This window comes from Clytia hemisphaerica, unplaced genomic scaffold, assembly GCF_902728285.1.
Source record: "Clytia hemisphaerica strain Z4C2 unplaced genomic scaffold, Clytia hemisphaerica genome assembly, whole genome shotgun sequence".
Lineage (NCBI taxonomy): Eukaryota > Metazoa > Cnidaria > Hydrozoa > Leptothecata > Clytiidae > Clytia > Clytia hemisphaerica.
The window spans coordinates 811,902-938,308 of record NW_027103855.1 but is presented as its reverse complement, the minus strand read 5'-3'; the positions used below and the strand labels follow the sequence as shown (position 1 = coordinate 938,308).

General features: G+C 33.9%; 7 protein-coding genes and 1 long non-coding RNA gene across 13 annotated transcripts; 4 read left to right on the top strand and 4 right to left on the bottom strand.

Annotated features, from left to right (window-relative positions):
* Positions 1-22,685: 22,685 nt before the first annotated feature.
* LOC136808158 (regulator of G-protein signaling 17-like) lies at positions 22,686-26,768 on the bottom strand. The gene is made up of 4 exons (XM_067064699.1): positions 26,734-26,768; positions 26,591-26,652; positions 25,588-25,751; positions 22,686-22,936 (listed from the first exon to the last, which is right to left on the bottom strand). Exons 1-4 carry the CDS (start codon positions 26,766-26,768, stop codon positions 22,775-22,777), a joined length of 423 nt encoding a protein of 140 aa, XP_066920800.1. The 3' UTR covers positions 22,686-22,774.
* A 289-nt stretch (positions 26,769-27,057) lies between these two features.
* On the bottom strand, positions 27,058-44,073 carry LOC136808185 (uncharacterized). Of its 6 annotated transcripts, none has more exons than XR_010846839.1 (3): positions 43,989-44,073; positions 29,223-29,344; positions 27,058-27,094 (listed from the first exon to the last, which is right to left on the bottom strand). It is a non-coding gene; the product is annotated as an uncharacterized lncRNA (long non-coding RNA). The 6 variants fall into 6 exon arrangements; XR_010846838.1 differs by lacking the exon at positions 43,989-44,073 and adding an exon at positions 43,895-43,982; XR_010846834.1 differs by lacking the exon at positions 43,989-44,073 and adding an exon at positions 40,705-41,019.
* Positions 44,074-44,314: 241 nt separating this feature from the next.
* Positions 44,315-52,462, top strand: LOC136808184 (putative Ras-related protein Rab-33). Its single transcript, XM_067064723.1, has 3 exons — positions 44,315-44,534; positions 48,784-48,914; positions 49,586-52,462. The coding sequence occupies exons 1-3, from the start codon at positions 44,474-44,476 to the stop codon at positions 50,165-50,167; spliced, it is 774 nt and encodes a 257-aa protein (XP_066920824.1). The 5' UTR covers positions 44,315-44,473; the 3' UTR covers positions 50,168-52,462.
* A 162-nt stretch (positions 52,463-52,624) lies between these two features.
* On the bottom strand, positions 52,625-55,186 carry LOC136808183 (transcription factor SPT20 homolog). Its single transcript, XM_067064722.1, has one exon. It carries the CDS (start codon positions 55,046-55,048, stop codon positions 52,763-52,765), a length of 2,286 nt encoding a protein of 761 aa, XP_066920823.1. The 5' UTR covers positions 55,049-55,186; the 3' UTR covers positions 52,625-52,762.
* Positions 55,187-59,144: 3,958 nt separating this feature from the next.
* On the top strand, positions 59,145-64,857 carry LOC136808182 (PR domain zinc finger protein 14-like). The gene is made up of 4 exons (XM_067064721.1): positions 59,145-59,742; positions 60,530-60,610; positions 61,813-62,238; positions 64,018-64,857. Exons 1-4 carry the CDS (start codon positions 59,328-59,330, stop codon positions 64,656-64,658), a joined length of 1,563 nt encoding a protein of 520 aa, XP_066920822.1. The 5' UTR covers positions 59,145-59,327; the 3' UTR covers positions 64,659-64,857.
* A 7,279-nt stretch (positions 64,858-72,136) lies between these two features.
* LOC136808203 (excitatory amino acid transporter-like) lies at positions 72,137-78,502 on the top strand. The gene is made up of 8 exons (XM_067064740.1): positions 72,137-72,738; positions 72,988-73,030; positions 73,471-73,841; positions 74,726-74,959; positions 75,651-75,796; positions 76,551-76,599; positions 77,127-77,261; positions 77,952-78,502. The coding sequence occupies exons 1-8, from the start codon at positions 72,185-72,187 to the stop codon at positions 78,184-78,186; spliced, it is 1,767 nt and encodes a 588-aa protein (XP_066920841.1). The 5' UTR covers positions 72,137-72,184; the 3' UTR covers positions 78,187-78,502.
* A 5,249-nt stretch (positions 78,503-83,751) lies between these two features.
* LOC136808208 (uncharacterized) lies at positions 83,752-88,605 on the top strand. Its single transcript, XM_067064744.1, has 4 exons — positions 83,752-83,843; positions 85,948-86,344; positions 86,799-86,970; positions 88,063-88,605. Exons 1-4 carry the CDS (start codon positions 83,841-83,843, stop codon positions 88,262-88,264), a joined length of 774 nt encoding a protein of 257 aa, XP_066920845.1. The 5' UTR covers positions 83,752-83,840; the 3' UTR covers positions 88,265-88,605.
* A 29,432-nt stretch (positions 88,606-118,037) lies between these two features.
* On the bottom strand, positions 118,038-121,472 carry LOC136808211 (uncharacterized). The gene is made up of 4 exons (XM_067064748.1): positions 121,344-121,472; positions 120,314-120,411; positions 118,994-119,262; positions 118,038-118,316 (listed from the first exon to the last, which is right to left on the bottom strand). The coding sequence occupies exons 1-4, from the start codon at positions 121,393-121,395 to the stop codon at positions 118,169-118,171; spliced, it is 567 nt and encodes a 188-aa protein (XP_066920849.1). The 5' UTR covers positions 121,396-121,472; the 3' UTR covers positions 118,038-118,168.
* Between the last annotated feature and the right edge of the window lie 4,935 nt (positions 121,473-126,407).

Here is a 126,407-nt window from a genome sequence, read left to right as displayed (position 1 = left end):
CGATTGAATCTAGCAATTCCTTTGTTTATGATTGATATTTTTTTCGAAATTTAGCTGTAAATTTTAGTTTCAATCTGTCATTTGTGTAAAAACCAGGCGAGCCGCTCAAGAGGCCGCGCAACTTTGGTAGGATTTGTTGGCTTCAAATCCTACCAAGGAGATTGACTTCTAGCCCTTCGGGCTTATACTTCATTGGGTTTACAGCGTCGAAAACAGTTTCGATATTTCAAATGTACAAAAGTGGATCATTTTCTCCCCAATTTTCTTCTTAATTAGTAAGAATTATTTTCTTATTCTTTGCGGTAGTTGAGGTGTTTTCTTTTTGATTGTGTGTCCCCAAGGGGAGTGTGTAACTATACACTAATTTTTTTTCATAAGAACATCCACAATTTTTGAAGCCTTTGAACCTTTTGAGTTTTGAGGCTAAAAATGTATTTAGTTCTTGATTTCACTATTTTGTGAATATTTGCATCCATTTTCCTAAGAACAGGTGTTATAGAGCTCGATAGAGTCCACAAAGCCTTAAAAGGTTATTAACTTGTTCTTGATATTTTCGCAATCAAGGCCTTATGGAGGCCCCCAGTGGTTTGCGTTATGGCGTGGTTGGGATTTTTTCTTGCGTGATGGCGTGATTAAAGATTTTTTTTGGCGCGATGGCGTGATCAAAATTTTGGCGTGATGCGTGATAGGCCAAATATTTGAGGCCTGATGCGTGATTTGGGCTATTTTTCCCTATTATTTGCGTGATGACAAATTTTAGCTATTTTTGTGATGCGTGATGGAGAAATTTTTTTTGCGTGATGGTGTGATTAGGGGTGCCGCTGGGGGGCAGCCTCCTTATGTTCTTAAATAGTCTGTTCTTATAAAAAAGCGTGCACCATTTATATCTGTTTTGTGTTCATGTGTTAATTGAAATTAATATATGTGATTATTTTCTTCTTTTCACGAAAAAGAAATCGCAATAGTTATTGTGCTCATCCCTTGAGAGTATTTTTTTATTCGTGTGCAAGAATTTTGTGTTGTGTTGACAATATCTCATGACGTGGTGTCGTAGTGTTGTGTGTGTTGGTTGGTGCATGGAATTATTATAGAGACTCTGGATTAACATAGAATGATACGATGAAAAGTGAAGTATTGTGGCAACCTCGCAATGTATGATGGACAAGTGAAACCATAGGTCTTTTCAATACACGTCAGTTCTGAATCGGACGGTATTTCCACAAACATTATACGTATTATAGAGATACCGTCAACTGCTCTAACTTGGGACTATCTGAAAAAACAGGGGACGGCAATTCGGCCACCATTTCACCGAACCTCTAAAATCTTTGATTTGAGTTAATGAGTGGCGTATCAAAAAATACACGATTTCTCTTTCGCACCGAGTAGGCTTTTAATATCGAAACATGAAAAAGATCCGTAGTGGAACACACGCGAGTGTCTGTGCACTCTAAGAGGAACGAAGAAGTATGATTGATAAACTTGGTGGAGTTATCAAAACAAATTTGTTGTCAAAGAGATTTAACAGTAAGTGAAAATACAGACCAGATATCAACCAGTCCCATGTTTCGACCAATCGTCCAAAGTTAGAGCAGTTGACGGTACGAGGTTGTAATATAATATGGTGTATAATATATATATGTATTATGAGGCCCCCCAGCGGACCCTCAATTCACGCAATCACGCAATTTGTTTTCCAAATTCACGCATTCACGCAAATTTTCTTCGAGTTTCACGCAATAACCGGATTTTTCAGGAAATCGGAAAGTTTTCGGGAAAAATCGGGGAAACATTGGAAAATCGGGAACACTGCACATGATCGGTGGAAAAAAGGGAAAATTCACGTATTCACGGACAAAAAAGCCCAGATCCACGCATTCACGCAATCAAAAAGTGAATTTTCACGTTCACGCAAGTCTTTTCAATTCACGCATTCACGCATTTTTTTCCCAATTTTCACGCATTCACGCAACCGAAAATGCCCATTCACGTATTCACGCAAACCTCTGGGGGGGCCCTATTATTACATCACAAAATATCTGTACAGAGACATGAGCTAGGATGAACAATTATTAAACTCCGGTTAAGGAATTTCTTAAAATCAGTGTTTTTCATTTGTAATTGCGCGTAAATCCTAGCAATCGGGTTCGATTTTCGCGATGAAACCACTTCCCGGTTTGATTTTCCCGATTTGATTTGCGTTTGCGTTTGCGCTCGCACTTACTAGGATATACTTTTTTATTTGATATTCTTCCCCACTCATCTTGTAGAAATCTGTCACCAAATATTCAATCACAAATTTCTTATCACCCCGGAACGGGAGTGTGTTTTATGATCATTTTTTTACTTCAATCAAGAATTTATCAACTTTTTGGTGTGACTTTTCACTCTCTTTTTCTTTTTCTGCTATTTTTATCAAACCTTCATACCTATATATTGATTTGGGATGAAACGGAAAATAAATTCAGAAATCTGAAGAGTAAAGTAATCTACACGTTGTTTTTATAAGGAACTTTGCTCTGAGCCTGGAGTTCCTTATTTTTACAGAGAATTTAAGCCTCAAAGTTCCTTATCGAGTTCCTTATTTACATAGCTTCTAAGTTTGGATAACCATCTCTTACTGTTCCTTTAAACTTGTTTTCTTATTCTCAGCCTGAGCAGTTCCTAAACAATTCCTTATTTTTTGGAACATTTTCAGCCTCGAGTTCCTTATAAACGTGTTCCTTATATAAAAAAAACGTGTACGCCTTAAAGTAACACGCTTGCTATTAAGCCTTTCTCAATAATGTTATGTTTAGAAAAATCACTATCACAATGACTGAATACATTCTACGTAGTGATACACAAAATCATGATCCAGTTTTTCATAGACACGTTTTTCCCCTGGTGAATTCATGATTTTTATGATGTAATGTTCCCAACAGATACATCCCGGTTTTTGCAAATCGGTGGCAAATTTAGACTAGACGGGGACGTGCAGCTGGAGTTTGAAAAGTGGACCCTGTCAGATAAAAATTTTCAAAAAATTGGGACCCTTTCAGAACATAAAATCGAAATCTTTTTACTTTCACCTTGAAAATTCACTTAAATAACAGGAAGTAAAATCTTAAAAATTAGTAAATTTTGGTACCCTTTCAGATATTTTCAGAGCCTAAAAAAAAGACCCTGACCAGTGAACGTCCTCGTACACAATTTTGCCAAGGTGCCCCCCCCCCAGATAGACATCTAAGTAACAAAAAAGAGCTAAGAAAATTTCAAACGTTTAAGATAATTAGGGCGTTCCTGCTAAGATTGTAAAATGAATATAAGACATCTCACAAGTTAGTTAATGAACCTCTTTTAAAATAGCTTTGAATCTCGATGTGTGTTTTTTTTTTCACACTAATATTTCTAAATTGCCAATATGTAATAGAAATTCACATAAAGTGTTGAAAAAATCTAAAAATATTTTCAAGGATTTTTCAATCGTCATAAAATTATTAAAATGTTAATAATTCTCCCATCCTTTGGATTCTATCGTTCGGGGAGATGGAAATCAAAATTATTTACAAAGCCCTTTTTTCATTCGTGTTTTTGATAGATATTGATCTAAGGTATTATGGCTTTAATGAAGAAAAAAGGGAATTTTATATTTGCGAAAAGGAAATAAAAGTTTGTTTTCTTTTGTGGAAATTTCAATTTGTTTTTCTTTGCCAGAAGAAATATCATCTCCAATACCTTCGTTATAATTTCAGATGTATTTTCATTTAGAATGGAAGAAAAGCAGTGAAAGAATTTGAATTGTCCGTGTAATGCTCATCAAACAACGTCCATGTAACAAGTAGATTCAAAATCATCATCAGGTGTATATAAGGCCGTAACAATGGATGAAAACTCAACAACACCCACCTGTTTCACGCCTTACCCAAGATTTCATTTATCAAGTGAACAAAAAATAATCCTGACTATTTACAATGTATTGGTTAATGGTGTCATCAACATGTCTTTAAATTTATTGGTTATTTACATACTAATCGAGACAAAACAAATCAAAATGGTAGCCATGCGGTTAATCTTATTTGTCAGCATTTCGGACGTTTTTGGTGCCGTCTCTATGGCCATTTTCATTCCGATCTTGATGCTCAAAAACACGTGTCATTTTTCAATGGAGACTATCACGCTTTTCCAATTGGTTTTATGGGGTCATATGTCAGGCTATACCCTAGCCTTGATTTCTTATGACCGGTATAAGCGAGTCAAACTACAGCACTGTTATAAACTTATAATGACTCCGAGACGAGTCCATTTCATGGTACTTATTGTTGTTATGTTAGCATTTATACATGCTATTCTGTTTACATTGGGAATGTTTTATAACAAATTTTTTGGGACTGCCGATAAAATTGTGTTCGCATTCGATCTGACATGTCTGGTATGTATTTTCTATTTCTATGTCGTGTTCACAAACAAAACTAACCAAGCTGCGAGACGTTTTAGTGCAATATCAACGTATAATAAAAATTCAAATTATCTACGAACAACAAATCTTGTCAAGCGAATCTTAATCGGCATGGCTTTCATGTTCGCTATATATTGTGCTGGATTGATCCCTAAAACTATGTTTAAAAGTTATTTAGACTCAAATCAACAGCTTGGAGAAGTGATCTTTATGGTCACCAATTTTATGGTGCATACCAATGGTGCATTAAATGCGATTATTTTGTTATATAACGATAAAAAAGCAAGGAAGAAAGTCAAACTTATGTGCTGCAATTTTGCAAAAAATTTGAAAGACGAGAAAACGCAATCTGCCAGAACTGTTCATCGAGATTCAATAGACGATTGAGGATATTGGTCATCGATTGAAACACCTCTGTGCCACAAACCCGCTGGGACCCCAGCCCCCTATGGAAAATTTGACTAACATTTCGTCCCCGGTGGAAAAATACCCTGGAATTTCAGCTCCACTGGGAAATGGACTTTCATCTCATCTACATTTGAAATCCAATATTTAAAAATTGCACAGCAAAACCATCACCGCTGGATTTTGGAACAATATAATTTCTATCCACAATGGCGGAAAAAAAGTTACACCGGGGCTGTGAGCAAGGGGTGTATTGAATCACCTGTTAACTGAAACCCCACAAGAAACATTACCACGGTCGAATAATGTACCCAGGCGAGCTCTCCAAACATGGGATTTTTCAAGAGAACATTAGATACCCCTTGTTAAGCTTATCTATATACTGCAAACTTTTAGATTGTTGAAATTTGATAGATTTGAATTCTAAAAGTCTTATTGTGACTTCAGGCAAGACCTAGCCAGTACCTTCCCAGCATGCACTTTAGCAAAAATTAACAGAAATTAATTGTGTTAGTTAAAGGTTAACTTTTAGTCTAACAGGCCAGAAGGTACTAGGTATTTGATGATATTTTTGACACTTATAAACTCCAACCCAATCCCAATGTTTACTTATACAAAATACTTCAAAGCAAATAAAAAGTGTTCATTTCGAATATATATATTTTTTGCAGTATTTTGGCAAATTATTTTTAGGGAATATTGTATTTTGTAGTAATAAAATAAATATAAATTGGACTGATTTCTCTTGAGTACCTTTCAAATTACAATCTTGTTTCTTTTGATGTTTGGAACCAAAGGAAAACTTCTTCATCATCACTTAAATCCAAATGAAAATCATCAATCTCAAACAGTTTTGTGGATTTTTTCCTGCATGTACAGTTACAACAATACATGCCAATGTTATAGATTTTATTACGCAATGTGTAGACAAGAGGGTCTGAAATAGAACGCATTAAGAGGAAAACAAACATTAAAACATCCATGGTGGTATGAAGGTTATTAATTCCAGACTTTGTGTGTAATAATTTAATGACCGGAAGAATGGTACATAAGATATATGATATCACAATACTGCAACAACTAAAAGTGCTTCTCCGTTCTCGCTCTTTCTGGCGTCTATGATCAGAATCGTCTGTAATACTATTAGTATTGGTTCGAAAAGCTATTCCCATCATGTGGAAAATAAAAGTGTATGTGACAATAAGAATAATGTACGATGTGATCATCAGTACTGAGACAAGTAAAGAAAACGAAGGATTCTTGTTTAAGATAGGTGGTAAAATACTTAGTAACCAAACAACCATTAGCATATAGCCTGTTTGTTTGTTGCGTAAGTCCTGGTGAATAAACGGTGATCGAACAGCTAAGAATCTCTCCATAGATAACATCAAAACATGAATTAAAGAGACAAACATTGAAAATGTTACAAAGTAACTGATAATTTCATGAAACCATGGATCATTAGCTTCTGTGATAAACGCCATTATCTTGATAGCTGCAGCAAGACCAACAACCAGATTTGAAACGCATAAACTTAAAACTATAATCTCATCCGGTTTGTAAACACTTGAATCAATTCTGGAGTAAACTGAAAATCGATATCGGTCTCTTTTATACCGTCGTTTCTGGTGCGTTATAATCCGATGTTTCTTGGTTCCAATATATACAATAGCTGAGCAATTCAGTACAACCACAAAGAAGGACATCATCCAGGCAATAACAATACCAAATTTATATCCATCACCATATTGGGAATAAAGCTTATGGCTCGGTGACATTTCGAGTAGAAGTATGTAGTATTTTTGAATCAACAAGTATATAACTAAGGTCTATTTTTCTTTGTCTTATTTTGCATTACAAGTCTAGCCAACAAGCTAGTCCCGAAAGTACTAGGAATACGTTGTTTTGATCAAAAGTATAACCACTCCAAGTTTCCAATCACTTTTGAATAGAGTATAGAGAAGTACTTTTTGATCGATATAGACGAACATCAAATTAGACCATAATCTTACGCTGTAAATTTCTCATACTTGCGCTAAACATAAACAAAAAAGTTAAAACGCCAAGAAAAAACTTTTTATTCGTTATAATTCGTATCATTCCTTTCGTAGTTTGTCATCAATCATGTTTTGACTATCAAACAAAGTGTTTCTAGAGTCTTGATGCTAAAGAAGAAATCAATAGAATGATTTGTTTACAAATTTTTCTCTTCTTGTGTTAGTATATTGAATCTTATCTATCACTAAACGAATGATCCATAACTTTTCTTGACAAAGCATTGCGCTAAAAACGAGAGTTGAATGAAGGGCTACTTTTGATATGAATTGGCACAGAGATTAACAACTTTGGCTTATAGTGGAATGACGCAACTTTTTTTGATTTGCGAGCCCTGTGTAGGGATGAAAGACCGCTTTCTTAGCACATTGTCATAATGAAAACATGAGAGTCAGTGTACTTAGTATGGAAATTATTTTATTAGATGAAAAGCGAATTTATTTGTGAAAGAATCATGGAGTAAAATCCCGGGGGGGGGGGCACTTATATAGTCTAGCCCAAGCCATGTGTGCCTCCCTTAAGGGCTCTGACCATAGTCAGAAAATTGATTTTAGTATCTGAACATAAAAGTTATGTTTTAGATTCTTTAACACTTTTAACAAGAAGAATTGCATTTATAAATTGCTTTTTAATCAAACCCCTTAAAGTAATTAAGAACTTATAATTGCAAAAATGACGTTATGAACTTTAAAAAGACGTTAATAATATGTTGCATCACCTTATATCATAAAAAGTGCTAAGTTTTAATGGGTAATTAACCTTTTTGTTTCGAACTTTTTTCAAACTGTCCGCAAAGAATTGAAATATTTTTTTAATTTTGCGGAAAATTTTTCTAAAAAGATGCGTCAAAAGTTATGACTGTTTTTCTAAGCAAAATCCAGATGAAAAATTGACGAAAAACCACTATTTTGAAGATTTCGAGACAAAGAAGCATTTACAAAAACTTTCCGCAAAAATTTTTATTGTTCGGTAAAAGATACACCATCTACTGCGAAATTTTTTTCAAAATGTTTTTTCTTCGCCGAAACTAAGCTCTTCAAAGTTGAAATACTCTTCCTCGCAAAAAGTCTTCATTTTCTTCTTCATCGAATTTTTTCAATGCAATTTTTAAATTTTCAGATTCAGGAATAGTTTGTCTAACAGAAAATGTATAACATGCCATAGTTTTGTTGGTTACATCATCAGAAAACACATTTTAAACACGGCAATTATGAAAAATTCACTATGGTCAGAGCCCTTAAGGGTAGGTTTTTCGGGACCCTTGAAATGCACTGTAAAGGTGGACTTTTGATAGAGCGCATTACAAGAGTCTTCTTTTAGTTGGATACACTGTAAGGGTGTGTTTGGGAACTACTGAATTGCAAGTGTGACAGTTAAAATCTGATGTATCTTTATCGTTTTGACTTGCACCCATTTTGATTTGTGTTTTGCACATTGTCTCGTGAAATCATTTTCAGGTGACTTCAGCAAAATAAGATATGAAATCAAACTACACTGTACTTTTTACTACTCAAATCCTGCACTGTAAGAGTCCGATTTTGAAAGCCATTTTTTTGGCGGCACATGCCGTCGTTTAGAAATCGAGTGCCCCGCCCCCCACGGGAGTAAAATCCCATTGGGAGTAAAAGATCTCTTTTCACTCTTGGTTTCCTGTTTTTCTCGATTATTGCTTCTCGTGGAGACAGAATTTCAGCTTTAAATGTTTTTTTTTGTAATAGGGAAAAATTAAACGATGTTACCTCCTGAGATGAAATTTCCGGACATTTATCTTTACAAGGAGGCATTTCATATTCCAAATAAAACAACAATGGTGTTCGTCTTAGGCCAGAAGTAGTGGGGTCATTTTAGAACCTCTCTGGAATACTGAAAACTCAGTATTCAGTAAACTGAATGAAAATTAACTAATTCAAATAGAGTCTCCTTCTGGAATTCTTAAAGGCTGAAAATGAATAATTGCATAAAATATTTCGAGGGATCATTGCAAACAAATCAGATTATATCGCATCAGCATTCGCCCCTTTTCGAGTCTGCAACTTAGTTGTTGATTACTCTTAAAACCAATCTTTGTCTTATCAAAACAAAAACAAAAAACTAAAATACCTCCCCTTAAAATTATGCCATCCCTTTCTAAGGTGTGTTTTCTTTTCGTCTAGACTTTTAATAAGTACGTCACTGCTAAATCTCTAAACTACAATCAAATTCACGCCATTTAATGAGAAAATTCTAGGATGAAATAAATTCGGGACGAAAGAAATTCGCAAACGGGTTTTATACACCCCCTTCTCACAGACCCACGGGGAAATCCTTTCCACTGGAAAAATTGTCCGAAAAATTGTCCGAAAAATCATCCCGGTCGAAAGTTATCCTCCAATTTTTGTCCCTACTGAAAATAGTAAAATAAACCAATCCTCACTGCAAAAGATTATGCTATTTTCCCATCCCCACTGAAATTTATGACTTGAAAACAAAAGAATTGAAATCCCCAGGCATAAAAGATTTTCGATATTCAGTTATTTTATCCCTACCCGGTCTGTGAGAGGGGGTGCTTTTATATCCCCAACCTTATGTATATCCGTATATTTTGTAGGCTTTTCTTCAACATTTATTTTTTTCCCCTGCAGTAAACTAATCGCAGTGTAAAAAATCCCTTTTTTTGGGACTTTAGTCTAAAGTGACTAATGAAGCGCATGCATTTGAATACAATAGAAGCATGTGGACCGACCTAATTACCTTAAACCTAGGTCTGAAGGCGGCCAACATGTGGTTCTTTCTATAATCAGAAATCGATACATAGTCAGAAAAAAGATTTCTTTTGAAGGAAACTCGTCCCACTGATTATTTGAACTCTTAGAAAACGGTTTGTAAAAACTAAGTGACCTTAACATGAGAATATGTACTTTCTTTCTCTCCTCGACTCTTTGATAGTAATATGAATTATGATTGAGACATGCACGATAAAATTCATATAGTCCATCACCACAGGTTAAATTCCAAAAGAAAGCTAAACTGGTGATGCTCTGATCATAATTAGGAGATAAATTGGTCGAAATTTTAGGGAAATCTTTTTAGAGTCCTGATACAATCGTGGTCAAAACTGGTGTTCAATAACCCTTTTCCACAGGCAAGTCCCCCCTCTCCCCTAAAAGCAATGTTGGTGTTGAATTTTTGCACGTTCACATTAACACCCCCTAACAAGACACACCATCAACATTGATATTGGGGGAGGGGGGGGTGGACAAACAGTTCTGTCCAGGTTTGTAGTAATAACTTATTTAACCATAAGCTTCCTTTAAAGGTCTAATTTCAGATTTTCATTTGGAAAGCTTATGCACACCCCATATCGGCTTGCAAATAGAATATTAGTGTTCTAAAAATATTGTGCGCCAAAACATAAACAAGTTATATTTTGAGTGCTTCTACGTGACAAAACTAAGTCTTTTGCTACATCTAGTCTAAGCTAAACAAGTTGAAGTCTAGACATGTAACCCTAGTCTAGCAAGCTAGACGAATAATTCAGACCATATAGTAGAAATAAAGCACAAAGTAATAAAAGGAACAAATTTAGTCGTAGCTAGCCCAGGGATTTAAGGCCGGAAGACCGGATTTTTCCGGTCGTTTATACAAACTAAATCCCGTAACAATGATCTTATTATCATATAACGCCTATACTACTGTATTACACGCATTATAATCGAATCCAGTCTAGTGTAACTCTAGATAACCCTTATTTTGGGGAAAAAGGGGAAGGTGGAGGTGGAACTCAAAGGTGGAGGAAGATGAGGAGGTGACCAAGTGTTTTCTCAAGGAAAATGTTTACTGGGCAAAGCAATGACCAAGAGAAACAGACCAAATTTTCACCGAGATAGTGGTGTATCTGAAGGGAGGGATTTTAAAATTTATAACGGAGAGTCTTAATTTCCTTATAAGGAGGATGGATAAAAAAACACTCTCCACCATCAATTTTGAACCTGCTCAGATCCGAAGTCTTTTTCCCGAAAAGGTACAGCAGGTATAGTTTTAAAGAAATAACTGCTACTATTTTCATTGCCCCCGCAGGAGCGTAGCGACGAGGAGGCACTCATAGTTTCACGCATAGATATTGGACTGGAATCTCAAAATTTTGCGAATTGTTTTGTTGTTGTTGTTGTTGTTGTCACGTAAGCATATCCGTAGTTTAGTCTCTTCCGTAAATGTTCGGTTTTTTTCCGGGACGGTAGTATACATATTTTGATATTACGTTATATGGTATTATCATTATTACATATTACAATTTTAGTTTTGATTTAGCTTTGAAAAGCTGAAGCGAGTGTTATAAATGCAAATCAAAACAGTGTATGATATAACACGAATTACAATATTACTTGTGCAAATTAAAACAAACAAAATGGCAGACTGGTTATGATGATGATGAGCTGATTCATTGACTAGAAAAAGTGTTTTGTATGTCAAATTTTGTTTCTTGTCTTTGAAACTGAATACTACTGTAATTTAGTCAGAAGTTTACTTCAGCAATGATTTCAATTCTTTTTCCAGAATCTTTAAAGAAATTTGCTTAAGTTTTCAAATGTACATTTGATATTTTTGTTCAAACTCTAATTTATTTTAAATACCATCATATGGTCGTAACTCGAGAAAGTCCTTCTTAACTTAGTAAAACAACCGGCAAAGTACAAAAAAGATGAATGTACGCATATGTAAAGTTGAATCCAAACGTGGTTGACTTTTTCTTTTGGTCTTCAAAATAATTTACCTCACTTAGAGTGTTTTTACGTCTTTTCAGTGTGGTAAATCTTTTTCAAAAACCTGAAAAAAGTTTGTTTACTCGTTAAACTTTACATGCGCACGTTAAACTTTTTCATGCAGTTGTGATAGCCTAAATAACTTACGCTCCAGTGGTTTGGTGAAATAGCTCCAAATTCTGGCTTTCTAAGTTAGGAGAGACCTTCCCAAAGGCATTTAACGGTGGTTAGACTAGGTACACAGACAGTCATACAGAAACACCATAACGTGAGTCTAGCTTCCTGCAGGCACGTCTCTTCATTGTCTGCGCTGCGATCATCCTAATGGCTTCAATCCTTTCAGCTTGGAGAAAAGATTGCATCATGAAAAAGGACTATGTACTTGAAAATAAATTTAGGCGCATTTTAACTTTTCTCGACTGTACGTCTGAATGAACCACAATGGCATTCCTTTACTTTTCTTTTGAACAACAAGATTTCTTTTTGACCAACAACATAGAAGATTTTGCTTGAGAAGTGCAATCATAGCGTACGTAAATTAATTAGCGGGAGGGGACGGCTATTAGGTACCCGAGAGTATTTCACCCAACTTAAGATGGCGCAGAACTTTTTGATAAATTTTATACGCAGTATCCTCTTGACTATTGTTTATTAGGCAAAGTAGCAATAGAGAAATGTTGAAAAATGAAAAAAAACAAGCTATTTCTGATTGGTTACCTTGTGGATTTATTCACTGCGTATGTCCGTATATTTTGCCTACAATCTAAGATGTCTGCGACATTATTAGAAAAGGTCTATTCAGTGAATAATAATCATGACATATATCGTTACACGTTTTTTTTTTTATAAGGAACACGTTTATAAGGAACTCGAGGCTGAAAATGGTTCAAAAAATAAGGAATTGTTAAGGAACTGCCCAAGCTGAGAATAAGTGGATTTAAAAATAATGTACCTTATTGGGACTAATTTGACCAAATTTTGATCTTTCAAGGGGCAAAAAGTTCAAAATTTCCTATGTAGTAAGGAACTCGATAACGAAACTTTGAAATTCTCTGCAAAAATAAGGAACTCCAGGCTCAGAGCAAAGTTAAGGTTCCTTATAAAAAAAAAACGTGTATAAGAAAGAAACTAGGAGAAAAAACAAACAAACAGGAGATATGAAAATCTGTAAGATAATGATACCATAACTTTTTAAATATATTTTTGAGAGGCTTTTCCAGCTTTTCCTTAAATTTTATTAAGTTATCAAGCTGCATGAATTCTTCAAGTAAGGCCTCTAAGGCCTGTCCAGATTTTTCAAACTTAGCTCAATTTTTTATCACCGTTTCCACTTGTCATAGTATATCACTTCATACATCGAAAGAAGCGTATTTGAGTGTAGATCACTGGAATTGCTGTGCCATAATTAATTTTTTCACCCAAAAAAAGATATTAGGCAAAAAGCAAAAAATGCTGACGTCAGCAAAACTTGTTTTTTGAATAACTCCAGTTTGGCTTATGGTAAAAACATGAAATTTGGACCAAAGTTGCACACCATTAAAAGGATCATTATAAAAAAAAATTTATTTAAAATTTTGCTGACGTCAGCACTTTATTGCAAAATTTCGTATTTTGCTGATTTCTGCTGACGTCAGCAAAATTTGCAAAAAAAATTGTGCAAAAATGTTCCTATTATTGATATGCAACTTTTGTCCAAATTTCATGTTTATACCATAAGCCAAACTGGAGTTATTCAAAAAACAAGTTTTGCTGACGTCAGCATTTTTTGGTTTTTGTCTAATATCTTTTTTTGGGTGAAAAAATTAATTATGGCACAGCTATTCCAGTGAGCTACACTCAAATAGGCTTCTTTCGATGAATGAAGTGATATGCTATGACAAGTGGAAACGGTGATAAAAAATTATGGTAAATTTGGACGTGCCTTAATTTGCCTGAGTCAATCAATCAATAAATAAATCAATCAACCAATCAAGCACCAGTTTATTCTGGCGCCCCTTTTGGTCGCATTGGTATACCGAAAGTTGAACTTAAAATTTAGGTCATTTTAGAAACATTTAGGAAATGCGAGCGAAGCGAGCAAGAAAAATTTGCGACATTGTTCATCGAGATGGATTGAGTAAAGCCTAGCAGAGGCGTAGCCACGAGTTTTCGTTTCGGGGGGGGGGGGCGAGATTGGAAAAATTTTGACCTTTTTTAGGGGAAATTTCCAGAGAAAGTTTTTTCAGAGTAAATTTTGGCTCTAAGCAAGCTCAAAGTTAGCGAGAATAAGGTCACAAAAAGTGTAGAAAGCATAAAATTTCATGTCGCAGAGAGTTTGCTTTGTAATCTTGGCGCCGCAGGCGAAAATTTTGGTCTAAGAAATATCAAACAGCTTAAAGGAGACCTTAAAAAGGTGAAAGGTAGCCAAAAAAAGGTCACAAAAACTACAAACCCTTTCAAATTCTGTTGGGAAAACTTTGACCTTTTTGGTCAATTATTTTTTTTTTTGGTGGGGGGCGATCAATTACAGTTTAGAGTAGGTAATTTCAAGATTTTGGCGTTCAAAAAAGCTCAACTTGGGGAGGCGTGGCCCCCTGTCAAAACGCCAATGGATCGAAAATGGGAGCTTATCAAAGAGTAGAACGTCAATTTAGAGAGCGTCAACTGTATTCACGGCAGAAAAATGGTCATTCACGTGTCAAGCAGGCCCCTGGCTGAGCTTCTTGCCTTATCAAAATTGCAGCAATGATTTTTCAAATCGGCGCCCCTGAGTGTTCCTTAATTTGTTCTAATTTACGTATGAGGGAGGGATTATTTAGTAGATCATCGCTCAGAAAATATCGTTCATATGTTCCAATAGTAAAGGAGGCTTTGACCAAATGGGCTTTTCCAGAAAAAGGAGGAGGTCCATTTCCGTTCCAAGGGGGTAAGGTTTGAAATGCAGTGGAATTCCATAAGGGTAGACGAAAATCCGTCAAAAATAAGCGGAATTCCAAGGGGGTAATGATTGAAAATTCGTAAAAATTCGGAATTCCAGAGGGTTAGGATCCTAAAATGGCCTGGAATTCCAAGGGGGTAGGTCACAAAAGGTTGGACCTCCTCAACAGGGGGTGCTCGTTTTTTTTCTGGAAAAGCCCAATAGAAAATATTTGAAAGTCAACCAAATAACATAAACTCTAAAAAAGCCACGAATTTGATACATATCAAGAAGATATGGAAGAAGGTAGTGCGAGCGAAGCGAGCAAAAAAAATTAAATTTTTTGTTTTAAATTTTGTGTTCGCCAAATACACTCTTCTTGAGAAAGCATTGCTGGCCTCGTTCGCAAGCAGAATAATTATTCAACATTCAATTTACGTAGACGTAAATGTATTCCCAAAAGGAAGTTATCAGTTTTAAAACAAAAGCACGCACATTTACAAAAGATAATTACATGTCAAATGACGTTGAGTTACTTAGGCAACAATATTTGAAAACAAGGCCTACAATGCTTATTTATGCATCTCGAGAAGAGTGTATTGGTAGATTGTGACGGAACTTTATTGCGAGCGAAGCGAGTGAAAAAAATCGCAAGATTTTAAAATTTATCTCACCAAATTTGGTCTTGGGCTGCAACGCGCAACGGCTCATGATCTTTGATACCGATGGTTGACCGAAAATACCGAAATACCGACAAAAAAATGGGTCCTCTACCGATACCGAGATGATTTTGAAATACCGAGTACCGATAATTTTTTTTCCTGTAATACCCATTTACCGATCTAAAAAAAGGCCAATACCGATGTACCGATATCCCGTACGCCCCCCCCCTGATTTGTCTTGAGCTTTTACGGTTACAAAATTCAACCTTGAGACTAAACTTAGCTGAGGAAAGATCTCATCCAAATTGAGACACTCCTAAAATATAAGAGTTATTGCTCCATATCCAGTAACCGCAAAATTGACGTAGAAAGTTCTGATTGTCCTTTCAAAGGGATTTTTATTTTCTTTAATAACACAAAAAAAGTATAAAAATGGAATTCTTCTTCCCCTCCCAGAACCAAATAAGTTTTAATTGGGATAGTTACAAACAAACGTGTCAAAAGAAAAGAAGCAGATCTAAGGAAATTGTGACCGAAGCAAAAGAACTATGTTACGCCATGCCATCTTTTTGGTTTTCTGTCTCATCCAATTTGACATCTCATCTCAGCACTCAACAACTCTCCTTGGTAAAGGAGTACCATGTCAAGCGATAGATTATACCTTGAAAATTGAGTTGAGCTCTCCTGGATGCCCTGTACCACGCAATGTAGTTATGACTTCAAAGAAATGTGTTGGCTCATGTAAAACAACAAAAAAAGATGGAACTACCGACAAATCTGGAGACTCGAACCATTGTTTTGCATGTAAAGCTCAAATCAAAACGGTAACTGCTATTGTTCCTTGTAGCAATGCAACTCACACATGGAGACATTTTCGACAAGTACAAATTGTTAAAAGCTGTTCATGTAATAATGTTTGTCGGGCTACAGGAATAAACTTTCTTCAGAAATTGGGAAAACAGAAGAATGATGGGAAGAAGTTGATCGACTCATGAGTAATATTTTTTAGATAAAGACAATAAACAAACACATACACAGTGAGTCTCAGTAAGACAACAAGAAAAATCCACATCTTTGCGACTCTTATTTAGTTAGTCGGTATAGTTAGAGGATTCTCTCAAAACATATCTTATGCGTTATTTTTGAACTTTTTCATTTTATTTTGAGCTTAATTTTACAGCTAACATGTATATAATAAATTGTCAATAATTGTTAAAATTAATAAGTAAATAATAAGTTCTGTAAGTGTCAGATTAACAAGCTAATCCCGGGGAGGTTACTAGGTTTGCGAGATGGCAGGTATGGGCGAGCCAAAAATTGAAAATCAACCCATAGAGAGAGAAAAAATTAGCGTTTTTGAGACCCTTAAAGTCTTAGGAAGCCTTTTTCTCAAACATTCTGTTGATTTTCACTCGGTTTTTATCCAAATTTTAGAAAAACACGACCTTTTGAGAGAGGATTTTCGTGAGTTTTGGACCCTTAAAGAGACCCAATTTGCTTTTTAATGGTTTTTGTACCCCTTTGAGAGACTTTCGAGGATCTCCTGTCTAAATTTGAAAGGAAAAGGATATCGTGACAAATGAATACATGCTTTTTTATATGGACCAAACTTAGGCTGAGAGTCGGCTGTTTTCATTTTCTTCGTGAGTTCCAGGGTTAAATTGGTCTGAATAAGCTTACTTTATTAACTTGGTGGACTTCAGTCAGCATTTTCTTAAAGCCATTTCTGAAATCTGAGAGTGAAGATTTGTTCTAGGCTGCTTGCATCCTCTAAAGAATTCGTGCTTCTTATACTACTTATACTACCTGCGGTTTTGTAGAGGTCTGCGATTCAAACTAGGTTTGTTCCTAATTTGCTAAAAATTTGAGTCTCCATTTTGTTACAAGATTGTTCTAATAAGAAAAGTGCTTAGAATAAATGAACAAACCTTTTATTTAAAATTTATTATGAGAACAATTATGCCAAAAGAAATTAAGAACAATTTCTTTTTGAGCACTAAGCAAGATAAAAATCTATTTACAAGGCTTAAAATATGATTCTGAGCTTAAGGTTGCAGCAGGGGGTGTCAACCTTTTCCAATTTAACAGCAATGCTGAGCCTACTAGTAAATTTACTGAATTCTAAGCAATTTAAGTGTCAATAAAATAGTAATGATCATAGGAATCCTAAAAAGGGCCCCTATATTTTAATTTTGCCCTAAAAGTCAAAACAATTTGATGCTCGAAATGCCAAAAAAAAAGATTATAATAAGAGCAGCCGAGTGCAGCCGAGCATCAACGTAGATTTACTAGTAAAAAAGACACCCCTGTGTCACAGACCCGCTGGAACCGAGTCGCACTGGAAAATTTTGCGAACATTTCGTCCCCAGTGGGAAAATACCCTGGAATTTCAGCCCCACTGGGAAATTGACTTTGATTTCATCCCCACTCGAAATTCAATGTTTGAAAATTGCACTCCAAAACTATCCCCACTGGATTTTTTAACCTTGAAATAGTAGAGTTTCTATACCCATCAGATTTTCAGCTACGCCACTTATTGAGACAAGGTATTGATTAGATTAATATCTGTTCCATTTAGCAATTTAGTCAAATTTTTGAATTTACTACGTTTTCAGGAGAACAACACTTGTTACAGAAGGTACTCAAAATCTTTAACGGAGATAAATTATTTCCATAAAAGGAGAAAAAAAACAAAAGAAAAACACTTTCTATTGTTAATATTGAGAACACCTTCAGTAAGTAGCCACCCTTGTAGAGCTTTCAAAGAACCCTTTTTTGTTTAAGGTATAAATGGACTGCACTGACGGATTTAAAACAATAGACCAAATACGTCGGAAATAAGCAAAAGGAGTGCAACGCTCGGTAATTATGACAATGAAATTACAATTACAAATCTCTTCCCCCGATAAGTTCGACAGGGTCTAAAACCGCCTGGACCGTGGTCAGTTTATGACTGTTTTCTTTGTGTAAACAGTTTTATATTTCATTGCTGTCTTTTTCATCTTCTCAAACATGTCTCTTTTCCGTAGTGGGCATTCACAATCGATGTAGGTGCATTTACATCCCCTAACGATAGTTAATTGACGGTAATGTTTCCACGTGTGAGTTGCATTTTGGCATGGTACACCAGCTGTTATGATTTGAATATCTGGTTGACACATGACACAACGATTAAAAATCCCATTTGCACTTTTCTTCAAATTTGGTTCGTATACATGTGGACAAGACCCCAAACATATTTTATTAGGTAATTGAACAATTCTGTGATATGGACATCCTGGTGAACTTAAATCCAACGGTTGAATAATAGATTGTTCTTTGCATGGTCCGACAACTGGCGACCGCCTTTGTACGTTTGTTGTGTATGATGTGACGATGAAAGAATAGTAATACAGAATGAACACTATGTAATGCCGGCACATTTTACAAATGTGACAGGTTTAAAAAACTCTTTTTTTCTCCAACTTTAAAGTGATTTTTGTTGTTTCTTGCCACATAAACACACCATTTAATCACCAGTACTTCAATTGAAATGATTCCATTTACTAATTGTATACTTTATAGTATGCAGACAAAAAGTTTTTACCCTTAGAAAAATTCTAACGTCAACTTTTTCATTGTTTTTGTTGAAAATTGTGTTTTCTTTATTTTTTTACTTTTTGAAATTGTTTTCATTCAAAGCACTTGAACTATGAAGGGCCATTTAGATCGTGATATGCCATGTGAAACCTGATGCTAAAATTATTTTTTTCTCTAACCTTCCTTCTCGTATTATAATAAATCGTACCATCATGAAACTCCCAAATAATAAAAGGGACCATCAAGTGTGGTCTGAGTCTTAAGACGACCCAAAATGTTGTATGGAACTCGATATGGAACTATGTGAAATCCCAAATTTATAGGGATAACCGAGGGGCAAATCACTAAAATAAATCTCGTACACAATTTTATAAATCAAAAATAAATCATAAATCTCGTACAACATTTTTTGAGTGATTTGCCCCTCGGGGAAAACAGTTAGGGTTTATGTTGGTGGTTGAACCTTTTACCATCACAATTGAATTGAAAATTAAAATTTTGGTCACTAAGGGAATGGTCAGAAAGTCTATCTACTAGGGGGGGCTAATTTTAGGTCTCAAATCTTAGCAACCTGTCACGAAAAATGATGGGATAAAGGTACAAAAAAACTCAACTGTCGGGAGTTGAATCGAAGAAAATGGCCGGAGAATAAGTTTATGATATATTTAAATAAACATCCTGTATATAACATATATGATCTTTGTACCTTTTTAAAATAAGTTTACGAGTTGGAATTAAATAATCAACTAAGGAAATAAAATCCTAATCTATGAAGACTATCCCTGGCGTCATCATCTTAAGATCCAAATTACACCCCTGTGTCACAGACCCGCTGGGACCCCAGCTCCACTGGAAAATTTGGCAAAAATTTTGTCCCCAGTGGTAAAATACCAGAAATTTCAGACCCACTGGGACATTGACTTTGATTTCATCCCCATTCAAAATTCAATGTTTAAAAATTGCACTCCAAACCCATCCCACTGGATTTTTTAACAATAATGGAACAATAGAATATCTATCCCCACTGGGATTTCAATAGGAGATTTTATCCCCACTGGGGAAAAAGTTCCACCGGAGCTGTGAGACAGGGGTGTCAAACTATTTTGGAAATTTACAATAGTTTTGATTAGAAGTAACTATTTGCCTATTTAATCAATTTCCGACCTTTCCGAGTTAATACTTAAGTTTGCCCGAAAAAGACCTGGAAGTCGGCACATTTTCATAAATTGCTCTTGGAAGGAGAAAAAAAATTCAAAAATGAAAATGAAAAATAGATAAAAAGATCTTCTGATCACAAAAATTTTGAATTCACAATGTCCTGAAAATTTAAAATTTGCTGATTTCATATGTATTCTGAACTTTTATATCTATCTTGGACTAAAAGTTACAAGCGCTCCCGGGGGTAATGGGTTTACCAACTAACAGTATGTGCGGCGAAGAAATTGGCTTTTAGATTTTTGCTGAAATTTCCATCCATTCCCAGTGCATTTATCAAAAGTCCATCCTTACATTGCATTTCTGATATTTTGAAAAACATACCCTTAACCGCCGCACATACTTGTTGGTCAATTTGCCCTCCGCGGAAGCGCTCCAAAGAAGGCTAATAGTGTGGAGGGGAGATAACTTTTGATCCGTGAAAGATATGCAAAGTTTGATAAAACACCAGATATGAAAATCGGTGAAATTCAAGGTTTGAAAACTTTAGAATTCTGGATTTTTTGTCCATTAGAAAAAATCTACGTTTCTAATCCAATCTTTCTTTTTCAAATTTATAAGTTTTTCATTTTTGAATTTTCTTAAAATAATCCACTCTAAATTATCTTTCCCCGACGAGATATAAATATACTTTTCATTTAGACTTTCAGTTACAAGTATTGTAAGTATTCAGATTCGTTATCATTGGCCCCCGGCCTCCCCATTACAAACTAATCCATGGGAAAGGGGGTAACTAGCTAAACGAGGTTCTCCCCAGCGGACCCAAAATTCACGCAAATTATTTTCGAAATTTGGGCATTAACACAAATTAACGCAGTTTAACGCAAACAAGCCTATACTAGACGTCACGGCTTTTTCTTACGCTGTATCGTCTATTCTTCTCACTGACCTTTTTATACCCTGGACCAAGCTTCTCAATCCCAGCCAAGCAAAATCTTTGATCGGAGTTTTTTGAAAATTGGTACCCTAATGGTGGCACTACTCGATAGCGGTGTAAATGCATTGAGAGCGCTATGTCTACTTTTCCTCAAATTCTATTGATGATGTAGCGGCGTTAGACGTTAATTTGTAACACTGCAATGGCTTCTCCTCGGGTACCAATTCCAAAAAAACTCCAATCAAAAATGGCAGATATTGCTTGGTCCAGGGTTATATAAAGGTCAGTGATTCCACGTTACGACTTATTCGAATGTTTTGAGCCCAGGTTTTCGGGCTCCAAACATTCGATTTTTTGACGTCACTTTAAACTTTCGAAGCTCCTGCAGTAGCGAAAATATCGAATTTGCGTCAAAGCACTTGGCTTCTATTTTTCGAAAACCATCAAAGTGGAACTCACTAAGAAACGGGATAAAGAATCCCGGTTTTTTGTGAGGTGCTCGCTACACGCGAACCCGAAAACAGGAAATTTTTCGGAAAAAATCGGGGAAACATTTGGAAATCAGGGAAACTTCATTTTACGATTAAATCTAAAACAGTAGCAATATCGATAAAACCACCTTTTTTATTATAAAATATAGAGATCACTTTAATTGAACCAGCCATTTGTTTCTCTATAAATCACGTTATCTAAAAGATGGAGAAAATTTTGTCCAGGAAATATATTATCTAAAGTCTATTCACGATAAGTGTGCACTCTTTTTTCTTTTACCTATAACTTTTGAAGGAATTCTTCAATCTTTATAAATTTGGTATCATTGGAAATGAGTGGAACAATTTGAAATAAAAAAATCTTTAAACAATTCTAAAAGTGAAGATGAAAATGAAGAAGAAAAATAGGAAGATCTTGTAAAAAAGTGCTATAACTTTCATTTTCACTGGAGAGATTCTTTGATCTTAGGAGATTATCACTGTGAAGAAATTTCATTAAAATATTTATTAAATATAAAGTTATGATACAAAGTTAATAAGTGATTGACCCCAAAAAACGGCAAAAAACTGCAGAAAACAGCGTTTTTAAACGTCAATCAGCTTATAACTTTGTTTTATATCTTTTGACTGAATGATTATTTTTGAGAATTTTTTTCACAGGGATGACGTTCGATGATCAAAGATTCACCTCAGTGAAAATGATAGTTGTAGCACTTTTCTACAAGATCTTCATTTTTTTCTTCCTCATTTTCATCTTCATCTTTAGAATATTTTTAAAAGTTTTTTCATTCCAAATTGTTCCACTCACTAATATCTTTCCAATGATACTAAATTTATAAAGATTGAAGAATTCTTTCAAGATTTATAGGTAAAAGAAAAAAAAGTGCACACTTATCGCGAATAGACTTTAGACCACATTATACTATCGCCTTACTGTTGACCTAAAATTTTTGGCGACTGAGCACGACTTTAGCTATCACGTAAAAGGACAAATCGTTCAAAGCATTTTTGAGTCTGAGTTTGATTGAGGTGATGTTTATCTTAAATTCCTGAAATACTTATCTCTCTTCAATCATTAAAACATTTGGCAATGTACATTTCCAAGTCATACTTTTCTTGTCTCTCTTGAAAGAGTATAGAGCTGTTGTATTTAGGAGTTTGCTCTGACACTAAATGCTTCGTTGTCTGAGGTTTTCAAATGCTTTGAATTGGTAGACTTGTAATCGTTGAAACATCAGCAACTATACAACAGCGATATCGAAGCTTTGTATGAGCAAATGGAATAAAGAGTCTCAAGAATCAACCATACACGCCATTATCACCGCTCGTTGCAATAGCTTTTTGATACCAGAATCTATGTCAGCGTTTAATATGACTGCCTCAATACACCATAAAAGATAATCTATACATTAACAGATCACCGGCAAAGTCTTTTATACAGTTTTGATTTTAAAAATCTTGGAAAACAGTCTCTATACATCAAACAATATATATAATCTTGTGCATTTTTGAATAAGTTCTTAGGGGCTGTATCCATTTCTTTTTCAATCTGATTTCTATGGTATGCATCCAAACTAACCTATGAAATGAAAATAAATATGAAGTTAATGGCAAGTTAGATATAGGCCGATTATTTCTCTCATAGCTGTAGGGTTGGGTCATTCCCCCTGAAGGTGCAAGAACCACAGCACATGACATGCTTGAAAGACATCAGCTGCAGTAAATAATTTATGGTATATATTTTGACACTCAATGATAGGTAAGAGCATAGTCCTCCGTATACAAAAATTCTGGTTTTGAAGCTTATTGTTTTAACTTTTTGTTAGCTTTTTCAAAAGATGAAAATCGATTTGCTAAATTTTTGATCACGTTACCAAGTACTCCTCTTGGGATTGGTTTAAGATTTAATCACATGATTAAAAAGTGAGCAAAACAAACTAATTTCTCAACGCAAGTTCAAGTAAGAAAAAATGGAAAGAAACAAAAGGCTACCGGGGTTTTCTATACGGACTATGGTAAGAGACGTAGGAAGAGCAAAGCTCAGTGAATGTGGTTAGACTTCAATGTCTACACAAATCCTTAGTATTGTCAACCATTATGCTGAAAACTTTTGAGATGTTTTGAGAATGTCCGATTACCATTTGATTCAGCCCCATCGCTATGAATAAAGTTTAATAATCTTTCATAATTGCTCTCAGGCCCTGAGGAAGCGGGGAGACTGGGGAGAATTCAACTCAAATCCCTAGCAAATTTTATCTCATTTTGAGCCTGCAGCCTCCTCACTTTAGCGGTTGTTCCGCAGGGCCTGGCAGTAATTGAAAATGTCCACAATCTCCAATTGTCGAAATTATAGACTAACAGGGCATTGTATTTTTCAAAGGAGCGTTTCAAATTTCAGATAATTTTATTTTATGACAAGAGGCATTTCGTGCCGTCTGAAATTTCTTCATGATTTTCTTATGGTTATGGTAAAAAAGCCATCAAAGGTATTAAATCAAACATAGGGAAAAACTAAACGATTAGGTTATTCATAATACGTGAATTGATACTTTCTAGCATACACGCTTTTTTTATAAGAATGGTGTAAATCCATTTCATCATGGATATTCTTAACTTTTTTGGGAAAATCATCCTAAAATATTCTTAAAGCATTCTTAGGTTAGGATCCTAATTCAGACTAGATTTAACATTTAGTACATACGTCTCAAGCATAAAATTTGTGTGAACGGAGTGAGCCTTATATTTATAATTATATTATATTAATTATTATATTTATAATTGAAAATGCTCTAAAAATGGCATTCTTAGCTTGAGTAGCAAAATTCCATGACGGTAATATTCTTAGCATTATTCTTAGTTTTTTGGCCATTTTCGTCATAGACATTCTTATAAAGTGCATTCTTATTAAAAAAAGCGTGTAATCCATCAGTCTAGGACTATAACCTGATAACAGCTGGTCATAATTTTCTTACGGGCACGGTAAACCTCTGAAGGCCCTTAATACTACAACAAGAATCTTGTTGTGCACCGGAAAGTCAAAAACTAAATTTCTCTGATACGGCACCCTATTCATAAAAACATAATCACGCAACTCTGTTGTCATTCCAAACCCTTTTAGATGAACGCGGCGGTCCTAACGATTTTGAGATAGCATATTCGTCAGATTGTTATGTTTTCACCCATCCCTTTAGAGCTTCAGCGTGGTGGATAGAAAACAATCACAATCTGATCACAGGTTATCTAGGAGAGACTAACACAATCAACAGACCACGAGGTATAAAGAGACAGGATATGTATGCTATTGTAGCCAAGCTGGTCCTAAGATTAAAAAAGTTACGATGTATGCATGCTCATAAACTCATATATCGTGCATTTTTAATGAGGTGAAATCTTATTGGCTCATTTAAGCTTTAAAAATTAGTTGAGACGAGATTCATTGTTTCTGACATCAGTGGAAGAAAATATTTGGACTAAAAAAAGGTCTATAAACTTGGCAATCCCTCGCCAAATAGTAAGATTTTTCGATCAATGTTTTCTTTAAGGTGAACTCTATTGCTTAAGATTTTCCTCCAAAATTCTCCAGCGACTTCATGTCTACAAATTGAGTCTGAAATCGTGTGTGCTTATAAAGAACTTTTCATTTTCTGGCTTGAGAAAATATATTTTCAAAACAAAATTGAACGGATAACGAAATAGAACATAAACTTGTTTCGTGGACGAAGTTTTATTTAATTTTCGTATATTAAAAGGCTAGAATTTTCAATACTGATAATTAGAATGTTCGGAGCATCAAACTTGAGTTCTACTAAAAAGTCTTATTTCATCGGGCGAGCTTAGAATTTCTTTTGATACATTTTATAAAAGAAATCAAAAGACTTTAACGACCAATTACCAACACATTCAACTCCTGTTTTTCTTTATACCTCCATGAACAGACAGACTAAAATACTAAACTTAATTCTTTTGGAAGATTCTATGAGATTTTCCCTAGAGAATTTTGACCCCTCCCTGGAAGGTTTCCCTTTCAGCCTTTTGTAACCAATTGCAAACTCCGCATTGAGAGATAACGTCGTCTTATTGAAAAACGTAATAAATATAAAAAATACGATCTCTCTGGTCAAAAAACTGTTGTTATAAACACTCGGTATTGTGGCCTGGGTCTTCGGCTGAAATGGTTAAGGGCGCAAACAGCTCTTAAAATGGAATTGGAGTATTTGGAGTATAACTTACTTCACATGGTGATATTGATGAAACAAAATCTTCGTACAGTGATTTGGCACGCTTCATTCGTTCTTCTTCTGTCATATTCAAATATTTTTCAGCTTCAATCCAAAAACGTAAATTTTCGTCACTAAATTGTGCTTGTAGAAATTCTTGAAACACTTTTTGTCCAACTATAAAATAAAGCAACATAATATTTAGAGCCCATGGCCAACAAGCTTTTATTTGACATATCTACTATACGTCAAAAGTTTTTTTTCATCATTTTAAGTAGACAAATACGGCTGAGCATGGAGGTATAAAGAAACAGGACAAGTATGCTATTGTAGCCATGCTCGCCCTACGATTAAAAGAATTACGAGGTATGCATGCTCATAATCTCATATATCGTGCATTTTTAATGAGCTCTTTTGTTGATAGGTGAAATCTTATTGGCTAACTTAAGTGTTGGAAATAAGATGAGACGAGATTCATTGTTTCTGACATATGTGTAAGAAAATATTTGGATTAAAATAAGGCCTGTAAACTTTTTCTGGCTGGAGAAAATATCTTTTCAAAACAAAATTTAATGGATGACAAAATTGAACGCAAACTTATTTCGTGGAGCTAAATTTTATTTTATTCTTGTATATTAGAAGGCTAGAAATCTTCGATGCTGATAGTAAGAATGTTCAGAGCAAACTTGAGTTCTACTAAAAAGTCGTATTTCATCGGGCGAGCCTAGAATTTCTTTTGATTTATTACATAAAAGAAATCAAAAGACTTTAACGACCAATTACCGACAAATTCATCTCCTGTCTTTCTTTATACCTCTATGGGCTGAGTCAGCATTTTTTTCCATTATTTTAAGGTTTTAAACTCGAATAACTTATTTTATCATTATACCAAAAGGTTCTACTTAAAAAATCTACTTCTACTTCAAACGTCCGTTAAAAGTTTCCTTGAGTACTCGCCAATTAGAAGATATCAAAGATCAGCTGAAATGGCACGTAATAACGAGTGCAATATTTACCATTATGTCTTAGTAATCGTTCAAAGTTATTTGCCCACGACCGTGCTTCTTCTCTTAGCGTCCTGTAAAAAAAATGAATGAAAGTTAAAGAAAAGGTCAAATAAATTCAACATTTCGAAATGTAGGTTGCATTTTCAGGGTACCCAAAAAACTCCTGAATGACCGCATGAGGCTCCATCCCTTTGCATAAATACTGTTTTAGGCTTTTTCTTAAGCGTTTAGATAAAAGAAAATATTGGCATAGTCAGAAAGGATCCAACTTGCTCCAATATTTTGAAAGTTCCCGTCAACAAGAAACTCTTATAAACGACGCTCTACTATTCGATACGCTCCCTTATTCGCTAAAAATCAGATTCCCCTTGAAAATCGAATTAGAGAGCGTCAACTGTACTTCCAAATAAATTCCGATCAAAGATGGCGGATACTAGCTTAGTCCATGGTTTATAAAGGTGATTGGGGTCAACTTACCTTTTTTCTATATCCTCCTCATCTTCACTGTAATGTCTATAGAAAGAAAAAAAACAGTCAAGATGAAATCATTGAAAAGCTGATCATCAAGCTCAAGAAAATTATCCTGAAGGACTTGCATGCACGCCTAATCGATTTGACTAATAAATATTGAGCCTTCCATCTTAGTACTTCCTTTTTCCGAGAAGTGAAAGGGCTCAATCAATACAATGGACCAAGACTGACATTAGATTACACGTTTTTTTTTTATAAAGACGTCAAAAAATTTCGAAGCCTTCGGATGTTCTTAGTTTTTTGGATTTGAAGCCTAAAAATGTTCTTAAAATGTTCTTATTTTCAGCATTTTTTGAGCATTTTGATGTAATTTCTTAAGAAAATGCATGGTTTTAAGTCTCCAAAGCCTTAGAATGTTCTTAGAATGTTCTTAAATTTTTTGGCCTCGAAGCCGTATGTTCTTATATAGTTTGTTCTTATAAAAAAAAAACGTGTAGACACCTAAATGACTTGGACATCCAGGGGAGAATCTGGCAAAAGGGGAATCGAATATCTGCACTCGGTAAGGGTATTCTTCCGGACCGCGAAATATCTCTACCAAAAAAACAGATAGCCTTTTCCAAAGGGGTCTAAAATCAAGACAATGGAAACAAATTTTCCTTCCTAAAAAAGTCACTAAGTGGAGTCTCTTTAACGTATGTGTACACCTTTTTTCCCATTTTTTGTCAAAAAATTTGGAAGAAAAGTTACTGCATTTCATTTTGGTAAAATCGCGATCTTAAAATCTTTTTTTGATCCAGAGTTATAACCATTTAAATTTCAAAACAAAGTTCGTCTTATGATGGATTATTTACTCAAATGATTGTCTCTTTCGGAAACAACAAAGGCAAAAGAGAGAATTCAGCTGATGTTTATTCTCGCCTCTATTGAATAGTAATATTTTTGACACATTTCACTGATTACTCAAATAAACAGCAATCATCTCGTTAAAAATTTCAAATTGATGTAGAAAAAAACGAAATTTTCCCACACCATACTACTTTTAACGAAGTTAAAGTCACCCATAGCATTTAGATATCGACTTCATTCTTTTTTTATGAGATTCCCAAAAGATCAAACTTAAAAAGTGTCTTAGGATTTTATTTCTAACCGAGTTGTTTTTCCTCAATTTACAGATAACGGAAAAAGTCACATTTAAATTTACTTTTTTATCGATATTTTTACAGAATTTAGGATTTAAAGAGTTAAAGTCAATTCCAAAAAAAATCCCAAGACACTTTTTTAGTTCGATCTATTGGGAACATAGTATCGAAATTATTTTTTCAAAATTTAAAAGCTATGGGTGACTTTAACTTCTTTAAAGTATAGGTAAGGTTAAAATTCTTAAGATTTTAATTATATCCTGCCCAGTTTTTTAAATTCAGCTGAAACTTTTACCATTAGAAAGAGAATATTATTGGCTTTCAGAAAATATATACTTTTGATATATAAAAATTTGTTGTTCTAAAGATATGATCAATTAAAGAGAATGTGTCAAGAAAGGTGAACACATACCTTAACTCAAACCTCTATAACTCGAGTTTCTCCTTAACTCGAACAAACTTTATATTGTCCCTTCAGTTAACAATGCCTTATAAACCTTACTCCATCGTTACTCCAAATTTCCTTAACTCGAAAAGATTTCCGTTCCCCGTGCGTGTTCAAGTTATGCAGGGACTCTACTGTTTTTCGAAATCTGGATTTTTTGAATTTGGAATATAATTTGTAAGAAAAATGTCTGTAACTATTTTCCCCACGCATTCACATTTCTTTATAAGCAACTCAAATTTTCGGCTCAGGGCTGGAGTTGCTGAGGATTTTCCAGATTACAGCCAAAAAATTGCTTATGGATTTTATGCCAAAAATGCTTAGCAACTTCAAAAAATTTGTTTTTATCTAATCTTATGTCTAAAATATCTCAAATTTGATATCTAAATACCATATTTAATGCCAAAATGCCTCATTTTTAGATATTTTTATTTGCTTTCCCGGTTCATGCTCAGTTTCAGGGCTAGGTTGCTAAAGCCAAGTTGCCTATTTTTTTACCATTCTCAGGGCGAACCCTTAGTAACTCAGTTGTTTATAAAAGAAATGTGTACCAGTGTTTTCCACCGAAACCCGGACAACTTACCCGTCCATAGAAAAACAACCACAGCATGTTGAAGAAGATGTGTTTGATTTTTTACTTCGTTTTTCACATGATCTGTTTGATTGTTCTTCGGGTGCTATTGCTGATGAACCCCCACCCATCGACTGTCAACGAAAAAGAAGAAAATGGAGAAGATAAAAAAGTAAGACGACCAATTTAGTAGTCTCGATTTCCAGACCATTATATAACGGTATCTCTGCAACAAAACCGAAAAATAGTAAGTCTGCCATAAACAAAAACCGCTCTCTCTGGAGCGCGTCTCTCTTAATAGTTTAAAATAACTTTAGCAGCATTTTAGTATAAAGTTTTAAATTAGTAGTCTAGATCTAGACTATCAATTTAGAAGAAATGTTCATTTTTAAGTAAATTATGTGTTTTAACTTTAATTTAGCTGTAACTTTTACATTATGTACTCAACAACAAGGCTTGGTGGATAGTAACTGTCTCAAGCCTACCCGTTTTGACTTAATTTCACAGTTCCTTTTCCTTAGAAATCCTATAGATTTTTACAGCTTGATATATATTTTATGATTCCGGGAAACATTTGCAATATTGAGTTTATTCATGTATCTAACATTTTGAGGACTGAAGACGAAGGACTGAAACGATTCAGAAGACCAAAGACACACAAAGGCGAGCACGATTAAAGTATATTCACAGTTATTCTTAGTCAGTCAGGATTTAAGACTAATTAGAAGCTAACCGTCTCAGCTGTAGACAACACAATATATACATTGAATCCCGCCGACCATTGAGTTTAAAGCCAGAAGGCCTAGAGTAGAATCTCTGACTTTTCCCAGGCAAGAAAAAGTGAAGCCACTTATTTCCCATCTAGGACGCGCCAAGAACGCACCGTAATTATGACGACGGATTGTATCTAACTAACTATATATATAAACTATATATTCAACGCTCATTACAAGAGGTAGTGAAGATGACCTCTTAAAGTGAGCGTCGAATATATAGTTTTTAACAGAGCGATGACCAAGCGGTCAAAGGCGTCAGCGGGGTCTCAAACCAGGGATTCGTGATTCGAATCCCCACTCCTTCCTCCTGTTCCGTTCAGTTCATAGATAGCCGGCTCTGGCCGTGGACCCCGTGAAAATAATTGAAAGACTGTCTAAAAGTCCTAGATTACTGGGCTATCCACGTAAAATATCGACTCTAACAACATCAAAAACTACACAAATATAAATGACTTCACATTGACGGATGTATGTACACGTTGACCACCCTCTAACATTTTAATTTCAATCCGTTCTGTTTTCTTTTAATTAATACCTTTAACAGTTTCTACAAATGTCCGTCTATTTTTTTAATTCAAAATGTCATATTTCTAAAGAAGTATCTTTCAAATGACTTTCGAAAAGGACACCCACCTCTGAGCGATTTTTGTATGTTTCATAGTAGAACTCCCTCACTATTCTCCCTTTTGATGGATGTCCAAAGAGACACCTTAAGTTAAATTTTTTTACGCAGTTCAAAGGTTTTATTTTACATAAGTGTTCCTGTTTTATATCAGACACGCATATTTCAAATCAGGACGGTGTCTTCATATTGTTATATTGTGCTGAATGAAAAGAAATATGTTTTTCTTTTTCCTCTTCATGATCAATCTTTCTCCACATGCGCGTCAATTCAACGTGAAAAAGCTTGTAAATTAAAACTTATGAGTAAGAGCAAACGATATCACTCTTATTCAAAAACAAAACCTTTGACGAAAAAAAAATACTTCCCGACATCGTTCGAGACAATATCCAATATCGGATGATTATGCTCCTTTCGCACGCTTTCAGCTTGAGATTAAGTATGTTGCAGATTTTAGAAGAAAATACTGGGTATGTCAAGAAAAGGTCGTCTTCATGAATATTTTTTTAAAGTAACATCAAAAATGATATCTTCCTTAATCAGTGTAAATGTCAGTTACTTGGTGAAATTAAATTTTCCAAGGGTAATAACCAAAACAATCTATGTATTATATTTCCCAAGGGAAATGAGCAAAAAGAATCCCTTGTATTTTCCACGGAAAATGACTTGTTTATCTAAAGGATTATGTATTAAAACATCAACCATCAACAAAGTTTTATTGCGGTTCCAAGGTACGAAATTATTAACATACATAATTTCTTTATAAGAACATCCAAAATTTTGAAGCCTTGGAAGTTCTTAACTTTTTGGGTTTTAAGCCTAAAAATATTCTTAAAATGTTCTTATTTTCTCCATTTTATAACCATTTTTACCCATTTTCCTATAAAATCGGGTGTTTTCGAGTCCTCCAAGCCTTAAAATGTTCTTAACTTGTTGTTAGCATTTTGGCCATTGAAGCCTTATGTTCTTATATAGTTTATTCTTATAAAAAAACGTATAGCAAATATTAATTTTTTCCCATACGAGGAAGAAGGGATGTGCGTTGATCTTTATCTAGACTTTTTTTAATAGATAACTCTTGCTCCTGTTTATAAGCTCAAGTTTAGACAGTCCTCAGAACTTTTGGTGCGGTTCAAAAATAATCTTTAAGCTTGATTACTGTAAGATTGATTTAGGTCTTATTCTAAAGAAATTACTTCATTTTTCAATAATGATAAAATAATTCAATCATGGAGAAAAAATGTAAAACTTTTTATGTTTCTACCTTTCCAAAAAAATTAAATTCAATGCTAAAAAGTGTTTAGAAATAAAGACACAACAATACAATTACCTGTGGTAAATAGTTACTCGATTTTAACAATTTCTAATTCAATCGTGAAAAAATCATCCTCGTTTTGATCCAAATATCTATCAATAAAACACCCATCGGAAAGTTTTACAATGTAGCTCAAACCATAACATTCAACCGGCCTACCGCGGCATGCTTTCAATAGCTGCTTATAATAATTGATTTTCTTGATGTATATATCACAAAATTCAATTGACAAAAGCTGGGTCGTCAAGTCCAATTAGAACAACAAAGAAAACAATTTGTCAACATCAATTAACTAATAATCACTATTTTTTCATTTGTAGAAAATTAAAAATTATTTTTTCTGGAGAAAATTCTTCAAAATTTAAAAATATAGTGGGTTATTGTAAACATAAATTGGCATCGTTTAAAATTCCCAGCAATGCCAAAAGGACCAACAGAAAAAAAAAATTCTGATTCTGTAGTTCGTTTATGTTTATGTTTTTTCTCTACAGTTTCGGTTTGTAAGCCAATCGGAAGACTATTAAGAAGTCATAATTACATTTGTTCGTAGGAAAACCTTTTTACCACACACATGTTAAATTATTAAGCGAACCAACGAATACTTTAATTACAAGTAAGAGTGAACCTTATTGATTGGTTAAAGAATGGTACACGTTTTCTTTTTATAAGAACATCCAAAATTTTTTAAGCCTTCACATGTTCTTAACTTTTTGAGTTTTAAGCTTTTACCATTTTGTAAGTATTTTGGTCCATTTTCCTAAGAAATTGGGTGTTTTAGAGTCCTCAAAACCTAAAAAAATGTGCTGAACTTGTTCCTAAGATTTTGGCTATCGAAACCATTTGTTCTTATATAGTTTGTTCTTATAAAAAAACAACATGTAGTGAACATAATTAAAGTACCCTCAAGAATGATTGGCTTGGCGTTTTTCATGAAGTCTGGAAAGTATGGCCATAAATTGTGGATTGACGCCTGACAATATTTTGTCAATATTGCTGAAGAAGTCATCAAATTTTGACACCTTTGAAAATAGAACCCCTCTTAACCCTTTTGTATTTTGCCTAAACTTTGTGAATTTTTTTTTTATTTTACAGACTCATTCATTTAGGCCTAAATTTTCATCCCTCAGTATTGGCTAATTAAATGTGAAATTTTAACCAGTGTTAGGTATTGGGAAAAGAAATAATGTTAAAAATATTCTTACATTAAAATAGTCTATGCGTTTTTTTAAGAACAAACTATATAAGAACATAAGGCTTCAGCGGCCAAAATATTAAGGACAATTTGAGAACATCTTAGAAGAACAAGCTTTGCAGACTATAAAACGGCCAAATTCTTAAGAAAATGGACAAGAATACTCACAAAGTAGTGGAAATAAGAACATGTTAAGAATATTTTTAGGCTTAAATCTCAAAAAGTTAAGAATATCCTATTAAGGCTTCAAAAATTTTGGATGTTCATTTAAAAAAAAACGTGTATATCATATCTAGTCAAAACTCGAGAAAGATATTTCATACTTTAACACAAAAAAACTGAAGAAATATTTTATGAGGCCCTCCCAGCGGTAACTCTGATCACGATATCATACGATTTTTGTCTTCAATCACGATCATGCAAATCAGCAAAAAAGAAAATGGACAATCACGCATCCCTTTTAAAAAAAAGCCCAAATCACGTATCACGGCTCAAAAATCTTTCAAATCACGATCACGTTTTGACCTCCCTCACGCAATCACGAAGAAAGAATTTCCAAATCACGTAATCACACTGCAAAAAAGCACCTATCACGCCATCACGAAAACCGCTTGGGGGTCTATTTTATTGATAAATATTAATACTAACCATATTAACCATTTTAAGATTATTCAGGTGTTCTCTTTCAATCAAGTTTGTGTATTTTTTGTCTTCAAAAAATTAGATATAACAAATAACAAAGTGTACACGCCTGTGTCACAGACCCGTTTGGACCCCAGCCCCACTAGGGAATAGACTTTGATTTCATCCCCATTCAAAATTCAATGTAAAAAATTGCACACTAAAACCACCACCGAATTTTTCGACTAAGGAACAAAAGAACTTTTATCCCCATTGGGTTTTAAATAGAAAGTTTTATCCCCGCTGTGAGAGAACCAGTAAAAAATTAAAAAATACTCAAAACAAATCTAACAAAATTTTGAGTGGAAAAAATAACTATAATATGGGAAATACAATCTTAGTGTTATGAGAAATCAGAGCCATAAAAGTTTATGTTCTCAATTTACAAAAAGACGTTAGAAAAATTATAAAAGTCTATCAAAGAAAGATTCCAATATTATTTCAAAGAGATATTTGACGGATTATATCGCAGATTATTTTCAATCTTTAGTGTAAAAATCTAATGTTCTTCTTTTATTTTTCATCAGATTTCAATATTTCAAAATCTTCATTTTTTCTTCTCTCGCGCTGTTTAAAAAAAACACGTTTTTTTTTAATAAGAGCATCCAAAACTTTTTGAAGCCTTCAAATGTTCTTAACATGTTCTTTTTTTTCGCTATTTTGTGGGTATTTTTGTGCGTTGTTCTAAGAAATCGGGTGTTTTAGAGTCCCCAAAGCCTTAAAATGGTCTTAATTTGTTCTCAACATTTTGGGCATCGAAACCTTGTGTTCTTATATAGTTTGCACTTATAAAAAACGTGTACAGCGAAAGGTTTCTCTCTCATAATATCAACTCTCAGCATGATCAACATAAACAACAAAAATAGAGCAAAATAAAAAAATATTAACGACCAAAACAAAACATTAGAAAAAATTCCCCAACTTTAAAAACAAGAATTTTAAAATCCGATATTTCGCCGTGAAAAACATCAAATACAGCCAGACATTTCAAAGACTATAGTGAGACCAAATACTTTTTATCTGAATTTGTTAAATAAATATTTAACTAAATAATGGACTTGTAAATGTTTATAACCATCAGGAACGAAGGGATGTGCTTATTTTTTAGCAGTTTTGAGCCAGGAGTGTTTTTATTGGCTTTCTGGAAATTATTTTAATTAATTTGATTTAAAATTGGGAAATTAAATGATTACTTCAATTACAAAGGTTTCCTTATGAATTTAGATAATTATGAGCAGATTTGACTAATCTTTTCAATTCTTAGGCTAGCTATGTTCTTACGATGTTCTTACTTTTTCCCTAAATATCCACTACTTAAAATACCACAATTTACTCTTTCTTTTAAAAGCCCCATTTCTCTCAAATAGAGTCATTTTTAAACAAATTGGAATCAGAGTTTCCACTTTATGAGGACCACGCCTTTGAAATAACAATTTAATAACATAGCGAATCCTAAAAACGAAGACGTGTTTGTAAAACGCTCAAATGAGCAGCGAATTTGTGCACTTATATCAATTTAAGAACAATGCTTGGTCTTGAATTGTTGACATTCATAAAACTTAAGAATCAACGTATTAAAAACGGATACACAGCCTAAAATATTTCAATTATACCCCCCCTAAAAAAGAACAGGAAAAAGCAATGTGAGGCTGAAAGGGCCAAAAAAAAATAGAAACGATGGAGCTCCAAAATACAAATTTGAACAAAAGGAAAGAAAACAAACAAAAACTCCAGGGCCCCCACTCTAATCTCTTCAAAGGAATTGAAGCTAAGTACCTGAAAAAGATAAACACAAAGGCCACGCAGTATCGAAAAGTGAAATGCCAAAGCTGAAGAAAAGTTATTGGTTTGTTTTAACATCTTACAAAGGAACAATAACACTCCCTTTTGAATTTGTAGAATCATAAAGAAGTAAGTTAGAAATATTCAATATATAACTCTCAAATGTATTGTATATACATAACTAACATACCTTGAAATAATCTGCAATAGCTGTATAACTGACAAAACAATTTTCTGGAGTCAAAGTATAAGCAAAGAACATCCAATGTGGTAAAAAATCATACACTCATGCAGGTCGAAATTCAAGCATCAAAATTTAGTTTTATGAAGCAAAATTTTGTTGGTGCACACAGAAGATACATCAGGGCACTTAAATTCGATAAATCTAATTTTTCATCTTTTACATTAAACAAGAACAAGAAGAAAAGAGAAAGAAAAACAAGCAAACTTCCTTCTGCCTACTTCTTTTTCGAAATTTTTTGGATTTTTCTACTACCATACAAAAAAATCCAAGATCGCTAACTCGAAAACTTGTGAACGAAAAATAAATTCCGAGTTAGCTAACTCGAAAAAAGGTTTTGTTAAAAAGAAATTCCAGTTAGCTAACTCGAAAAGGTTTTATCAAAAAATAAAATTCGAGTTAATCCTAACTTGAAAATTCTTTTTTGAAAATGAAAAATCGAGTTAAGAGTCGAGTGACGTCATAATTTGCACTTTTATGACGTCATAATTTAGCTAACTCGAATATTGCTAACTCGAAGTTTTCTAACTCGAAGATTCCGCGCCTCCTCCCGTCAGATATCCTGCAAAATGATACCAAAGCGCCAAATAGGCATTCCATTTTATATCCATACAGGGGGTGGACGGACATTTCCAGAGGGTTATCCGAGAAAAATCTCCAGGGGGTCTTTTTTGAATTTTCCAAGGGGGTAAAAAGTTATTCTAAAAATTCCACGGGGTAAAAGACTGATTTCAGTTCGTCCTCCTTCACTTTAAGGTATGGAAAGAATCTTTACTTGTGCTTGTGTAAATTTCGCCATTTTCCAGGGGGTATCGATAGACATTTCCAATAATTTTTTTTTGAGTTGAAAAGGTTCGTGGAATGGAACAGTCCAATTTCATGCTCTCTTATCCACGGTCACAGAATCGCTCAAATTTGTTCATCACGCATATACAATGAAAGATAGCCTTATTTCGCATAGCACTCACGAAATCTTTACCCAATCTCTCCATCATGCATGAAGAGGACTCAACCACGCCATCACTGAAACCAGTGTGGAAGATCTCATCAACCTCGTTCCTATAATAATATCAGCTATATGATGCTTGCTAATAGCGCCAGATTTTTCATGACGTATTGTTTTGAGCAGTTCCCCTCTGAGAGTGTAAAGAGAGGGAACTCACATCAGCCAACACCCGCAGACACGACACAACGGATACGGCAGGCACGCCACCGTACCAGATTTTCACAAAAAGACCCGAAATTTTCCTCACTTAAATTTCCTCATTCACCGTACCAGATATAAAAAGCTTCGTCGTGCCTGCATCCCCTATATATAGTAGCGTTCTCTTTAGTAAAATCTGCTCTCCTACGCAGATCGTTCTTCACTATTGCCCTACTAGGGTATTTCTGATGTCCATTAGCAGTAAAATCAAGCCTTGGAAACACGGGAACGAGGTTGAGGTGTCATTACTTTAATGTTTGATGTTCTAAACAGTAGGGTGGTGCAGGGGGCAGGAGTTTTCGACCTAAAAGAGAGAAAGTACCCTACAATTTTCGTGCTCGCTTCGCTCACGTAATTTTGCAAAGATATTTTTTGTTCATAGGGTGCGCCAAAATCAAAATTTTCTAAATTGCCTCCCAAGTTTGCCCGAATTTTGGTCGACCCACCACGCGCACCTGGTTCTAAACATGAAGAATCTCTCATGCGGACCATGGTAAATAAGGTTTGTTCAGTTCGTTACTATGGCTTATCTGCACGTTCTTTTATAAGAACATCCAAAAATCTTTTAAAGCCCTTGGATGTTCTTTTTTAGTTTTGAGTCTGAAATTGGCAAGCTCGCAATGTATGGGCAAAGGAAATCGTCAGCCTTTTCAATACACGTCACGTTCTGAAAGTGTTCTTAACATGTTCCTATTCTCACAATTTTTTGAGAATTTTTGTGTTTCTCTAAATTCAGATGTTTTACAGTCCGCCGAGTCTTAAAATGATCTAACTTCTTTTAATATTTTGGCCATCCTGAGCCTTATATTCTTTTATAGTTTGTCCTTATAAAAAACATGTACATTTTGTTAATGAACGTTACATGTTTTTTGCATATCCTACAACCTTGGGAACTTATTAAATTTTGAATCTTAAGGCTAGTTTAAACTAATATAAAAAAAATTCGGCCTTTCGTTGAATTGAAAGCGAAAATCAAAGAATACAGTTTCCATCATAATAAAAAACAATCCTATATTAGATACGGTGGTTTTAGGTATTGAACAGGTCTGAGGAGCTTTGAGATTATCAGGCGACTAGAAAAACCACCAAAGGCCAGTGAATGAAAAGGGGGAAAAGCAGTTATGAATATTGACAATAATGAAGAGAGAGAGAGATGATTGTTACCTTTTTAGTATATAATGTTAGTGTTGCCTCAATTCTGTTTTCCAGATGGATTACACTATATCATTTTATGAAAACACAAAAAAAAACATGATTTTGATAAAAAGGGACCAAATGTTTTCAATGCAAATCTTCTATGATATTTTTCTCTTTACGATTTCATAACTATATAATTTTCAATCCTTGTAAAATTAACCACGCGCTTTAGCACTTCTACTATAAAACATAACATGGGGAGCAAAAAAAGAAAGAAGTGAGGTTCCATATCACTTTTTTCAAAGTAATTAATTATTGATAGTACAACAAGAAAATGTGAAAATAAAGCTAGACTTAGCTGTGATATACCGACGTGAAAAATTCACTGGTGTATAAAAATGAGAATCTACTCGCAGGTTTACTTCGATTTTATTTAAAACCTTCTTATCCAATTTATAGATCTTCACTTTTCACTGTGAGTGTTTTTAAAGAAACTACTGAACAAAGCGTTATTGCCTTGTTCTCAACCAGAAGAGAGGGGTCTTTACACAACCTCTTTCCCGTGTATTGCAGGCTTTATTTACGTTATTGATAGACACCAAACAATACCCTGGTTTAGGCTGATGCTAGTTCTCCCCTATCAGAGGGGAACATGAAATGACGTTTTGTTTTTAATTACGTAATCTTACGCATTCGAAAACCAGCAATCAATGCCAGATTATTATTTAGCGCTTTAAGCATGAGCCCTCCCCCAAGCGGCAAGACAACGGATAAGATGATCATAAAAACACAATTGTGCTGTTGCGACCAGCTAAAATAAATATGAAACATATACTTGCAATCATTAAAGAAAAATTTTAGAAAAAAGTCTAACTAGCTGTGTACAATTTGCATCAAATTAGCCCTTAAAATGAAACAAAGGACATTCTCCATCTATAACAATTGATTATACTGTTTCGATTCCTTGGATTAATATTCCTCAATACTTAAAATACGAAATCTTCCAACCATTTAAACGGTGGCCTATAGGCTTTCATGTCTAGAATGAAAAATGTTAATCAATGTTAATACATGTTTGACATTATAAATTCAAATTGGTTAGTCTTTATCACTTTATTTTTTTTCATATAATTTATGTCTAAAAATTCACATTTTGACCGAATTTTTCCATTTTTGGACGACTTTTCTATCTGATGACGTCATAAAACCTTCATCACTGCTAAAAATTTGACCCTATCTACCTATATATGCATCCTTCACTTTATCACTTACAAATCTTTAACTTTTTTTATAAGAATATCCTCAATAAGAATCATTTATGATAAAATTGGCCAAAAAATTAAGAATATGCTAAGAATATTACCATCATGGAATTTGGCAACTGAATCTAAGAATACCATATTTAAAGAATTTTACCATTAAATTGCCAATTACCCAACAATGCTATAAAGGTTTCCACAAAAATGCATAACTTTACCTCGAAATATGTATTACATGCTAGATTTTGGCTAGAATTTGATTCAAGAATCTAATCTGAACCTAAGAATACCTAAAGAATATAACAGGATGATTTTTCCCAAAAATTTAAGAATATTCACGATGAACAGGAAAAACACCATTCTTTAGGTCAGCATGATTTGTAATACGGATTATTTCAGCAAGGAGTTAATGCTTTTAACAGCTCCTAGATCAGAAAGCGAAAGGATCGTGACAATAAATATAAATTCCGAATAAATTCTTTCAGCAAAAATTCAACATGTATACATAATTTGCATACATCATAGGAACCTACTTGAAATTCAAACTTCAAGGCACTTGAAAATTCTGAAATATCCTATTATGTACCAGGGGTAGGCTACGTCATATCTTTGTTCGCTTCGAGCGTAAAACTCCTACTCTTCGTAGTAAGGCCTAAAAGCCTAAAGCTGTCTATTGTGTAGACTATACCAGGGGGTATTTCCAAATAGTGTGATACTGGAAGGGATGAAGTAGCATTTGATCTACATATAGGATAAAACATCCTAATAATCAACGGAATTAAAAAATGGCTAGGATTGGTTCAAAGTAAATTTTAAAAGGTTTAGTGTTGGTGAGCAATAAGCTTTTGCATTATTAGAGTAAGTAAATTCTGAGAAAAAAATAGAGGAATTCACGATAAATAAAACCACGATACGATTTTCTGATGTCATTACCTTGAGTAGCTAAGATTTAAAACTTTAAATAAAAATCTTAAATATTTTCTTGATTTAAATTAAGATACGGTTGAATCAATCAGATTAATATTTATCATTGTTAATCCTTATTTTTTTTGAAATTTTGGCCGTTCTACTGTTACTAAACTTCAGTAGATCGGCAGTAGTGAATCTGAGCAGGTTCAAAATTGATGGTAGAGAGTGTTTCTTTTAGCCATACTCCTTATAAGGAAATGAAGTCACTCCATCGTAAATTCTGAACCCCCTCCATTCAGATTTATTCTTACTCTGTTCGTAGGTTTATTGACAAATCGCAGTGTTCTTTTAAAAAGTATGGATTAAATAGACTGACCTTTTCTTCTGAGCATGGATCAAAGCCACAAGAGGAATTAGAAATCGTTGATGAAGTATACATTAAAAATAACTATCCATTAATTAATCACTTATTGCTCTCGATACATTGAAAGCCAATCAAATTAATTCAATCAAATAGACTTCCCAGTAGTTAATTTCAATAACAATTGATACTGTAATCCTTCGTTTAATTTTTTGAATCCAAATTATTATTAAGTCACTTTTAAAACAATAATATGGCAACTGCGTCAATTTAATCTCTCATAATTTAAAGAAAAATATGTAAAAATCCTTGATTTTTTTAATCTCCAACACAAGGAAGGTGTTTTTGTGCAGGATATAGCTATTTTGAGTAACAACAAAAAAAAGTAAGGCTAAAAGATAAAAGAACAAAGAATAAAATATTGTATATTTTTTATATAAACTATGTTACCATTGGTAACAAAAGTTCAAGTGTCAAATTTTCAATGAAAAGATAAAGCATGGAAAGAGAAAAGAAATAATAGTACAAAACAAAGAACTATTTAATTTCAAATTTTCAAGCAAAACTGCAGGTGGTTCGAAATATGTGTGGAAATAAGAAGAAAAAAAAAGGAAATTTAGAGTCTTGAAAATGAAGGCGAAGAAAAGTATATGAAAGCTCAATATAAAGTAGGGCAAATTTTCATAGATCTCAAAGTGTTATAAGTTGAAAAAGATACTCGCAAGAAGGGAACAATGAATAACACATATAAATAAAACTGTAATTAGGGATAAGAAAAGCATGGGCCCTTGAGTTTTTTATAAAGATAAATATTTTCCTGAAAAAACCCTTACAGTGCAGAAAAAAATCGGTGAAATTCATACCCTTACAGGGCATTTTTTCAAATTTTAAACTCTTTTAGAGCAAAAAAAATCAATATTTTCGAGCAAAAATTTGCAATTTTTCCCAGATTTGATGAAATTTCCACCCTTACAGTGCATTTATCAAAAGTCCACCCTTACAGTGCATTTCTGATATTTTGAAAAACATACCCTTAACCGCCACACATACCCGTCGGTCAATTTGCCTGATTGCCCCCCCCCCCCCGGGTGCGTAGTGGGGCTAAAATTAGTTTTAACATGATATCGCCACCTCGGCCAGTTTTTCATTTTATCACCATTGTACCTCCCACTGTCTATAAATACAAACATACAAGACATACACATTTTTTATAAGAAAAAACTTTATAAGAACATAAGGCTTCGATGGCCAAAATGTTAAGAGCAAGTTAAGAGCATTTTAAAAAGGCTCAATTTTAGGAAAATAGGTAAAAATGGTCACAAAATGGAGAAAATAAGAATATTTATAGGCTTAAAACCCAAAAAAATTTGAAGGCTTCAAAAATGTTTTTATAAAAAAAACGTGTATTTTTTTAAAGAAAAATAAATTTTGAATTTAGCTCTACCTCAGAGCACTTTGTCACCACAAATCATTGATGTTGTTGTTACTGATTCATTTACTCATTTTTTTTAGAAGAAGCAATATATCAATGAAAGAATTTTGATAAGTGCTTTGAAAATGTAAATCATGTAAATAAATAAAAATGCAGCCATAACTTTAATTCAATTAATGCAATCATAATACCAGAAATTTAGATAAACCATTCCAAAATCTTTGTGGAAACCCATTTTACAATTTACTGTAACGAGTCTTTTTAACATATGCATTTTTCCTCTATATAGCAAAATCATGTTGCCCAAAAAGGTTTGAAATTATCATTTCGTTTTTAGATAATGAGATTATTGAAGATGTTTGCTCAATATCTTTCAAATTTATTTCATAATATCAAAATCTACTTTTTATTAATTTTCGAAGGGTTTGAAGATAATTTACAGGGGACCTTATCTAATTTTCCAAGGGGCTTAAAGTTATATTAAAATTTTCAAGGGGTATTTTAGTTTATTTAGTTTAGTTTAGTTTAGTTCAACCTCAACTTAATTAGGCCTCTCAGTAAATTGCGTCAATCCAAATTCTTTTTGGTGTGATTGAGATTTAGGTAGGGCCAAAAAATTTAAATCTCTAAGTATCAACCAAAATCTGCTGCTCTCTTTCAGTGTCTTCCAAAATATAGAATGCTATCTTTCATCAATTTGCTTTTGATTTTTGATCGACTGATCATCATCTTAACTAATTGATAACCCATTGATGAACAATTGATCAATGACCATCCTTTGAGCAGCCACTGGCTAGAAATTATAAAATATCTGTTCTTGAGGTCCCTTTCTCCTGGAAAAAACTATCTGTTCTGTATCCTGGGCTCTCCTGGATTATATCATCTGTTCTGGGAAAAAATGGGACTCCTGGAAAATGTATATCTGTTCCCTAGAAATATTATGCTCCTGGAAAAATATAACAGCTATTCTTTAAGAAAGTTATAATGCTCCTAGAAAATGAGACCTTTTAAGAAAATTATGAAGAAAAAATGTGGCGTCTGGTTGTGTTTTTCACAATTTAGCTCCTGGATTCTTTGAATAGATTGCCCGCTGGAAAATTGTATGTGTTTTTCCTTAAAATGTGCTCCTGGATTTTAAGAACAGATGTTTTAAAGGCGACCCCTGGATTTTACCTAGGTGTTTTGAGGAAAGTCTCTCCTAGATTTATCCATTAAATTTACTCTCCTGGAAAAAAAGAACAGATATTTCAAAAAAATCTGCCGGCGGCTGCTCTTGAAAACCCTAATTGATTGTCTATCTATTATTGGAATCAAACGTGTCAAATCCATATTACATAGAACGCAAAGTTTGTTTGAATAACCAATTACTCAAGCAGGAATATTTTTAGTGATAACGTCATCTTATATATTATATCATCTTTTACAGCACAGCAGTTACCTAGGTCCAAATTTGACAAAGATTTGACATGTACTTATAAAGTTAGAGCTAATTTACGATTTATGACGTGATAATTTGATGACGTCATAATTCACACTTTCTTTAATAATAAATTTTTAGGTTAATATTTAATTACGTAACAACTGGGTCCTGAAACTTTAAGGTATAGGTCATCTAAAAATCCATAACTGAATCCCTGAGAATGGGATTCTGAGTTAAATTTTGGATAAACAATTTGAAATTGCTATCCAAAATTTTGCAAGTTTCTTCAACAACAACACCATTTTACTTTAGCCAGCCTGTTGTCACAAAATACAAAAAGAAAACACCCTCACCTAAATTTGAATTTGAAGAGTATGAAGTTAAATGAATCGTTGCAGCATATTTGTTTGACACAATATTAACCTTTTAACCTTGCAATCACCTCACCTGGAGTTCCTTGATGTTGCACGAAGTTTGAACTGCCCCAACAACGTGTCTTTGCTAAAATGGCGCGCTATTGCTCCACAACGTTGTCTATCACAAATGATCGAAAAAATATATATCAACGGGCGGGGTAAGTTAGCTTTGGCTTTGAAAATATCATTTTTGCTCTGAGGAACAATCAATCCCCCTCATCAATATTCTGTATTTCAATTAAAAGGAAAACATAAAGCTTTTACAAATTACATGGGTAATGTAAATAACAACATCTTGCAGTGTTCCGCCTTTCTTTTCGGGCGTTAACAGGCGTTTTTTAGATAAAAATCCTTCTTTTCCGAAAGTGAAAGTAGTCGAAACAAATATGGCGGAAAATCTTGACCAATCTTCACCACAAAATCACGTAAACGTATGAAAATCTTTGGTATTATTCTGGTTTCTTATGTTTAACAATGTAATTGAGATTCAAAATCGATATAAAGAAGAAAGCAGTTATGTCACAAGATGAAATCGAAAAAAAGATTGCTGTAAGAACCTTCAAAGTGATAATAATTGGTGAGTGAGGATAGTTTTTGTCTCTTTTTTATTATTTATTTATTGTCAGATTGTCAGATTGTAGTGGTGTACCTTTGTAACGTCTTTGTACTTTTTTTTAAGAGAAGGGGAATCTCGCATCAGCCAACACCACAATATCCTTTGACATCCATTAGCAATTAGTAGTACAGAAATAAAAACTGGGATACATGGCTCAGCATCTTTATCCAGACCCGATCAATCGAACTTGTCGAACCAATCGAACAATCGAACTAATCAAACTCCATATCGAACGATTAAAGTTCGATTAAAAAAATTAATCAAACTGTAAGATTTTTTAAAATATTGTGAGTGTTCGAATTACTTTAATTAGGGAGGTCGGGCCTTATGCGTGCGGCAGTAACAAAACATAGATTTTCGAAAAGAGCCTAAGAGAAAGAGAAAAATTTCAAACCTTTACCGTAAGTTGGTCTAATGTCAACATTCCTCTTCTAATTTCGACTCCCTTCTTTAAAGATAGAAATTATTAGAAGGTCGGGATCACTGATAGATAAAAGATTTTTTCAATCTGACAGCTAAGCAAGGGAAAATAAAATAGTTTTCATCAGCAATCCCGACCTTCCTATTATTCCTATCTGTAAAGAAGGATGTCGAAATTAGAAAAAGGGTGTCGACATTAGACCAACTTACGGTATTATTTGAATGCTTGCCTTTTTAATATACTCGTATATAAAAAAATTAAAATTTTTTAACTTGTTATTAGTCAAAAAAGTCATTAAAATTGATTAGCCTTCTGCGATGGAGTGCAAGGCTGAAAGCCACATGAATATGCTTCATCCTATAAAAGGAAGTTCATTCTTTGGTGGCCTATCTTGAAGTGAAGGTGGTTGAACAAAATGTTTTTGGCATATTGATGGAACTGTCAAAGCCAAATTTTGAATGTAAATCGGGAAATTACTTCCGATAATGGATTATACACTTTTCCTGTATCCTTTTAGCTCCAGAGGCGGTTTGTTGGGGCGTAGTATTCCGCCACTCAGCAGCGTGCGAAATCGCAACAAAGGGGCTACAGACTTTATTCCGGATAGACAAATATCCAGGTACAATAAACGTCAAGCTGTTAAGTCCGGGGAACTGTCGAAATGTCATTCGCGTGCCAGGACAAAGCTTTTGCAAGCGAGGGAAGATATGAGGATTTAATATCATTGAACTAATCGAACTTTTTACTGACCGAACTAATCAAACTGCTATTGCTTCAAAAATTGTGAGTGTTCAATTAGGTTCCATTAATTTTTTTAATCGAATTTTAAATGCTCGATGGAGTTTGACTAAAGTCTGTCCAGATATAATTGGCAGTGGAAACAAGAATGCCTGTTACTTTTGATAATCAAATATAATTATGAAAATTTTTTTTGCTTGTTTTAGAGAATCAAAAGCGCTATATTTGAATGTATTTTTGGTTGAAAAATTCGCGATTTTTAGCGGTTTAATTTGCGATTGTAAAAATTGAGCTTTTTTTCTACTTATGCTATAACTTTCATTTTTACACCAGTGGTAGATCAACCTTAGGTCAAGAAGTTTGTTAAATTTCAAGGTAAACAAAAGAGTCCTTTGGAAGATATGGGACCCGAAATACCCCTTGGTAGCACTTTTCTGTGAAATATCACATCTCCAACTTATTACTCAAAACGGGGGTAGTGATATGATTGATGAAACAGTTTTTCGATCATAACACATTTTACAATCTCTTTAATGACCTCATAGCCAAACTGTGTTTAGTGTTTTGGGAATTAGCAAAGTTCTTTAATGACTTAAAAATAACAAAGGTAATATAAGTTTATGCTTATCCTTTCAATAAAAACAATTATACTGCATATGATTTCACTTCGTTTCGAAATAATCAATGATACCAATAATACCAACGCACCAACACTTAACACTTTCCAACTTTTAATTGCACTGTTCAAAAAAGATAACATAACCCCCGTTTTTAGTAATAAGTTGAAGATTTGATATTTCACAGAAAAAGGGGTGTTTCGGGTCCCATATCTTCCGAAGGACTTTTCTGTTCGCCTTGAAATTTAAGAAACTTCTTAACCTAAGGTTGAACTACCACTGGTGTAAAAATGAACGTTATAGCATAAGTAGAAAAAAAGCTCAATTTTTACAATCGCAAATTAAACCGCTAAAAATCGCGAATTTTTCAACCAAAAATACATTCAAATATAGCGCTTTTAATTCTCTAAAACAAGCAAAAAAAATTTTCATAATTATATTTGACTATCAAAAGTTACAGGCATTCTTGTCTCCACTGCCAATTATATCAGGACAGACTTTAGTTCGATTGTTCGATTGGTTCGACAAGTTCGATTGATTGGGTCTGGTCTAATGGGCACCCAAACAACTTTCTCGCGGGTCACTCACTCTGGGCCAATAGACCTTTTCACCTTTCGATCCGCCATCTTGAATTGTATGCAAAAATATAGGAACGAAAAAGCCGTGGCTGGATTTAGTTGGAAAATATGCAAAACATATGCAAATTTAAACAAAGATTAAAAAGACAACAATGCATCTTTTTATAAAGAAATATTAAATTATGACGTCACAATGTTTGATTTGATCATTTGGCTGTTCTATTCCTAGGAGAATAATTTACCGTCAGCCAAATATTATTTTTTTACCTTAGCGGGTGATTTTTCAGCTTGAGTTTATGTTTAATGTTTTTGAAGTGCTTGTTCTAAGAGATGAGCGAATATAATTATTTTTAGTTTTCAAGAGAAGCAAATTTTAATCTTTCTTCTACAAGATTACACTTTAACATAATGCCAATTATGCATATGTACGTTTTATATTAATATACTTTCTTTTTGCATATGTTTTGCATACTTTCTAAGGGAATTTCACCACGGCAATTCGGCCACCATAATTTTTGCATACAATTCAATATGGCGGATGGAGGGGCAAAAAGGTCTATTGGTGATTTTAAACTTGAAAAAGTCCCAAACATGACCCATGCCCTACTGGGCCTGGCATGTTAGGGTCAGGTTTTTGAAAGTGAAAATGATTGAAGTATATAATGAATTGAACTACCGTAACTTGGTCTAATGTTGACATCCCTCCTCTAATTCCGACACCCTTTTTATCAGCTGAAATTGATAGAAAGGTTGAAACTGTTTTTCCTTGCTTAGTGGTCAGAAAGGAATAATCCTTTTTCAATCAGTGATTCAAGCTTTCATATTATTCCTGTCTCTAAAGAAGGGTGTCGGAATTAGACAAGGGATGTCGATATTAGACCCACTTTACGGTAATTGAGAAAAAGATTGAAAATTTCAATTAGCTAGTTTCAGATAAGTATATATTCGCTGATTTTCAACATTGCGATCTGTATATGAAACTTTTGATGGAATTTTAAAAATGTGCTATATTTCTACCGGGGAAGATCTTTTTCAAATAAATCTCATAAATAAGTCAAGCTTTTTTCTAATGTATTGCATGAAATTTGATACCATCCTTAGTATTGTCTCTTTTAAAAGCTCTTTTATTTGTTACTCGTGGGTCAAATCGAAAAAGTAATACTGTACCTAAAACTTTGAGTTAGGATATCTACTTTCTAAATATTATAACATTTCGAACTAATAATATAATCATATCTAAAAGTATCCACAGTTTTTCTTAGGTCACCGGTATATAAAATAGATGCAAGGTGTAGATATTTTGTACAAAATTTGTCCATTTTCTACTTGAATTTTGAATTGATCTTTTTGTCTCGTGCACATTCAATTTAGTGCAGCAGTGTAGCAAGTTCCTCCTTTTCACATAGATTCTCCCGGGGGAAGGTCAATCAGGTCGGCGGCTACTAATCAGCATGCATACAACGTGCGAATTGAGAGTATGAAGCTGAAAGATAGTATCTTGAAAATTACCTCCCAAATTTTAATTTAAAAATAAGTCTGACGTCTAACTATGTCAAGGTTATTTATTTAGAAATACAAGCATTTCAATGAGAAATTCTAATAAGAAGCATTAGAAGTTCTTATTGCCCATCTTATTACAAGGGTTTGAGCCTGGATGGGTATCGTTATAAAAAAGTAACGTTTCCGTGTTTTTTTTGGTGTTTTAAAGTTCTTTTTAAGTGAAATCCAAACCGAGATTATCTTCTAATGGATGCTGAATCTTTGCAGTGATTTCTTTAATATTCCAATGATCAAGTTCATCAAGGTCATCTTTATTATATTAATCCTTGTAATACCATGTACACTTTCTTTTGCAGGAGATTCCAACGTGGGTAAAACGTGCTTAACTCTGCGGGCAGCTGCTGGAACTTTCCCCTCAAGAACAGAAGCAACGATAGGTGTCGATTTCAAAGAAAAACTCATCAAGTTCGGTGAAGAAAAAGTAAAGGTATTTAAAGAAAAGCTACAGCTGTTTATTTTCAAAAACCAATCTCAAAACTTTGTTATCTGTTCATTTTATTGTTGCCCAGTAATTCAAATGTTTTTTTACATCTGGTGCAACTGTGTAAAATAAAACTGAAAGTGTCAACTTTAGATTTAAAAAAGATTTACTGCCTCAGCAGCTAGTTATATTGAGAAAAAATGATCTAGCGGAAAAATTTTGCAGGGGGGATTACGAAACTTTAAGGGTTTGACGAAGTTTTCCCTGTTGACAATTCCCCTAATATTTCATCATTCAACAAAGTATTTCCCAAAAATATTTATTCCCAACCAACCAGGTCTAATCCCTGAGCAAAATCTATCCTAACATTTATTGTCCTTGTTAGGCTCTTTTTATCAAAATACCTGCTTATACCAAAAAATTAAGGTTCCATAGCTCTAGATAGAAACACTCTTTTCAAAATCAGTCCTCGAAAATTGATAACATTTGAAATTTTGCTCCCGGAAAAGTGACCGAAATATTTTGAGATGACATAATGTTTCCCCGTTGAAGTTTCCCCACGTCATTTTCCCCTACAAGGTATATGAGCTTTGGAATATTGACATCTCATATAATCATATAAGATCTTTAATTTATTTTTATTTAATATATTTAATAATTTTGATTTATAAATTCAGTTGCAATTATGGGATTCCGCGGGACAAGAACGATTTCGACACAGCATGGTACCGCACTATTACCGGAACGTCCACGCCGTTATTTTCGTTTATGACGTCACACGTAAAGCATCTTTTGAGAACATTGAAAAATGGATTGAAGAGTTTCGTTGCAACGTCATTACGAATTCACAAAAAGTACCTCAGTTAATCATCGGAAACAAGTGTGATTTACATGCTGATAGACAGGTCAGCGAGACAGACGTCAAAGCTTTGGCTAGTCTCCATGGGTTACCATTTTGGGAGACATCAGCTAAGAGTGAATTAGAAATGGATACCGTTGAAACTATATTCCAATCACTTGGGGAGACTTTATTTTATAATACACCTTTGAAAGATTTTCCGCCACATTTTTCAACTACCATTCAACAGCAACATCACGCCGGTCTCCGTGTAAACCAGTCCTTATCTCAATCTTCTGATGACATCACCAAAAAGAATTCTGTGAAATTGAAAAGGAAAAGTCGGAAAAGTCGGAAAAAGAAATCACCGAATTTGGAAGAAGAGTCGGGTGAGAAAAGTGGATGCTGTAAAACAGGCTAATTACCTTATGGGAACTAATTTTCGCGGTTTACATCCCCTATTTGCCGAAATTGTTTGAAATTTCTAGGGGTTTTTGAGAATTTTTATTAAGAATTTTTAGTAAAAATTGCATTTTGCTAAACTAATTTTCGCAGTAGAAACCCAAAAACGCAAAAATTAGTGCCGGCGAAAATTAGTTTCCGCAAAAATTAGCTCCCTTAAGGTCACCTTATGTTTCTTCTTTCGCATCGATTGCAGTATAACTGAAGGATGAGTTATTAAAGCCAATGTAGTTAGCTGACAAGGATTCTTATGGGGTTATGATCAAGCTATTGTTTAATTCTTTCAACTAAACATTTTAAATAAACTCCGAAAACATAAAAGGCTGAAAGAGTTATTAAAGAAGATATAGAGCATAAAGAAGATGACTACGTATTGTCACCAGCCTTTCCACGAGAAATGAATGACTCAGAGAAAAGTTTCTTGAGCGAGAAATCAATCTAATATGAGATCACTTATTTTTCTCTTCGTTTGGTTAATACAAGATTGGACTTTTTACACTGCAAATATTTAAAAACTTCCTCTAAAATCAGTTTGAATTGGCTACGCACTATCTTCAGTGATAGAGTTTGCTTTATATTACAATACTGCAGTGCAACGACTTCGTTTTGAAACCATTACCTAAAGGTGATTAAATCCCTTTAAAATGTTGCTTGAATAAATAGAATTGACTTCTTAGGAACTTTTTCTAGGAATCATATTATTTCCATGGCAATATTTTGAAATGGAGCGTTGCTCGTGACGTAATTTATGAAAAGGTCTACCTTCATCAATTCTCAAACACCCCCTTCTCACAGACCCGGTAGGATATTTTCAGCCAGTTGGGGGTAAAAGTAATAGACTGAAAACTGATGGGGACTGATATTTCCATATTTTCTATGACTGGAGAATTATATTTCATTGTTTTCAACTCTAAAAATTTATTGGGGACGGGGAAAATATCATTACATTTTCCAGTGAGGATTGGTTTATTTGAGATTTTTCAGTGGGGACATAAATTGGAGTATAATTATCCACCGGGGACGATATTTTGGCAAATTTATCCAGTGGGAAGGGGTCCCAGTGGGTCTGTGAGAAGGGGACGTTCTTGATAATGATTAACCCCAGGCCGTATTTGGAAAAGCCGGTAAACTATTTAATCTAAAGAATATAATTATTTCACTTTTTATTTTGGATTGTAGTCACACCACGTCAGACCATATTAAAATAAGTCTGGACTACAATTTATCCTAATTGAACCCAATAAAATATTTACACTATGGATAAAACTATGAAACCGACATATTTATCCTGATAAACTGAAACCCAGTGCCTTGTAAGCACCCCTTAATACACTTCTTTTTTTTATTAAAACACCTAAATTTTGGCTGAGCCTGGATGTGCTTATTCTTTCAGCAATTTTCAACCTAAAATGTTCTTAAATGCGTTCTTAATTTTTTCAGACTACTCTAAATCGACAAATCATGCAAAATAAAGAGCACTTAAAATTGGTAAAATTTGGACAATATTTGACTCTCGATTTTAAGAAAATCCATCCCTAAATTTGGTTAAAACTGCTTGAAAAGGGGAAAAAATTGCAGTTTCTTGTCATTTTTTTCCAAACTGAGGCTGGGCATGTTCTTACGATGTTCTTAATTTTTCGACAAATTTTGCTTCAATGTTCTTATAAACTGGGTTCTAATAAAAAAAACGTTTATCCAGGGTGATATTTTAGCCGTAAAGAAGTAATACATCTGAAAATTATTTTTGTTAACAAATAGAGGTTTTTAAAACAAGTATAGTAGATAAACGCTTATCTTTTTAAAATTTCAGTTATTTTTTTAAAGATTTTGTTAACATTTTCATATTATTTCTAAAAAATATTTTTTAAATCAATTTTCTAACTTATTATAATATAATGATAATTTTTTTTCTGTTCTGTAAATTTTTGAATTGCAATTTTCTATAAAAGATATATTTTAAAAAGCTTTATGAAATAAAAAGGGTCAACGCATATTGAAAAATTTCTTAATTAGGATTAATTTTATTGCACAATCTAAGTTCAGTTTGAATAAGATTTTAAATGCAAAATAAAACTATTCAACTTTTTTCAACTTTTGTTACTATAAATACGTTGTTACCTATATTTAGACTAGGAGGATTTTAAAAGGAGAAGCTTTGAAAGAAGGTCTTTTTTAATGTGTCCCTTTAATAGCCTCAATTGATACTTTCGTTGAATGTTTTTAATAATGCGAATAATTCCGTAATTCGAACTAATAATTTTCCTTGTTCGAGTTCGAATAAGTAAGTGAGAGTAAACAGTACATTCTTATAAAGTTCAAAAAAACATTATCTTTTTTCAGTCAATTTTGACCGTCTTTGAACCTATGCACCTTTTTTAATTTCTGAATAAAAGTATCACTTATGCCAAGTTTGTTATTATAGGATTCTGGGTATATTCTTTATTGTCAATAAAAAATTTTTTGGAAGAAAATTAATATATAAAACTAAAATATTCACAATTTCTTTCAAATTACTCAAAGTGTTGTTCAGTATACTACATAAATGAATGAACTACTAGAAATCTGGCGTATAAAAATGCATTCTATTTCGTTCTAATGCAATTTGTACTGATTTCTTCTTCTTTTTAGATGATGAGCCTTGATCAATATGATTGTTAAAAAAGGAATTTGCATAGTTCAAGTAAGGCACTGAACTAGAATAATTAGATGTCTTTTTCAATGCTGATTTCTTTGTCGTCACAGGTTGTATTGTATTCAGATTGTTGTTGCTCGTATCTGGTAAAGACCAGTTTGAATTAGGCGGATTCTCTTTAACTTGACTATTGGCAGACTTTGATATTGGCGGTAGTGCTTGAGTTTGAAGTTGCTGTAGAAAACGTATATTCTCAGCTAAACTTAATTCAGCTTTTCTAAGTATGTTTTCACTTGGATCGAAAGCTTTTTGTTGATGTATCCGTTGGTCCTGCAATGTTCTATTGTATTCTTGTAGTTTTTGTTTTTGCTGGTGTTCTTGTTCCTTTAATGTTCTTTGTTGTTCGTATAACCTATATTGATCTTCCAGTTTTATTTGTTGTTCTTTATGCTGTTGCTCTTCGTTTAAAAGCTTTTGTTTTTGTCTTTGATCTTCTTCTCGAGCTTTTTGTTGTTCTAACATTTTCATTTGTTTTTGTTGTAGCTGTTCTTTCTCCCTCTGCTTCTGTTCTTCGTAAAGACGATATTGTTCTTCGATTCGTTGATGTTCTGATAGTTTTTGTTCTTTCAGATTTTGTTGAGCGTCGTGTAATCGTCTCTGTCGTTTATCTTCTTCATCCTTTAATTTTTGCTGCTGTAAGAGCTGTTCTCTTTTTTGTTGTTCCTGTTGTTCTCTCTTCATTTGCTCCTGTTGTAAAAGTTGTTCCCTGGTTCTTTGCTCTTGTTCTCGCTGTTTTTGTTGTAGTTGCAGTCTCTCTAATACCATACTTGCTTGACGACTCAATGAATTAGATAAATCAACTTTCTTTTGAACACTATCCAAACTATGCGACAATCTTCTCTCGTTGTCTTTAAGATAATCTTTATTGAGATAATCAAAAGTATCTTTATAGTTCTGTTGTAAATTCTCAGATACCATGATTTGTGAACGTGGTTTAGGATCTGGGAATGAGAAACTGAGTCTTGCAGCGTTCTGTTGATGGTAACCATTCATTGGATTGTCTTGATGATAGTACCGTTCGTGTTGGTGATATTCAGATGCAGGTCTTCTATTTTGAATTTTCGGCAACTCATTACTGTCATCACCGAAGAATATGGGCTTGATTCTTCGATCAGTAGATGAAGTGAAATGTTCTGATATCGGTCTGCTAGGAGGAAATCCTCTATTTTGAATGGGTGGGATAGGTTGGATAAGAGGTTGACTAGTCGTTTGGTTATATTGTTGTTGCTGATGTTTTGTTAAAGAGGGCATTGGTGGTCTACTGTTAGTTGGTATGAAAGTGTGAGTGAAAACTTTCTCATCTTCATATTCCTTGATCTTATTCTCGAAGCTATCATCATCTGGAAGTTTGGTTCGTTTTTTACTTAAGTAAGAACGATAAAGACGTATACTATCGTTAACTCCTTTATTGGAGTCAATCAATGTCGTTGATTTGTTGACGTACGTCGTAAAGTCTGTCGGTAGAAGTGATGACGTTGGTGCATCATTGGTGGAAGCAGATCTTGATCGATATGGTAATGAATCACTTGGTATTGGAAGGTTTGAAGGATCTTTTGGTGAAGTGTGTTGAACGTTCGGTGAAGCTGACATACTCCGGTTATTATTATTATTTGGTACTATCATCGTTTTTCGCCAAACTACACCGGTTTGGACGCGTGATTCCTTTTCTTTGGGATAACCTTTCGGTGGTGGTGGTGGTCCAATAATTGATGGTGAAGAATTATTTAGTTCAGTGTCTTGTTTTCTTTGTTCATTATCTTGTTTTTTGATGAATGATCTACTTCTTATGTTTAGATTCTGGAGATTAGAATCTACTCGACTTTTGACGTGGTTGTATCGGTTCGATCGTGCTCTGAAGGGTTGGCCGTTGCTGTCTTTTGCATCCATGTCAGTATTCTGTCGTGCTATCCTCAAAGGACGTTTTTCACTCGGATTCTCACTCTGAGATGGTTTACTGGGTACGGCGTTATTCGTTGAATTTTCGATGATCTTTTGTTGGATAGAGTGCATTGTATAATTATCGAAATCATCGTAATTGACTATTTCTCCATTTGATAGATTAATAGTTGAAGAATTGTTGAAGTAAGATGCTGGTGTTTCAACAACGGATTGCATTTTTACACGATTGATGTTCTTCGTGTGTGTCATTTACTGCCATTTAAATTTCGATGCAAACATCACTTTCCAATCACCCAAAGAAGAAATAGTTCTTCGTAAACCAAAAATCTTAAAAAGTGAAAAATGTTCTGTTTGTGTAGTGAACGAACTATACTGTTGTTAAGTAGTTTCGTATGTTTTCAGACTATTTTTGTCACTTAGTAACATTTGGGTTTCTTTTCAGCCAAAAGGGAGTGAGAAAGAACAGCTCATTATACACTCTTTTATAAGAACATCCGAAATTCTTAAAGTTTTCGGATGTTATCAAAGCTTCGAGTTTTAAGCCTGAAAATGTTCTTAAAATGTTCTTATTTTCCCCATATTGTGAGTCTTTTTTATTCTATTTCCTAAAGAATTGGGTGCGTTAGAGTCCGCAAAGTCCATAACGAAATGTTCTTAACTTGTTCTTAAATATTTTGGACATCGATACCTTTTGTTCTTATATAGTTTGTTCTCATAAAAAAAACGTGTATAAATGATTGATGGGTATGGTTGTCAGAGTTTCTATAACCTATTCTTGATTCTTGAATTCAAATATGTTGTGATTTTGTTAAATCCATTTTCATTGATTGATTTTTCTTCCATTTTCTTCTTTTTCAATCAAAATTCATTCATCAAAAATAAATAATGAATAAATTTGATTGTTTTTTTTTTCCGCTCTTCCATAATATTTTTTGAAATGATTTGAAAGTTTAATGAGTAAACTGTCAAGTCATTGAGTTGGCATGGTTACCTCCTTCTTATTTGTCAGCATAGACTGGGGTCTTGGGGCTACTTATGACGTATCAAGTATTATTTATCATTATGTGCAGCAAAAATACTAATCAATATTATTTCAGACAATTTATTTCTTAATTTGAAAATGGGCTCCAAAGTGATACAATTACAGAAACTGGTTTTGCTGAAATGTGATATTACTTCGAATAAACGCCCTGGGCGTATATTAAATTTTTTGAATTTTAAATGTTTTAAAAGAGGGGGCGTTTATCAAATAATCTAGAAACGAGGGCCACTTAGGGAACGTGAATTGGAACCTTATTTTGGCTTTTCATTGTTATTTGAGTACAAATATGTCAATTTAACGGGTCAAAATTAGTTCGAATACTAAAAGAATACGATTAATAGCATGCATCTAAATTTTTTTTGCATACACGCCTTTTTTATAAGAATGGTACACTTTATAAGAATCTCCATGATGAAAATGGCCAAACATTAAGAATAATGCTAAAAATATCACCATTATGGAATTTGGTTGCTCAAGCTAAGAATGCCATTTTTAGAGCGTTTTCAATTATAAATTGCCAATTGCCCCCAAGTAAGGCTCACTTTCATAAAAATACCATTTTATACTTGAGACGTATGTACATGTAGATTTAACAAATGTTATATCTAGTCTGAATTAGGATCCTAACCTAAGAATTCTGTAAGAATTTTTAGAATGATTTTCCAAAAAAAGTTAAGAATTTCCATGATGCAAGAAAAATAATATCCGAGTTAGCTAACTCGAAAAAAAAGATATTGTGAAAAAAAACTGAGATAGTGAACTCAAAAATCTGTTTGTGAAAAAGAAAATTCAAGTTAATTTTAACTCAAAATCTTTTTAAAACAAATTGAAATCGAGTTAGAGTCGAGTGCCGTTATTATTTGCGCTTTACCGACGTCATAATCAAGGTAACTCGAAAATTCCCAACTCGAAGTTATCTAACTCGATGATTCTGGGTCTCTTTTTCAAGACCCCAAAGTGCGAGATGAGGGTCGAGATGAGCAAAATGAGAAAAAGTGCACTCTAAGAGTGTAAAATTTTGAAAATCTTTTTTTGCCTTGATTTAAAGCCTTGCCTAGAAAGCTCAAAGATTCTCCTTTAGCTCTTCCGGCTTTAAGCTCGATGACGCCGATATAATGTCCCCAGCTGGCACACAACGTTGTTTCAACGTTTATCTAACGTTCACAACGTCCATATAACGTTATATGAAAGTTAAAACAACGTTGTGTGCCAGCTGGGCTAATCAACTCGAAGAAGTAGAGTGATTACTTATCTGCCCAAAGAGCTACTGGTCTATATTAGGGTTCTTTTCAGGATAAGAGAGAGAAATATGAAAAATAGGAGAAATATTTTTAGGTGTAGGACATGGGAAAATACATTTTACGGGTGGTTTTTACAGTAGTAGAGCATCCGGCTACGGTGCGCAAGGTTGTGGGTTCAACCCTCAGCCGTTTCATACCAAAAATTCCCAAAATGGTACTTGATGCCTCATCTGCTTGATGCTCAGCAATTAACCCTTTGAGCGCGCAGTAGTTTTGAAAAAGTTGAAAAATTTCAATGATTTTTTTTTTAAAACTTGAAAATTCAAAATGGCGTAAAAGCTTGTAGCTTTTGATTTAGACACTCGTTTTGGTACCATTGGAATGGTAATTTTGTACTCTTTCAAAAAGCATTCGGTTTATGCCCCTTTAAATCAAGTCCTAGGGACCTGGGACCCAACCTTTGGGACTTGGTATTTTGGCTGTTTCAGGACGCGAAAACGCGTCTCATGGAGTCTAAGGGTTAATGAGACCCCTGATAAAAATTTTTTATGGTCAAAACAACTTCAAATCACTCCTATTTGTCATTTTCAGTCATTTTGAGCAGTTTGGAGTCTTCAAAAAAAATTTTAAAAAATTTAGTTAACCCTTTGAGCGCGCAGTAGTTTTGAAAAAGTTGAAAAATTTCAATGATTTTTTTTTTAAAACTTGAAAATTCAAAATGGCGTAAAAGCTTGTAGCTTTTGATTTAGACACTCGTTTTGGTACCATTGGAATGGTAATTTTGTACTCTTTCAAAAAGCATTCGGTTTATGCCCCTTTAAATCAAGTCCTAGGGACCTGGGACCCAACCTTTGGGACTTGGTATTTTGGCTGTTTCAGGACGCGAAAACGCGTCTCATGGAGTCTAAGGGTTAAGAGAAGGATCAAGGGTAAGTGGAGAAATCCAGGGAAAAAGAGTGGTGCCTTCCCCTACCTTTTGGTAGATAACTATCGAAGGAGGAGCCTCCGGGTCACCTCCAACTGCGGTCATTGACTTACTTACTGGAGTAAAACTTTGAGGAAAATCAATACTGTGAGTCGAAATAAAAAGTAAGCATATTATCGTTCTCCTTGGGACCTCATCTATTAGTGCATCTGTCAATTAAGAAAAGAAGATTTTATTACATGCTTCAATATACCACTCCTTTTTATAACGCCCTCATAAGTGACATATGTATTTTCCAATTGGATCGTAGTAAATATGAAAATTCCCAAGACCTTAAGGAGATTTGAAATACATAGTAAGAACTTAGGTTTCACACCGTTATAAATTTTAATTGAATAAGGAGCTTCAATTTTTTTAGAAATTTCGCAGATTTTCCGAAAAGTATTTTTTCAAAGGTTATTTTCTTCATATTTCACGGGTTTATTTTTCAAAGAATATCTAAGTACAAATTTCAATGAAATTGGCACATGGAAAATATATACAGTATTAAGGGAGAAATTTTCTATAAAAAAATTGATTTTGGAGTGATATTTGTTTCAGAATGTATAATTTTCTAAAGAAAGGGGTGATTACGCCTAAACAAAGAAATCAGTTTACATGAATAAAAAGAACGAAATAAGAATCATTAAAAATCAATTTCACACATGTCGCAACTACGATCATCGGTTTTATTGTCCTTATATACTAACAATCGTTTCTCTATTGAAAATAAACAAAAGAAAAAGGTGTGAATTTAGTTAGCTTTTTGACAGCTTCTTTAAAAAAAGATCTATTTATAATGATAGGGTTTGCCATAAACAAAATTGTCCGTCACGCCCTGTTTTATTCAAAACGGTCACACTTCAATTTACAACTAACCTGTCTGTACGGAAATTGGACATTCAAAATACGTCGCAACTTTGAAGCGCAATTATGAAACACTGAAAAACTAACAAACGCCTTTAAGATATGAGCGCTATCAAATTGAAAATATTTGAATAAAAATTATTACTCTATAATTTCTTTATATTCAAGTGTTTCTAACACATTCTTTTATTCAAAACAAAAATGAGAATTGGTTTTCTTGTATATAGGACCCGTTGAATGTCACACTAGTTTTTATTTTGTTTAAGTCACATCTGTGACCTTCTGGAACAAAGTTTTCTTGTTTTGGTACAAACACATTTGACACTATAAATACGACTTACTAAATCGATTATCAGTTCATTGTAATTTAATGCGCTATCGAACGAGCGTTCATTGACTTCCACGCCGGGCGTAATGGAGAAGTTGATGATTAACCGAGAGTACGCAGGAGGTAGAATGATCAAGCTCAACAACGCAAAAAATAATCATATAAATCAGGGTCGGTTGTACCGTAAATCTATTTTTCCATACGCAAGCTATATGACACCGTATCCTGCTCCACCAATGGGTCTGCATCAACCGTATTTACCGCCACATCTAGCAGAGGATAATTACACAAATTGGCTACCACCTAAGATTCTACCGATCAACAAAGTCAAGAACTTTCGGTCACCTCACAGCTCCCCGCCACAAATGAAAATGCACTCGATGAATTATAATTTTTCAAGAGAAGATGTTGATGCAGTGTTGTATGGATATGTAGGCGATCGTTGTGATCGACAGAAAACTTCACATTCACTTTCAGGACTTTGCACAAGTCCTACAAATGGTAAGCTATCTTATTATGATTTATATATTGTCAACAGAATCCTTTCCATAAAATTTCATGCCACTGCACGATTTTTGAAAGAACAAACTATGTAATAACAATTTGATTGCCAAAATACCAAGAGCAAGTTAATAATATTTTAAGACTTTGCAGACCTTATAAGGAAAATTGATAAAAATACCTAAAAAAATTTGAAAATATAAACAGATGAAATTTGGCCAAATTTGACTATACATGTTGACCCTTTTAGTCTAATAAAACTTACCCTTTAGAGTCACACCTAAAAATTAATTGATTACCCCTAGCGTTTCTCCGTTAGCCGTGGTTAGCTAATGGCAGGACCATTGGTATGATCAAGTACTTATGTCTCCAAACCTTGGATTCGTTTTGCTTTGATCCTGACGGGGGGGGGGGGGCACTCAGGCAAAATTGGGTACTGGTCGTGCCGCTGGTCAGGGTCCCTTTTTAAGCTCTAAAGATATCTGATAGAGTCCCAAAGCTACTAATTTTCAAGATGTGTTTCTGACAGGGTCCAATTTTGGTTATTTGGACAATTTTTCATGGTAAAAGTTTAATTTTTTCGTCTACTTTTAGTCATTTTTGCCACTTGTTAGGGTGGAAAATGGAAAGATTTTCAATTTTTCGTTCTGACAAGGTTACCATTTTACCAAAAATTCATATCTGACATTGTCAACTTTTCAAACTCCAGCGGCACGTCCTCGTCGGTCGTCAAGGTCAGTGCCCCCCTCCCCGAGGTTTTGACATCTCATTTCTAATTGCTTTTTAGAATGTACATTTGAGCAAGATCTCATTCTTCCAAAAACATTGGTGATGAAAAGGCTTCACATTGGACCAATATCTCATAAAGGTATGAAAAGTTTTTACAAATAAAATAATTCGTCACAAAGCTCAGTTGTGAGTATCATTCCTGGTGTCGGTTTCGTGTAGGTATTTTGGATTTCCATTTAAATAGACCTTTTCATAAATTACGTTGCGAACATCACTTGCCTCGCTTTGAAATTATTACCAAGATGATTAACTCTCAGCGGATTTTATTGAAACTACTTTCTATTCATAAAAAAATCATTTAATGTCTCAAGGGACATAATCACCATTGTTTGAATACGAGGTAAGTGATGTCCGTGATGCAATTTATGAAAAGGTCTGTAGTTCTAATTCCTAAACGAAACCTTCGGGGGAAGCTTTACATCGAGGGGCAAATCACTCGTAAAATGGTGTACGAGATTTATTTTTGATTTATTTTTGATTTATGATTTATTTTCGATTTATTTTTGATTTATGATTTATTTTTGATTTATTTTTGATTTATGATTTATTTTTGATTTATTTTTGATTTATGATTTATTTATGATTTATTTTTGAATTATTTTTGATTTATTTCTAATTTATGAATAAGAGTAATTTTATGGAATTTTTTTTTCAAATTATAACGAATTGATACTCAAAATACTTATCAAAAAAAATAAAAAAAGTTGAAAAGTCAATTTTTTTTCGAAAGATTTTTTATTTATTTTTTATTTATTTATGATTTATTTTTGAAAAAATAAAAAAAGTTGAAAAGTCAATTTTTTTTCGAAAGATTTTTTATTTATTTTTTATTTATTTTTATTTTTGATTTTTATTTATTTGATTTATTTGATTTATTTTTTTGATTTTTTTGATTTATTTTGATTTTTATTTTATTGATTTTATTTTGATTTATGTTTATTATCTATTTGATTTATTTTTGATTTATGATTCTGATTTTCTGATTTTTGATTTATTTTTGATTTATGATTTATTTTTGATTTATTTTTGATTTATAAAATTGTGTACGAGATTTATTTTAGTGATTTGCCCCTCGCTTTACATGATGATAAATTGGAAAAGCATTTCATTCTGTAATCCTTTTAAGACTGATGACGGATATACCCGACATGGAATGTCGAGAAGTGACGCCCTGTTTAAATATTAGAATTCCAAAATTCGAATAACATTAACGATTTTGGTTCAATAGTGAAAAATTTGAAATTTTGTTGAATGTATTTCTTATGTTCTGATCTACCTCAGGAATCTTTGCAAGTGAAGCAATAAAAAAGGGCACCACGTATGGACCATTTAAAGGTAAAATAATAAGGGCCAACAATAGCCATGAAATAAATCTCGAAAATTCTTGGGAAGTTTTCAACAAAGATGGTAGCCTCCTTCACTACATTTGTCCAACACGTGACAATTCATGCTGGATGAAATTCGTCAATTCAGCTCGATATGCAAAAGAACAAAATTTGTCAGTTTTACAAAGAGGAGATCAACTTTATTATGAAGTCATAGAAGATATTCAACCAGATACAGAACTTTTGGTATGGTACGGTGAAACATATTTCAATTACATGGGTTTTCCAATGGCAATAAAATCGAGCACAACAACAAGCATACCTCGCAAGCAATTTTCTCCGCCTGCAGATAGAGAAATGGAGAAGGAATCAGCTTTGATAGGTAAAATTATTCATTTCTCTTTTTAAAGTACATAGAAATAATATTTCCAATTTTGGTTTGAGCCTATTTCATAGGATACGTGTTTTCATGAAAATATAAACGACTGGACATCCATCTCCTTTGTAGTTTTGAAGATAACACTGCTAGCTTCGTTGCCGCCTCGTTAAATGATCAAATGAAACAATAAATTTTGATGATATACCTCTTGGGAATACCTTGCTAACAACGTCAAAACTTCGACAAAAGTCTCTGTTGTTCTACTTTTCTCAAGTCTTTTATCTATATCATAACAAAGATAACAGAGGCAAAATCATCGTCAGTTTGTCAAAACTCCGACTAATATTTTCAAATCTTGACTTGAAAGTGTCTAATGATTTTAGAGAGTGTCACATTCTAATTTCGATATTCTTATGACACAGGCTCTCAACTTTGGCAAGCTATTTTTTTCAAGTCATAAAAAAAATTATTGGAGTTACAAAAGGGATTCAAAAGTATACACGCAGTTGAAATTCTGCATTTCAGAGTTGAAAATGTTGATAAAATATATTGCAAACTCGTGAAAAAATTGAAAATAATTTTTTTGTGCATTAGAAGTAATGTTCAAGCTCGATCAATCATTTTACCTAAACAATTCAAAGAAATAAAATTATGACGGAATATTGTCGGATTTTTTATACCAATTTTGAACTACAGGCGGCAACGAAGCTCGCTTCAAAGAGAACAATAAAAGATAGATGTCCAGTCGTTTATATGTTCATGGTGTTTTGAAGACAAGATATTTTTCTACGAGTACATCATTGCAGTTATCAACTTTTTATGCTTGAACATACTCTTTTGCGAACTGATACTAAAAGTTTTACAAAGGCAACAACAATAGAAACGAGTTCATGAATTCAAATGTCAATTGAATAATAACAACAAATCAATTGTTTTCAATGTCTTTCTTAAGGAAAATCTGCACCGATTTGTGCATTTCCCCCCTTTAAATGGAATCGAAAAAAGCATGTAACAAATGCACAAATCCTATTAAATCTGTGACTAAAAGCGAGAGTATACACCTTTTCGACCGTAGCCACCAATGGCCACGTTGGTATCTTTTTGTCCGCTTTATCCCACTAAAACCGTCCCAGTCCTTTTTTCGCACCAATAGACAATAGAAAAATGCGACAAAAAAGGTTTGGGACGGTTTTAGTGGGATAAGGCGGGCAAAAAAATGCCCGCGTGACTACGGTCGAAAAGGTGTATTACATCTTGAGCTTACTTTAAAATACGAGCTGCGATTGTGAAAGTATACTGTACTTATCCAAAACAATCCAAAAGTTCCTTAAAAATCAAAAGAAACAGAATAAAAAATGCCGGTTTTTGTTGAGGTGCTCACCATCAAAAGCGCCAAAATCATCGCAAAAGTTTGGATAGTTCTGTGGTATAGCCTATTTTCACGGCCACAAATGAATACGACGTCACCTGGCCCTTGCACCCATTCTCCTTGTGAAGTAACTGTTGGGATTTGTATACTTTAGGTGAACAAACTTTCGCGAGCAGAAACTTTTGCGATTTTCGCGAATTTTGGCCTTTTTCGCAAAAGTTTATGCTCGCGAAAAACTCTTTAGAAAATTGAAAATCGTAATAAATATAAAATTTTCAGCATATTTCTAGACTTTAATGCCTTTTTAAAGTCAAAGAACAACCATTTTTATCGGATTCAAGGAACATTAGTCACTCTTTCGCCAATTTTCGTTTAAAAATTTTCATTTTTATCCTAATTTCTTTTTCATTTAGAGGCAAAAGCGGGAAGTTTTCCATGCAATCGATGTGGTAAAATTTTCTCTTACGAATATTACCGTGAAAAACATTTGAAATATACACGTTGTGTGGACAAAGGAGATCGAAAATTCCCTTGCCATCTATGTCAGCGATCATTCGAGAAGAAAGATCGACTTAGAATCCATATTTTACACGTCCATCAAAAATATCGACCTCATGTTTGTAAAATTTGTGGTAAACGATTTTCACAGTCAAGCAGTTTGAATAAGCATTCTCGAGTACATACCGGGGAACGACCGTATGCCTGTCCGCATTGTCCGAAGTCGTTTACCGCATCCTCAATATTGCGGACGCATTTGAGACAGCACAATGGTGAACGGCCGTTCAAATGTAAATTTTGCGGGAAAGCATTTGCGTCACACGCGGCGCACGATAGCCACGTCCGACGGACACACGAGAAATTAAAGACATTTTCATGTGGAGTGTGTGCTAAAACTTTCTCCATGGAGTTCGAATTAAAATTTCATTTGAGTACCCACACTCATCATGAACTAGCTGGGAATTTCATTAATGGTGGTACACAAAGGAGCCGTTCGTATTCAGAAGAAAGTGAAAGCTCATTAATCATAGACATTGAAAATGAAGTAGATTTGTAATCTAGTTAATTCATGCTTGATTTAAAAATTATTTTATAAATAAGTAATACTTTAGATTGGAGTGAATTAATCAAATTTTGAATGTTAAAATTTCTGATAGAAATATAATATATATTCACTAAACAGAATCATTTGATTCAGAGAGCTCTGATCTTCGGATATTATGATCTTCTATTGATCGAGGGGAGCTCACATGCTAAGAGAAAACACTCCCAAAAACCACCTAATAGTAAATACTAGTCTTTTAATATTCCATCAATTTTTAAAATTTTCAAGAATCCATTCAAAACTTTTGAGTTTCTGATGTGAATGCTGCAGCTCTTAGATCTTAATAGGATTTCGAAAACTATGATTTTACTCATGAATCTATTACTTTTTGTTTTCATTTGGTAGAAAGAAAGCTCAGAATATGAAAAATGATACATGGGGCTCTAATATAGGACATCAGTTATAGGTATACTCTTTTTTATATAAGCATATCGGTTCGAGGCTCAATATGCTTAGCAAAATCTTATTTTCAGCCTTTATTTATGCTCATTTATGTGGGGGGCGTACGATCTGACGGTACTCGGGATAAGGTCTAATTTAGGGCCGGGAAGCGGTAAAAACGATAAAAAGTATTCGGAAAACGGTATTTTGCAATAGCCACGGTGACGGTAAAACACCTGATTTTTCGTCCGGGATGAGGTAATTCTAATAAAAAACAACGGTATTTCGGTAAAAGTCATACATAGACGGTACATAAAACTTTCGGACTATAGAAAAAGCTTGTCACACGAGTCAGCAAAAAGGTAAAAAAAAACGCGAAAAACTCCCCAAAAAAATAAGAAATGGGTTTATTTTGAGGCTTTTTGAGGCTTTTTAATACAGGGAAGAGAACGTTGGGTTCGTAACGTTGAGCTAGAATGTCTGTCTGTGTATGTGTATCTGTCTGTCACCTCGAAACTGTGGGGCAGGCTGGAGTCTTCAAATTTTGCACGCTTGTTCTTGTTCCTTGGGTGAATCCCTTGGGTGTTTTTATTCAATAATTTATCATAGCCCGAAGGGCTAGATTGTAGTTTTAATCTTTATCCAGCAAAAAGGTTTGGTAGAGTAATCAAGATAAACTCGAAACTCCTTTCGTGAAACTGTGCTATTTTTTGAACATCTTTGAACATTTTCAAAAGCGTGCTTTAACTTTAAAATGACATAACTCAATGAATAATGATTCAAATTGAAAAAAGGACCCACCAAAGTTTTAGTACTACATTAACATAAAAAAGTCTTTCTATTCTAAACATTTCCACCTTGACATAATCAAACGTCCGGACTTTTTTCTGGGACACCCGGTACATTTTTTTCTTTAGAAAGGTAGTTTATCTCTGTAAATTTTTGCAATCGAAACAAAATACGAAAATAATGATCTACCTCATACACATTCTATTCCATTTTGCCGAATTTTTGACTTCTAGTCTTTGTAATTTTATGGGAAAAACAACGGGACCGGTATTTTCGTAAATTTTGGACGGGATAACGGTAATTTTCAAAAAAATGGCCGGGATTTCGGTAATTCAAAACCTCGTACGCCCCCCACATTTATATGCTTAGACTTCGTTTTGTTGATTTTCTTTGGGCTCATGGAAATTTCGAATTTTAAAGTCGGAACATTGATGCGACTCAAAAAATCACTGTCTTTTTTAATTTGGCGCCGCAGGCGAAAATCTTTGGTCTAAGACAGCTCAAACAGCTGTAAAAAAAAAGTGTACTTCGATTAAGAAAATGATGCAAGATGTTGTGACTAGGGAATTTAAGTTAAGGGAAGGAATGGAAATTCATAATGATACAGAAGGTGTGACATAAGAACTGACTCACAAAATGATACAGGGGTATTCCACTTAGGAAATCATACAGGGGTGTTCCACTTAGGAAATTATACAGGGGTATTCCCCTAAGGAAATGATACAGGGTTATTCCTCTTGGGAAATAATACAGGGGTATTCCACTTAGGAAATTATACAGGGTTTTTTTTCTAGGGAAATAATACAGGGGTGTTCCCCTAAGGAAATGAGAAATCATGGATATGCAACTTAGGATATGAATCATTGATATTTCTCTTAGGAAATAATTCAGGGAATCCCACTTATGAGTTGGACATGGGAGTTTCATTAGGAAATGATACAGGGGTGTTCCACTAAGGGAATGGGACATGGATCTTATTACCTAAGAAATGATACAGGATTTCGCAAGAAATGATAAAGCAGGATTCCCCCAGAGATTTGGGATTCCTTTAGTAAATGATAGTAGAGGAAATTAAAAAAGACCTAGAGGGGATTTCAAATAGGAAATGATATGATGAAAAATGGAAGAAAGGAATTAGAGAAAGGGGCTCAGGGAAATGATATTACTTATGAAGAAACGAGGTAAGGGTACCAGAATCGGAAATGATATTAAAATTGAAAAGATGAATGAAACGTTGTTTCTAAACGTTACAGAGACCATAGACTGAGGTAGAACTTGTCACATGCCAAAGAAAAAAATATATACAGTAGTGTGTGCGTAATAGGCTATAACGAAAAGGACATTTTATTAGCATCATTTACTGGTGAACAATTAGATTTTAGTATCACCATGGCAATTGAAAGCGCAATAATCCTCTCATGATCATGAAGGCGAGACAAAACCACTTATTGAAAATGCATTACAAAGATATAGGATTAGTAAAAAGAAAATGGACATCTTTAGTGTAAGGGGAAGTCATTATATTGGACCTGTCAATTTGTCTGTTTTATTCATTTATGAAAATTACTATGTGATTGTAAGTGATTGTGTGTGTGACCTATGTTATTGTATGTTTCGTGATGATTGAAAGACTGTGGTGGTATGATGATGTTATAGGACATGTGGCTCCATTTTCTCCCTTTTCATTGAAGGTTGGTTTTTAATACTGGTACCTTAGGTAAGTAGTTCAAACCTATGGAGTACGGAGCAGTTTCTTATTTAGCGTATTATTTTCTTCTCAAACCGCTGTCTTTGTTTTGGATCAATCTCAACAAGCCTGTGTAGGAAGCATTTTCTTAGGTAGGGGACAAAGTAAGAAATATTTACAAAGCGCTAATAGTTTTATCTGGAGGGAAAATCTTTACCACAGGATCCTATCACAATGTCAACTGATACACGTGTTTTTATAAGAGTGTGTTTTTCTTTTTTCCCATACATCATGAATATTCTTAACTTTTTTGGTGAAAATCATACTGAAATTTTCTTACGGTATTCTTTTCTTAGGTTAGGATCCAAATTCAGCCAAAATCTAGCATGTTATACATACATCAAGCTAAAATTTGGCATTTTTGTGGAACCTTTTACCGTTGCTGCAAATAATTGGCAATTTAATAGTAAAGTGCTTTAAAAGTGGCATTCTTAGTTTCAGTTGCTAAAGTCCATGATGGTGGTACTGTATTCTTAATTATTGGCTAATTTCATCATAAATATTCTTATGAAGTATAGTATTCATATAAAAAAAGCATGTACCATAAAATTGATGTTAAGATTTATCAAAATTACTCTGCCATGGTCGTCAGAGTTACACTTCCCAAGTCGCAATCGATTTTTTTCAATCTATACAAATCTATCGGCCGTAAAACTTGAGTAGAAAATATTAGCAGGAAGTTTAGTAGAAAGCCATTGAATTACGTGTTTTTCCGGTTAGAAATTATCGCCTTATTTTTTTCTAGTTGATGCCATGAGAGATATGTGTTAAACACCTGTTAACCAACATAAGATTATACTCTATCAATCTTGCAACAAAATTGTGGTGAAAATGAAAGTGAGAAAAATCTTAAAGAAATCTTTTTCTCAAAACAAAGAAACAGAAGAAAATGAGTACAGAATTGATTGGATTAAATTTTAGCAATTTAAGATGTTTTTGAGAAGAAGAGTCAAGAATTCTAAAGAGTAAAGAGAGAGTCAGTAATCGTTGGAGTTCGAATTATTGTGGAGATAGCTACAAGATTTTCTCAAAGGTACCAAAAAGTCATCATCTCACCATATAATCCGTAAACCAAGAGCGAATTAAAGTCTATTCACGATAAGTGTGCACTAAATTTTGTTTTGCTTGTTTTTTCTTAACCAATGCTTCAATCTTAAAAAGTTTGGTATCGTTGGGAAGGTAGGAAGGAGCTTATCAATTTACTGTTAGTTTTTTCCGTGAAATTTGAAAATTGAACATGAAGAAAAATGAAGAAACAAATTTAACTTTTTATAGATAGGTCGTATAAACGTTATTTTTTACATTTTTGGAAGCTTGGCGATTTCAAAAATATATACTTTTACTAGGAAATATAATTTGAAATTTGCAATATTCAATTGGTGATTACTACATCTCATGTGTTAGTGCACACTTATCGTGAATATACTTTAGTAAGCCTGTGAATTGTAAAGAGTTATTCGAATAGTGACGCATAATATTAGCGTAACATTCAATCTAGGACATCAAGGGACCAAAGCTAGATAGTTCGAATTATGGAGTTTATTTACCGGCTTTCTTTGGATTTTCCAAAAATTTCACAAGGACAAGAGAAGCCGCATATACTAAAACATACTTTCTAGAAAGTTTGTAGTCTAGATCTAGACTAATAATTTAAAATTCCAGGTCTATAATCAGCTTCACCTAATTATCAAACACTAAAAGGTGAACAGTACTGCAAAAGAGAAATGCGCTCGTCAAAAGAGGAAAAAATATTCAAAACACTCTCTCGCGCGGTTTTTCTTATGGCAGACATACTCCTATTTTTACTTTGTAGGAGAATTGCGTATTGTGTAATAAGAATAATGGTCTGGGAATCGAGACTAGAAAGTTTGATCAATTTTGACAGTAAAATTCTTCAAAATACACATTAGCCTTGAAAAATAGTTATACTTAATTCATGCTGAGCCCTTTTTTAAAGGTTTGTGAAATTTCAAGAAAATGAGAAATCTTTTTTCATGGCTATAAATGAAATAAAGAAGAAATAATATTTTGAAGCAAAATGGATTTTTGTTTTTGTTTTTCCCTATCGTAGTGTGGTATAGAAAGTATAAGAGTTTTTCATCAATGAATCACAGGAAAATGTTTCAAGATAGTATTTATCTTGAGCTTGTTACAGTTTGTTGCTAGGGAGAGAATTTCCTATAGGTAAAGATACTTTTACACGTGAGAAGAATAACGAAGAATATTGGAATATATATTTTTTTTATTTTGGGGGGGGGGGGGGGGGGGGGGGGGGGGTAAATAAATCTGAAAATATCTGGTAAATGGGTGAATGACAATGGGTTTTTCTAAACATATTTATGTGCGACTCTAGAGGGGGGTACGACTACTGGATTGTGTATACAAAAACAAGGACCAGTAAAAAAGCGTCTAGACTGCTTGTTCGTAGGTAAGAACCATCGAATCATTCCAACCCATGTGTCTACATTACGCACTTGCAACAAACCGCTTTGTTCGAGTCAAATTTTACAACACTCTTATATGTAGGTGATCCAATCAAAATCTTTTGACCAGTAAGGATAAAATGAAAAAATTAAAGTACCAATGGGGATGGGAAAACCATTGCTTTCAATGATTATTAGAATATTTTCGAGAAATCGACATCAACCAGCTCCTACTACTACATAGCTAATCGATGGAATTAGTTTGAGCCTCATTATGTAAAATGTTTTTCACATATCCGTCTATTTAAGACAGACTCAAATTTTCTATAACACGTTTGCTATTTTTTTTTGCTTGACATGTTTACTCAATTTTAGGGTAAAGGAATTTTTGCGCTTTCAAAGTAAAGAGATTGGAATCGTAAGAACATGTTAGAATAATTTATTAAATCTGTCTTACGATTCATTTTGCCGTAGACATATTATAGTATACTATACTATATTAGATTTATCGAGAAAAAGAATATCTGAACACATTTTAAAGACTTTTCTGCTTTTTTTGGTTGAAGACGTACCCGAGCCATTGGAACTGAAAGTTTCGAAGAATATAAAGTTTCCAGAAATGTTTTTTGAGGATAGTATAATGGTACAGTATGGTGGTGGAGATCAAGTAAATTTTGTTTTATTTCAAGGAACAGGGATGATAGGCCCCCATATCTACGTATAATGGGCCATTCCTTTTTATATCCATACAGAGGGGTGGGCGCGAATATTTGAAGGCGGAATTTCCGGGGCGTCTAAAATTATTCTAAAATTTCCAAGAGAAAAAGACTGATTTTAGTTCGTCCAACGTCAATTCAGATATAAAAAGAAAATGTTCCAAGGTTTTTTTTGTCAACTTTCTAGGGGGTATTCACACATTTCCAAGACATGTTTTTTGACTTGAACAGGTTCGTGACCCCCCTCTTTATATAGAAATTTATTTAATGGAATGGCTTAATGAAAGTAATGAACCCGAAGTTTTGATTAAATAAATGTAAAAAAGTTTTGGCAAAAGGATTGCGAATCGCTTTTGAAAAATGCGAATCGCTTTTGAAAAATGCAATTTTACTGTCTCTTATTGGAAAAAATAAGCTGTGTTGTATGTTAAAAGAAAAAAACTAAGCTCAACCCAACCCATTTTTGAATTAGCTGCTTTTCTACATTAAAGTTTTTAATTTGAAGCGCCATTTTATTCGGACGATTTATTATAATGACCTGAGAATTTAAAGTGATAATTATCTTGCAGTTGCGAGACAATAGTAAGGGAATGACAAGCCAATTATATTGTAACAAAATAAAAGACAATTTATTGAATTGGCTCTGTACAATCTAACAAATTAATTTTATAGTATGCGAGTTTTTTCAGTGATTTTTAATCATGTGATATTGCTATAAATTGATTAAAGTTGAATATTCTACAGGGTGTCCCGAAAAAAGTATCGAGTCATACCACTTCTGTAGGAAAAAAGTTCTTGTGCGTGTTTCACTAAATTTGCAATGTTTATCAATGTTTCTCTCTGTGTCATATTGATTGTCATGAGACATCTTTTATAACCTTTACCAAAAACAATTCTGAATAACTTTAACGACATGAGAATTGTTGAAAGGTTGATTGTTTTTATTCATACTGACTGTTGTAAAACAATTGTTGTGTTGGTATATATTTTCTTACATTTTGTTAAACATACGCAACAACCTTCTACGTTACTTTTTTTTCCGGACACTCTACTCTGAAATCTGGTAAATTACTTTAACCTTAATGAAAATTCGAGGTTGAAGAAAGGGCTCCAAATAGAAAAGGAGTTTGAATTAATTTATATAATAGTAATTTTTAATGTCTTAATACAACCCTTAGCGGTTTGCGTGAATGCGTGAATGGGCATTTTCATATGCTTGAATGCGTGAAAATTAAAGAAAAATTGCGTTAATTGCGAAAGAACATTGCGTGAATGCGTGAAATGAAGGTCCGCTGGGGGACCTCTTTAATAGGTTAAAAACCCGAAATATCTGAACTTCATTATAGTACTTATATGTATCATATTATTTGTTTTTCAGGAAATTTTAACTAATTTACTAAAATTTTACTAAAAATTAAAATCATGGAAAATAAGCTGTTAAACAAAGACAGCAATGGACTTTCAAATGGTAACAATTACAACAATAAGAAACAATCATACAGCAGTGATTACTTTCGAAATAAAAATCAAAACGGTAATGGTGATATCTGGAATTGGATAAAAAATTTCATTAAGAAAAATTTATTGGTCGTTTTAATTGTAACAGGAGCATTAATTGGATTAATTATCGGATTAAGCATAAATGATGCGGTACAAAAATTAGGTCAACCGGCACGCTATAATGTGATTATTACAATCGGTTTTCCTGGGGAGTTATTGCTACGGATGCTTAAAATGTTAATTCTACCGCTGATAACATTTAGCCTGATCACCGGATTAGCTGGATTAAACGGAAAAGTGTCCGGAAAGATTGGTGCACGAGCTATTGCGTATTATATGACGACAACATGTATTGCAGCAATAATTGGCTTGATCTTAGTATCAGCCATTCGGCCGGGTAGCGCCATGGTGCCGCCGAAAGATTCGGAGCCACAAAAAGATGTTCGACCACTTGATTCCTTTATGGACATTGTTAGGTAATAAAAAGTTGGGATAAATTTGATCTGAAAAATTTACAGTATACTCTCTATATTTGGAATTTTTTGGTCAATTCAGGCTCCCAATTCAGTTATCATACTTAGAGGAATAAGTTTTGAGTAGAGCTCCATTACACGTTTTTTTCTAGAGTAAGTTTACATTTAAGAAAACTAGGCTTCAAAAGCATTCATATGCTTCTATTACGTACTCTGTCGTTGTTAATTCATAGATTCTGGCTTATTATTTAGGAATATGTTTCCTTCAAACATTGTTAAAGCCTGTGTCCAACAAGTAAGTCAATGTTCACTTAAACTTTACACGCACTGCAGGTACTAAAGAGCCTGAAATTTAAATACTTAAACCTATATTACCGAGTTTATAAGCAATGTTATTTATTGAAAAAGACTCCCTACCTCACAGCCCTGGTGAGACTATTTCCCACAGAAGGGATGAATACTTCTATCGAACTCCCAATGGATGATAGAAATTGTATTGTTCTCAGCTTAAATATCCAATAAGGATTGTTTTGGATGAATACTTTTTTCTAGTGAATTTCAAATTGAGATAAAATCTAAGTCGATTTCCCACTGAGTTTAAAATTGAAGGGTATTTTTCCTACTGGGAACGACATTTGAGCTAAATTATTCTGTGGAGTAGGGGATCCTAACGGTTCTGTTACACGGGGGTTATGAATATGATTTTCAACTTCACTGTAAAATCTTACTTCGCAGGATAAGACTAAGATCAAATTCATCAACGGAACATTACTCTCTGAAGATAAAGTGTCATTTGATGTAACCAGATTCTCTGAAGCTGCAATCACTGATATGGTCAACAAAAAAGAGATTTTCGAATCTCCAGGAAGTTCTCCAAGTACACCACTCAATAAACGAAGCTTTTATAAGAAAGTTAAAAATTACTCAAAACCAAAGATCGGCGATGGACTTGAACAAACTGGAAATGCAAATTTTCTTGGCTTGATTGTGTTTGCAATGGCGGTCGGGAAAATTGCCGGAAGTATGGGAAAAGAAGCTGAAATGTTTTTAGCATTTATAACAACCTTTAATGCAATTGTAACACGGTTAATTGTACTGGTAATGTGGTAAGTAAATGTCATTTTCAAATCAGTGCTTGTTCAATTCTTAGCAATATACGCTTTTTTGTAAGAATTTACTCTATTTAAAAATATGCTAAGAATATATCACTATCATGGAATTTGGCAACTGAACATAAGAATGATATTTTAGAGCATTTTTAACTGTAAATTACCAATTATCCCTTGTATACTTAAGCCTCAAAACTTTTTCAAAAATGCCTTTTTTTTGTTTTAAGTTACATTTAGGTTGAATTCAGAACTTTAAAAAAGCGAGTACCCGGATTAATTTACGCGAGGATTATTTTGCAAGTTTTGCGAGTTTTTCTGAAAATTTTACGGAACTTAATACTCGCAAAAATTCTTAAATTAGGATTTTTGCCAAAATCCCTAAAAAAAATTAAGAAACTGTTTGAAAAATGGCACGATTTGCGAAAATAGATAACGAAAATTAAATTATTTTTGAAAAAAAATTTACTGATTTCAATAGAATAATTTGAAGGGAGATTTCATCTTTCTTCCTAATCTTGTAGATTTTGTTGTCATGTCATCCAAAAAACGGCAAAAATTTCAAATTGAGTAAATCACCCGGTGTGGGAAAAGTGTATTTTTTGGAACGTAAATGATTTTCTCATCCGGGTAAATTTCATGCCCGTTACAGGCTGTGAAATGCACTTTTCCAGCCCGGTGATTTGCTCAGTTTTTCCTTTGCTTATTAATAAGGCTTCACTTTTTCATGCTCGGGAAAGGATGAAAGGGTCGAAAAAATTTTGGGCTGCACGTATGGCCGTTTTTGAATCGCGAGTGCCCCCCCAGGCTTTCGGCTTAAAACTCAATGATTTCTTTGTCTTTGTATCGTGTAAACAAGATTTCTTCCTTTTTTATTCATACAGGTATTCACCAATAGGGATTGGCAGTTTAATCATGGCTCGATTTGCCGAAATGGAAAACATTCATGAAACCTTTGCAGGACTTGCTTTATTCATTGTGACTGTCATCCTTGGTATCGGTATCCATGGACTGATTGTTCTTCCCGCCATTTTCTTCTTTTTCACTCGCACCAACCCCTATGTTTATTTATCACGTGTTGGACCAGCTATGGCAACTGCTTTTGGAACTGATTCAAGGTAATTTTGAAATAACTTTTAAATTTTTAAAGATTTTATCACAATTTTTGAATAAATATCGTTCCTTTCCACCAATAAAGTCCACATATGAAAAATTTCGATCTTTGAAAAGAGCTTTAGGTCATAAATGAGATACTGTGATATATTTGTGGTGGGGTGTGCTGCACTCTTAACTTATTATACCATTAAATTGAAATTGGCATGCTGAAGTCTCTATTTATTCGAACATGTACCGGAAATTAAAATCTTTTTCTTCTGGTCCCTAAAAACACTTGTTTAAAGGTATTTTACCTAAAGGGTCGAGGAAAGATTGCGCGAGTTAAAAAGGTTTGAGTTATGGACACTACTTGTAGTTAACAATTACTTATCCGTTGGTGACTTAAGGTCTTACTTAGACGATGTTATCGTCCGTTACAGTGATAGTAAAGGCGGGAAAATTTGGCGGTATGGCGTTATGGCGGTATATGGAAAAAAAATCGGCGGTAAAGTTTCGAAGAAAAATAAGACTGACAAACTCTACCGACTGTAAACTCTTTTCGGCAAAAAACCCGTTTGTGAATTTTCTTCGGCTTTGGGCTTATTTCTTAGATAGTGATTTGTCTTAGACTATAGCATAGTCTAGGTCTATCATATGTCTATGGTCTTACTAAGGAAAGAAAATAAACTTCAATTTCTACTTTCCGATTTTCAGTGCCGCGACATTGCCAACAACGTTCAGATGTTTGGAAGAGAACTTGAAGATTGATAAGCGCATTACCAGATTCATCCTTCCCGTTGGCACCACAATCAATATGGATGGTACTGCACTTTATGAAGCTGTTAGTGCTATCTTTATCGGTAAGTTTTTAATAATTACTCTTCTCATAATGCATAAAATAATTGCGAACCTCGTTCTTGAAAACTACGATACTTCAACGTCGTCAGACATGATTGATGTTTGCAAAGCGTTTTCGCGGTTTTGTATCGAAATTATCGACGGGGAGAGTGAGAGTGAACTTTTGACTTTTAGAGTGACGAAGGAGCTTTTTGTTGGTTTATCAATGTCGATCTTTTGTTTTAATGCAGGCACCTAGAAAGGACTTCTGGACCACCTTTTCAAAATGGTTCCACTGGAGACCATGCTGGCACACAATGCTGTTTCAACGTTCATCTAACGTTATATGGACGTTATGAACATTAGATAAACGTTGAAACAACGTTGTGTGCCAGCTGGGGAAGATGACCCACTGGAGAAGATGTACACATTTTTTAAGCAGCTTTAATTTTTGGGTCAAGACTGCGGTTGCTTAGCATTGTAGCTCATTTTGTGAAAATTTGCTTTGCCCACAACCGCCCCTGATATTATACCCTTGGCTATTTTTTACCGGTTAGATGATCTAAAAAGCTTTTACTATACGAGATAGTGAACAAAATTGGATAATTGGAGCACTTGAGTCTTAACAACCTGGTTGCTTATAAAAAAATGCGTAATATGATTAAGAGGAAGCGCATCTACTCCGCAGTTTTAAAGCTTAGCAACTCATCGATTCGCTGATATTTATAATAAAAAGATTATTCCAATATCTCATAAGAACTTTTCCGTATATTTCAGCTCAATCGGTCGGTCAATCACTTAGCTTCGGCGACTACATCGCAATCAGGTAACTAACCTTAATGTAACTATTTAACGATTTGAGTTTCAAAGAATACTAAAAAAGGCTGAAAAATCGAGTAAAAATATCTAGAAAAATTGAAAATTAGAATTTTAAACGTGTCAAAGTAAAATGAAATAGAATTTCGGAATTTTTCAGCTTTTAATTTCATCAACCTAGTCCCTTTTTTCACTTCCTAAAGACGAGCATTATCATTATCGAGTATAGCTTTAGTGTTTTCAACACATAAAAAACAACATGATAAATACAGTGTGTCTGAAGAAAAGTGGAACAGAATTTATACACATCAAATTCTCACTTATTCGACATTCTGTTTTTCGGATCTTTCTATAATTCAAACTTACTTCCAGTCCCCGTTAATAAGAAACCTTCTAAAATATTTTCTATAATTTGAATATCTCTGTAATTTGACCTAATAATATTCCCTGTTCGAGTTTGAATTAGCGTGAGTCAGTTAAATGTAGATAAAAATACTAATATATTTCATATGGATTTTTATGATTTTCTTATTTCAGCTTCACGTCAATCTTAGCATCAGTAGGAGCAGCAGCCATTCCACACGCGGGTCTTGTCACCATGCTCATTGTATTGGATACTGTTGGTCTACCAACTGACATGATTGCTATCATATTCTCCGTTGATTGGTTCCTGTAAGTCACGTGACTTAGACTTAAGCTTTCAATTTCAATATTTATTTTAGTTTGATGGCAAGAGTTACTTGAAGGGGTACTTGAATATGAATTTTCTCTGCAAACTTCAAAGTAATATTATGAGATGATCTGGCAGGAATGCTAAGCCCATATGGAGTCCCTTTGTCGATAGACAAGGTTTGCCGTTAAGGTTTTTGATAATCTTTTGCTAAAATTTGCCGTTAAAATGACGCTGAATGGGTAAAATTCCATGTTTATTTTAACATTTTTAGTTTTTCCTTATCAAAGGTCGGCAAGGGTCCTAGGGTTGCAATGTCGTGTCATAAACTTGACCCCTTAGAGAGACTAAAATTTCAGCAAAAATTGACCTTTACCGAGATAAAATCGGTGACCCACACCCCTCGTAACTCTTTTTGCGTAAGTACCTTCCCTTCTGGGTGCTAAACAGAGCTTCCTTGAGAAATAACAATAAAAAAACATAATTATCATCATAGTTCATCGGGCGCTAATCGGCTAACGTGAAGTTTAATACTTGAATGAGCGTGTATAAAGATTCTTTAAAATAAAAGATATTGACAGAAACAACGTTATTGATTTTTTTTTGTGAATTAGATAGAATCACACAAAGTCCTTATGAAAATTCAAGTGAAATATAGATAAATTTATTGTATAATTATTTCTTTATTAAAGGGATCGAGTGCGAACAATGATTAATGTTCTTGGCGACGCTTACGGCGCTGGAATAGTACAACACTTATCGAAAGACGATCTCGCCAAAGCTGACCTTATTGAGAAAGCAAAACTTGAAAGGAAAGCAGAGGAACAAGGAAATTATCGCACGTTAAAAGATGATGAAGGGGATGAAGTTAGTTTTGAAGACGAGATGAATTCAAGTAAAAGTTCACAGGTGACCACGTATTGTTGATAGGAATGTGATATTATTGTATGTGAATCGTTCATCTTCTGAAGAATATTTCATTGTAAACAAACTATGGTGTTGAAATGGTGGTTCGAATATATAACTTTCCAATTGTATCACATGATAGAATTTGGATAAAATCATACAACATTTGGTATAGATAGACAAATATCTTCCAAAAGATGAAAGCAAGTCCGAGAAAATTCATCAAGCCAAGATATTCAAAGCAAAAGATGAAATGTTTTTATTTAAAAACAGCTATATTTCGTATAGTATGAATGAATTTTGCGTAAATGATGTATATGATATTATAAGAAATATAACTGTTTTTAAATAAAAAATTTCATCTTTTGCTTTGAATATCTTGGCTTGATGAATTTTCTCGCACTTGCTTTTTATCCTTTATAGACAAACGTAGAAATGATGAAGTAGTTTTCAAATACTGGGCAATTTTGTGGATTATCTGGAGTTAAAAGCCTTCTTGAAAAACATGACATTGCCACGGGGAAACGTATTTGGGTAAAAGGACCAATAGGGATGTGCTGCTGGGACAGTTTACCTTTTTCGTCTCTTTTTCAGCTACCATAAAAACATACAGGGTCGACCCATACAGGGTCATTGAGACTCAAGTCTCATTCAGGTCCCTTAATACAAGAAAGTTAGCATAGAAATAGGATCCATTTTTTCTTACATCAGCGGCGCATCCCCCGTCGGTCGATAAGTAATACTCCTCCCACGTCCCACGGAGTGTTACCTCAACTTGTTAACCCTATTCAACCTAGGCTTTTAGGGGCGGTTCAGAACTAGGGGGGGGGCTTTTCCTGTACCATCCCTTAACTTTTGATCTAGTGGGTCTTTTTGGATTAAATTTGGCACACAAGATTCTTGTGACGTAAGGTAACTTTTGACAAAAAAATTTTTTCGATGGCGTCACTCATCATGCCCAAAGTGAGCAAAAACTGAAAATTTCCTTTGTTCTTATAAATAGCTATTGTATTATAACAAAGGCTTTAGAAAAAAGTTGCCTGAGTTTAAAATGCTTATTTTATCCTAAATACTCAATGAATTACGGTTTAAACGATATATTTGACAATGAAGATAAATTTGTATTGGAAAAGTGTCAATTTTTGTGACACCTTACTGTCAGAAATGTCATCATGCTCAAGGTTTGAAAATATTTAGGTGTCAAATTTTTTTTTATTTTGAAGCTAAATAAAAGTTAGGAATTTACAGAAAATTTCACGGCAAAAGCTCCATTATTTCAGGAGCTATTAGCAATAGTTAGACCTCCGAACAGAAAGAGCCCCCCCCCCCTAAGCCGAATAGGGTTAAAGTAACATATGTATTTTCCATTCCAAGGGTGGCTAAAAAATGAGTGCAACGATGTAATTATAGGTATCTTATTAATAAAGCTCACTGAATATAGTTAGAAATAAATACAAGAATGAAATATTAATTCAATTATTATTTTGAGTCTGAGATTTTGAACATATTCTGAGGTTTATCGTAGTATTAAATAGCTGGTTAAAAAGAACGTTTGGCTAAAGCTCAATCTCTAGACCTCTTTGCTTTATCTCATTAAGTTTGAAGCCCTGATGGGCTAGAGAGGAATCTTTAACCCTTCTCAAGCAAGAAAAAGTGAATCCCTAAGAACAACCCTGTGTCACAGACCCGGTGGACCCCCCGCCCGGTGGAAAAATAGGCCAAATATCGCCCGGTGGAAAAATAGGCCAAATATCGTCCCCGGTGGAAAAAATATCCTACATTTTCAACCCCACTTGGAAATTGGGCTATGATTCTATCCCCATTGAAAATTGAATGGAAAAAATTGGACTGAAAAACCATCCCCACAGGAATTTTTGAGCTGGAAACAATAGATTTTCTAACCCCATTGGGATTTCGATAGAAATTTTCATACCCACTGTGGGAAAAGGTTCCACCGGGGAACTGAGACAGGGGTGTCTAAGATTTGCGTAGCATCTAAAACGACGGGTTGGATCTCCCTTTCTTTGTTTTTACGCGGCACATTTTCCAAAATTGGGCGGTAGATTACTTTCAATCTGCTGTCTGTGTGTAAACCGCGCAACTCACGCATTTTAGATGAAAAATAAGTGGCATCATTTCCCATTCAGGAGTTTCAGATCTGCCCTTTTGGAGTCTTGAAGTCAATGCTTTAAGCCTACATATCTAGCATGGACTTTTTTTAACAATAACTTTATTGGGGGGGGTATAAAACATCCCCTGTCATAAACTCTTCAAAAAGATCTACAAGTCTCGAAATTTGGAAAGATTGTACACATCCATGAGTCACAAGGGACTCCTAAGCATATATTACCCAAGTATATTAGCAAAAAATAGGACGTATTGAAATGGCTCTAGCTCCAGAATGTTGAAGAAGATTCTTAATTTCTATTTCAAGGTCTTGTTTTTGACATTATTCAGGTTGTCAACATTTTCAATATTTGACGCCCTATCAGCGCGCCAAAGCTGTTGAAAGTAATGGTACCCTATTAGCGAGGTTAAGAACGGGTTTATTTTGACCGTAAAGTGCGATACCGTAGGGCTGTACATAACTTGCCAAAACACTTGCTTAACCTCACTATTATGAAACTATGACGTTGTCACGAAAAATCCCCAAATTTCAAAAGTGTATCAATATAAGTTTGAAAATATTTAGAATTGCATATTTGAAAAAAATGGAGCCTGTTACCCTGTGAAAGTCAGCGTTTAAAACTGTTGACGTCATCAAATTTAGCAGTATGGGAAAAATTGTTTTGAATATTGAAAGTAAATAAAGGTACGGAGAAGTTTTAATATAAAAACCCCCCTTGAGAAAAAGTTTTTTGTTAGGGGGTGTTTTGACTAAGGTAGAATGCTGTGGATGCTGTTGTTTAGTTAGAATCTGTTGGAAGAATTCGATAGCTTAATTTGAAGTTTAAGGAAAACTGAAGGTCTACCATAAAATTTTATTTCCGATGACTCTCTAGTTTAAGAGCCTTACAGTATAGCTTCATATTCTTATTCAAATAACCCTTTGACCATAGAGGTATAAAGAAAGACAGGAGATGAATTTGTCGGTAATTGGTCTTTAAAGTCTTTTGATATCTTTTATGTAATAAATCAAAAGAAATTCTAGGCTCGCCCGATGAAAAACGACTTTTTAGTAGAACTCAAGTTTGCTCTGAACATTCTTATTATCAGCATCGAAGATTTCTAGCCTTCTAATATACGAGAATAAAATGAAATTTAGCTCCACGAATAAGTTTGCATTCAATTTTGTCATCCATTAAATTTTGTTTTGAAAAGATATTTTCTTCAGCCAGAAAATAAAAAGTTCTTTATAAGCACACACAATTTCAGACCCAACTTGTAGACAAAAGGTCGCTGGAGAATTTTGGAGGAAAGTATTAAGCAATAGAGTTCACCTTGAAGAAAATGTTGATCGAAAAATCTTGTCATTTGATGAAGGATTGCAAAGTTTACAGGCCCTTTTTTAGTCCAAATATTTTCTTACGCCGATGTCAGAAACAATGAATCTCGTCTCATCTTATTTCCGACACTTGAGTTAGCCAATAAGATTTCACCTATCAACAAAAGAGCTCATTAAAAATGCACGATATATGAGATTATGAGCATGCGTACCTCGTAATTTTTTTAATCGTAGGGCGAGCATGGTTACAATAGCATACTTCTCCTGTTTCTTTATACCTCCATGCTTTGACAAAATCCATAGAACGTGTTTTTAATACCCTAAGTATCAAAGGTGGAGTTTTCAAAGAACATATCAACCTCTGACGACATATTATAGAGATTTTATCGCGCATGTGTCAATCTAATCACTGTAGAAAGAATCAAAGATGAGGAGCAACGTTGATGACATTTTTGAGTTGTGTTTTCACGACAAGAATAAAAATATCAATTTTTAAACTTAATCCTATATCTTGGATTGTTGTCATGGTTACTTTTCTCTGCTTTGATTGAGCCGCTGAATAGAATCTTGATTGGTCGGTACAGGTTGGAATATGATTTTGACATGTGCTTTCCACGGTATGTTTTTAACACTCAACTTATTGAGCATTATTTGAGCGACCGTAGCGCAGTGGTAGAGTATCCGGCTACGGTTCGCAAGGTTGTGGGTTCAACCCCCAGCCGGGTCATACCAAACATTCTCAAAATGATACTTATTGCCTATCTGCTTGATGCAAAAAAGAGTATCTGCTTGATGCAATTAAGAGAAGGATCAAGGGTAAATGGAGAAATCCAGGGAGAAATGGCATCCTCCCCTACCTTCGGGTAGATAGCTATCAAAAAAGGAGCCTTCGGGTCGCCTCCGACTGCGGTCGTAGACTTACGAATACTATTGAACATTCAATCCAGAAACTTAAATAAAATAGATTTTCTGTTTTATCAAAGTTCCTTGATCCAATGAAGCAACCGTCGTAGAGATACGTAAACTTAAAGTTGTTATTTTACTTGCACGTTGTGGCCACCAGGAAAAAAGAAGACTTGCATTGCTACAAAATGCCTTCTGTGAAAGAGCCTCACAAAAACTTCCTAGCAATATGATAGACAGAGCCAATGATTTATCATGGCCCGAAGGGCTAGATCCGCAGCCTTTATCGAAAAGTGAAGCAAGTTTTGGTAGGATTTCCTACCAAAGAAATCACGTGACAACAAGCAATTTCACTGGTTTGAGAGATGCGAAATAGCATATGCTGCCTAATTTATTTGATCTCGCGCTCCGAATGGTGTCTTTTGGCGCCTCAAAGAAGTCGGCTATTGGGGCGAAGGGCGTGTCAGTTGACACCTATATCTCTCGTGCCACCACGCTACTTCCAAGGACAACCTTCTCATAACAAACCAGTATAAAGCCCAGATCCTCAAAATCAAAAATAAGTAAGAAGTAACTTTGGTACTTTCTATACGTCATTTATGACAAAATTTGACAATCCAATTGTAAAGATAATTGAAACGACAGCATTAATTATGATTCGATCGAAACTACAAAAATATTTTTCCGCTTTAATACTTAACTTCCCAGAACTCTTTCAAATAATTTATTTTTAAACCGTTTGACATCGAAAATATTTTCCTAAGGTCAAGGTAGGATGGCTTTTAAAACAGGTTTTGAAAAAGTTGTAATCAAAGGCACAAAAAGCATTCGTGCAAAAATTACTCACAATCATTTTACCGATCAGTTTCGACTCTTTAATTTCTTTATCTTAATTGTGCGTAGGCATTTATCTACATTAGATTTTAGCGTGGTTGAATTAAATAGTTTTTAATGAAGATTTAAGATATATGAAATAGATATAAATCCATTAAAGTTATTTATATATTACCCTATGAGACGCAACAAATAACAAACAAAATCATTTTTGAATTTCAGATAAGGTATGAGCAAAGAATAAAATAGTACAAAAAGAACAAAGAGGAAGAGCAATCCAATGAGCTTACCATCTATACATGGAAAGTTTCCGCTCTCCTTTTAAAAGGTATTTTAGAGTCTATATAAAACTCACCATGACTTAAATTACAAGGGTTTATAAGTGAACGTATGATATGGGTCTAATCATAGTGAAATTGAATCAGACTGAAGACTGGTGTTAACGTAGAAATAGACTTTTTTACTGATCAACAAAGAAACTAAACCTACAGAAATGGTAAGATAAAGGCACAATCCCAGCTGGCACACAACGTTGTTTCAACGTTCACCTAACGTTATATGGACGTTGTGAACGTTAGATAAACGTCGAAAAAACGTTGTGTGCCTGCTGGGATGGTAAACTGGTCTTTTTAGAGTGTCCATTTTTTTCTACAGTACAGTACTCTTGTCTCCCGAATAGACGTCCCCCCCGCTAATTGTTGAGAGCAAAAAAAATCCATCCCCCCCGCTCTTATTAAGACCCCCTGCTAATTAAATTTTAATAATTAAATTATTTATTACAGTGTAGATAGATCTTAAGCTTGTTAAAATTTTAGGGCATTTTTTTTTGTCCGCTTTATCCCACTAAAACCGTCCCAATCCTTTATTGACGCATTTGTCTATTGTCTATCGGTGTGAAAAAAGGACTAGGACGGTTTTAGTGGGATGAAGCGGACAAATAAATGCCTGCGCGGCATTTGTTGGCTACGGTCGAAAAGGTGTATTGTTGTAACTTTTTGTTAACTTTTTTCTTCGTTAAGAATACGATTAAAAGAGCCGATTTGTTCAGTTTTTGATCACGTTACCAAATACTCCTCTTGAGATTGGTTCAAAAGTTAATCATACGATCAAAAAGTGAGCAAAACAAACTAATTTCTCAACGCAAGTTCAAGTAAGAAACAATAGAAAGAAACAAAAGGTTTCCAGACCGTGGTTTCTTATACAGATTATGGATAGAATTGGTCGGTCAAGTCCAACCATAATCAATTAATTCTTGATATTCATGATGTAATCTTTTCGTTGATTGACATTCCAAATCAAAACATTTGGCCGCCATTATTGGTGGCAAAACAAAAGCGTTCCCCAATGTTTTCCAAGAAAGGACCCCCGGAAAAAATAATAAAAGATTAATACAGAAGTCCAAATACTCCAAATCAAAGAAAAAACTCTTTAATTGAAATTCTTTAATTATCTGCAATAGATTTCCAAAAGATATTTAATTCTATTATATTACATCACAAGATATTAAGCTTTCTTTTTCGTAAACCCCCCGGAGTAGTGCTATGCACACCCAGTTTCAATATAAAATAGGTTAGCGGAGCAAATTTTTTTGCCACCAATAATGGCGGCAAAGTTGTTACGTCACATCTATTATTTAAGCGCAAAGATTACATCATGAATATCATCATAAACATATAAACGACTGGACATCCATCTCCTTTGTCTTTTTGTAGAAAGGGCTGCTAGCTTCGTTGCCGCCTCGTTAAAAGCATAAAATGAAACAATAGATTTTGATGATATACCACTTGGGAGTACCTTGCTAACAACGTCAAAACTTCGACAAAAGTCTCTGTTGTTCTACTCTTCTCAAGTATTTTATCTATATCATAACAAAGATAACAGAGGCAAAATCATCGTCAGCTTGTCAAAACTCCGACTAATATTTCTAAATTTTGACTTAAAAGTGTCTAATAATTTTAGAGAGTGTGGCATTCTAATTTCGATATTCTTATGACACAGGCTCTAAACTTTGGCAAGCTATTTTTTTCAAGTCATAAAAAAATTTATTGGAGTGACAAAAGGGATTCAAAAGTATACACGCAGTTGAAATTCTGCATTTTAGAGTAGAAAATGTTGATAAAATATATTACAAACTTGTGAAAAAATTCGAGAGTAATTTTTTTGCGAATTGGGAATAATGTTCAAGCCCTATTAATCCTTTTACCTAAATAATTCAAAGAAATAAAATTATGACGGAATATTGTCGGATTTTTCATATCAATTTTGAAATACAGGTGGCAACGAAGCTCGCTTCAAAGAGACAATAAAGATAGATGTCCAGTCGTTTATATGTTCATGATATCATGAATATCCTATCCTATCTTAACCTAGTTGCATATATTTTTGCGTGGACTTTTTCGGACTTTTTCAATGAAATGAAAAATTAATATTCACTTGGTTTCATGATTAATATTAAAAATCTTGAAAAGCTTTAAAGAAAATTTCTGCTGAAATACGATTTCTGCCTGGCATACCTGTTAGAGCATACTTTGTTGCGCTATTTGAACACTTCTTATGATAAGCACACGAGCCTCATTAAATTTTACCCTTTTTTATTACAGAAAACTCTCTTCTCCCTTGTGTTTTTACTGGTGGTGATCTCCGTACATTTATCGTATCAACAACGTCCAAGGCCTTTTAAGCCTTACAGACCTTCTAGGCCATGCTGCTCTGCTTTGCGTCATTACAAAAGATTGTATAGACAAATCCGAAACCAATGCAAAAAGGAAGTCCAAAATCTAACTACTGGAGTTAATAAGCTGAAGACTGCTTTAAACACGACACAAGTTGTTCTTAAAGTTGTTCCACAAAGTATCAAACCACCTACACTTGACAGATTGGAATTAATACGAGTACAACTTATTGAGAAATTACAGAATTTATCATTCAACAATAGCGATGAAAATGACGGTTTGAATAATGAGGGGCGTGGTCAAAGAGGGCGACGAACCTTACCTGGTAAGTCTCATTAGCCAGAAGTGTTGGCACTCTTTTAGACATTGAGTTTAAAACCTAAAGGGCTAGAGTGGAATATTTTTCCATTGAATATTTGAATTTTGGAGGGGTTCAGTGGCTTCTGGGATATATTCCAAGCCTTATTGGAGCAAATTTGAGCTTTTAAATCTTGAGATCCTAAGCTGCTCCAATAAGTCTTAAGTCTCATGTTAAAACTCAGTTGAACGCGCTTAAAAATGATTTGTGGTGTTTAAAATTTCGCAGGAAAATTCCTTCGGGGATAGCCCAATGCATATAGACTCCCAAGAAAGCAGGGGTGAATAGTATTCGCAATAATCTTCGCTATATAATATCAATAACTTATTATCTGAAACTGTTTGTTATTGGGTACAAATACGGAGGATTAAATCGATAAAAAAGTTGAATATTGCTATAGAAATATTATTTTCATTTTTAGCTTACTGCCCAACAGATTTTAATACGATTAAGGCAACGATTGGCAATCCTGGTGGCATATCATTTGCAGCTATGAATACAGCATCTCTCAGCCACAGAGATTCACTTGATCCTATTAATGTTAATCTTCTTTACGCATGCGCCGAATGTCGCTACCAAATCACTTTACCAGGGTAATGAGATAATTTCAATATTTTTCCCGCACCTGATTGTACTGTGTTTTTTACAGACCAGGCCCATAATTACCCATTATGCCTTTATCAGATCCAGGTTATATCTCAGGATTGGAAATGCTATTAACTTTGAAGTTTTGATAAGTGTTAGGTATTGACGATACAAGCATTTTTCAGCAATAGCGGACGAGCAGTTAAGCTAAAAGTGAAAATGTTTCGTAAAATACCATCTATATACACACGACTAAACAGTTTTTCACTTTGTCTTAGTTGATTAAATATCTATCACTAGTGAATATTTCAACTTGAAAGCTCCAGTAGTTCCAACAGGGGTTCGAAGTGTATTTCACAGACCGGTCGGCAAAGTACCAAATATTCATTGGATCAAACTTATTTTTTTCTTAGTCTCTTCTTATTCTTTGACAAATCAGTCTTCGTGAATAAAGTTCAGTTGAACCGAAAACGAGCCAATACGTGCTTTTGGACAAATTCGCATTAAGGCAGAACAAAAGATTTTGCAAATGATTTCAAATTATCCATATCTACCACTGATGAAAAATGCAATCTTATAAGCCCCCCCCCTTCAAGATGCTTCTATTGAAAAATAGAAAATGTTTTAGATACTTATTAAAAACGTAAATCTTACTGGGTAGTCGATGATGAAATGCAGTGGATTTTAGAGTATTTTGGATATTTTGGTTACAGTTCGGCCTCAATCCAAGATCCTGGATGAATACCATGGCTACCTTTTGTTTTCTACTTTTTTGAAATATTCAAATTTCAAATTTTATAACGACATCAATTACGAAGTAACAAACCAGTTTTTCCTCCAATTTCTCTAAAAAGAAAAAATATTGAATATCGTGACGTACCGTGGTACTCATCAGGTTCAACCTCGCCTGAGCATCGATCTCCTAGTGTCGTTCGAGTGTCATGGTATACTCCATGACTTGGCAGCACGCGCCTGTCAAGTCACTGTGTCTGTGATTATTCCTACCTCCGGTAGTAGGACACATCCCGAATGATTCGGAGGGCATATACATATATCTTTCGGTGATAAAACTAATGTTAGTAAATTTTACAATATTTTAGTTACATCCCGGAAGAGCACGAGCATATTATTTGTCCACAGATGAAACAATCTTGTATTGCTGGAGTAGGTGAATGTGCTAAACTTGAAGTTCTAACAACAATTTATGACCCAGTTGCACAGGAATCAAAACACATTATTTTAAACAAAGGATGTTCGTGCCAGCAGTTGTCCTCTTTTTATTATTTGGGAGATGGGAACTAGCCTTGGTAATTTCTGTCTTTTCCAAGAGGTACTAGGTTGGTAAGCTAACAGAATGCACCACCCTTATTTAGACCAATTGAACCTTTGACCTTGACAGTCAGAACTGAAAAGGAAAAATAACGGCTACAGAATATTTATAAAAGATTAATTTATGGTGAGGTTACATTTATGAAAAATTATGTTTTGTACTTAGTTTATAAATTTGCTCTATTTGAAATTATTATCTTACACATAAAGTGGTATTTTATTTTCAAGCTGTTTAACAATTTCAAAGTTAATCAAGAATATTTATTTCTTTCAATTTTGCTGTAATTTAAAATATCAACACACGAGACACATGACACACACGTCCGTTTTCCTATTTTGAAAATTTTCCGCAATTCCAGAATTGATGTAGGAAAATTCTTCATACACGTTTTTTTTTATTAGAACACCTAAAATTTGGTTGAGCCTGGATGTGCTTATTTTTTTAGCCATTTTCAGCCTAAAATGTTCTTAAATACGTTCTTAATTTTTCAGACTACTCTAAATCGACATTATCATGCAAAAGAAAGAGCACTTAAAATTGGTAAAATTTGGACAATATTTGACTCTCGATTTTAGAAAATCTTTGCTCAAGTTCGGTTAAAACTGCTTGAAAAGAGGAAAAAATTGTAGTTTCTTGTCAATTTTTTCCAAACTGAGGCTGGGCATGTTCTTACGATGTTCTAAATTTTTCGACGAATTTCAGCCTCAATGTTCTTATAAACTGGGTTCTAATAAAAAAAAACGTGTAATTGATCAGAATAAAATGAGAGAACTTACAAAGTTAACAAGGAATTCTACCTGAAATATTTGCAGCTTTTCTGAACTTTGTATTATCAGCTGTTTTAATAAGGAAATTTTATGCTCGTGGTTTCAATTTTTCCGTATGCCTGCGTAGTTAAGGATTACGTAGTCAACAAGGAATTCTACCTGAAATATTTGCAGCTTTTCTCAACTTTTTATTATCAGCTGTTTTGATAAGGAAAATTTATGCTCGTGGTTTCAATTTTTCCGTATGCCTGCGTAGTCTATACATCATCGGTACAAATCTTCTAAAAATCATAGTATAAGAAAGCCGCGGCTGGAATACACGTTTTTTTATTGCCACCGCAGGAAGCCTAAAGCTTCCGAGGATGGCATTCATAGCTTCACTCGTGAGGGAAAGTTGGGAAAACATCTCATAATTTTGCGCGCGCGTTTCAGTATTTTAGTTCCGCTTAGCGGAACATTATCAATTAACGGTTATTTGATTTCCCGGAATGAAGAGCGATAAGCCGTGTTTTACAGGATAGCTCTTTTTTAGCTTGCGCGGCGGACGTTTGTTTCTTCCTATCGTGTCGGAGCTTTCAAACAATGTCAATTGAATTATCTGGTATTTCTTCTATTGACTATGTTTCAAACGATCAGCCGATGGCTCTGGCTTTAGGTATAAGGTAATGTCAGCGATAAAAAAGGAAAGTTGGTGGACCTGATGTGATGGTGGCAGACATCTTGAATTTCTCCCTGTTTCTTTAAATCTGTTTTATTCCAGTTATTAGCACAGTCCAGTAGTCCAATCGCACTACTTTTCTATAAACCCAACAATCCAGTGTGAGTTTGCTGAAAGGAAAACTAAACAATTTGAATCCTTTTTAGACATTGAGATTGATTTATATTTTCCAGCGAAACAGAACACAGACTGACAGAACAACAGTCTGACAGTTATTTATATAGTTTTTTCCATCATCGTTCTAACACTATTGATACAGAACAGCACACAGCTGACAATTAAAAGAATTTTGAAACTGAACTAAAGTATAAAACAAGGCGCCCTATAAAAGGGAAATTCCATAAAGGAAAGTTTGCATTTTGCAAAAATCTATATATACAGTAGTTGACACTCTCTAATTCAAATTTCAAGGGATTCTCATCGAATACCACAGCATATTGAATATTGAGAAAGTCTCCCAAATCCCTAAAGTAAATATTGAATTATAGAGTAACACGGGAAGAAGAAGGCGAAGCGAAGGTTGATTATTGCGATTGGTTTTTGAACGTCGAATCAGTACATAACCGAAGATCTTGCTGAAAATTTATATAAGTTTTTTGGAAGAAATCTTTGATATTTGCAATATTTGAGGAGTCAAATTTTGAGTTTCTAATTTGAACGCAACAAAATCGAACATTTGAATTTCAAAATATCTGGCATTTTTTTTGTTACTAGAAATCAAATAAGAGAGTGGTTTTTCAAAACCTTTAAAGTGACTTCAAATTTTTATCCAAAACGGGCTTATCAAATAGTAGAACGTCAAATTAGACAGTGTCAACTGTAATTACATTTTTTGCTTTTTGCTCCTAAAATAATTTGAAGATTTTTCACAGTATGGCAGAGGAAGACTTTGCGATTAATCTAGACACTGCATTGAATGTTGCACATTTCCGAAATTCAAGCAGGACAACTGGCAGTCGTACCTATTCTTGCGCTGTTGATTGCTTTCTTGAAATATGTTACCGCTTGCTTCTTCCAGAAATGAAAGCTAAAGTATCATATGAAAAATCAAGTGATTTTTTTAAGCTGCTTCAATTAAGTGGATCAATGGAAATTTCACTTGAAGATTACGATATGAAAAGTAATGCTTTTCGACTGCTGGATGAAATTAGGGAACCGGTATGGTCTAAGATTATTGAAAATTGTGGTACCTTTGTGAGAAGAAATAGCGACGCAGAGTTTCAAGAAAAACTGTCATTCTGAGTATTTTTTGAAAAAAAATAACCTAAAATAGACAAATTTTAGCAAAAATCTTTGGCCTAAGATTTCCTTTGCAGAAAATTTCATGAATTCATAAAAATGCCATAAAAGTTTAGCACTTCGTTTGTTTTTCAAAAAACTTGGCAGAAAAGGTACTTATAATGTTGGTAACAATTGTGCAAAAAATTGAGTGCTAAATCTTATCTGAATCGAAAATATGATGCTAAAGCTGAGGGGGGCCACATATGGACCCCCTCGCTGCGAAAGGGTTAATTTTGATACTCTTTTTAAAAAAGCACTTGAAATAATTAGAGTAACAAAATAAAATTAAAAATTCGATAAATTGGAATTTAAAGATAATATTCTATTATTTTCTCACTCAGTCTTTTGAAACACAGCACTCACTCCTTAGAATTTTGTATCAATATAAGACATAAGCATGCGGGTGCGCGTCAATAAGAAAAAAATTTTACCGAATATTTTAACTGCATTCTTAAACGCAAATGAAAAGACTGAAACTATTATTTCGATCATTTATAAAATCCCAGCACAAGATGTTGTAATGTAAATTGTAAATATGTTGTGATGCCAAGCCTTTTAATTGGTCAAATTCCAATGAAAGTTAGAAAAAGTCTCTTGTAAATAAGTTCAAATTTACGTCCACACACTGTTTTTAATTTGTCTCCAACTCAATTATTAACATGACTGGGTAATAAATTAGCACTAAGCTGCTTGAAGTTTAAAAATGCATTAAAATCATTTTTTTAATCTGCTATTGCGGTGGCATTTTAATGACAATTATGGCTAGTATAAGGAACACGTTTATAAGGAGCTCGAGGCTGAAAATGGCCCAAAGAATAAGAAATTCTTTAGAGACTGCTCAGGTTGAGAATAAGAAAACAAGTTTTAAGGAACAGTAAGCGATGGTTATACAATCTTAGCAGCTATGTAAATAAGGAACTCGATAAGGAACTTTGAGGCTGAAATTCTCTGTAAAAATAAGGAACTCCAGGCTCAGAGCAAAGTTAAGGTTCCTTATAAAAAAAACGTGTATGTACCGCATTGTCTTTTCAGTTAATTGCTGTTCTAGTCTCCGAGCTTTATAAGAACATCAAGATTGTCAGTTTATTATTGGTAGATAATTTTTGAAATTGTTCTTTTATTTTCCTTCACAAAAAGTTGTTTTATTGCTAAATTTCTTTCAATCTGTACCCATAGAATACTTGAACTGATTTTGGACATATTTTAGGGGTATTTTGTGGTAACGATAAGTTTTTCGCCAAAATTAAAATTATAAGAACTTTATTCAAGATGACAACTTTCCTGTCAGTTTGAATGATAATTTTTGAAAGTGCTGGCTTGAAATTTTCACAGAATTATCTTGATGTACCATTTATTTGATTTCTAAAAAAATTTCACTGAAATATTGTGAAGGCATTTCGATGCACTTTATTAATTTTTGAGTTCTTTCAGCCCAGCCATTTTGTGCTTGTTTAAATCATAGGTATAAAGAAAAACAGGAGTTGAATGTGTCGGTAATTGGTCGTTAAAGTCTTTTGATTTGTTTATAAAATGTATCAAAGGATCAAAAGATAAGATTCTAAGCTCGCCCGGTGAAATAAGACTTTTTAGTATAACTCAAGTTTGCTCTGAACATTCTAATAAACAGTATTGAAGATTCTAGCCTTTTAATATACGAAAATTATATAAAACTTCGCCTACGAAACAAGTTTATGTTCCATTTCGTCATCTGTTCAATTTTGTTTTGAAAAGATATTCTCTCAAGTCAGAAAATGAAAAGTTCTTTATAATCACACACGATTTCAGACTCAATTTGTAGACATAAAGTCGCTGGAGAATTTTGGGAGGAGAGTATCAAGCAATAGAGTTCATACCTTAAAGAAAACATTGATTGAAGAATCTTATCATTTGATGAAGAATTGCCAAGTTTACAGGCCTTTTTGGTCGTGTTCAGACCAAGGTTTAAAGCAATTAGGTCTACATGTTTCTTTTATATTCCTTTTGTATTTAACGGCACGCTTCTCATTAGTTAAACCAAAGTTTAAAAAGGAATCACCCTCTGGTTTTAAAAAAAAGTTTTTACGATTTCGTTACAGTTTTCTGAATAGACGAAATCAGAGTTCGCAAGTGAAAAGCATGCTCCTTTTGTAAATGAAGAAAAAAGAACGTGAAATTTATGACTTAAAGACGCTCGGAGCATCTCTAGCAGTAATTGCTTCAACGAACACGAATTAGTGTTTTGCAGAGGGATTCCCTGAAATCTTTTTTGTTTCAAAGCGTCTCAAGAGAGAAGATGACATGGTTTCAAGTTAGGAAAGGAGATTCCTCGAGATCGCCAATCGATGATGACAAAAGAAAAGTGATTATAATTGAATTCCCATATCAACAAAGTACTATTTAAACCTTAAACTTAAACTTTCAGGTCTGAACACGACCTTTTAGTCTAAATATTTTCTTACACTGATGTCAGAAACAATGAATCTCGTCTCAACTGATTTCTAAAGCTTAAATGAGCCAATAAGATTTCACCTATGGATAAAAGAGCTAATTAAAATGCACAATATGAGATTATGAGCATACATACATCGTAACTTTTTTAATCGTAGGGCGAGCTTGGTTACAATAGCATACTTCTCCTGTTTCTTTATACCTCCATGCTTAAATTTCTTATTGTTGATCTTTGCTGCACAATGATTTTATAATGCAAATTATTATCAAGGGCATATCATTAAAGTCTAAAACGCACTGAGAAGTAAGTATTAACGACAAACCAATAAAATTTACCATTAAAGATACTACATTACTTATTTCTTGAACCAGAGGAATGTAAAGAGATGGAAAAACAGCTTTTCTGATTACTCGAAGTTCAACGATCACTTCTATTGAAAATTCTATTGTAAAAACGTTGATTAGGTCATTAAATGAAAGTCCAGAAAAGACGGCTCGCCATACAAATCGGACGGTTTCTACATGATTTGACGATGAAAATGAAAATTAGTTTTTCCTTTTTTGCCGATTACTAGTTCAATTTTTAAGAATAAGGAGCAATATCTTTACCAATGTATAGCAAAAGAAAATCTTAATGCAATGATATTAAATTGATTCTTGTAAAACTGTCAGAAGTCGAGTAAAATCAAGATGAAGTTATAATTTTCTCAAGCTCTAGCTTTCCATATTATGGTGCGGTCATGATGCGGTTATATCAGTAGAATCGCTAGGAAATTCTGAGCAAGAAGATATAGGTACCTTTTCGTATAGGAGAGGTGTACCCAAAATATAAGCCCTAAAATTTTGCGCATAATCAGGCTTGAAACAAACGAATTTTGTCACAACACGCTAATTATGCATATTTTCTATAGCGACAACAAAAGAAACCTATTTACTCGACATAAACTCCCTTAAGGGCAAAAGACCTGGTATATGACGAGCCGTTTTTCCATTGTTTTCAAGAAACTGTTTTTCCATCTCTTTACATTCCTCTGGGCCAACTATCCGTGAGTCTAAAAATCTAAGAACCGCGATAAGAAAATTTGATAAAGAAGAAAATGAAGACTTTTGCGAAGAAGATTATTTCATCTTTGAAGAGCTTAGTTTCGGCGAGGAACAAACATTTTGAAAATTTTTTTTGCGGTAGATGGTGTATCTTTTATCGAACTAAAATTAATTTTTCGGATAATTTTTCTAAAAGCTTATTCGCTTCAAAATCTTGAAAATAGTGAATCCCTAATAGTAAATCCCAATTTTTCATAGAAAAACAACCATAACTTTTGATGCATTAATTTAGAAAAATTTTCCGAAAAGTCTAAAACAGTTCAATTTCTTGCTGACAGTGGCTGCGTTTAGACCAGCCTGGTATTTGTAATTGCTTGCAGTATTCTTTTGAATTCTATTGTTCCACGCAACTGTTCGGTTTGTGAAATGCCTAATGATGCCAGCGTGTTGGCATTTCGTTGGCATTTGAAATGCCATTTTGAGCAAAGGAATCCCCTTTTCTGGCATTTCAAATCAAACAAAGGAACCAAAACAAAGAGAAAAAATGACATTTTTGATTTTTTAAAGTATTTGCACGTTTTTTATTCAGTTCTTTCTATAGATTGTAAAATTTGCAAGATTTGCCATAGCCTAGCCCTACGGCAAAAAGTCTCAGTCTTAATGACTGCAGTTTTTGAGAAATTCCATGCTTTCCATTGTTTGATATGTCAAAGTTGAACTTGAGGGAATCACCTTTTCAGTGATGACTCTAAAAAGACGATTCCTTAAATGCCATGACAGAAAATACAATGGAAAAGCTATTAAAATCGAATCCCTCATGAGCAAATGCCAAATTACAAATGCCAGTTGGTCTAAACGCAGCCAGTTTGAAAAAACGTTAATTACCCATTAAAACTTAGCACTTTTTAGAAAAGAAGGCGATGCAACATATTATTGACGTCTTTTTAAAGTTCATAATGTCATTTTTTCAATTAAATTTTTATTTACTCTTAAGGGATTTAATTAAAAAGTAATTTATAAAGGCAATTCTTTGTTAAAAGTGTTAAAAAATCTAAAACATAACTTTTATGTTCCAATACTGAAATCAATTTTCCAACTATTGTCAGAGCCCTTAATTAAAACCCGCGAAACAAGGACATTCTGACGATTTAAAAAATCATCTCTAAAATTAATCTTTTTAGGGCAAAAAAATTCTCTCAACCGTGAAATTAAATTTTCCGAGTTTTGAGCAGTGAGCCAAGAAATAAAATTCGGGTAAAAATTTTTTCCGCAAAAGTTTCTTTCCTTAAGTTTCTTTCCGTAACCCAGACGCGTAATAAGCCATCTTTGGCATCTGATCAAATAGTTAGCAATAATCAGTTCATTTTGAATTTTCATTTTTTTCCTATCCAACCGCTCTTAGAGCCGAAAAGAGGTTGATTGTAATTTTCTTTTTTTCTAATCAGTATGGCGATACAATGTTATTAAAGGTTATTTCAAAATATACTTGGGTATTAATGATCTTAAAATGGATGTTCCTTTCAATGTTTTGCTGATATTACTTATCAATATTGGATTCGCACCATGTGCTGTTACAGGAAATCGCCAATGTTCGAAAGATAATAGCGCATTGAACAAAGGCTTATCAACTTTAGAAAACAACTTTGTCAACGATTTTAGAGGTGCGATAGAAAACAAGCAATCTGACCTAATCATACTTCTCGATCGTTCTAATGGTATGAGAGGTTTATTTCCGTTTAATGGACGTTGGACATCTTGCTATTTCATCGTAAAGCACTTTATCGAAGCTTTGTTATCAAACGTTCGTATTTCTTTTAACACAACTCGAATTGCTGTCGTTACATACGCTAGTACTTACTCTAGAGATATAAACTACATTTGGAATCCTACAACCGATAAAAACAAGTGCAGATTCAAGCAAGAGTTTAAGAATATTAAAAACCCTGGAGGTGCAACCAACATTAAAGATGCGTTGCAAGATGCATACAATATTTTTGCCGAAGTCGAGAAGTATCGTCGCAAACATCGATATCGTCCTAAATCAAATAAAGTTGTGCTTCTTATAGCAGATAATTATGGAAACGTTTATGATGGTCCTAATCCTGGGAAACCTTCGGACGCATCTTACGAAGCTAACCAGTTACGTAATACCAATTGTTCAGTGTTTACAGTTGGTATTGGTCATTGGAGCAAAGATCGAATGAGAAGTTGGGCAAGCCGTCCTAGCGCGTTCTTGGATGTCACTAATATCGAACGAATAACACAGATCGTTAAGATTATTCAGGCTACTCGTAACTATAGTGCTGGTACGTGCGTTTTTTTGTCTTTCTGAAAGGCAACACTTTAGTTATTTTTGTTTTAACCCAGCATTTTAATCCTGCGAAAGTTTACTTTCAACATTATAAGCAGTTGTAAAAAAAAACAGGCCTCAGTATTTCTGAAAGAGGTAATGAATCTCAAAATCTAAGTAGTACTTTAGGCGTACAAACTTTTGAGAGCAGAAACTTTCGCCTATTTCGCGATAGTGAATGTCTTTAAAAATTCTAGGAAGGGTGATTCGCGAAAGTTTATGCTCGCAAAAAATTCTTGACAAGATAGAAAATCTGTAAAACTTCAAACTTTGAATGAAATGTAACTTTTATGGCACTTTTTAGCCTGCTAAAAGATTAATAAGTCAAAGGACAAATGTTTCAAGCCAATCCAAGAAGTATTTGTCCCTCTAAGCCATTTTTTTCATGTGAAAACTCTCAATTTTACTTAAGTTTATTGCTCACGAAAAATATTGTTCTGTTAAACTTGCAAAAGTAAATGTCGTGAATTTCACGATTTTTCGTCCTCGCGAAAGTTTCACTCGTAACTCGTTAGTCACCTCGTCAAAATTTAGTCGACTAATAATTAAGACCGATATATTCGTAAATTCTTTGTTAAATTAATACTGATATGAAAAGTGGGTTAAGGAAAGCTTAATTATAAACTTTTAATTTGGCCCAAACTTTTAGTCGGCCCAAATTTTAGTTGGCCTAAATTCTTGGGTCAGTCTGGGGTTTTTATAAGACACAAATGAATTTTACAGAACAGCAAGATAAGCATTAACTTGCTCACCCCAAATTTCATTTAAACAAAAGACTTTAGTTTGGCAAAAATAAGAAATTTAATGTAAAATATAGAAACACTATTCCCTCTACAATATTCATCTATCCTAGGTCCTGTATGTCCTAAAGTCCCGAGATGAGGATATACCAAATACACCCCAAAACATACATACACCCCTAGGTTCCAAAGGTCCCAAGAAATATTGATGACAAATATTTTGTGCAGGGATTTTCATCTCGGGACATTCGGGTCCTAGAGGGTACATGTATTTGGTGGAGGTGTACAGCATAATATCACGAATATAGTACTGGTTCGGTATAATACACAGGAAGAAATCTTTAGCCGACGTTGTAAAAATTCCAGATCATCCGAAATTCTTAGTCGGCCCTAATTTTAGTCATCAAGCCAAAATTTAGTCATTTATGGCCGAATAAGTTTTGTTTGGCCAATAACGTATCTCAACGCTCAAGGGAGATTTATGATTTTGATCAGAATATTGATAAGAATGAGTATGCCAGTCCCATTTTGCAACATAGGAGGATACTCGTATCAAAATATATTTCAGAATCCCTGGAACCCAAAATGTTAGATTTTCATGTCATGAAATCCCAGGAGTACTTAGGCAAAATATGGGCGTCGGGTACGTGCGAGCTGATGATGTTTACTCTCTAAAGTCTCTAAAGTCTCTCTAATGGTTACAAAAAATCAATTTACTCTCAAAAAGGGTCCAAAATTCACGAAAATCGAAAGTTCCCCTTTCAATGGATCGTGATTTATAAAAATTTGGACCAAAATCGAAAACGATTTTGGAGAGAGTCTCTCTAAGGGTCCCAAAAATTTTAATTCTTTCTCTCTTAAGGTAACTTAAAAAATCAAGCTCATTCACTCGTATATTGACATCGGAAAATGTTTTACTTTTTAACATATTATTGCGATTGCTTGTAAATATTTTGTGTCCCAATCTCAATCTCTTTGAGGTGGATTAACAGCCCTTTATTTTGATAAAGATACAAATTATGCTTTTAGACGTTTGTGGTAACGATGACGACGATGTATTCAGTAATGTCGATGGTAAGGTTTGTGGAACCTGTTCACCCAATGCTGATTGTAGCTGTCATTTATTGAAAGGGATGTACTCATGTGTTTGTAGGCGTGGTTTTTATGGAACGGGAGACCAGAATGATGGATGTAAAGGTAAGATTCTCTTTTAAAAACACTCAACTAAAGCTGACTAAAGAAAAGGTAATCAAACACCTCAGGCATGTCCAAATTTTCTCTAGTTTTTAAACACCAATAGCACTCGCCAAGAAGTGTTCATTCATACCTTTTTGGAAGCGTATTAGGGTGTAGAATATGAAAAGTGCTGTTCAATAATTGTTTTGCTTGCCTAAATAAAGATATATGAAGAAATATTGCAAAAAATGTAAAAATGCTGACGTCAGCAAAACTTATTTTTTGAATAACTTTTGATTGGCTTAACTTTAGATGCTGAAATTTTAACCAAAGTAGGAATTATAAATAGGCACATTTTAAATTAAAAAATATTTTGAAATTTTGCTGACGTCAGCATATTTTTGCAAAAATGCGTTTTTTACTTATTTCTGCTGACGTCATCAAATTTCTAAATGTGCTTTTCAATATTCTCTTGCATTCTGCAAAATTTCAGCATCTAAAATTAAGCCAATCAAAAGTTATTTAAAAAATAAGTTTTGCTGACGTCAGCATTTTTACATTTTTTGCATTATTTATCCATATATCTTTATTTAGGCAAACAAAACAATTATCGAACAGCACTTTTCATATTCTACACCCTAATACGCGTCCAAAAAGGTATGAATGAACACCTCTTGGCTAGTGCTATTGGTGTTTAAAAATTACGGAAAATTTGGACATGCCTTAAAATGCCTGAGACTTAAAAAGATCCAAGTTTTGGTGGTTAGGTCAGATGGCATTGCATTAGATTTGTAATACAAAGACAAGAAAACAAGAAGCCCGTTGGGCGTGAAGGCCCAGCAAAAACGAAATCTTTGCGATTTTCCAAAAATTTGCGAAATTAAATGGTCGCGTTTACCCATTTTACCATAGAAACAAAAAGAGTTTCTGACTTGTATTTATGGCTTTTCTCATCAAATAAATTCCGAAATATTTATTATATAATAAATAAAATTTCGCTTTCGACAGGGTCTTAAAACTTTTAATACCCCAAACACACCACACAAACCACGGCGGCACAACACCCCGACACCCGCCGCTGCCCCACACAACACTCTTTCTTTCCTTCTAGTTCTTCTAATGTAAATGGTGCCTTAAAAATCGAACGGTATTCGTCGAACGCTCGAACATTTTTATTCGAATCGTCTGTCGATAATTAATTCCAGTGAAATAAGTTGATAATACCGATTCGCGAAATTAAATTCTCTCAAAATGCACAAAACTTTCCGAACGGCCTCACCAATTTTATGAAAATTTTGGCTTGAGGAAAAAGAGACCTGTTGTATATTTTTGGAAAGCTCTCAAAAAAATAAGAACAATAAGATTAGAGATATATTGCGAGTGTAGGTGATTTCTGTACCAAGATATTGGCCCTAGAAAATAGTGTTTTTCAGCCATTCCAAAGATATACAACAGGTCTGTTAATATCGCTATGCGGAAACGTCTTGGAATGTGGAAACACTATAATATTCATAACGTGATCAAATCAAATAAATAGAGCTATTGATGCGTTAAATAAACATGATCGTCTAATACTTTTTCTTTTTTCTCTCTCAGTCTCTTTAAACATTGTTGGTTTAAGCTCTTTTCACACTCGCCACTTTTGTTTCATGTTTTCCTCCGAGGGGTAAATCACTCGAAAAATTATCGTACGCCTCTACAAAAAGTCAAAAAAGAAGTCAAAAAAGTCAAAAAAAAAAGTCAAAAAGTCAAACAGTCAAAAACGAGGGGTAAATCACTTCGAAAAAAGCGTACGAAATGATTTTTGATTTTTGATTTTTTGATTTTTTTGTGATTTTTTTGTGATTTTTTGATTTTTCTGTGATTTTTTTGTGATTTTTTGATTTTTTTGTGATTTTTTTGTGATTTTTTGATTTTTCTTTGATTTCTTTTTGATTTTTTGATTTTTTTCTGTGATTTTTTTGTGATTTCTTATTGATTTTTTGACTTTTTTCTGTGATTTTTTGATTTTTTTGTTATTTTTTGTTATTTTTATGTGATTTTTTGATTTTTTTGTGATTTTTTGATTTTTTTGTGATTTTTTTGTGATTTTTTGATTTTTCTGTGATTTTTTTGTGATGTTTTGATTTTTTTGTGATTTTTTTGTGATTTTTTGATTTTTTCGTCATTTCTTTTTGATTTTTTGATTTTTTTCTGTGATTTTTTTGAGATTTCTTTTCGAATTTGATTTTTTTCTGAGATTTTTTGGTTTTTTTGTGATTTTTTGATTTTTTTGTGATTTTTTTGCGATTTTTGATTTTTTGCGTGATTTTTTTGTGATTTTTCTAAGAAGTGTACGAGATTTTTTCGAGTAATTTACCCCTCGGTCAAAAATAAAGTCAAAAAGTCAAAGAAAAAGTCAAAAATTCTTAGAAAAAAGTCAAAAAGTCAAATAAAAGTCAAAAAAAAGTCTTGAAAAGTCAAAAAGTTTCTTGAATGGGCGGATGGGTGGAGCAAAATTTATGGGCGGTTGGCGTTTTTGGACAGATTTGGGCGGAAAATGTTGGGCGCCCGAAGACGGTGGGCGTTTTTGTTTGGAAAAAGTCCAAATGAAAGTTTGAAAAAAGTCAAAAAAAAGTCAAAAAGTCAAATAAAAGTCAAAAAAAAGTCAAAAAAGTCAAATGAAAATTCAAAAAGTCAAAAAGTATCGTACACCTTTTTTCAAGTGATTTACCCCTCGTTTTCCTCCTGTTAAAGAAAATATTGGTTAAAACGGCTTTTCTCTAACTTTTTCAGTGCTAAGATTTTCCAACCTGAGATCACAATAACGATCACTCTCTCTCTCTCTCTCTAATTCGAATGATTTTCTTTATTGATCGCTCTATAATTCGAATGATTCTCTATACCGATCTCACTCTTTCTCTAATTCGAATGATTTTATTCTCTCTCTCTCTCTTTCACTAGTTTGAATGGTTCTTTTTGTCAATTGACCGCTCCCTCTAATTCGAACACTTAGAATGAAAGTTTCCGCATTACAGAACAACATATATACGTTGAATAATGGTTTCCGCATTACAAAATTGCCTGGAATAGTGGTTTCCGCATAACAGAATACCCTGAAATGGTTTCCGCATAACAGAATAATCTGGAATCATGGTTTCTGCATAACAGAATAATCTGGAATGGTGGTTTCCCTATAACAGAATAACCTGGAATAGTGGTTTCCGCATAACAATAATATGAAATGATGGTTTCCGCATAACAGAATAACCTGGAATGGTGGTTTCTCTATAACAGAATAACCTGGAATAGTGGTTTCCGCATAACAGAATAACCTGGAATGGGCCTGGAATAGTGGTTACTGCGTAACAGAATAGCATAGATACTTGTAATAATGGCTTACGCATCATAGATGTACCTGGAATAACGCACAATAACAGTTTCTACAGGATAGCATAGAAAAAGCCAAAAGAGATGGTTTCGATGTAAGAAAAATAGTCTAGACATGATCTGAATAGGCTAGAAAATGTTCAAAAATCGTTTTTGAATAACAGAATATGTTTAGATTATGTTCAGAAAAAAGGTTTCTGCATAACAGAATAAATAGTCTAGAAATGTCTAGAAATATGGTTTCCGCGTTACAGAATAGAAGGAGGAAAGGAGAGTGGCTTAAAAATTCAGACCTGTTAAGATGTGGGATTTTAACAACTTCCATCCACATATTTTTCCAACGGAAAAACAGGAGACTTGTAACTTGAAAAATCTCTAAGAAGGGGCATAAGAAATTTACTGAAAACTAAAATATTGATATAATTCGATTTTCACTCCAACTTTTCAATGATTGCCACGATATTTCTACTCCCTAAAACGTTCAAAGAAGTCTTTCGTGATGTACCGAAATTTTACTACTGAGACAGGGGTGAACGACAAAGGAAGAAAACAATCTATAATTGACTAGTGTAGATAGGCCTTTATGTTTCGTGATCAACCATGATTGTTATTTACTTTTCATTATAAAAGGAAGAAAGTGTTGTGTAAACACAATTTATCTGTTTTCTTAGGTTTCCACATTCCATGGAGTTTCCGCGTAGCAATATTAACAAGGTCTCTCTTTTTTCAAGCTAAAATTTTCATTAAATTTTGACCCTATGGTTTTTGCCTTAAATCGTCATATTTGTCCGAAAAACACACTAAAGCGTCTGCAAAAAAAATTAGCACCTATGTTATTTTGATTCCCCTACCTCTTAACTTTCCAAAAATGTATAACAAGATTTCAAATTTCCCCCTAAAATAAGTATATAAAGGAAAGGGATGGCCAAAGGATTTCAAATTTTACTGCGTCGAGCAAAACAAAATGAAAAATAAGTAAGTCGACAAGGATAATTCTCCCTGTCTTCATTTCTTAGAACAGGGAAGTGTAAAAATAAACGAAACATACTGTAGTCAAAAAAAAAGAATCGAATGTTGAAAGCTCAAAATTTTATACAGTACCCGAAGGTAAACAATCAAATTCAAAATACCGTTAAATTCAACTTCCAAAAGAAATAAAAATGGTGCCACATCGATTTATTGAGCTTCTTCGTTGTTTGTATTGTCTTTGTTCCTCTTCTCCCTCCTTCCTCCATCAAGGTCAATTCGAAATAAACAATTATGTGAGTAGAGTTTGAAAAATCAAGCCATCAACCGTTTAATGCGACAGCTCCAGAAGTGACCATTTTATCTAATGTGTAGCATCATGAAAAAAGTTCCAATCTTGTTCAAATTTACACATAAGCTACATTTTATTCTCCATTAACATATTCCATTTAATCAGCTTATTTGAAAAAATTCTGTGTCGAGTTTGGAAAATCAAGCCACCAATCGTTAAACGAGACGGATCCAGAAATAACCATTTTCACACGTAGCATCATGAAAAAAGTTCCAATCTTGTTCTAATTTACACAAGATTTGCTCTTGGACCAATTTTCATGAAATATTCATTTATTAGTAGCAATGAAAAATAGAGAACATTTTTAAAACAAAACCTTATCAATTCCAAATCCTTAGTTTGCCCAGCCGACACTTATGGTGAACAAAGAGGTTATGTAAAGCGTGAAGATTGCCGAAAGTGTCCTGAGAATTCAGAAACTCGTTCAAAACCCAATGAACTGGCGTTGTCTGTTGCAGATTGCGGCTACTGCAAGTTAGGATTTTCAGGAAATCCAGCAATCGGTGTCAACTGTTCCGGTAAGCTATCATTTGAAAAATCCCCGTATTTCCTTAGGTCATTAGCTGCCAAGTAGAATGTTTATCTTCTAACCAATTTCAAAAGCTGAGAGTATTAGATAAAAGTTACCATCTAAAAATGCTATGGTTTCCCAGCTGGCACACAACGTTGTTTCAACGTTTATCCAACGTTCACAACGTCCATATAACGATAGATGAACGTTGAAACAACGTTGTGTGATTAAGTGGCTGTATCACGATATATTTTTAAATTTTCAAAATCAACGATTATCGGAGAATGGGCTCTTCCAGAAAAAATCCGTTCATGGGGGGTGGAGGATATATTATTTTTTTCATGATTTACCCCTGGACATTTTGATTTTTGACCCCCTGGACACGGGTTATACCCCTGGACAAACATCAAATCAACCCCGTGGACACAAACAATTACCCCCGGACATTAAAATTTACCCCCTGGACATTGCAATTTTTTGGTATTTTTTCAATACCCCAGGACAATTCATGCTCCAGCCCCCATGAACGGACTTTTTCTGGAATAGCCCAATCCGCATATTTTAAAATAATCCGTATTCTAATCTTTTACAACTAAAATTACAGCTATTCCATGCGGTCCCTACCTAAAGATCAAGAATGCCACTCCAATGAACGAAAGAATATGTTTGAATGCTGTTTTTGGTCAGCAATGTGAATATAAGTGTGATCATGGTTATAAAATGATCAATCCGTCAGAACACACTGTTAAGTGTATTGCAACAGAAATGAATGGAACACCCATTGGTCACTGGAGTTCACCAATACCAGAATGTAAAATCATTGTTAAAAGTAAGCATTGACTAAAAGTTTGTTTCTATTTGTTTAGATTTTTTATGTGAATTCATTAACCTTTAACAATAGAACTTATCTTTATTTATACCATAACTACGCATGTGACATTTGGGCCAAGCTTCTACCCTAAAAACTCAAAACTTTTTTAAATTGAATTTAACTGAGCGTCCCGGGGTTATTGATATTGAGAAGAAGGTGTCAAATCTTAGGCTTTTTACTTTAGAGACCAGCTTTTCTCCTCATATGTGATTCAGGAAAATAAGGCTTTTTCCGAGAAATTATTAGAATGTGGTTAAAATTTGGTACGGAGCTTCCCAAAGGTTCCTAGCGAACCATTTTGTTTACATAGATAAACCAGCGGGCTCGAGTGGGTGGGTAGAGTTGACTTTCACTATAAGAAAAAAGGCAACCCAAAACAAATGAACCTTGTAAATGATAGTTTAACAACCCTTAGAGGTTAACTAACCCTTTTAGTCATAGAAAATTCTCTGTGCGCTGGTTTTCACCAAAAAAAGATCAGATTTGCTACCCAGAAAATGGCAAAACGGCGCCTTATACGTTCTCCGACTTCAACGATAGCTAATATACTGAACGTATTAAAATACAATTATTTGCAATTATTTAGATGAATCCTGGTGGTCAACCATCTCATTCATTGGAGGTATCATTGGTGGAGTGGTAGTGCTGATTTTTGTTCCTATCCTGATTTTTGTTTTTTTACGAAGGCGAAAACGAAAATGCAAAAGAGACAAAGGTTTGTAAGGGTTGTAAACATTTGATAAGATATTTTCAGTCTACCCCCATCATCTCCATAAATTTATTATATACACTGGATGAACAACGCATGAAACGGTGGAGAGTGAAGTATTGTGTTTCCATTGTTTAAGGAAACAATCATGGATCGAGCTATATCCGCAAAGGACAACTGTCATGGCGGCTTGAAATTCTCTGATTTTGAAAAATGATTGATAATCTCATGCGTTCTCATAACAGATATGAGGAAATTTCTTTCGATGAAATTTTGGCCAATGGCGAAAATATCAGTTAGCCAGATTGTAAAGCAAATGTCTGCAAATCCCTGGGAGTACTAGTTTTGCTAGTTGACGGGTATGTTTGAGCAAAAGTTCAAAAATCGACCCTTAGAGAGAGTGAAATTCGAAAATTTTATTCATTCTTTTTAATTTAGGGAGATCAAGGAATTATTATAGACACTGGAAATACAGCTGACTGATTTTTGCAAATTTCTCATATGTACAAGCCTTGTTCGCAGTCATGACATCGTTCAATCCCCTTCAACCATTAAATGATTTTTTGTAGGATTTTAGTTGCATTTCTCATTAAAACGCACTTATCTAATTCCTTAATTCTCTAATGAGACCTTAAGTATTCCTCCGAGAGTCAAACTCATCTGGTTAATTGCTAATGATATACGTCTTAAGCTGTGATAAAGATGGAAAAACATTTTATGTATAAGAAATTGAAGATTGACACCGGAAATTTTTAAACTTCAAGCTCAAAAAACCACCGTGTCACAACGTACCAAAGGATTATATCACAGTGAAGCTATGAGACTCCCCAGTCCCCAGCTGGCACACAACGTTGTTTCAATGTTCATCTAACGTTATATGGACGTTGTGAACATTAGATAAACGTTGAAACAGCGTTGCGTATCAGCTGGGTCAAGTCTAATATGCTTCAATTTCGGTTCTTTTCTGAGAAAACTTTTGAAAGATATCCTCAATTAAAAATGTCGTGTCGTTTTAGCATTTTGTTTGATTTTACTTGTCTGATGATGTTTTTCTCACACCAGATTTCATAAATGTATCCGCTTAGAATTCAAGCATATACTTTCAAACTTTTGGCCAGTGAAAGTACAAATAGAAAAAGATAGATAACTTTTCAGAAATAGGAGCATAAACAAGTTTTCAAAATCAGAGTCCTTCGAGCCACCAAGGCCTTTGCGGACACAATCTGTATACCAACGGTATTGTTTTTCGAAACAATGGAAAGATAATACTTTACTCTCCGCCGTTTCATTCGATGTTAATCCAGAGTCTCTATAATAACTCAATGTGGAGACCATTTTCCCAAAATTTCAGCCAAAGTTTTTAAATTTCAGTGCAAATTTTAAGAAGAATTTGGGACCTTTTGAGGGAGTTGATTTTTTGTTTTCGTAATTTTGGAATCCTTAATCCTTATGTCAATTGCTTTTTAATGGGTTTTGTACCCCTTTGAGGTGCTTTTAAGAGTGTGAAGAAGGAACCCTTATGACTCGCACATACCCAAAACCCATTTTGCTTATAGAACCCAAGCTTGGGGCTTGAAAATTGAATGGCAGTGAGTTCCAGTGTTCCATTAGAGCGTTTGGATTTAAGGGCTTATTCCATGACATCTTTTCTATTTCCAATTTAGCAAAGAAAGAACCAGAGGAACTAGGACAACATTGCACACATAATTACCAAGAACTTGAAACATTTCACAATGCAAACACAACATACACATCGCTGCAACAGATACAGAAACCATCACATTACGAGATATGACGAGTTATATATAAATTGTTAATTTTTTGGTTTTTGATTTATGATTTATTTTTTATTTATTTTTTATTTATTATTTATTTCTAATTTATGATTTCGAGTTATTTTCTTATTTTTATGGTTCTTTATTCCCATCTCGACTTATGAATAGTAGTAATTTTATCGAAAATATTTTTCAAATTAAAAAAGTAAAAATAATGAAAATCATTGTCAAAAAATTTTACTTTTCACACTTTCACTCGTAAAGTATTAGATATATTTTCTCGTTCAGAGTTTTCTATATTTTCCTCGCCTAAAGGCTCAGAAAATATGATGAAGTTTCTGAACTAAACTAAATATATCCCATATTATACTCTGTACCGTGTGATAACTATTCAAGACCCGGGGGGGGGGGTACTAGGGTTGGCGAATGAGGGGTATGTGCGGACGGGACCTCCGAAAACCGACCCTTTTAGAGACTGATTTTTGCTGAAAAGGTGACCCTTAGAGAGACTTTTTGAATTTTTTTTTTCGATTCATACCCTTAGAGAGACTTTATTACAATTTTTTCTCTGGAAATCAAAAAACTTCCTAAAAATCCTGAATTTTCCGACCCTTAGAGAGACTAATTTAAAACTTTCTGATTTTTCCGACCCTTAGCGAGACTTTGAAATGTGAAAAAACCGACCCTTACCGTCCGCACATACCCATCATCCATTTTTGCCTAAGTGCCCCCCCCCCCCGGATTCAAGAGCAGCCGCCGGCAGAATTATTTGAAATATCTGGTCTTTTTTTCCAGGAGAGTAAATTTAATGGATAAATCTAGGAGAGACTTTTCTCAAGACACCCAGGTAAAATCCAGGGGTCGCCTTAAAGACATCTGTTCTTAAAATCCAGGAGCACATTTTAAGGAAAAACACATACAATTTTCCAAAGGACAATCTGTTCAAAAAAACCAGGAGGTAAATTTTTAAAAACACAACCAGATGCTAGATCTTTTTTCCAGGGAGCTTCATAATTTTCTTAAAAGCAGGTCTCATTTTCTAGGAGCATTTTAACTTTCTTAAATAGCCTGTTATATTTTTCCAGGAGCATAATATTTCTAGAGAACAGATATACAATTTCCAGGAATCCTATTTTTTACCAGAACAGATGATATAATAGTAATTTTTCCAGGAGAAAGGGACCTCAAGAACAGATATTTCATACTTCCTAGCCGGTGGCTGCTCTTGACTATATTGGTTATTTTTGTTTTATTTTCGATTTTATTGATTTATTTCTGGTTTATTTTTGATTCATGATTTATTTCAGATTTATTTTTGATTTGTAATTTGTTTTTGATTTATTTTTGATTTACAAAATTGTGTACGAGATTTATTTCAGTGATTTGCCCCACGAACATTACACTGTGACGACAAACAGCGCACATTCAACGAGAAAAAAGTAACCGCAATACAGTCATCCAGAATATTGGACCAACTCAAATCACAACAAATAAATGTAAAAAAGATTCAGTGGAAGAGTGTTATTTCAGAATATATAAGATACAGATTATTTCATTATTAAGAATCATTTAAAGTTTAAAGTAACGTTAGAGTATTGAAGATCATAGAAATACATGGGTCTATTATACCTTTTGATAAGAACATCCAAAATTTTTGAAGCCTTCGGATGCTTTTGACTTTTTAAATTTTAGGCCTAAAAATACACTTATTTTCACAAAATTTTGTCAGTATTTTTTTCCCATTTTCCTAAGAAATTAGGTGTTTTAGGGTCTGCAAAGCCTTAAAATGTTCTTAACTTGTTCTTAACATTTCGGCCATCGAAGCCTTATGTTATAGTTTGTTCTAATATTAAAAAAACATGTATTTTATTTTCACTATCCGTTATGTTATGTCATTTCAATTTTATCTTTCAAAGTTCTTTTTTGGACATTATTAGGGTCTTGTATATCTTGCACCAAAAATTGGGATTTTTTATAATGATTCCACGAGAATCTGGTTACTGCGTAGAAGAAAAGTCGTGACAGTACACGTTTTTTTTATAAAAATACTTCTATAAGAATATCAGGGTGAGATTTCAGAGTTAGAACAATAGTCCTATTGTTTAGAACAATAGAAAGATAAGAATAATGCTCACCATCAGTGTTACATTTTATATTTCCCCACGGAACTTTTTTTCTAGTTTTTTTCTAATGTCAGAATTTTCAGTATATATTTTTTGATCGCTCTGTACAGCACCTGACCCCGAGAATTTTGAACTCCCAAAATCCTTTCCCAGGGGTTAGTTTCATTACTTTTGATAGATAGGCTAATTTTTTTGGTCCTTGAAGTTGACTCCCATTTTCGTTATAACCCCCAGAATGTAGGTTTGGTTTTATGGCTTTAAATCTAGTAATAGTAAAAATGTTGATATTTTTCGATTGAACTAATTATAACAGGAAATTTTAGAAATATTTTGTGCCAAAAATCCCTTCATCCTATCGAGATTCGGTTGCTGAGAGCGAAATTTCAGTATTCATCGGAAATTTTTGTCCTCTTAGTGAAATTCATACTTTAGAAATATACTCTGAGTCTGACAAAAAAATAACAAAGATATTAATTTTATCGTGCTACAAATGATGAATAGTAAAAGAAAGGACGAAAAGAAGAGACAAGAAAGTTGTTTTTAAATATTTCCTTTCCAGAAGGAAATATTTGTTAAAACGGTAATTTTTCTCCTTCTCCTTCTCCTTCTCCTTCAAGTCTAACGCCGGTTTTGGTCAATTTCGTGAGTTTGTACATGAGTCTCTTTTTAAATCAAGCTCCGGCGGTAAAAACAGTATGATGTTCTTTTTTCGAGGCGGAAGACGTCATTTTTTCAAGACACGTCTAAGGAAATATGCGTACGGTGGTCTATTCTCCTTGCCGATCGGAAAACGTCGCCCGGTTCGAAAGCGTATTGTTGATCGGACCATACTGCTTTTTAACAGTCATAACAAAGATGGAGGCAAAAAATAGACAACAAAATGTTGCTCTTTCGCTATTTTTCTTTGGTTTTTATGCTTTCGTGAGTTGAATTGGATCATGTTTTTTGTACAATTGTCTGGATTTGATGTTTCGTTTACATACTCTTGGTGTGAGAGATGGTCTTGGAAAAACAGGACATTTTGTTAACTTTCATGTTTCACAACAAGCTATAAACTTCAATTTTGCCTGTATATTTACCTAAAGTGATATTGTGGATAAATCTGACCATGTTATACCTGAAAAAAAAATACTTACGACATCAAAAAGTTTGAACTAACTTTTATTGGTTTGCACCACCCCAATGCGCAATGGTCAGATGGCGATATGGTTGGTTGATGAACTATGATTTAGCTAGCTTTGAGCTAAAAATTTAAACATGGAGCAAAATTTACTGGTTAATGATTGAATTTCCCTTGGTGTTTTTATCTACAACAATGAATTAACTGGTTAGTGACAGTTGGTGAAAACTCTTTTTGTGGGGAAAATTCTGTTGCGGTTCACAGAACTGTAATTTCAAACTTTTTAAGCTAATATAACCGGAACACCTTGGCCAATATGAAGAATCTTAAAATTTTGATTGTATTGAATATGGAATTAAACAATTGGAATCATTGTCTTGAACTTGGTACTTGGAGATTTTCTTCCCCATGCATTATAATGTGGAAAACTTTGGTCGTGGAAATTTTTTCCACGTGCGTTTTAAACGTGGAAACTTTTGTTGTGAATTTGGAGATTTTCTTCCCCGTGCATTTAAAATGTGGAAAACTTTGGTTGTGAATTTGTAGATTGTTTTCCACGTGCGTTTTAAAGGCAAAAGGTTGAAACTTTTGTTATAAATTTGGAGATTTCTTACATGTGCATTTAAAACAATGGAAAACTTTTGTTATGAATTTATTTTCTTCGATACGCGTTGAAAACGTGGAAAACTTTATAAATTTGGAGATTTCTTACACGTATTTAAAAGATGGAAAACATTTGTTATGAATATATATTTTCTTCAATGTGCATTTAAAACTTGACATTTTCTTACACATATGCATTTAAAAAATGAAGAAAAAATGAAGAAAACTTTGTTCTCAATTGACAATTTTTTCAAGTGATTTCCTGGCCTGGCATGACAACTTTTTTTCCTTTTTGTCATTCTTTGATTTCAGATATTTCCCCTTTTTGGCTAATATTTCTGGCAATAAGCGCTTTAAAAATAAAATGATATAATTATGCACTATCCCAAGGCCTTTTGATGTGTTCAATAACACAACACTCTACTCAGCAGGTGCGACGCCGGGTGACGGCTAGTATAATACTAAAATCTAACTAAAGTCCACCTACTCTCGGGTACCTAATAGCCAGGGGGATTGGAATAAGCGGGGGCTTGGAAAAAATCTCAAAACTTAATAAGCGGGGGGGGGGGGGGGTTTAAAAGGAGGCTAATAGACCTTTTTTCAAAGAGGCCACCCTAATAATTATGTAGTCCAGCAGAAAAACAATGATAAAACCATGCATAATGTATACAATATACATGATACAGTAATTATGCATGGCTCTATCGTTGTTTTTATGGCTGGGATACAAAATTATTCAACAGGACGTCCTCTTTGAAAAAAGGTCTATACAGCAGAATTGGGACAAAAAAGGGAACTTTCAAAAACATTTTCCCAAAAATTAATAAGCGGGGGGGGGGGGTTGGAATAAGAATGTCCTGGTTGGAAAATCTTCGAAAAATAAATTAGCGGGGGGCGGCTATTAGGTACCCGAGAGTAACGAAAATTAAAGGTTGTCTAGCCAATTTGGTTACTGCATTGTTATTCTGAGTCGAGTTCAGCTTGGATATACTCCGTAAAGAATAATCCTGCAAATACTAGCAATTACATAAACGAATTTTGAAATTCTTGGGGACTTGTGTTGCTTGATGTTATCTGAGATAAAGCACTTTGAAATCTTTTGAGGACATCAATAATTATTTTATCATTTGTAAAGGAAACTATTTATCCGCATCTTTGCGGCTCTTGTTATTTTGTAGGTTAAAGATTCTGAGTCAAAATATGTGAATAATGTAAGAACACCCCTGTCTCACAGCCCTGGTGGAACTTTTCCCACATCGGGTCAAAAAATTTCTACTAAATTCCCAATGGGAATAAAAATTATGTTGGTCCAAACTTAGGCAAATTTTCTGATTGGACTGAGGTCCCAGCGGGTCTGGGACACGTTGTAAAAGCTTAAAATGCCAACATTAATCATCTCTCAGGTAATACTTTCATGTTATGAAAGTACAACAAAAAAGTTTTATATAATTTGACAGGCTTACTTTATCGACGGTATTACGATATTTGACCCAAATTTTTGTCGGTGTGACGGTATTTAAGACCCCTGAAAACCCCCCATTTTTATGTTCGGTTATGAAGGCCCCCAAATCGTAGGTCAACTAACCCCAAAAGTTAGGTCAAACATTTTCGTTAAAATATCTAACTTGGAACAATAAATATTGAAATGGACTATTTTCCACATTTCCTTAGTTCATTAGGAATGAGAAAATACCCTATCATCATAACTTAATTTCAATAGATTCCGATTTAGAGAGGATTTATTTAAAAAATGTCTCAATTCGAGTAGTATCCAATCAACTTCGATTCAGATTTTCGCCTGAAAAAAATCAATTCAAGTCAAAATTTTATGTCTAGAAATAATCAGTAATATATAACAGTATGCTCTGAAACAACTTTTTATGAAGTTGAACTATCGCTAGGGCTACCATGCTAAAAAATGAGAAACCTACATTCTCGGGGTTTACTACATTCTCGGGGACAGGTGCTGTATGAAATTTAATTCAACAGTGCGAGTTATGATAAGAAGATAAAATGAACGAGATATATTCTTTCTGTCTGAAGTCAATGCCTCACTTTTGAATTCAATATTCAACAATAACTAACAATATTTAACAATAACTGATAGTGATTCTGAACTTTTGTGTTCCTTCTAGATTTTTGACAAAACTTATTTTATTTAACATATCTAATATTTGGCGTGCCGGGACTAGCGATAGTTCAACTTCATAAAAAGTTGTTTCAGAGCATACTGTTATATATTACTGATTATTTCTAGACATAAAATTTTGACTTGAATTGATTTTTTTCAGGCGAAAATCTGAATCGAAGTTGATTGGATACTACTCGAATTGAGACATTTTTTAAATAAATCCTCTCTAAATCGGAATCTATTGAAATTAAGTTATGATGATAGGGTATTTTCTCATTCCTAATGAACTAAGGAAATGTGGAAAATAGTCCATTTCAATATTTATTGTTCCAAGTTAGATATTTTAACGAAAATGTTTGACCTAACTTTTGGGGTTAGTTGACCTACGATTTGGGGGCCTTCATAACCGAACATAAAAATGGGGGGTTTTCAGGGGTCTTAAATACCGTCACACCGACAAAAATTTGGGTCAAATATCGTAATACCGTCGATAAAGTAAGCCTGTCAAATTATATAAAACTTTTTTGTTGTACTTTCATAACATGAAAGTATTACCTGAGAGATGATTAATGTTGGCATTTTAAGCTTTTACAACGTGTCCCAGACCCGCTGGGACCTCAGTCCAATCAGAAAATTTGCCTAAGTTTGGACCAACATAATTTTTATTCCCATTGGGAATTTAGTAGAAATTTTTTGACCCGATGTGGGAAAAGTTCCACCAGGGCTGTGAGACAGGGGTGTTCTTACATTATTCACATATTTTGACTCAGAATCTTTAACCTACAAAATAACAAGAGCCGCAAAGATGCGGATAAATATTTCCTTTACAAATGATAAAATAATTATTGATGTCCTCAAAAGATTTCAAAGTGCTTTATCTCAGATAACATCAAGCAACACAAGTCCCCAAGAATTTCAAAATTCGTTTATGTAATTGCTAGTATTTGCAGGATTATTCTTTACGGAGTATATCCAAGCTGAACTCGACTCAGAATAACAATGCAGTAACCAAATTGGCTAGACAACCTTTAATTTTCGTTACTCTCGGGTACCTAATAGCCGCCCCCCGCTAATTTATTTTTCGAAGATTTTCCAACCAGGACATTCTTATTCCAACCCCCCCCCCCCGCTTATTAATTTTTGGGGAAAATGTTTTTGAAAGTTTCCCTTTTTTGTCCCAATTCTGCTGTATAGACCTTTTTTCAAAGAGGACGTCCTGTTGAATAATTTTGTATCCCAGCCATAAAAACAACGATAGAGCCATGCATAATTACTGTATCATGTATATTGTATACATTATGCATGGTTTTATCATTGTTTTTCTGCTGGACTACATAATTATTAGGGTGGCCTCTTTGAAAAAAGGTCTATTAGCCTCCTTTTAAAACCCCCCCCCCCGCTTATTAAGTTTTGAGATTTTTTCCAAGCCCCCGCTTATTCCAATCCCCCTGGCTATTAGGTACCCGAGAGTAGGTGGACTTTAGTTAGATTTTAGTATTATACTAGCCGTCACCCGGCGTCGCACCTGCTGAGTAGAGTGTTGTGTTATTGAACACATCAAAAGGCCTTGGGATAGTGCATAATTATATCATTTTATTTTTAAAGCGCTTATTGCCAGAAATATTAGCCAAAAAGGGGAAATATCTGAAATCAAAGAATGACAAAAAGGAAAAAAAGTTGTCATGCCAGGCCAGGAAATCACTTGAAAAAATTGTCAATTGAGAACAAAGTTTTCTTCATTTTTTCTTCATTTTTTAAATGCATATGTGTAAGAAAATGTCAAGTTTTAAATGCACATTGAAGAAAATATATATTCATAACAAATGTTTTCCATCTTTTAAATACGTGTAAGAAATCTCCAAATTTATAAAGTTTTCCACGTTTTCAACGCGTATCGAAGAAAATAAATTCATAACAAAAGTTTTCCATTGTTTTAAATGCACATGTAAGAAATCTCCAAATTTATAACAAAAGTTTCAACCTTTTGCCTTTAAAACGCACGTGGAAAACAATCTACAAATTCACAACCAAAGTTTTCCACATTTTAAATGCACGGGGAAGAAAATCTCCAAATTCACAACAAAAGTTTCCACGTTTAAAACGCACGTGGAAAAAATTTCCACGACCAAAGTTTTCCACATTATAATGCATGGGGAAGAAAATCTCCAAGTACCAAGTTCAAGACAATGATTCCAATTGTTTAATTCCATATTCAATACAATCAAAATTTTAAGATTCTTCATATTGGCCAAGGTGTTCCGGTTATATTAGCTTAAAAAGTTTGAAATTACAGTTCTGTGAACCGCAACAGAATTTTCCCCACAAAAAGAGTTTTCACCAACTGTCACTAACCAGTTAATTCATTGTTGTAGATAAAAACACCAAGGGAAATTCAATCATTAACCAGTCAATTTTGCTCCATGTTTAAATTTTTAGCTCAAAGCTAGCTAAATCATAGTTCATCAACCAACCATATCGCCATCTGACCATTGCGCATTGGGGTGGTGCAAACCATAAAAGTTAGTTCAAACTTTTTTGATGTCGTAAGTATTTTTTTTTCAGGTATAACATGGTCAGATTTATCCACAATATCACTCTAGGTAAATATACAGGCAAAATTGAAGTTTATAGCTTGTTGTGAAACATGAAAGTTAACAAAATGTCCTGTTTTTCCAAGACCATCTCTCACACCAAGAGTATGTAAACGAAACATCAAATCCAGACAATTGTACAAAAAACATGATCCAATTCAACTCACGAAAGCATAAAAACCAAAGAAAAATAGCGAAAGAGCAACATTTTGTTGTCTATTTTTTGCCTCCATCTTTGTTATGACTGTTAAAAAGCAGTATGGTCCGATCAACAATACGCTTTCGAACCGGGCGACGTTTTCCGATCGGCAAGGAGAATAGACCACCGTACGCATATTTCCTTAGACGTGTCTTGAAAAAATGACGTCTTCCGCCTCGAAAAAAGAACATCATACTGTTTTTACCGCCGGAGCTTGATTTAAAAAGAGACTATTAAAGATAGATTTTTAAATTGTCGTAATGTAAATTTATGGTAAAGTTTTAGTTTTCGAGTTTAGTTCATCAGTAGTACATACAGTAGTATTTTTTCAGTAATCCTTTCTTGTAAATAAAGTAACATTTAACCAGACTCATTACCCTCATTATATTTGAATTTATATTTTCTTAGGACTGATAAATACATATTTTTAAACACCAAAACAAAGCAAACAACATGCCAGTTTTTTCTGGACAAATATACATGTATACTTTATTGTGTGCTTGGAGTTCTTTTTTAATCAACCCTCTCAACTGCTGATCTTTCAACTATCATTTAGGAGTATAGAATGGGCTTCCATAGTACCATTTTCTCTAAGTATTTTGTGCAAATTTTCAACAAAGTAGACTTCTTGACTGTCCTTGTCCCTTATGTTAAAGTTGTTCTGATGGAGGACATTGCTATTTTGGGACAAGCTGGAGTTTTTACAAGCTCTTATTTGATTTGGTTGGTCTTATTACTTTTTCTAAAGAACGCGTCATCTCTATCACTTCAAATGACCAATTAGTGAGGTATCTTGTAAAAACTCCAGCTCATCCCGCTATTTTTGGTAGCCTTCACATATCAATAAGGAGCTTTGGTGTAAATGTTTCTTCTGATGAAATTATACTAATCTGAAACTATAAGGCCTTTATGAACTTTCTAGAACAATAATCTTGCTCCAATCTTGAGAAACACTGTGAAAATAGGTTAGCATTTCCTGCCATAATTTCACAGATTTCCTCTGCTTTCTGCTTGAAAACGCTGTCGTATAGCCGAAAACGAAAGTGAAACTGTGAAAACGTCCGCAAATTCGGGCCCAGTCCTCTTCCGAGACGGAGGCTAATTTATTGACTTGGCTTAAGGAAAAGAAGAAGGAAATGTAAAAAAATTCTTCTATGAGTAATAATAAAGGTAAAGCAATCAAGAAAAATTGAAGGTATCTACCCAACTAGCACACAACGTTGTTTCAACGTTTACATCTAACGTTGATGCCTCAAACTTGTTAAAATTTTCCTTTTTGTAATGGTATTGGTTCTTATTCTACATGTTCATTTGTTAAAGTTTCTTTTTTGTTATTGAAATTGATATCAGTTATTAAAAAAAAATCTGTCTTCAGATTACCCCCCCCCAATCTTATTCCATCACCCCCTTATCAGAATTTAGAAAATTTTCCTACCCTCTGCTTATTTGGACCCCCTCCCCCTGTCTATCTGTCTATTCGGGAAACATGAGTAAATAATTAGGTTTTAACCAATTCTTTATTTAAAAAATAAAAAATGGGGTCAACCAGGATAAAAAATGGATTTTGGTCCGATTTCCGATGGGGACTTGTCACTCTCCCCTGTCCATCTTAATTGAGCGTTTCAATGGGAAAAAAAAAACAGTAAAAGCTTCTTTGGAAAATGAACTCAATATTACATTGTCTTTAGATTCAAAATTTTGTTCTTTATTAAGAGATAGAAAGAGATGAATTATACATGAAATACAAACTGAAATAAATAATAATTTATAGTAAAGCCCTTAACGCCTTACAGTGATACCTTGGGGAAGTTTTCGAAGCGCTTACCGTCCAAAAGAAAGAAAATATATAAGTGTGTCCTGAAAAAGTGGAACACTTATATATAGTTTCAAGGTGCACAATAACAAAAAAAAAATTCAGATGCGAAAGTTATTGGACGTGCTCATGATTTGTATCTGCTGAAAATTAATGATAGACAAATTTAAACTAAGAAACGAAAAGTTTTTTTCGTATTTTCAAATAAACATTGTATGAAAATATTATTACAGATTGATTCTAGTCTCTAGCCCACATTCGGATTCCATTGATGGAGACTTCACTTGCACCAGTATATGCGCTGTCCAAAACACTGATTCCCAAACAACTGAATGATTCACGCATGCTTTCATCAACTGTACAATATTTTGGTGAACTGTTGATATTGCTGAACAATGGAAAAGGATAAATAAGAATTTTTAACACGAATTTGTCAAGAGAAATCAAATACAAAAACAATTCCAAAAGTTAAAAATATTATCATACCAAGAATATGTTCTTTGCCGCATTTTTTTATCCTACGTACATTGAAATTAGCTGCAATATGTATATGAAAACAAAAGCAAAGCGAGATATACTCTGGAAGATTTATTAAGAAGTGCAGACGTTTATGACATATTCATTATCTTATAAAACAAAGACAATAATTACAGTGTCGTAAAAAACCGCTCTCATCCATAAATTTTGCAGGGTATCTCGCTACGCCTATGGAAAAATCCCAAATTATCATTACTTTATTCTTTCTTTCAGATAGCCTAACTGGTTGGCAATGAACCTATTAAATAAGTGAACAAACGGCCTGGAACCTCTCAGATTATATTTGTAAGATTTTTAAAATATTTTTGATTTTCGAATCTGATCCTAAGGCCTTTAAGTATGGAGGCATTTCATATACATGTTTTTTATTTTATAAGCATAACGTTTTTAAGCATATACAGGCTCAGTTTTTAGTATCTAAACAATGGCTCTATTGTTTTGAGAACAATAGAATGCTTAGCATAATGCGAGCCTGATAAAGGGACAGACACTTGCTTATAAAAAACATGTACAGTAACCGTTCAGTACCTTATTCCATCGCCAGAAAGGTTTTCACATACAACAGTCCATTTGGAATATTGATCACATTTAGGGTCGTTGGTACCAATAAATTGATACTTTGTTGCAGCACAACCATGTGACCCACATCCAGAATTCGATGTAGGTCTTGACTTAAAAGACAAACGTGCTGGAATAAAAGCTTGTCGGAATTTGTACCAGATCAAGTGAGGAAAAGCGTAATCAAGGTTGCCAGTGCCTTGGGCATTTCTTCCACTGTGCCATACTTGGTCGCTACCCTAAAAAAAGAGTTGAAAATATGAATTTTGAGTCACAGTTATAAAAATTCATTTTCTCCTTTTGTTTCTTCGAGTTTTATTTTCATTTTCGCTTTTTAAATTATTGATATTAAAGAAAATAATGCCCTGATTTATCTTTTCCACACGCTATACAATTGAATTGTAGGTTAAAAACAAAACAAAAATGTATGCAGGCTCAAAGCGAATGTGTTTAGGTTTGAGGTAATCTCCAAACAGATCGTGATTACACTACGCACGAAACGTATTCGCTTTAAAAGATGTGGCTCAGTAAGAAGATCTGCTCAGTTTTGACGTACTCTCTATGATTATCATCTAGATTTTGGATAAAGATTATTTTATATGAACGTGGTGATTAGCCGAAATAAAGCAAAATTATATCAAAACACCAAAAATCACTTTAGAAACCAATTGCTTGCGCTTTTGTTTCCAATCAAAAGAATCAAGAGGCAGTGTTAGATGTAATGTTTTTTTGCTGAAAGAGCTTATCAGATCATCACGTCAAAGCAGAGTGTCGTGTTGTATTTTATAAAAGTCAGAAGAATATATAAATATATAAATTTCCTATTCGTTTCAGAGCTACTTTAAAGGGATGTAGGAGTTTGATCTATACAAAGAAGTTAGGTGGGAATTAAACCTACACGTTTTTTTTTTATTAGAACCTAGTTTATAAGAACATATAGGCTGAAATTCGTCGAAAAATTAAGAACATCTTAAGAACATGCCCAGCCTCAGTTTGGAAAAAAATGACAAGAAACTACAATTTTTTCCTCTTTTTAAGCAGTTTTCTACCGAATTTAGGGGTGGATCTTCAAAAGTCGAGAGTCAAATATTGTCCAAATTTTGCCAAATTTGAGTGCTCTTTATTTTGTATCATATTGTCGATTTAGAGTAGTCTGAAAAATTAAGAACGCATTTAAGAACATTCTAGGCTGAAAATTGCTAAAAAATAAGCACATCCAGGCTCAGCCAAATTTAAGGTGTTCTAATAAAAAAAAACGTGTAGTTGACAATTAAGGTTTTAATCACAAACCTGCAGAAAGGCATTTTCAGCTTTCCAACTTGGTAGGCTGTAAACGGATGTTGTTCCGACTGAACCTCCAACGAATTTCAACTCGCGCAGTGTTTGTGCTATAAAGAAATGGATTACAATAAGCCATGTTGTAGAAAACATGTTGGCGTTACAAATAACTTAATCGAATGGCTAAGATTAGAACGGCTAAAAAAACACACCGGCTTAAAAAAAATTTCCCGAGAGATACTTGGAAAAGTGGGTATACTTGGTACGTGCTCGAAAGTCCATCAAAGGGGTACAAAAACGAAAATTTAGCAATTGAACCTCTGAATAGGTCCAAAAATTACATAATATCAAACATCGACGACACCCTTAAAAAGTCATTAAATCAGGTAATTTTGAGCTAAAAATTGTAAAAATAGTCCATCAAAGAGTCACAAAAACTTTGAAATTCAGTCTTTTCTCAAAGGGCCGATTTCTGAATTTTTGCTTGGACATACCCGTCACCTCGCAAACCTGGTACCCTTACCCTTACCTCACTTATCAAAAGATTTTCGGCAGAGCCCGTGGCCTTTTCAGGTACTACACGTTATTTTTTATAAGATCATCAACTAATTTTTTGAAGTCCTCGGACTTTCTTAGTTTCTTAATTAAGTAACTTTTTGAGTTTTGAGCCTAAACAGTTTCTTAAAATGTTCTTAATCTCACCCTTTTATGATGAGTATTTTTATTGGGTTTTCTAAGAAATTGTGTCTTTTAGAGTCCGCAAAGACTCAAAATGTTCTCAACTTTTTCTTAACATTTTACAGCCATGTCGAAGCCTAATGTTCTTATATAGTTTGTTCTTTTTTTCACGCTTTTCTCAAATTTATTTCTAAAAAAGCCTCCATCGTCGTGTAATTAAATTCCATTTCACAGCACAATATCTCTTTAAAATTCTTTGAAATTTAGATTAAAAACTCCCATTTTCCTGAGGTACCAAGTTCCCAATAAATTTGAGCCAGCTGATATACACCACGTTTGCAGTCAAAAACACAATACAATTTACCTTGGAAAGAAAAACCTATTACAGCACACAGTAAAATAATCTTGAAAACCATTGTTGCTCAAAATTAATGTTGTCTTGTCACTCAGTTCCTCGTAATCGAAATAATTATGATTTTCGCTTACGAGACTTTCTATCTCTATTTATACTTACATATCAATCATCACAGCTTTTATATCGTTTCGTTGATTGGTCCGTCTCGGTAAATCGCTACCTTCAGCAATCAGCAAGCATAATATTATCAGCACATATATGACAAAAACTGTTTCGATTGACATTGAGCAATACTAGGAAATGATAGTGATTTTCGCTTACGAGACTCTATCTCTATTTATACTTACCTATCAATCATCACAGCTTTTATATTGTTTTGTTGATTGGTTCGTCTCGGTAAATCGCTACCTTCAGCAGTCAACAAGCATAATATTATCATAGCGCATATATGACAAAACTGTTTCAACTGGCATTGAGCAATATTAGGAATATGATTAATAGGATTAGATAATTTTGACGTGAATACGTCAATCAAATTATGGAATGATTTCGGTATCTTCTGATCGAGTCATGTATTTTTTAGATCACAAAAAACATCTACACAAACTCAAATATTTTGGTCTGAGATTTTTTTTATCATTATAATTGTTATATTTTTGGACTCGTGTATTCATATAGTTGATGCTCCAATCCCAGCCCACATAATGCGCATGCGTAATTTATCGCTTTTTAAACCGTTAGTTTTGAAACTGATGTTAATAGGAACCTGTTTCTAAAGCTTTTGTTAGAATAGCTATTTATAAGAACAAAGGAAATTTTCGGTTTTTGTTCACTTTGGGCATGATGAGTGACGTCATCAAAAAATTATTTTTCAAAAGTTACCTTATATGATAAGGATCATGTGTGCCAAATTTCATTCAAAAAGACCGACTAGATTAAAAGTTAAGGGGTGGTACAGGAAAAGCCCCCTAGTTTTGAACCACCTCTAAAAGCCTAGTATGAATAGGGTACAATAGTACAAAGTGAAAGTACAAAGAGTAATGAATACGTTAGGGTGGTACTCGCTAACAAGGTTGGGATTTGGCGTAGCTAAATATGTCGTTCTTAATTGTCGTTTTCTCTCGTTCTTTGTCGGCATTTCTCAGGGGGTATTTGGTCATTACCAGTTAGGGTCAGGACTGCGAACTCCAGAGTCACAATTTTGAGCCGAAGGGACAGACCTCGTTGACACATACTTTAGAGATTTTTCAACTTTTGACAAGGATTAGGGATTTAGAGCGAAGCCTTACTTTAGTACCTATGATATCATCAGTAATCTTATTGAATGCCATTTGAAAAGATATAAGCACAAATATCTATTTTACAACGCTTGCTCCCTTCGTAGAGATATTAATTGAGGAATAAAAAGTTTCTTTATTTTCTAACTCTCCAAGGTATATAAGTATAATCAGAGGAGAAAATTACTATACGCAGTTTTGCATTACGTGAAGTAAGAACTAAGCTCTTGGAGTATGCTTTATTAACAGTTTTCAACTATTTTACACCCCTGTCTCACAACCCCAACATTTTTTTCTCAATAAGCATAAAAAATTCCTATTGAAATCCCAATGGGGATATAAATTTTATTGTTTCAAGGTTAAAAATTCAGTAGGGGTAATATTTATGTCTTCATTTTCTTTAAAGTTGACATGTGAATAAAATACCTTTGGAATAATTAAAACCGACAATCAATAAATTACGATGATCTAATTATGAAGTTGGTGATCAACTGAATTTTGTATCCCATTAAAGTGCGGTGTTGTGGTCCTTTGTTTCGACAAGCTCATCATAATAGACGATATCGGCTTAACGAAATTCTCCCCAAATGATTACCCATGATGCATTGCGCAAACAAATTCAGTAAGTCAATATTGTCTGTGAATTATTTTGCGCAATGCATCATGGGTAATCATTCGGGGAGAATTCGGAAAGCCGATATCGTCTCTTCACGAATTATCAGATCTTTCCTCATCTCATCACTTTGAAATTTCAAACTTTTCTCTATTGTTGTATCATCCATTAATGATAATTAGCCCGAATCACTTGATATTAAGCAGTTTCAGCTTTTCCCCGAATAATTTCATAGTCTGATTATTTAGGAAAATTAGATGTGCTTGAATTATACGTGGCAGCGAACGAGTATCTATGGAGGGTTCAAAATCCCAAACGACCCATCAAAACATCAGCCACATGTATTTAGACATCCAGCCAATTACAGCCAGTTTGTTTCTAAATGAATCTATGTTTTCATTTTCATTTGTTTTCTTCATTTCTGCAGATTCAGCTTTTTCCATAAATGTTGGCTGGATGTCTAAATACATGTGCCTGATGTTTATTAAATCATGCGCGCGCATCGAAATAATCAAAATGCGAAAGTACTGTTAAGTAATACACCGAAAAATGTCCCTGCAGGCGAGTTACCTGCGCCAAGCGTTAAAATTAAAATGTGCTTGAATTATACGTGGCAGCGAACGAGTATCTATGGAGGGTTCAAGATCCCAAACGACCCATTAAAACATCAGCCACATGTACTCTCGGGTGCCTAATAAACGTACAGACCAAAATAAACGTACAGGGGAGAGAATAAAATTGGAATTAATAAACGTACAGGCTGAAATAAACGTACAGGCGAGAAATCAGAGCTAAAATAAATAAACGTACAGGCTAAAATAAACGTACAGGGAATAATCTACCAATTTTTCAAAAGTAGAACATCCAGGTCAAAACGACTGACTTAAGTATAGGTATATCTCTTATAGATCAATGACAAGTACTAAATAAGCAAAACGTTCGAATTTACTCGTGTAACACTCGAAATTTCCCACAATACGTTCGAATGTAATTAACTGCCTTTCAACATATCTTCCTTGGGCAAAAAATAACAAGTTTTTGCAGTATGAATTGGGCGATATTGGGTGAAAATAAATAAACGTACAGGAGGGAATAAACGTACAGGCGGGAAAATTCTTCAGAATAAATAAACGTACAGTTCCTTATAAGGTGCGTACAGGCGGGAAATTTGACACGAAAAAAATAAACGTACATGTACGTTTATTAGGCACCCGAGAGTATGTATTTAGGTTCCCGGGTTCACGTTTGGCGGAGGAGCAGAATCGGCCTTTTTTTCGGACGGAGTGGCGGAATGGGCGAAAATTTAGACGGAATTACGGAAATTGGGTTCTCTGACGGATATGGAAAATTAGACAATTTTAGTATGGAAAACGGAATTTAGCAAAAAAAATTGCGGAATTTCGGAATTGGTAAAAGATATCCCAAATTTGCGGAATTTTCGACAAAAAAATTGAATTTCAAAGGAATTTTCGGTGACGGAATTTTGGTTCAATTTAAGACGGTTTGACGGAAATTGGAGAAAAAAATTGGCGGAATTGCGGAATCGGGTACCCCCTGGACCCCCCCCCTATTTAGACATCCAGCCAACAGCCATTTTGTTTCTAAATGAATCTATGTTTTCATTTTCATTTGTTTTCCTTTTTTCTGCAGAGTCAGCTTTTTCCATTTATGGAAATGAATGAAATGAAAATGAAAACATAGATTCATTTAGAAACAAAATGGCTGTTGGCTGGATGTCTAGATACATGTGGCTGATGTTTATTAAATCATGCGCGCGCATCGAAATGATCAAAATGCGTGCGAAAGTACTGTTAAGGTAATACACCGAAAAATGTCCCTGCAGGCGAGTTACCTGCGCCAAGCGTTAAGGGCTCTGACCATAGTCCAAAAATTGATTTTGGTATTTGAACATAAAAGCTATATTTCAGGTTCCTTAACACTTTTAACAAAGAATTACCTTTATAAATTGCTTTTTAATTGAATCCCTTAAGAGTAATTAAGAAATTAATTGAAAAAATGACGTTATGAACTTTAAAAAGATCTTAATAATATGTTGCATCACCCTCTTTTACAAAAAGTGCTTAAATTTAATGGGTAATTAACTTTTTTGTTTCAAAATTTCTTTACCCTGTCCGCAAAGAATTGAACTATTTTAAATTTTGTGGAAAATCTTTCTAAAAAGATATGTCAAAAGTTATGACTGTTTTTTTAAGCAAAATCCAGATGAAAAATTAATGAAAAACCACTATTTTGAAGATTTCGAGACAAAGAAGCATTTACAAAAATTTTCCGCAAAAATTTTTATTGTTCGGTAAAAGATGCACCATCTACTGCGAAAACGAAAAATTTTTCAAAATGTTTCTTCTTCGCCGAAACTAAGCTCTTTAAAGTTGAAATACTCTTCCTCGCAAAAGTCTTCATTTTCTTCTTTATCAAATCTTTTCAATGCAATTTTTGAATTTTCAGATTCAGGAATAGTTTGTCTAACAGAAAATGTATAACATGCCATAGTTTTGTTGGTTACATCAGTCAGAAAACACATTTTAAACACGGCAATTATGAAAAATTCACTATGGTCAGAGCCCTTAAACAAGCAGCAAAAATATCATAAACTAGACTGTGAACAAAGTTTAACGCTTGGATTCCCAGGCTATGATAGATCTCGTGGACCTTCAGGGTGTTTTTCCACTGACTTCTTTCTACAAGAAACTTTTTTCGCTAGAGGATGGGCAGAAGCCTAGATTCTAGGGTCTGAGTAGAAGGTTTTGTTGCGTGTGTTTAACAAAATGTAAAAGAAAATATATACAAACACAATAACTGTTTTTCCAACAGTCATTAAATATTTCCCGTTTTCCAAAAGGGAAATATTTGTTAAAACGGGCTTTCTCCATCATAATTTTCCGTGTCAAAACGCCTTCTGTACGCCCTGACTGACGCCCGTTTTTAATTTCACAGCGAAAAATGCATCCAGTGAAGTATAAGTAATGTATCATGATTCAAGTCGACTGATAAACTATATACATAATATATGTTACAAGTTCCTTACGGATTCTCAAGCCCGGTTATAATAAAACTATTACATGTTAGTAGCAGACCCGACTGACAATTGTTATGTAGCAGGTTGAAACATGAGTTTCTGCTGGAAAGATGCAGTTTGTTTTCAAGTTAAATCTTCAAAATAAA

Excerpts from the sequence above, each read along its gene's own strand:
- LOC136808158 (XM_067064699.1), bottom strand. The coding sequence starts at position 26,768 with ATGGAGCCTCATGCGGTCATTCAGGAGTTTTTTGG. Across the intron at positions 25,752-26,590 it reads ACGATTACTAAGACATAATG|TTGGACAAAAAGTGTTTCAA; the intron begins GTAAATATTGCA and ends TTTATTTTATAG. Across the intron at positions 22,937-25,587 it reads CATCAATATCACCATGTGAA|GTTAGTTTGGATGCATACCA; the intron begins GTAAGTTATACT and ends TTCATTTCATAG.
- LOC136808184 (XM_067064723.1), top strand. The coding sequence starts at position 44,474 with ATGTCACAAGATGAAATCGAAAAAAAGATTGCTGTAAGAACCTTCAAA. Across the intron at positions 44,535-48,783 it reads CTTCAAAGTGATAATAATTG|GAGATTCCAACGTGGGTAAA; the intron begins GTGAGTGAGGAT and ends TTTCTTTTGCAG. Across the intron at positions 48,915-49,585 it reads TCGGTGAAGAAAAAGTAAAG|TTGCAATTATGGGATTCCGC; the intron begins GTATTTAAAGAA and ends TTATAAATTCAG.
- LOC136808183 (XM_067064722.1), bottom strand. The coding sequence starts at position 55,048 with ATGACACACACGAAGAACATCAATCGTGTAAAAATGCAATCCGTTGTT.
- LOC136808182 (XM_067064721.1), top strand. The coding sequence starts at position 59,328 with ATGGAGAAGTTGATGATTAACCGAGAGTACGCAGGAGGTAGAATGATC. Across the intron at positions 60,611-61,812 it reads TGGACCAATATCTCATAAAG|GAATCTTTGCAAGTGAAGCA; the intron begins GTATGAAAAGTT and ends GATCTACCTCAG. Across the intron at positions 62,239-64,017 it reads GAAGGAATCAGCTTTGATAG|AGGCAAAAGCGGGAAGTTTT; the intron begins GTAAAATTATTC and ends TTTTTCATTTAG.
- LOC136808203 (XM_067064740.1), top strand. The coding sequence starts at position 72,185 with ATGGAAAATAAGCTGTTAAACAAAGACAGCAATGGACTTTCAAATGGT. Across the intron at positions 74,960-75,650 it reads GCTTTTGGAACTGATTCAAG|TGCCGCGACATTGCCAACAA; the intron begins GTAATTTTGAAA and ends TCCGATTTTCAG. Across the intron at positions 77,262-77,951 it reads TTCTCCGTTGATTGGTTCCT|GGATCGAGTGCGAACAATGA; the intron begins GTAAGTCACGTG and ends TCTTTATTAAAG.
- LOC136808208 (XM_067064744.1), top strand. Across the intron at positions 86,345-86,798 it reads AGGGCGACGAACCTTACCTG|CTTACTGCCCAACAGATTTT; the intron begins GTAAGTCTCATT and ends TTTCATTTTTAG. Across the intron at positions 86,971-88,062 it reads TACCAAATCACTTTACCAGG|TTACATCCCGGAAGAGCACG; the intron begins GTAATGAGATAA and ends ACAATATTTTAG.
- LOC136808211 (XM_067064748.1), bottom strand. The coding sequence starts at position 121,395 with ATGGTTTTCAAGATTATTTTACTGTGTGCTGTAATAGGTTTTTCTTTC. Across the intron at positions 120,412-121,343 it reads AATAGGTTTTTCTTTCCAAG|CACAAACACTGCGCGAGTTG; the intron begins GTAAATTGTATT and ends ATTTCTTTATAG. Across the intron at positions 119,263-120,313 it reads CTGAAAATGCCTTTCTGCAG|GGTAGCGACCAAGTATGGCA; the intron begins GTTTGTGATTAA and ends CTCTTTTTTTAG.